The sequence below is a fragment of the Camelus bactrianus genome, chromosome 12 (assembly GCF_048773025.1).
Source record: "Camelus bactrianus isolate YW-2024 breed Bactrian camel chromosome 12, ASM4877302v1, whole genome shotgun sequence".
NCBI classification, from domain to species: domain Eukaryota; kingdom Metazoa; phylum Chordata; class Mammalia; order Artiodactyla; family Camelidae; genus Camelus; species Camelus bactrianus.
The window spans coordinates 8,361,715-8,505,893 of NC_133550.1; the positions used below are offsets into that span (position 1 = coordinate 8,361,715).

General features: G+C 41.1%; 1 protein-coding gene and 1 pseudogene across 1 annotated transcript; one reads left to right on the top strand and one right to left on the bottom strand.

Annotated features, from left to right (window-relative positions):
• Positions 1-11,971: 11,971 nt before the first annotated feature.
• LOC105062160 (large ribosomal subunit protein uL1 pseudogene) lies at positions 11,972-13,723 on the top strand (annotated as a pseudogene).
• A 2,217-nt stretch (positions 13,724-15,940) lies between these two features.
• On the bottom strand, positions 15,941-61,102 carry LRIG3 (leucine rich repeats and immunoglobulin like domains 3). Its single transcript, XM_074374636.1, has 19 exons — positions 60,590-61,102; positions 54,816-54,887; positions 54,431-54,505; positions 34,588-34,719; positions 33,908-34,051; positions 32,746-32,889; positions 32,288-32,431; positions 31,740-31,883; positions 30,712-30,792; positions 29,731-29,802; positions 27,533-27,604; positions 26,861-27,024; positions 24,496-24,816; positions 22,385-22,666; positions 20,929-21,381; positions 19,997-20,155; positions 18,238-18,381; positions 17,867-18,142; positions 15,941-16,610 (listed from the first exon to the last, which is right to left on the bottom strand). The coding sequence occupies exons 1-19, from the start codon at positions 60,805-60,807 to the stop codon at positions 16,366-16,368; spliced, it is 3,342 nt and encodes a 1,113-aa protein (XP_074230737.1). The 5' UTR covers positions 60,808-61,102; the 3' UTR covers positions 15,941-16,365.
• Between the last annotated feature and the right edge of the window lie 83,077 nt (positions 61,103-144,179).

Here is a 144,179-nt window from a genome sequence, read left to right on the forward strand (position 1 = left end):
TCTGTGGAGTTATAGAGAATACTGAAAGTAGTACCCACCCTTGGGAAGGTTTCCTTATTTGCCCTCCACGCAAATAAGGAAATCGGCTTAAATCCAAGAGGCTTCCTAAAGTGGAAGAGGGGTCTGGCAGAACCATGTGAATCATGAATGTGTCCATCATTAGCCATTAAAATACAGTGGAAAATGTAAGTCTCTGCATGTATGCCAAGCTGTGGTCCACAGAGGGGGAGAAGTCGTGTGTCTCCTTTAATTACTCCCATGGAACTGAGCATTTGTCTAGCTGTGGTCTTTGACTATTTTCTAAATAATGAGGACTCCAACTGCTTCAGCGGGAGCAGCCTTGCTCGTTGCAGCCCTTGGCCTGCAGCGTTCTTTACCTTTTCCTGCCTCCCTTCTGTGCTCTCTTCCTCTCCCTTTTTTTGGTCTGAATTTGATGAAGGTCTGGTTTTTACTCCCTAAAAGTTTAAGTGGTTGAATTAAATCACAACTTGCTTTGGTTAATCATCGAGGCAGCTCTTTAGGAATTGGGGAAACATTTTATTTACGACCCAGCTTTCCACCTGGGCTGACACGGCCTGGAATTTACAGCTATATTGAAAGCGTTATAACCAGCACCTCAGAAATTCCACATTCTCTTGAGCTGCATTATGATGGAACATTTGTCAGGCAGCCAATCGCTGTGTCAGCCCCTAATTGATTTATATTAGCATCTGGAGGAAAGGGGTGGAGTGAGGGTCGGGGGAGGGGGAGCCGGGGTCCACTTCAGATGACCCGGTTCCCGAGTGTCCTGTGGACATGAGAGGTTTGCAAACAAAACTGAACATAGACACCATGTGCTTTTTTTTTTGTTTTTGGGTTTTGTTTTTGTTTTTTATGCAACATGTTTAAAATTGCAGATGTTAACAAGGCTGCTATAAACTTTGAGGACCTTGGGAACAGTGGACTGAGCTCAGCCTCTCCCTGCCAGGCTATCACGGAACTGAAAAGAGCACCTGGCCCTAAAAGGTGGGCTTCACTTTTCCCCAAGGCGGGGGGGCGGGGGTAAAGAAGCCAAGGACCTCCGTCAAAATGTTTTCCTCTGACAGCCTTCATTCACTAAAAAAATAGTAGTTAGCTTTAATAGCTCTTTTTTATACTTAGATTCCACCCTCCCTGGATTAGAAACAAATCTGTATTACTCACGTAGAAACACCTGGTCTGAGGTTGGGTCCAAGCTGAGGGGGGCTGGAGAAATCAGTCAACGAGGACCACAGTGGGATGGATGCCTGCGTCGCTCCGTTTACTGTGACACTTGTTTCCTGGGGTAGATGGTTTTAACAAGAGCTCCCAAATGGTGGCGCTTCGGGAGTGTCTTGGTCAACATGACCAGCTGTCAGCACCCTTGATGGTCACCACAGTCCTTGCTGCTCCCTAATGTGTTCTATCTGGCCCAGTTCACACATTTAGACTATGTGCCTGGATCTGTTGGCATGTTGAGTTTGCAGTGATTTATGCTCTGCCATCTTGAAGCTTCTGCAAGAGGTGTATGGCCAGGGTAAGGGGATGACAGGAGACAGCGGCGGTGTGACTGTGGAGACTACAGAGCTATTTGATGAAAGAACGGAGTTGCTTAGTTCTATCTTGGCCTCTGGCTATGGGACAGCCACAGCTGAGAGTAACTCAAGTGAAGGGGCTACCTCTTCCTGCTGCCCCCCAACCCCTGGAGAACTCCTGGCTGGTCAACAGAAATCCTGGTGGCAAACTGGGGGCACAATGTGCCTGGGTCACTGTGTGCCCGAATCACAGCTCATTCAGGTCACAGCATGACGTGGCTACAAGGTGACTTCTGTTTGCAGCATAATAGTTATCAGTGTAATCTTTAGAGTATGGAGATGGAGGGCAAGTAAGAGTGACATCATACAGCCAGTAAGATAGATAGACACTCAACATCCAACTGATACACATAATAAAAGATGCATCCTATCTAAGTGGATACACAGTAAAAGAGTTTGTGCCCCAGAATGTGCAAGTGGGCATTTTGCAAATAAGTATGCACACACACAGAAGACAGCTAAAGGAGTTACATAAATGGTAACAAGGAGTCTCTCTGTGGAGTGGCATTATAGTCCACTTTTATTCTTTATGTTTGTAAAGTTCTATATTGTTTTTCAAAGTTCTTCTAATTAATTTACTTTAGGGAAGATAAAGCCCTTTATTCTTCAAGACCCACCTCCAAAGTGACAACCACTGGGAATCATGCCAGGTGGGTGCCAGTCAGAACCCATCACGTCTGCCTTTGGCTTCCAGATGCAGTCTCTGCCATTGTCAGGGGCCACACTGAGGTAGCAGTGGGGATGGGCAGCATCTATCCCTTCATCCGACTCATCACTATTTCTTTTAAAACCTGCCTTTCCTTCCCCAACAGAATAAAACAGCACATTTCTCTTTGCAAACTACTCAGTGAACCTTTGTTGGGTTATCTGGAGCCCACTCCACACTCTCCATCCCTGCGTCAATGCCATACAGCCTAGAAAGAAAGCATGAAGGTCGTTTTCTCATGCTTTCCCCTCCGTGTTGAAATGCAGTGGGAGCCTCCTGGAGAGGAGGCTATGTTACTATTCTGAGGAACAGAAGGGCAGGTGGTCCCACAACATGTTTTGCTCCACTACAGTTGGAAGCTCTTCCCAGCCAACTGGGGGTCTTCTTTCTTCAGTGTGGGGCCTACCGCTGACCCCGAGAGCAATTAAAGGACCTTCCCTAGGGTCATTCAGAAAATACCAGCTCAAACACAGTGAGAACGTGGGGCCCATGTTTGCCGGTGGGGTCCTGGGCCCTTGTGCCCAGCCTTCACATAGAGCTCCACGTCTGGGTGCTTTCAGATGTGTCATTTCCCTTCATGTCCACAACATTCATGTGACAAATACCATACTTATTGTATTAACTATGTTCTAAAAGTGAGGAAAAAACTAATTCCCAGGAACACTCAAAGTGTAGTTGCAGGTCAGATGGAGAGCCCAAATCTTTGTCTCCATAAACATAGCTTTTCATTCAAACCCACAATTTCAGGGTGAGGTAACTACCGGAGTAGGCCCCTTTTTTTCAATAACAAAGAATTTGTCCAAGGTTTTCACAGACAGAAATGAAGCCAGGTTTCCTCTTTGCTCTGTTATTCAAAAATAGTAACAGTAAGAGTAAGAGAAATAATATTTATCTTTACTTAACCCAGGCGCTTGGAACCATACTCTTTTATATTGCTTATAATCATCGCAGAAACTCTAGAAAGTAGGTGCTATCACCCCATTACAAATAGGGAAACTGAGGCTTGGAGATATTAAATAATTCCTGTGTTAGGTAATTGGAGTTAGGGCAGGGATGTCTGACTCCTAAGTCTAGGACTTTGCTACTAAACTGACGTGTCCCATTAAATTACAAACACTTGTTTTATGTATATAATATTCTCAATGCTTGTTCCACGAATAAATACAAAGTACTGATGAGGTTTGATCTAATTTGTTCATATAGGAAGTTTCTCTCTTTTTCTCACTCCCTTACTACACTTCTGTCTCATTCAATAGTGGATGCTCCCAGATATTTGCAAAAATATGGCCTCCCTGAAAATAACCTCAATTGTGAACACTAAGGCATTAGGTAGGTTCAGTTCACACATTTCTTTCCAACTTTTCCCTCAGAAAGTTGCTGAGACTTCTTGATTATGGACAGGTAGATATGTAATTTGACCATGTTTACCAATATGTATTAAACTGGGACACAAAGTAGTAAGTTAATTATACAACAATATAATTAGAGAGTTAACTTACCCTCTCCTTGATGAACCTTTAAAACGTGGCCAGTAGGAATCCAGAGTTTATGAGCCATTTCTTCAGGCTCTTAGAAAGCACTGTGGTGGTGGATGTGCACTGAGATAACATCACTCTCCCACTCTGCTGGGGTCAAGTCTGTAGCATCTTAGCCTTCATTTCCATCTCAGCCACTCCTTGTTCACTGAGAAACTGGAAGATATCAGAGAACTCCCACTGTCTCCCACCACCACACATGCCCCCGCTCCAGTATCAGTGTCCACATAATCCACCTTCCCTCCTGACACCAGGGCAGAACTGTCATCCATGCTCATGGGTAAGGCTGCCCACTGGCACACGGAACTCTGACCCTGAAGTTCTCTCCCTCTCATGAATTCTCTCATGAATTAGCAATTTTTAATTTCTCAATTAGATCTTAGCATAAAAATATACCAGGCTTTTATCTACCATCTTATAAACAAAGTCAAACAAACAAAACTCTCTTTGCATGGCTTTTCTCTTGCAGTGGTTGCCCTATTTCTCTTTTCCATTACAGTAGAATACCTTGAAATAACTGCTTACACTTTCTGTATCTAACTTCTTTCTTTCCATTCTCTCTTGAACCCACTCTAATCAAGTTTTCACACCCATGGCTCTACCAAAACAGTGACTGTCAAGGTCACAAATGATCCCCATGTTGCTAAATCCACTGATAAATTTCTTGACCTGTATTAGCAGATGTGACGTGGTCAGCTGTTCCCTTCTCCTTGACACACTTCGTTTGGCTTCCAAAGACTTTGCCTTTGCTTGTTTCCCTCCTTCTTAACCAGCGGCTTCTTCTCAGTCAGGGTGGCTGGATTCTCCTCATCTCCCAGACCTCATTGTTGGAGACACCCAGAGCTCACTTCTCTGTCTATGCTCACTCCCTTGACAAGCCGATCTGGTCCAGAGACTTTAAATACCGTCCCTAGGCTAACGACTCCTGAATTTGCAAATTCATCCAAGATTCATATCTTCAGCTGCCAAGCTGATATTTCCACTTGGAAGTCACTCAGAATTCACGGATCTGTCCAAACCCGAGCTGACATTGTCTAACCTCATCTTCCCATAATCCTCCCCATCTGAGATAAGACAACTCCATCGCTCAGTCGTTCAGACCAGAGTCCTTATGGTCATCCTTGACTCCATTTTTTTCTCACACCTCACATCTGACCCATCAACAATCCTATTGACTCTATATCTCTAAATTCAAAATGTAGAAATAATATAATCCTCACTATCTTCACAGCTATAACTGTAGTCCAAAGGACTATCACATCTTGCCGGGATGAATAAAATGGTCACACAATTAGTCTCTTTGCTTCCAGTGTGCCCTCTTTAGACTATTATCAACACAGCCATGAGATGAATCTGGTAACATGTAAGTCTTCCCTCTGATCAAAGCCCCTCAAGGTCTATGCCTGCTCCACTGAGAAAGGGCCAGTCCTTGCAGTGGCCCCCTGGGCCCTGTGATCTGACCCCGGTGTTAAGCTCTCTGGCATCATCTCCTGCTCTTTTCTCCCTTGCCCCCCAACTCATCCCATCCAGGTTGTACTTCTACTTCAACACCTTTCCACTTGCAATTTTTGCACTGTGTGCGGAGTGTTCTGCCCCCAGATATCAACACTGCTGGACCCCTTACTTTTTCAAGACAACTCAATGTTAGTCAGTTTTCTTGGCCACCCCATATCAAAGTTTAGCCCCAACCCTGATACCACTCAACTGACCTCTTCGCCTCATTTTTCTTTCGAGCATTTGTCACTGTGTAACACACTATATATTTAACTCATTTATTTTGCTTCTTGTGTGTCCTGCACAGTAAGTTCAAGGAGGGAAGCAACGTCTACTTATCTTGTTTGTCCTTGTGTTTCCTGCTTGACATCCGAAAAGCGCTCAATGCATGTTTGTTAATTAAATGAATGAATAGTAGGCAGCTTACGCATTTAAAGTCTCCTTTTTGCTCTTTGTTTTTCTTTTACCTTCCTGAAAACTCTTTTCGGGCTTCGTTGCTAATCCCACGTCATCTGTGTGCCCCCTGTGCCTCTGGCTCTCCTGCTGACTCGCTCTGCAAACATCCTTCACCTCAGAGCCGCCCAGGACCTAGACCAACGCGCACGCTGCCGATTCCCGTCGCTTCACCAGGAGCAGCTTTGCTCTTCAGAGCTGGATGCTCTCCTAACAGCCGACTGAAATTTCCACTTGGTCTTCTAATAAGTTCCTCAAATTGTACAAAATAAAATGTATCACCGTCTCTCTCCACACTCGCCATGTTCTGTGTCTCGGTGAACAGGGACACTGTCCGTCTGATCACGAAAGCTTGAGCTCTGGTATTGTCTTTGGTTTCTCCCTCACAGTCGCTTCCAACTTTAATTAGAAGATGGTTTCTGGCCAGGAGGACATGATTGCTTGCTTTAGTTTTCACCCAGAAATATAAACACCTATGTATACATGGAGATATATATACACAAATGTGTGTGTATACACTCACACACACACACAACATAGTGACACTCAAAAGCGACACAAACACATCTGTTGACCAGACTCAAGGAACAAAAAAAGCAACACACAGCAGTCACAGAGGCTAAAGTCACAATTCTATTAAGCTTTAAGTCAGAAACATGGCAGAGAAAAACCAGAAGCATGACTAAGAGTCAGAAGTTCCCAGGTGTCACAGGGAACGAAGCCAGGCTCACTGCATGGCACTGGACGCCGGGCAGGGCTCTGCACCTGTGAGACGCGATGGGGAAGGCAGTGACCGCTGGCCGGGTCTAAGGCGTCTGCCAACCTGTGCGCCTGCAGCGCCTCTAAGGGGCGGGCTGAACCTAAAGCCCGCTGCCTGCTGGCTCCCGGGGCTGAACCGGGTAAGCGCCCCAAATCAGGTCTAGCTTCTAATGTAAAACCTCCTTCTGGACTAGAGGTCCAGCAGCGCCCCCAGGACAACTGTAAAACAATTATAGAGGGAAAAGTGGTCCTAAAAGAAGCAAAGAATTATAAACCTGCAAACCAAAGTTCCAAAGCACCCAAGGAAACTAGCACTAAGAGAGTCAACAAAATCAACATATAAGTGGGAGATTGGGTCAGTCTTGAAAAAATAAAAATAGAGGAACAACTTATATGTGATTCTGAAATCATTTTGTTTAAGATTCTCAGAGACACAGAAAAAATTGTGAAACACAGACTAGCAGATATAACTAGAAGAAGCAACTAAATTCATAACAACTAGCAATCATGCATAGAGTCCTCAGCTTTAAAAACAAGACGACCTTCTAGACTGTCATTAAAGAACTAGAGAATTCAGATACTGCTGAGCTTGCTCCGAAAAAGAACACAGAAGGAGAGCAAATAAAAAATATGAAGGGTTATGTAAGGCTCCAAAACACACTTTAAAGGAATTTAAGAATTCAAAAACGAACAGAAAGACAGATAAGCAGTTTTCTAAAAAATAATTTTTCAGAATTGAAGACGTGAATCTTCCAATTAAAAGTGGATCCTTAGTGTCAGAGAAGTTAAATAGAAATAAACCCACATCTAGACCCATCACAATGAAACCGACAAGCATGAAAGATACAGCGAAAAGTATTAAAAGCTACCGGAGAGAAAAGGTGAGACGGCAGCAAAAGGAAGACAGTTCTGCTTGGAATCGACCTCAACAAGTGATTCTGGAAGACAACGGAGTAATATTTTTGAAATGCTAGGGGACAACTGCCATCCATTTAACACTGTATACTAAGCTGAACCATCATTCAAGAGTGAGGGCAAAGATGAAGACACCGTTAGACCCATGAAAACCATGAAAATGTAGCTTTCAACAGGTTAAAAGAATTCTCAAATAATACAGTTCATCGAAAGGAAAAATGAGCCAAAATTAATGAAATTAAATATGAAAACAAAAATGATTAAAGGGATGGTAAAATCTGTTGGACAGTCTACAAATTATGCAAAAAGAATCTGGAAACATCAGCAGAGATGGTGTGGGTGAAAGGAAGTGGTGGGAACTCAGTGTGCAGGAAAAATGGGTTTAAGTTATTACCTTGTTTGAGAGGACAGAAAAGCTTCACCTTTTGCCAGGAAAAAAGAAGGAAAAGAGAGAGAGAGAGAGAAACACGTCAAAATTTTAGTGGTAACTTCCCAAAGAATGAAAGAAAAAAAAAAAAAAAACCCAAGAAGGAAAATAAAAATAAACAAGGAAAATTGCATCAATGTAACAGAAGTTAGGAAGGGGAGAAGTGAAGAAAGCACAGAAAAAGATAGGAAACAGAACAAAATAAAATGGCAGGAATGATTCCAAATATGTTAGCTATCTGAAATGGTAACAGCTTGAACTTCTCTATTAAAAACTACAGAATACCATGTTGAGAAAATTTTCAGGTACATTCTGATTATAACAATTTTTCATTATTATATAAAAAAAAGACAACATAAAACTTACCATCTTAACCATTTTAAGTGTATGCGTCAGTAGTGTTATAAGTGTATTCACATGGTTGTGAAGCCAGAACTTTTTCATCTCATAAATCTGAAACTCTACTTGTTAGACAAGGACTCCCGTGTTGTCCCCAACCCCTGCTCTTGGTAACCACCATTCTACTTACTGTATCTATGAACTGGATCACTTTAGACACCTCAGGTAACTAAAACCATACTTTAAAAATCACACAGAAAGACTGAAAATGACAAGATTAGATAAGATACACCAAGCAAATAAAAAGTTAAGTTGGTGTAGAATGGATTGGCTTTAGGCACTTCAGGTGAAGCCCTGAGCAACATTGTTTTTATTTATTTTTTTTGAAGAAACTTTAAAAAAGTTTTTGTTGTTGTTGGGGGAGGATTATTAGGTTCATTTATTTTAATGGAGGTACTGGGGATTGAACCCAGGACCCTGGGCATGCTAAGCACGCACTCCACGACTGAGCTATTTTTAAGGAGTTGGTTGTGGAAGGAGCTTCAGTGAAAGAGACCAAAAGAGTGGCCTCGTGTAAATTACAAAGCCACTCAGAGGACCTATGCCATCTGGGCAACAGCACTTTTTACCTTTGGGTGTCAGCTGTGTCCTACCTAGGAAGGGCAAATCATGCCCACTAATGAACTGATCATGTGAGTATCTTTAATTACGATTTTTACCATGAGAAAATCATCGTCCAATGTGAGTGTGCCTCCCTCAAGAGCAGACTCCTTCCAGGGTCCTGGCCACGTCGCCTTCATTTCCAAGATCCCGAGAGCCTATCACATTGCTGGTGCTCTGTTGTTAGGAGTTGAGAGTTTTTGAAACACAGGTGCAAAGATCCTGGTGACCAAATACATTAGACAAACATCCTTGAAAACTGTGTCCGTGTCCAAGAGGGAAACAGGATGCTGAAGTAACTTCAGGATGTACTTCTGCAAGAGGACTTTCAGTCACCAAAAGTGAGGGTCAGTCTTCCTGATCTGCCAGAACCTGGCGTCAGTGGTAGGGTTGGCCACTGAAGCCAAGCTGTTCATTTTAAAAAGGGAGCTTATGAATGTTGGGGTGCATGTAGCTTTTAGAATTAAGGTTCCCTCTGGATATGTGCCCAGGAGCGGGATTGCTGGATCATATGGTAAGTCTGTTTTTAGTCTTTTGAGGAATCTCCATACCGTTTTCCATAGTGGCTTCACCAAACTACATTCCTACCAATAGTGTAGGAGGGTTCCCTTTTCTCCACACCCTCTCCAGCGTTTATTGCTTGTGGACTTTTGAAAGATGGCCATTCTGACTGGTGTGAGGTGATACCTCATTGTAGGTTTTATTTGCATTTCTCTGATAATTAGTGATACTGAGCATTTTTTCATGTGCCTATTGGCTATTTGTCTTCATTGGAGAATTGCTTGTTTAGGTTCTCTGCCCATTTTTGGATTGGGTTTTTTTTTTCTTATTAAGTTGTATGAATTTCACACTATTTACAACAGCCAAGACATGGAAACAACCTAAATGTCCATCAACAGGTGACTGGATAAAGAAGTTGTGGTACATTTATACAATGTAATACTACTCAGCTGTAAAAAATAATGCCATTTGCAGCAACATGGATGGATCTGGAGATTGTCATTATAAGTGAAATAAGACAAAAAGAGAAAGAAAAATACCATACGATATCACCTATATGAGGAGTCTAAAAAAAAAAAAAAAAAAAAAAGACAAACGAACTTATTTACAAAATAGAAACAGACTTACAGAGAAAACAAACTTATGGTTACCAGGGGGGAAAGTGGGTGGGAAGGGGTAAATTGGGAGTTGAAGATTTGTAGAAACTAACTATATATAAAATAGATAAATAACAAGTTCATACTGTATAGCACCAGAAACTATTAAATATCTTGTAGTAACATACGGTGAAAAAGAATATGAAAACGAACGTATGTATGTTCACGTATGACTGAGCATTATGCTGTACACCAGAAATTGACACAAGATGTAAACTAACTATACTTCAATTATATATACACACACACACACACACACACACAAATAAAAGAGAGCCTAAAAAATAAATGAAGAACAGTGGGCATCGTGGGCCATTCTTCACATTAAAATGACTTTCAAGAGGGGGCAGGACGGACTGCTATAAAATGCACACCCAAAATACAGTGTTCGAGTGCTATAAACACTTTTTCCTCACTCCAGTAGGGCTTCGAAGCAGCTATTCCAGGTGGGTGGGGAGGCCACATTGCACACGGTCATTTAGAGACCTGGCAGGCTCTTGCAGAGGGTGGTCAAGGGAGAGCAGCTCTGGGCCATGGCTTTCCCACCAGACAGCTGCAGGAAGAGGGCGCAGAGGGGTGTGTGTGTGTGTGTGAAGGCTTGGCAGACCAGATCCGAAAGTGGCACACAACACCTCTGCTCACATTCCACTGGACAGAAGGGTCCTATAGTTACAGACACTCCTAACCCTAAGGTGGCTGAGAAATGGAGAGCAGCGAGGCAGCCACAGGAAAAAAATCTGTTGACACACCTGGCCACCTGTTTACCTTTAGCCGACTGAACATGAGTTGATTTTCCTGCTAAGTGCTGGAACAAATTATCCGGTGATTGTTTTTAAAAAAAAACCCACTGATCTTTTGAGTTACTTTGTTCCTTCCTAGATGTCCTGTTGACCTACAGGTTAATTGTTCTTAGCATTTCTCACACGATGACATCACAGCTGGCTTTGCAATTAACAGCTTCCCTACGGTTTTTCTCACAGAGGTTCAGAGGAAGCCCTATGAGAAGAAGTTGCTACGTTTGGAGTGAAAGGAAAGGCTTGGTTTTGAAAAAGGGGCTGGATTCTGCCAGACGAGAGAGAAAACATCCCAGGGTCCTGATTCTGTCATTTGTCTAGGAGCTTCTCGGGGGAAGAATGTTTGTTTTTAATGGTGTTACAGCTCCAGCATCTAAGACAGTGCCTAGCATAGTAGCCACTGAAAAAAAATGTTTGCTGAACCATAGATGAGAAAACACAAAGACGACTGACAGTATTGTTACCAAATTCTAACTCCAAGCTGTACATGTCAAAATAAAGCCACAGAGCTGCATAGGGGCTGGTTATGGGGACTGCACAAAAGTTCGGGTGGGGGTGGTTTGAAGGGTGGGCTGGGATCAGTATGTGAAAGGTCTTATGTATTGTAACTAAGATTGAAGATTTAGTCATCAAAGATTTTAAAGCAGGAAAGTGACCAATCAGATCTATTTTAGAAAAATCATTCTGGTAACAGTGAAACAATGACTTGCGTTGAGAGACAAGGACAAGACACCACTGCAAGAGATGGAGAAGGGTCTGAACTTGGCTGCGGCAGTGAGATGAAGAGGGAAGATAAAAACAGCCTCAAGAAAACTCAGGTGCAAAACAACAGGAATGGTGATGACTGACGGATGATGGAACAAGAAAGGGAGTCGCAGACCTGGAACCGTCTGGGGACACTGGGTAACAGGGGGAAAACCAGCTTGTTCCAGGGCACGCTGAGTGAAGCGCACATAACACGTCTAGATAGTTCAGTCAGAATTAGACAAACCAGCGCCCGTTACGGGCGCCCTGCTAGACTGCAGCACTTGACGCAACGCATCATAAACGTTTATTTATGAACCTGCTTCCTGCCCCACTGGCAGATGGGACAAGGATCATTTTACTCGTTTCACACCACCTATACCTAACATACAGTGAAGGGTATTAAAAAAAACTTTGACAACTGATAGTGTATTGTTACCAAATTTCAACTCTGGCTCTTTTCCGGCTATCGCGGGGCAAGGCATCGTGAGCGGCAAGGTCTCCCGTGACACCCTGTATGAGGCGGTGTGGGAAGTCCTGCACGGGAACCAGCACAAGTGCCGGAAGTTTTTGGAGACAGTGGAACTTCAGATCAGCCTGAAGAACTACGACGCTCAGAAGGACAAACGCTTCTCGGGCACCGTCAGGCGGAAGTCCACTCCCCGCCCCAAGCTCTCCGCATGTGTTCTGGGGGACCAGCGGCACTGTGATGAGGCCAAGGCTGTGGATATCCCCCACATGGACATCGAGGCTCTGAAGCAGCTCAACAAGAATAAGAAACTAGTTAAGAAGCTGGCCAAGAAGTACGATGCCTTTTTGGCTTCAGAGTCTCTGATCAAGCAGATCCCAAGAATCGTGGGCCCAGGTCTGAATAAGGCTGGCAAGTTCCCTTCCTTGCTGGCCCACAATGAGAATGTGGTGGCCAAAGCTGACGAAGTGAAGTCCACAGTCAAGTTCCAGATGAAGAAGGTGCTGTGTCTGGCAGTGGCTGTTGGCCATGTGAAAATGACAATGATGAGCTTGTGTATAACATCCACTTAGCTGTCAATTTCCTGGTGTCATTATTCAAGAAAAATTGGCAGAATGTCCGGGCTTTGTACATTAAGAGCACCATGGGCAAGTCCCAGCGCCTATACTAAGGCACAGCTTAATAAACCAGCTGCCACCAAAAAAAATAAATAAATAAATAAAATAAAAAAAAATTTCAGCTCTGAGTTGTAGATAGATCAAAACATAGCCATATGCAGAGATACTAAAGTAACTGCCAGAACAGTATCAATAATCTCATGATGGTACTAGGTGTTATATTCAAACATGATTTTTAAAAAAGTGTTTTAAACTTGTTAAAAGACAAAATCAACCATGAAACCCAATAAAGATACATGAAAAAAATTATAGAAGAAATCCAAAAAGGAAATTGTAACAGTTATGAATCGCTTTGCTTTTTTCTTTAAAATGCATTCTCAAAAATTCTTTAAATTAAAAAATGTAATTCTAATAAAAAGGTACATGTGAATATTAGCTATAATTTCTTGTGTTCCTATCAATCATTATACGGGAGGATATGAAACTCAAGATACAGAATTCAGATTCTTGATACTAAAGAGAGCAGGAGTGGGAGAACTTAGGATTTCTGTAATTTTAAGAATGTGTTCGATAAATTGTATACCTTTCAATCCGTAATATAGACTTCCACGTATGCTGTACCTTGATAATATACCTCAGGTAAAATCAAGCCTCTTCATTAAAAGACATGCTACCAGTATCAGATTTCTCAAAACAAAAAGCAAAAAATAAATGGCGCCCAATATTGGGATAACTTGAGATAATTCAGTAAGTATACGTGGGGAAATCCTCTTCTCTGTTAAAAGAAAATATCTACCAAAGAACCACTATGTGAATTTAGGGCAAAGCTGCAACCTCTCAAGCTTGTTTCGGTTCTCTCTAATTATACGTTGGTTAAAGAAATGCCCCACAGAAAAGATACGTTCTGGTAATGGGATATTTCTGAAATACTGAAATTTCAATTCATGAAGAAACTGTTCCCCTCTTTGAAGACTCTAATAGCTTTTTTGGCAGGACATTGTGTTATTCAATGTTAATAGAATGCTGTCTTAAAAAATATTGAGTGTTAAATTATGCATTACACAAGTCCAGTCACTGCAGATTCCAAGAGCAGGAGGGACAGAGCAGGCATTTTGCAACGACATTTGGTTCTCATTCTCTTTGAAAAACACCAGGGTAGCAGATCCATTGTAATATTGGTTATCAATTACTTCCTATATTAAATCAAAAGGAGTAAAAAAAAAAAAAAAGCTCTCAAGTATGTACAAACACCAAATCACTCCTTTTTTCTATTGAGTTTTTAAACTGGTACCTACCATTGGCTTTATTCTGAGAAATAACTTTCGGTTTCTTTCTGTAGAAACACTGTGAAAATAAATGGTGCTGTCCCACAGATATTTAATTTTTGTAAAATGTTGCCTGCCACAATTAAGGAATATTTCTTTCCCAGTATCTCAAAAAACAGGTAAGATTACACACAGTAAATAGCCCATCATTTAGTGTCAATAGTGGAATTGAGAAAAAAGATACAAAAGTTGTGTGAACATCTATTAAGATACATTGTAAAGAACTGCCCCTATCAGAACGCACAGAAAGATTAAACTGAAAACTTCAAGCATTCCTTCTCATAACTAAGCCAAGTTGATATTTATCTACATTTTTTTAAGTCTATGTTATTTTAGGCTATCTTAATACCTACTAGATTTACTTTGTTAATTCAACATGGAGTCTCAAAATTATATAGATTCTTTTCCTGCAAACGTCAGAGAAGTTAAGCTCCTGCTGTTTCTCCACACAGCTACGATTACATGCAGTCCATACATTTCAGCCCACAAGCAGAGTAAAAGGGAAAAACCACGTCAATGCACAGTCAACCTAAGTTTTGAATTTCAGGAGTTAATGATTTAAAACCTTCATGCTGGAAAACTTCAGTCCTTTAAAAGAAGTTCGTAATCATGGAGCAGACCCCTTATCGATGCAGCATCACATGCAGCAATAATGAAGACAAATTAACACGATTTTGAAAATCTGGCAATAGGATAAAGCCAAAGCACACGAAATCACTTCTCTGCACTTAGTCACTGGTGGTCCCGGGAAGGATCGACTTCCTGCCTGGACTCCGGTGTCTAAATTAAGGAGGGAAATCTTTCTGCAATCTGGGTTCCAGGCTGCTGGCCCACAAACAACGAAGCTCTAAATTCACCAGGCAGGAAAAAATGTGACCCCAGCACATCCTCTGAGGAGAGCCTGCTTTTCTGATAAATGCTTTCAGTTTAGTTCAAAGACCTGACAATGACATCAATTCACACCTTCAACAGGTCAGTAGATTGTAAAGTTTAATGTACTCTGTTAACTTCTTCCAGCCCAATTTTATCTTGGGCCAGGGAGTTTTTCTTTAAACTACAGATAGATGAACAAGGATTTACCAAAAAAACCAAATCAAAACAAAAAAGTTTTACTAAGTTACTAAACTTAATCGTTTGTCTCATTTAATTACTTCAAACTATGTCACTTCTTTTTGAAAATGACGATATTCTTTGTGTGTGTGTGTGTCTGTGTGTCTGTGTATATATATGCCACTCATGTCATAACATTTTCACGTGAACATAGCTTAAATGAAATAATGTAAATAATTGTTTAAGTAACAGATTGGATACTCAGTGTTTAACAAGGAGAGCTGCAATGAACAAATTGGGAAAATATTTGAATTCTTAAAGAATGCTGCAAAATAGCTTAAGAGTACCTTTTTGGTAAAGAACTGCTCGTCCAGCAGAAAATCAACAGGAACAGCGAAGACTTCTAGCAGCATGCCATTAAAACCTGCAACACTGGATCAAAACCCGTGTCTGCGGTAGGCATTTCTACTACATAAATGTGCCATAAGCCATTCTTGGTATAATTAAGGATGGTGGGTGTGAAACTATTTGGAAAAGCACAAAGAATTAGACCACGTAAGGCATTATTATAATGAAGGAAACAGGGTTTGAGCAATGATTTAAACAACGGTTGTACTACATTACACGAGCCTACAACAACCCATCTTTTTGTCTGCAGAGTCAGAAATAGAGCAATGCGCCTTCTGGTCCTTGTAGCTCCTCCTCGTTTACAATGTGCTTTCACACATCCTAACCTGATTTGAGCCTTATTACAATAGCCCTGGGGGGTACACAGAATGATCATTTTTTGCTCATATTTTAATGTCCTGAATATAATTTTCATCAATATGAGACATGATAATATGAAGTAATTAAGCCTAAAATCTATTGAAAACAATAAAAATTGTTATTACGAAGATGCGACTTGGGATAAAAATGACACATTTTAATGAATGTAACGTGCAAAAGAAAATGAAGTGACTTCTATTCAAAACGCGTACAAGACAGGTATTGTTTAAAATGCTTTAGTACTCATTTTCAATAAAAAGAAATCTGGCATTATAAAAATACATAAAATAGTCATGGATTTATACCATTAATTTACATAAGACTTTTTTTTGCATAAAGCAAAGTTATAAAATAGTAAAATAGTTTTAAAAGGTATTCTTATATGAAAGTTACTCCCAGTATAAAATTTTTAACTTTTTGTAATTTTGGTCCCTCTGTATAAATAAGACATTTTACCCTTTTAAAATTCGTAACTCCATTTAAAAACATAGAATTCTCTCTCTTTTAAATAGAAGTCCACTTGAGGTAGTAAGTCAGAACTCTTCTTTGGTCCCATTCAGTCTATGTGTCCAAGTCATAAGACTGGAAATTTGAAGTCCTGTGGTTTTCTAAGGTCTGTTTATAGGTACGTGTGTGCTTTTCTTGCTGAAAATCTGTCCTTTCTCTCCCCTCTTCCTCTGACTCACAGTCCAGGCTCGGGGAAGAGCGAGCTTTCAAGTGAAAGGCTCTTGGCGGACAATCCGATGACCGTCCAGGGCTTGGAAAGGCATCCATGCGAGGTCTCCTCAGAGGCTTTCCAAATGTTCCTGCAAGAAAGAAACCCCTTGAGCACTCGGGTCCCGCTGTTAACATGTAACTCAGCAAAATGGGTTTCAAGTGCAGGAGCACCTCAGCCTGTGAATGTGAATACCGTATGGGCTTCGCACGAGCCCGCGTTAGGGCACTCTGGTGGACGTACGTGTCCGTGCTGTGGAGAGAGACCTTACAGAAAGGAGCTGGGGGCACCTGCACCCCTCTTAAGTGTACACCCACTGAATACAAGCATCCATTCTTGACCACGTCTCATGACCTACAGTAACACTAACCGTTGAGCATGATATTCTGTAACAGAAGTTCTCCCAAATCCTAGCTTTACTGAGAGCCCACAATTCTCCACAAAGGACACTGGGATAGTTATGCACAAGTAAACTGTGCCTGAATGTAGAACATTTCTTTCAAAATAATCCTTATGTCTTGCCCTTTCTTCTTTAGTAGCAAATTAATTACTCCATTGACTCAAATTTTTGCCTCAGTCATATACGATATTTTCACTTTTCAAAAAGGAACATTAAATAATTATACCATGACAAAGCAAGGCATTTCTTAAAAGCTGAGTAAAATATCTTAAAATTCTATTTTTTTCCTAAATGTTGTGGTTCATTTTTCCATATTTCCATGCAGCAAAAAGATGATCTCAGTTCTTCCACCCCATCATCCCCACGCACTAGACTGAAAAATCCACAACGGAATCTCGGGGCCAGCCCGTGTCTCCCAGCACCACCCAGGGCTTCAAGGCACTGACAGCCTCCTTCGCAGGAGGTGGTCCAGCTTGGCTGACGGGCAGGCATTGCCAGGTAGGACGCGGTCTACTCTTCAGCTGTGGGCTCAGTCATAAGCCACCAGACACCCCCAGCCACAATCGTGCCGCGCACGCAACCCCACCCCAGAGACTGCTGCAGCCCCACACCGCTTTTTCCGCACGGCTGACCAGCGGGGCGCCTAAGCCGCTTGCAGATCTCTTGTCTTCTGGACGATGCCACACACAGCGCTGCCCAGAGAGTCCCTGAGGCTCAGCGCGGGACTAAATACATAGTCAGGTAAAAGCGCCATTAAAAGTCTGCCTTTGCTTTTAGAAACATGTATACTAACTAACTGGCTATCATGACGGCATCATTAAAAAAAAAAAACACCGCCACCAAAAACCATTTTCAGCAGTCTGGCCTTCAAAGCTCTCTCTGCCCTCGCCTGTGCAACTGGGAATGTGGGTGCTGAGTCAGGGTGTCTAGTAGCTGCATAAACTTACCCAGGAAAGAACTGCTCAGAGTAAGTGACGCTGGCTCTGGGCCTGCGCCGAAGTCTACAGAAGACTTGTTGAGACTTAAGGTGTTCGTTCCGGGCCCCTCGCGCTGGGAGAGAGGAGAGGCGAGCACCCTCCTCACACGGGAAGGCCACCCTAAGTCACCCACACTCTGCTCGCAGGGCTCTTCCGAAGGCTGAGGACATGGGCAGCACTCCTTCTGCTTTACGTAACTGGGCTCGCAGTGGTCCATTAAAGCTGTCCTCGGGTCGGGACCGCAACCTTGGTAATGTGGGGACAACATCCGGGGACAGAGTGAGTGATTCCGGAAGCCCAACCAGGAAATAAAATCCCCTCCAGATAAGAGAACCACGTACCTGGATGGTAGGCTTCGAAAGGGTCTGAGCAGTACACACTCCCCTTCAGATACACAGGGCCTGCGGGTCCCAAGAAGGGACAAAGGAACGGGTCTGTGGCAGCTTCCACATCAGCTTCGCTGCTGTTGTCAATGTGGCATGGCCCTTGAAAACACACATCTTAGTCACTGTGCTAATTTTGTTCAAGTATCACTCCACATTCTCTCCACTTTTGACATTTTCCATACGTATAGATGAAAAGTTTAGACAGAATACCACATAAAAGATAAAATGGCAGAAACTAATGGTAGAGTTTTTCCAAATGTACTGAGGCCTACGGCTTAGTAACTGAGTAAATCTGTGATATTTTACTAAAAGGGGACTTGATTAGCTACTGCGCTGGATGTGTTAACCTGGCTGCTGGCGTCTCCTGGTTTCCAAGAGAACCCGATCTGCGTACGGAGACTGTGGCCACAGCAGCCATGGTCTGGACCGCATGATGCCGCCAGCACTGCCCCTTTCTCCAGAAGGTCACTGAGGACCAGGATGAGGGACTGGCGCCTAACCAATGACCTTTAGTGCCCAGCTCAAAGATGAGCTCAGCCAAAAAAAACCAAATTCCTATCCTGAGTGCCTGAGCTCAACCACCCAGAAACGACATGCCGGGTGGGCACAGACACAGCATTGGAAGGACAAGGGCTATCGTGAGGGTGTAGCTGCGGTGACAGACCACGTGTCCGGGCAGCAGGGGCCGGGCAGTCGGGGGTCTTGGCAAGAAGCAAACAGCCAGAACGTGACTCGGCAACGCCCGGGGCCTCGAGGGCTGCTCCGAGAGCCCGGTCCAGCCCGGCCCCAGCATCCCGGCAGCGCGGCGCTGTTCTGCTCCAGCTCTGTCCCTTAGGTGTTTGTAAACGAATTTTTGGTCAACCCTGCTCCATCTGAATGAGCTTAGGCCTCAGTTCTTGCAACCAAATAAATCTCACAGACCACCTGCTTGTATGTTCCCATCTTCTCTCCTGTGTTTATACCCTCCACCACTGCCCTGCCAAGCACTTCGCGACTCCTTGTTGAGGGTTTTGTCTCATTACTGACTAAACGGTGAAACTGAAGACAGACATTCTTTCATCCCAGCTACAGAGTTGGCCACAGACCACTCAACCAGTGCTTGTGGGAAGACAGTAAAATGTTTTAAAACGTCACCAGCTTCCACGTGTTGAGCCCTTAATCTGTGCCCAGCACCAGCTGGCCCCCCACTATCATCCTATCCAGTGTTCACAACACCCTGAGCGGGAAGGATCGCAACTGCCCAGGACACACGGGGAGCGTGAGCAGAGGGCCCTGAACCGGCTGATGCACTTGCGTCACCTCCTCCTCACCACGCTTCAAACCGCACAGTTCTTCACGCGGCAGTCAGTTAGATGTCTCTACAGGATGATCTTAAGTCGTCTGACTTTTAAGACCACGCATGAAACTAGCTGAACGCCGTTTAAGAAGAACATTCAGGGCCAGAGAACATTCACAACGTAAAGGACATATCATGTCGCATGGAGGAACTGAATTTACTTAGCCTGTTTCTCTTCTTTTAATTGCTGGAAACAAAGATTTTTCCAGTGTGTAAGAGAAAGGCATACACCTATTTCACGTCAGCTTTGCTAGTGATCTTCGGCCAGGCTCCAAATATACGAGTGTATCAACTTCTTGTGAAAATTAAGATTATATTGGACCTTTCCATTGGGCTATTTCAAAACAACCGCAGCCCATGTTCGTTTTAAACACATACCATTACTGTCATGTTGTGGTAAGAAAAACGCGCCTCCTGAAGGAGTGACGAACTGGTGGTGGCTCCCACTTTCTGAGGAGACGTACCCATCCTGTCTGTCGGCTAGCGTTCCCTGAGATGACAAGTAACTAGGGATGTCAGCCGGCAAGTTGGTCTCATCTGCAACCAAACAACAGCATTCTGTTAACCGAGACGGATCGTAACTGCCACATAGGCTTCCCCAATGAACGTTTGCACTGTTTAGTTTTCTGTTCAGGTCCAATCAACCTGCTCGTGCAAACCCGTCCTGACTGAGCAGTACTGGGCTAAGGCGAACCCGCGCCCACCTTCTCCTCTACAGCTTGTGGGACACCCCTCCCGCATTTCAAACACAACAGATGTTTACACAGACAGAGGCGTGGCCATTTTCGTGGGATCGCATCCAAGCTCTTGATTTAAGCTTGATTTCTGCCACATCCCTGCCTTAGTATTAGTCATCGATATAGGAGTTTGCACATCTAGGTCAAAGCTCCGCTCCCACCGTACCAGATACCTGCACACACACACATGCGCATATGCAGTAGCACGTGACAAAACAAAACACAAGGGCCCAGGACAAGCCTCACGACTGCAGGGCTGTTCCTGGACCTCCGTCGCCATCCTGTCAGATGGGTTTACGCCGTGATTTGGACTGACTCTGAGAGCCAACAGGATACTCTGATGAGGTTGTAACAAAAAGCACTCATCTGTAACCATCAGCTTTGTTTTGGGCTAGGGTGTGTTGCCTGGAGCTAACCGTAGCTCTGCAGCTTGAAACAAATGAATCACCCCTGTGACACGGCCTCAGGTTGCAAGACACACACTCCAGGAGGAAATCACGGCAGGACCGTGCAAACACACACACACACACACACACACGACCCCGCACCCTGCGCCAGGCTGCCGTCTAACACCTGTGTTGGTGATGCTGCAGTCCTCGTTCCTCCGCCGGGTGTGGTAGATGATGACCACCCACACAAGCGACGTGCCCACCACACAGCAAACCACCGCTATGATCACGATGCCCACGGTGGCCCATCTGTCATCGTCCAGCGACGAGGCCGTCATCTGGGGGGAGTCGCAGGTGGGGGTGGGGATCACACTGAGGCGCAAGTGGCCTCTCTCAGTGCCCAGGGTGTTAGACATTTCACACGTGTACTTCCCGGCATCGCTGACATCGGAGTCCACAATGATTAGCAGCTGGTTGCCTGCTGCAAAAAAGTGCCTTTCAGTGACCACCAAAGGGCTGTCATCCTTGGTCCAGTTCAGCCTGGGAGGAGGGCTCCCTCCCGCGATGCACTGCAGGACGGCTGTTTCCCCCTTGGTCACAGTTCGATCTAACAGGGGCCGCAGAAATGATGGTGTCTCTGAAATGACAAATCATGCTCTTAATCTCTGACATGAAATTAGACTTTGCCCGGCATAAAACCTCGCCTGTAAATGTATTCAAATTGGAGCTAAAAACTGTCTTCTCTCACAACTTATGAACAACAAATAACAAAAGTAAATTATTTTCAGAATTTTAATGTCGGCTTTTTAAGAGCCTAAACATCTACACAGAATTTGGGATTTCACGTCATCATTTGGCTGTTGTTTACTTACGATACCAGTTAAGGGTAATATTTACTGTTTCTTTCGCTCTGTCCCCCTCACTCTCGGCAAGGGCAGCGAATGCTGGAAGTGACGCGAAGCAAAGCACGTCAGGCGTTTTTTAGAAATACAGAATGTATTACAATTACTTCAAGCACAAGGGCGTGTTGTTGGATAAAATAAAATCAGCATGTTTACATTTTTAAAGGGAAACTTTCTAGTGCCAGATGTCCTGATCTGTATCAAAATTCTGAAAATAATTTACTATTACTGTGTGGTGTTGGTAGGTTACTCTGATTTACTCTTTTAAAGATACACATATGATTCACATGCTCGTATACTTTTTTTTAAAGCAAATGTTTAGGTAAATGATAAAAGATGAACTCTGATTTCCAGAGTTGTATGGGGGCCAAGGAAAAAGTAGTTCCCTCTCAATTTGTTCATGGATTTGTTTTCTTATGTTGTTTACATTGTTAAGACCCTTAGGGGAGACTGCACACAACAGGAAGAGTAAGGGAAGGTGATTCCTGCAAAAAGGGGGAGGATCAAAGCATGCACTTCCTCCCCGCCTTTGGAGGGAGGGAGCAGACTCATCGCACTGGCCACAGGCCTGAGGAAGCAACTTCAAAGCTTCTGAGAAGCCACAGTCCTCTCCAGGAAAGGGCGGGGTCCTACAGACCATCTCTCACCCCCAAAACTTGCGACACTTCTTAGGGCCTTCGGGTGAGTGGGTATCTTTAAGACTGACGCGTATCACAGAAGCTGAAAACGCCCACTCACCGAGGACAGTCAGAGTGGCGTTTGCAGAAATGCTCCCTGCACTGTTCTGAGCTGTGCAGCTGTACACCCCGACGTCCTCTGTCTTCACATCCACGATGAAGAACACGTCATCCTCAGGCATGACGTGCATGCGTCTCTCCCTCGCGGCCGGGAAGTCTGTGCCCCCGTCCTTCTGCCAGGCGATCTGTGGGGCTGGGTGCCCCAGGGCGGCGCACTCCAAGCGCGCCATGGCCCCGGCACGGATGGTCAGGTCCATGGGCATCTTGGTGAATGAAGGAAGCACTGAAATCAGAAACACAACATAGGCACTAGTGTGCTGGGGTTTGAGAGATTCACTGATTCATTTCTATTCCTTTTTTTTGGAGGGGGACTTACAAATGTCCCTAACATAGGTAAGGCAGGGGTTATTTCCATTTGCAAGTTAAGACAGAGAGACTGACTCCCTCAAGGCTACACAGGTACAGAAGTGATGGAGTAAAGATGAAACAGGTTATCTGATCTTCAGACTGATGGTCTTTCTGCTATTTTTCAGTCACTTTTTAGTTTCCTCAATAATTATGTGTGAGATCTTGGACAGATCAATTAATCTCTTTGCACCCTGACCTCTCCATCTTTCTTTTTGAAGTTCCCCTTTGGCCCTAACAGTCTGTGACTTTGGATATGTATTTTGTCCTCTAATTTTACTGTTCTATGTGTCAGGCCTCAGCAGTCATTTGCTGAATAAACACATTAATGAACTGTATCTTCTACCACAGAAGATACAAACAAATGATACACTGTAAAATTGTCTACCTGCCACACAAAGTGCACAATGAGATGCTTTTATAAAGAACAGCAGCTAACACTGCATTTACTGAACACTTACTGTATTCCATGCGTTCTGCTAAGTTCTTTACACAATTATTTTATTTAACGATGATCGTACCTCTGTAAGGTAGGCACTATTATTCCTAAATGAAAGATGTAGAAAAGGAGGCAAGAGAGGTTAAGGAACTCGACGAGCGCCCCTCAGCCGCAAGCAGGAGTAGAAGGATGCAAACCCAGATGTCTGAGTTAAGGGTGGTATGCTTTCTGTTGGCAGGAACGTAAACTGGTGCAGCCACTACGGAAAACAGTATGAAGGTGCTTTAAAAGACTGAAAAATAGAGCTATCGTAAGACCCAGCAATTCTACTCCTGGGCATAAACCCAGAAAAGACAAAAAACTCTATTTCAAAAAGAGCTGCACCCCAATGTTCACAGCAACACTGTTCACAATAGCCAAGACACGGGAGCAGCCCAAGTGCCCACCAACAGATGGCTGGTTTAAGAAAAACAGACATTCACACACACGCAGACTAGAATACTACTCAGCCATAAAAAGGAATGAAATACTGCCATTTGCAGCAACATGGGTGGCCTAGAGAATACTGTACTAAGTGAAGTAAGTCAGAGAGACAAGTATCATACGGCATCACTTACATGTGGAATCTAAAAAATAACACAAATGAATCTACATACAAAACGGAAACAGACTCACATAGAAAATAAACTTACAGTTACCAAAGGGGAGAGTGAAGGGGGAGGGATAAATTAGGAGTTTGAGATGAACAGATACAGAGTGCTATACATAACACAGACAAGTAACAGAGATTTACTGTGTAACAGAGGGAATGACATTCAGTACCTTACAATAACCTATAATGGAAAATAATATGAAAAAAATGTAAAAAAACAGAATCACTCTGCTGTACACCTGAAAAGAAACTAACACAATATTGTAAATCAACTACACTTCAATTTAAAAAAAAGGAGCGTGTGCTTTAACACTATACTTCAAAGCCTCCCACATGAGACTGGGACACTGTGAACTCCCGAAGAGCAAGAAAGCATCTGGCTCACCTGGGTTCCCCGGCCCGCTAAGCACGGGCCCTCAACACAATGGCCGCTTGCTTACATACAAATAACCCGCAAACTCCATGCTGTGGAGTGAGAGGCAGGGAGAGGAAGGGTTGGGTGGGAGCCAGGAGAGCAGGGGACCGGGGTAGGAAGAAGAGAAAGAGAGGAAAGCAGGCACTTTTTCTGCTTCTCAAAGGTGTCTTTTAATGCAAAAGGAAAAGTCAGACCACATACTGTTTACTGTGAGCTTGGCTTTGACCGAGTAGGATGAACCGAAGTGGTTGGAGATGACGCACTGGTACCTCCCCTCACTAGTAAACTCCACATTGCGGAGCCGCAGGATGGTGGTGTACTCCATCACCTCGCCGCCCTGGGCCCGCAGGTGTGCGTAATTTTCCATTTCCGCATCATGCAGTAGCTCATTGTCTTTTTTCCAAGCAAAAGTCATTGGGGAATCACTGCTGCTGGCAGCCGAGCAGATAAAACTCAAATTGGAACCTTTTATTGCCGACTGCGTTTCTGGCTGAACCGTGATCTGGGGTTTAGGAAAATCATCTGTTCAAAATGGAGAGGAAGAAACAGAACAGTTTTAAAGCTTGAGAGTCCAAATGCTACTCAGATTTGAACACCAGGAAACTCAAAACAAACAGTGGCTTAGGTTTTACCCTTTTGTGTATGTTTCACAGATGGAGTAGCAGTCCCACTGTTGAAATGGTAGCTGGGAAGAGTTTATAAAGGAATGCATTCATCTCAAATCGAGACTGAGACCTAGTTACCCGTCATTAACTGAGAAGAGGCTGGAATTCTGGAATATACTCCAGACCCCCTGTGGTCCCTTTTTACATAATCAGCTAAGACACTTCCAAGCTCATGAATCAGCTTAAAGTGCTATTGTCAGGAACTGCATTCCCATGCCCCCACAATATGTTTTCCACAAATAAGAACCAGAAAAATTAAGAAATCAAACATCAGTAATGATAATCAGTATCACCAGAGACAGCAATTAACACCCCATTTACCAAAAACACAGTTCATATTAAACGGCAGTAATTTTTAGGCAGAGCAGGAAAAAATCCTGCAGAGAAAGAAAAAGCCTCTCTCAAGCTCACTGTGAGACCTGGCTGCAGCCTGGAGTTTGGAGGGGCCAGTCCACCAGGCCGCTGGGCTACACTGCCAGAGCCACACTGTAATTAGGGCTCAGCAACTCTCTCATTCCAAACGGGTATTTTAAGTTCTCAGTTACTTTTTAGAAAAGTTACCTTTTTGAACTTCAGTTTCTCAGATGGTCTAAACCCAGAAGAAAGCATCTTGAATCCTCTAAAATGTACTCCTTGGGTGCTCTGAAAAACTAATGTGCGTGTGCATGTGTGTGTGCATGTATGGACGGGATGTGGGGGGTCCTCTGACAACTCCAGTGCAGCTCATCTCCAATGTCGTGCCTGCACGCTGTAATCCAGATCATTTCTTCTTCTGTTATGATTATTCTAAAATTCTCACGTGGTCAGTCAATGTTCAGATTCTCAGTGGAGTGACAAATCTATGGAGACCACATATATGTCTCAAAGCAATAGAGAATTCTTATCGTGAGATGCAAGAACTGTGAAATAGAGACCATGGAAAAGGAATGCTCAGGCCCTTACAGATGTATGTCCAGGGCTTATTTAGATCCAAAGCCACATCAGATGTTTTAATTCCAGAAACCGTGGGCACTATTGCATGCTGCAATCTAAAAGGAGTTTTTCTTGTACTAAACAATTGAAGGCAAAGTGGTTTTAAATAAATTTTTAAAGGCTAATGTAAAATTGGGTTCTGTAATATCTCAACGCACATGCTAAAATTCAAGCAAACTTTGATTCCACGTTCTATTTGCACACTTATTTTCACAAAGATCTCCACGGCAGAGAAGAGTGAACAGCAGTGTAGTGTGGTAGACAACAGACGGCACCAGACAGATGAAGACCTGGCTTTCTGATCCGGATCTGCGAACTAGCTATCTGAAGCCGGGTAAGCAGATGTCTAACACTGAGATGCGTACATGCTAAAGCAAAGGACCTTACCTTTATTTATAATAAACTCAAACTTTCTATTACAGTCATGTTTCACCCACCAATTGTAAAAATTTGTAGCAGCCTATAAACCACTAGCTAACTTTCTCTTTCTATTCCACACAAATTAGCATCTGTACAGGATTTAAGTCCGTCTCTTCACTGGGCTCACATGAGCCTCTCAATGACCCCCGGGGTTGGGAAGAGCAGACAGTGGTGTTCCCATCTCACAGATTCAAAGACTGAGAGTTAGGGAACTGAAGGCGTGCAGAAGGGCTGAGACTCTCCCCCAACTCTCTCAATGTCCAACATCATTCTCTTTCCACCAAACCACCCTGACGCCAACACAAAGAGGAAGAAACTGTATGAGCATTTCCTTCCATTGGTAAAACTGCAATCATCAGCAAACTAAGATCCACTCTCATCTACCTCAGCAGAAATAAGAGCTTTATTAGGGGAACATAAATTTACTCAAATCCAAGATCTGGACAGATGGGAGGAAAAAAAAAAAGAAAGAAGAATGAATAAAACGCCGAGGCCATAGTGCCACTCACCACACACAAAGCCATCTGGGCTGACGGCAAAAATACTTCTCCCCTTCAGCAACTGTGGATGCGCACAACTGGCGTTGACGAAGCTCTGAAAGTTGTTTTCCGCCACCCACTGCGGGAGCCATTTTAGTTGGCAATCACACAAAAGGCTTGATGTATTTAAATGCCTGAAGAGAGTAATTACATTCAATTTGTTTTGTATGAAATGCAGATTTCTACAAGTAAACGAAACTCAAGTAAATACTAACAAAGCAATGAATGTGGACACCAAATACATACAACCCATGGAATAAACATTCTATAGTCCATCTTCAAATGCAAGACGTGGAACTAGCACCATTTTTTTGTTGTGGTGGTTCTTACTGATCTGCGGAGACAGACGTGCTGATGTAACAAACACACCTGACTCCTGGACACTGCGTACTACGAGAGAGGCTCTGCGCCGTAACAGGCCCCGCATGCTTAAACTGCAAAATCGCAACGGAAAGAAAAAGGAACTCCTCTTTTCCACAAAGGGAACAAATAACCAACTCCTCTTGCTTTCTCGTAATAAAAGTTATGTGAAGAACATGCCAGATACTTCCTATAGACACATCATCCAGGAGGACCTACCCCATGACAGGCCCCCCCCTTTATGCTTTATCTGAAATTCGTGGATGGAAAAGAAAAGCTTACAGTTGTTGAAGTTTCTTCATTTGTGAGAAAGCGTTGCCTTGCAATGACATGATCGCGTTGTCACTCAGGTCTCTGAAAGCAACCACGTCAAGTGCGTTAGAGGGAGTCAGGGTCACCGGGCGCCTTCAGGCACAGGCTGGACCCACGCTGCCCGCCCCTTCACCACAAAAGTGCTCTGTGTGAAGCGCACCAATGCGGGGACCAGAGGAACTCAACAGGAAGCTGGGTTTGAAAACAAGGATGCCTGCGTCAGAGCAGGTTCCGTTCTGGTCAGACAGAGTTTACACCACCACAGGCTTTTTGGCCCACAAGGGCCTAAGCTATTCTGCCATGTTATTTTACTGTATTTCTCATTATTCAGATTACTAATGCTTAGTAACTTTTAAATACACAAATAAAATTCCTCATAATTATGCTTTTTAAAAACCTATCATGGACAGAATACCTTCCATGATATGTACCGTGTTATGTGATTTACATCTACACGTTATTACAATTATCCCTCACAGCAACCCAAAAGAAGATGATCTAACTACTCCTTGGTTTGCATAAAAGAGGCAGATCAGATGTGAACTCAGCTATTTTCAGTTTCAAAACCGATGCTCTGAGTCACCAGCCTACTCTGCCACTCACAACTCACTGACAGAGAGACAGCAAGGGGTTCAGACAAGAGGTACTCGCTAAAACCAACCAACCAACGGCCACTTCAGGCAGGACGTTTCCAAATGAGAGTGTATTCAGGCTGATTTGATTTTTAACTCGTACTTACAAGCAGTCTGAATTAAAGTCCTCGCCACAGTGATTGCCACTCTGCTTCCCTTTACGTGGGTCAGGGTAGACAGGAGGGATTTTGAAAGAGACAAGTGGCAGCAGAAGACAGAATCAAGGTCCCAAATGTGGGCGGGGGAAGAGGCTGGGGGAGGCATACAGGGTTAGGAAACTGAAGCAGAGGTCAGTACTCCCCTGACCTACTAATTCCACTTTCCCAGAAACATTATGGGTCAGATGACAAATGCTTTTGGCTAGTTTCCTTTTGAAAATAATTTGTTTCACTAAGTCCAGCAATACTGGCCCGCCCTTCCAAACTATGCTTTGCAGAGTCATCAGACCACAACCCGCACTGCTGCACGGTCGGTGCGGCTAGTGGCCCACAACAATGGGGCACAGATCACAGCTGGACACGAGCACCAGTGCCGGCACAACCAGATGTGTCTCTTACATCATAACTGCTTTTGTCCAGGTGAATGGGCATTAAAACTTGTGGCTACAGAAGCACTCCTTAACAGTCAGGGTGAGCAGGCTTCATGTTACTTTGGCCTCTCACTGCACACAAACACTTGCAGCCATGGCTATACGGTAAGCTAGTTGGCTTTGCGCTTGGGCAGGTTCTGACTCCCAGCAAGGCTGCCTGGCTTGCCCTCCTAGTGCCTGAAAATGTTTACATCCCTAACTGTAATTTCAGAAATGTGTGCCGGGAGTTACTGAGGGCAGAGGCTGTGAGGGCAAGAGCTGCTGAGAAAGCGGAGGCCACCCTGGTTTGAGTCCTGCTTCTGCCAGGACTGAGAGGTTGGTTAGCAAAGGAGAACGATGAAAAGAAAAAAAGGAGGAAAAACAGGCTGTACATTTTATACTTAAGCAACAGCCACAACAACAGAAGTCCTCCAAGCAGCCTTAAAGCTCTCCTTCCACATTCTCGAAGACAGGGGGACCTGTCTTTTCTGATTTTTAAAATGCAAGTCACCTCCTTAACTGCTCAATAGAGCTGGTGAACCCTCAGAACCTCCACGTCTTAACTTAAAAATTAAGATAATAATAGCCGTTGAATAGCTTTCTTGTGAGGATTAATTGAGACAATATTATATATGAATACTTGGCAGAATGCCTGAGATGCAGAGCATATGTGATAAATGGAGGCTTTTAAAAAAATTAAACGTACCTCTGCTTGAGAAAAATAATTAAAAGAAAACCCAGTTATGATGTAATGTCCTTAAATGCAAAAGAAGTATGTACCTGTGTATGTACACTTTCACAGAGATACAGACAGAGGAGCAGGTAGCTCGGTAAGGCGGAAGACAGACAGATGTGTACAGACGTGAGGACACCAACAGAATTCCGTTCTGGTTTACGTCCTCTTTCGTGACGCGTAAGCAGAGAACCAGCTCAGACTTCCTTGAGGGGAACAAAGTCCTGCTACTCACAGGTGTTCCAGTGCATCCAAACCACTGAAGGCCTTTTTGGTAATGGATCGAATCCGGTTTCCCTGGAGTGTTCTTAAAAAAAGAAAAATTACAATGGAACAGTTAATCAAAGCCATTTTGGAGTGCGATTCTCATGAAAAGAATTGCTTTTTAAATCATTTGTGAATAAGTCTATTTTCTTCAGTTAAAGAACATAGCCTTAAAAAAAATGTATCCGTGCCATCTATTTCAGTAATACAGTTCAGCATGGTTGCAAGGCATTCACCAGAGAATCCGGCCAAAACAGGTATTCAAGAAGCCACTCTGACGGTTAAATTAAAGCAGTGATTTTTCGAAGAGGTAGAAATTTTTATTCCAAGTCGAGTGTCTCAGAACTCTAGTAAGTAAAGCAGGTAATGGGGAGACTTCCTCCTTCCCCTCCCCCTCCCTCCCTGTAGAAACCTTCATTGTCCACAGACCTTTAGGGCTACGTGGAACTCAATCTGAAAACCACTCACTTAAAACTCAGAATCTGGCCATCAGCAAGGCCATTTTGTGGCTGAATATAAACAGATTTTTATCCTGTACTGCTTGGAACCCACTGCAGTATTATCGTTGGATACTGGATCACTTCATTTAAAAATTCCCCTGAGCAAAGGGCAACACTGGACGTTTCAAAAGGTTGAACTTAGTAAGTGCACTAACTTTTACACAACGATCATCTCAAGAGTCCAAGCACTCAAAACAACTTAAAACTCTTATCTGGATGCTAAAGTAAGCTGCGCACTGACTAAAGTGTTGAGTAAAACCACTATGTCCAAGAAAGAAAATCTAATTAATATACACTCTGTATCAGAGCAGGCATCTGGGGAAATGACGAACGGATTAAGCACCTATTTCTAAACTCTTTAGAGATGTCAACTTGTGTGTGGAACTGACTGTGATTAAGACAAAATGTTTTGGTCAAAGAGTGAGGCAGATTACGAAGCAAATCAGACTCACAGACGCCTCAGTTTGTCAAGGCCAGAGAAGGCACCGTTCATGTCCTCAATGGTCCAGGAAATTTCATTGTTCTTCAGATCCCTAATTAAAAGAAGGAAAGTTACCGAAACTAGGACCAGGCTCTTCACCAAAGATACAGGTGTTCTCTTTAGAGATATGCTTAGAAATCTAACATCACCTCCCAGGTGGCACGTAGTTTGTAAGAAGTTCATTGCACGTCCCCATGTCATCTCTGCCCCTTTCAAAATGACAGGAACTCTCTCTCTCCAACATATCTCTTACATCCTGCCCTTCTCACTCAGCAACGTTTTAAGTTTTTGCCCGAAATCAGGACAGTTGACTCTGGCCCTATTAACTCCTCTATCAAGATGACTAAATTCTGAAAGTCTTGAATAGTCTGAAAAATACATTAAACTTTAAAACCACTGTTCCAACCACACAAGGAGCAGTTCGCCAAAGCACACAGCATGTCTTTCAATTATGTAATGCTTCAAATAGCGAACAGAGCAAGCCTTTCCAACAGGCCAAAAATCAAAAGCCCATGGCACGACATTAAAATGAACATTTGAGAGATTTTTTTCAAAGGTCAATTAATCCAACTCTCTTTTCTTTCTCTTGGGACAGAGATCAAGTCTGGATATAACTGGCCTGATAAACAGGCATCTTCTTTTGCTGTCCTTTGTATATCTTTTTCTGCTCTGGGTCAATTTTTAATCAGCATTTTTACGAAGAAAAATTTAGAGATTTAAAACTGTTTCCCTCTTGAGCCGTTACCAGCTTCCTGGAGATCCCGAGAAGGCTAACTGTAATCGCCCACACAGTCTGATCACTGTCCCTGCAAAATCCCTGCAAGAAGCACATGTGGACGGAATGGGCCGGTTGTAATCAAACTGATCTGGGAAAGATTAAGACACCACTTCTGAGGCCGTACACATTTCCTTCACAACAAAGGAAACCTGCTTGGAGAAAAGTGGGCACGTTTAGGAACCAATTAGGTTCATGTACAGAGAGCACAATGTGTAACTTACAGAGTCTTTAAACTGGAAAGCCCCCGGAAGGCGCAATCAGCGATGTAGCTGACTTTGTTATTCCCGATGTGCAGTGTATTTAGCAAGCTTAAGCCCAGGAAGCTTGAATCATCTAACCTCGATAAGTGATTGAAAGTTAGGTCCCTGTAAAGAAAAAAGGAACAGGAAAACAAACAATAGCTTTTATTTTCCAGTTCAACACAATGATCCACTTAAAAAAAAAAAGGATGAGATATATTAACACAATAATCCTTTTTTTAAAACTCTGCCTTTTTAATAATACCCAGGCAAACATTATTTCTAATCCTAGTAATTAAAAAAATTCTCTTTATTTGAAAATAACCACCATTGCTTTGGCCCGCGTGCCACTGAATCGAAACAGCAGAGCTGGCTTCAGCTTACCGCAACTAAACTCTGACTAGGCTGCATGTGAAAAAAGCTGTCACCTTGGAAACCTTGTTATGAAAATTTCACAGATCAGTGGTAAGAAGCTCATGCTCTGGCTTGATTCCTGCTCTCGAACCTGAGGAGAATGAAAGGCAACTCACAGCTCGCTGAGTTTCTGGCAGAACTCCCAGGCGTCAGGGCTGATCCTGCTGATGGCGTTCTGGCTGAGATGGAGCTCCTGCAGCGTCAGCAAGCCGTAAAGCCAGCCTTTGGTGATCTCTGTCAGGTTGTTATGGTCCAGCTGCCTACAGTTACAATAAGAACCAAAAGCCAGATCCAAAGCTCATCATCTAGACTCTTCCAAGGGGACGTATGATTACAATCCACTACACATTCCTATTGTTCCTAGAGGATTAGCTTTTGTTATGTGAAGACATCAGCATGAAACACCATGCTTATAAATTCTCAGTCACATTAGCTGAAACAAAACTAAAAATTAAATGGTACGATTGTAAATTATGAGATTTTAACGCTGGATTTCACATGAAAGCTACTAAATGTTCACCGAGCACTGTTTGATCACACTTCCGGAGTAGGAACTGTGACAACCCACACTTACAAGATTTCCATGCTGCTCAGCCCCCAGAAAGCCCCATCCATGAGTTTTGTCACGCCATTCCTCTGCATCTTCAGAGACTTCAGAGCACCAAGCCCTTGGAACGTGAGCCCATCCACATTTTTAATCTTGTTTCGGTTCAGTTCACTGCATTGGATATTACAGTTAAACAGTTAGCTTACGTGACAAATTCCGGAGGTAGTAATAAAATGTGACATTACTACAGTAGAGTTAAACCAGCTAGTGTTAAATTACATAGAATGTTTTAAATTTCTAAACATTTTCATTGAGAAGAATTTTGATTTACTAGCAGTGAGTCAATTTCCTCCTGAAGCATGGTATACTTCTGGAATAATAAAATACTCACACCAGATGACACTTTAATTTCTAAACTGTTGTCCATTCAGTATAGAAGTAAACACATTAATACTGGTTTTTAAATTATCCAGAATGGGAATGTTGAATATCATGTGGAAACAGGTCTACTCAGGAGCAGGGCCATCAAGTTTATCCTGTTCAGTCTGCTAACAAAAATTGATTTCTCTCTTTGACAACTAGGTCCATGTTTAATGTTTTCTCTTTAAGGCAGTCACATTCTCAACTTTGGCTGCACTCAGGAATCACCTGGGGAAGTTCTAAAAACAAATGAAGCCTGGATCTTACCCCCAGAGGTTCTAATATCATTGGTCTAGGCCCAGGCATTGGGACGTTTAAAAGCTCCCCAAGCGTCTGTAATGTGCAGCCAAGGCTGAAAACCGCTATAGTGGAGGAGCCTGCTCACAGACGGGGTTCCGCTTATTAACGAGACAGCTCTTCACGGCTGCTTAGGCCATCAGGGCCCTGCAGCTGTCGGCACGACCCTCATATCCACAGCAGTGGGAGTCCCCACGCCGTCTTCAGTGCCACGATGATGTCTCTGACGAAGGCCATTCAATGATCACCCTGTTCACTCTTTCAGTAACAACCCAGCCTGCCTTGTCAGGCAGAAGCTTGTGCTGGGTGACTGTGAGGTTCTGAGGTGGAGATTCTGCAGCTCCGGCTCCCGCCGGGTAAGCAGCCACATCCTTGCCTCTGCACTCCCTTTGCCACATAGTGGATGTCAGGGGGCAGGTGCTGAGGGTTTAGAGGAGGTGAGGGGACAGTATCTAAGGGGCTCTGTACTTACAGGTGCTGTAGCTGGGGCAGCTTAAACATCCTGGGCGGGAGAGCGGAGAGCCGGTTCCGGTTCAGCTTCAGTACCAGGAGCGTGTTGGCCAAGTTGTCAAAGTACCCCGGTTCCACGGACGTCACTCGGTTGCTGTTGATGGACCTGTCGGAAGTGTGAAGGTGAGCTTCTCTCCCTGGTTCTTTGGGAAGTGGAAGTGCATGTATACTCTGCATATAAAGGATCTCCAAAGAACCTCACCATCGTTTGAAATGATGGACGCTTAAAATCATTAACCCTTTAGGTCCCTGTCCCAACGTCGGCTACGATTCACACCAATTGCTGGGGAAAGCGACTGGAACATTTGAAGACTATGAACACTCGTTAGAGATGCTCATCCAATTTCCGTGAAAGTCATTTATTAATGAATCACTCTAGTGGTTTAACTGGATTATTATTTTTAAAAAGAAGCACTTAGTTTCTAACAAAGGGTATCTCATTTTTGTAACCCAAAGTGTAATAAAATGAAGACTGCAGTTATTTGGGCTTACAGCAAATTATCAGTAAGAAAGTTACATTTTTGATCCATCAGCAGTAAAAAAGGACAGAGTTCATCATATCTTAATGTTGAGTCTTTTTAAAAATATACTACAATATATTCATCACATGTGAAAACTTTTGTTAAAAACAACTCGACTTACAGATACTTGAGTTGCAGGGGTGGAAGCGCAGTTTTAAGCTCTGAAATGTTATTGCCACTCAGGTCCAAAGTTTCTAGGGACTGAAAGTGTTTCACATGTTCAGGCAGTATTTCCACAATCTTGTTTCCAGCTCTGGAAGTCAAGAATAGCACAGATAACAGGGTTGATGGTACAACAATCTGAAAGGTGAAAAACATTTTCTATCACTAACTCATTTTTCAGAAATATGGAAAACCGATTGCTCTAAACAGCACTTTTAAAAGTTAAACAAATACTCCTTAGTCACTTTAATTTTGCGTTAAACAGTAAATCATAGTATTAGAATTATGAAAAGCACTCCTTTATAAATCAGGGAGCGTTTAACAGCTGTGGTTATGGAAATGCTATGCAATTAAACTGGTTTCTCTTTCTGTTGTTTTGTTAACAGTCTTTCTTCCTTATCATTTTCTGAAATGGGATGTGAAGTGACTAGCACCAAGTTAGCATTCCAGGCGCTGATGTGTTTCGTTCCCTGTTCTTTCTTTTTGAATCCTAATCCACTTCTAATTCTTCTCTTGGAAAGTACCCACACTACAGGTGCCAGTGAACTTAAAGTACTCATCAGACTGGGGCTTTTAAAAAGCCATCCTACAGAAATCTCTTTTTCTTTAAGAAATAGCACCTTTCAATGCACTGCCACAGTCTTCAGTATCAGTGGATATGCTCGCTCCAGAGCTTTGAATATTATAAAAGTATTACAGAAGAGTCCGTTGGTCTAAACAACCCCTGGGAGTAACTAGATCTTTAAAAATTTTGACCTTAACTGTCTTAAACGCTGGACTAACCATGATGTTCAAAATGGTAGCTACCTGTGGCTCTTTAAAATTAAATGCTGAAGTTCCATTCCTTAGTCACAGTACCCACATTTCAGGTCCTGAATAGTTACATGTGCCCAGCATGTGCCAAATGGGCCAGGACACATACAGAGCATTCCCAGTATTGTGGGAAGTTCTGCTGGTGAGCACTGTCCTGGACCACAAGCGAAAAAATGAAACAAACAAAAAGAGGCCACGTCAAAGCTCTTAAAATACTGATACAGCAGTTTCCAAGAGGGAAATTCAGCATTAAGTGACAACCTTGCTAGGAAACAGGAGCCAAACCGATGAGCAAGCTGTCTTAACTGTCATATTAGACCAGGTAACTTGGACTTTTTAGACCATCATCAGACAGGGGAAAGTAACATGTCAAGGTAGAAAGGGTGGAATGATGGCAAAGTCCACCTATAATAAAGGGTCTTCTCTTTACAACGTAAGGAACAATGAAACCATCCAAAGGCTCCAAGGAGAACTCTGTATGTGATGTAAGTCACGTGCCGCGACTTCTGCCCACAGTGTTCGGTAAAACCGCTTCAGGGGAAAACTGAGGAAGTGACTTCACGTGCGCATCCTTCTTGCCCAGAACTGCATCTGCATAGTGCTTTGAGCTCAGTAAGTTCTCCTGCACTACTGTAACTCGTGGGCCTCTCGCCATCACAGAAGGCTCCTGAGATAAGAGCACCTCTTAGGGGCTTTCACAAAACGCTCTGCTGCATCTGACAGCACTCTTCACGCTGTTGGTCTTTTCTGTCAACTGTGAGCTCCTTCGAAGCAGCGCTATGTCCCTACCCCTCTGCTGTGGAATGTATATGGACTCTCACAACGTGGAGGACATGCTAGACACCAAGCCCCATGCTAAGCATTTTTCACATATTATGCCATTTGATTGTAGTAACATTTCTCTGGTGTTTAAATTAGGAAGTTAGAGCTTTTAACCTAACAAGTCTAAGCGGTCCTGGACCGCCTCACAGAATAAGCCCCTGTCAGTCCTAAAGCAACCCGTGAAGGCTGTTCCACAGAACAGTTTCAAACATATTTTGGCAATTAAGCTCCTACTTGAAAATGCACCTCCAGAAAGGCCTGCAACTTCCCACCCTTGCAAAAATGCTGAACTTTTGGTTCCAAAATAATGTGGGAATCCACACTGGCTCACCGAGCCACCATCATGCCAACACTAAGGATGCCCTGGAAACAGGGCCCCCCAGCCTGTGCTCGCACCCTTGGTGGGTAAGAGGGCCCTCCGGAGTTTGCACATGTTTGGCATCCAATTGGGTAGAAGACCAGCTTCCTGAATACGTGCAAATGTCAGGTGCTTCTTTCCCCACAAAAGAGAATAATAAAGGGAAAAAACAGGTTGTACAGTTTCTATTTAAACAACAATGAACTAACAAAACTTCCTAAAATATTGGTAAAACTCCTCCATATGTTACTTTGAAAGACGGTGGGGAATTGTCTTTTTCGATCCGAGTCATCTGAAAATCTAACTCCATTTTTAAAAGTAAGCCAGTACAAGGTAACAAGCATAGGAGATGTATATCCTAAGAGCTGAACTCTGTCTGTGACAATAGTAAGGTTGGAAAAAAAGGGGGGGGCGGGGGGACCTAGCAATTCCATGCACAAGTCACAAACATCAGATCCCCAGAAAGTCTTACAGACTTTGTTTAGAGTCAAGTCAGCCATGACCTCTGATTTTGACTGTTCCCACATCTGGGTTCATCTGTGCATAAGCCCCTTGATCTAGCTGGGAGGTGCAGGGAAACGCAAGTGAGACAATTAGCCAATTTCTACGTCCCGGAGATGGAGTGAGTCCAGGAGACAAGCCACGGGGCCTTAGGGTCAGGGTGTGTGGGTTAAACAAAACCACACTTCAGGGGACAAAAATGTGCTCTTAAATACATAGCCCAAATGTTTGCATTACCAGGATGTCCTCCCACAAGCAGAAGAGTAACCATGAAGTGCCCCCCCTCTCATCTCCTTCCCTCCCCGTCCCTCCCATCAAACTCTGCAACTGGTTTCGGCCCCCAGGTTGTCTGGGGCTAGTACAGCTATGCTTGTATTTAACAACAACAGAAAGAAACACTCAGCTATCGGTTTCTGCAATAAACGGAGCAAATTGGCTTTTTGTGGGAGGGAGAGGAACACCCACAGGTATCTGTCACATTGGTCAAATCAGGCTGTGAGTCAGATAACAGGCCATACAGTCTCTGGTTTATGCATGCGTTTGTTTATAAGGTAATTATGAACAAGGCATTAAAACTGCCAATTACTTGAGGGACGGATAAAATTTTCCTTGCAGTTAAAGTATGCTCCGGCCAAAGCCAGCAATTTCCGCAACTGCACACCTCCTAAATTGCAGTGTGAGAGTGTTCAGTTACAAACGGACCGTGCACAGTGCGTCTTTTGTCAGCACTGCTGCCCAGCACAAAAATCACTCACAACCGCCAGGATAATGGTCCCTGTATCACAGAATTTTAACTCTGTTCTAATGGAATGGAATTAAATCCAAACACCAGTTTCATGGTCGCTCTCAGACTAACTGGCAAATAACCACCTGATATGTACCAGTTAAAAAAAAAACAAACTTGCTTTATATCAAACAAGAAGGGATAAAAAAGACAACTACATTAAAAAACTAGATGAAAAAATCTTTTTAATTGCCCAAAACTTTCAAAATAAACCTACTTCACAATAGAGCAAACCACCAATAGCTGCTTCTAGGAGACAAAGATCCAATTCAACCCCAGCTTTAACTTGTCTCCAAATGTGGACAAATGCCAAAACTGAGGAACACTTTAAAAGCACTGTAGTTCATTAATATTTTTTGGCAGGAAATGTGCACTGCTCTAACACAAAAACAAAACAAAGTGTATGACTGTCTTCTTCCATTCCTCAGTGTGGAAATGCCATCTTTCCATTGTTCAGAAATCTTTACTGTGAGTGTTGGAAGGCGTCTGAGCCTTGTGCAAATCCATCCTAAGGACCGTGAATACTTTGGTCATCTATGTTTGTTGAGAGTACAGGGCGTCCCACGGTCGAACCGTTGCTGAGGCCCAGTATAATCAGTCCCTTGTGGACGAATGCAGGCTCGGGAGCCTGGTCACTGGAATGCACGTGGTTCCCTCAGGCCTCTCAGAGGCCACAGGAAGAGCAGGAGGCCCAGGTACTTCAGCCCAAGAATAATGGCTTCCCTCTGTCGCTAATTTCACCCTTCAGCCCACTCTGCCAAGTACCTGGAAGCAGAAGCAAGCCCGATGTACCATTTTTGTCTGGTGGTATTTGCTCGGGCAGTGCTGAGGACGGGACAGCAAACGAGACAGGTATGGTCCCTGACCTCGCAGAACTGAGATTCTGGTGGGGAGACAGGCGGCAGGCGGGAGCAGCCACCAGAGGGACAGAAGAGGAGAGAGGACGGCCTCCTGAAAGGCGGCCAGCCGGAGGGGCGTGGGCGTCGGCACAGCCTCCCCAGCGGGGGCGGCCAGGGTCCGAGCAGAAGCCAGTGAGAGCGAGGCAAGGCTTCCTCCCTGTGAGGACAGGGAAGAACGCCCCGGTGGGGGGAGCAGAGCTCACCAGTGGAGCCAGAGAAAGGCCAAGCGCAAGAGCAAGGTGCTGGCAGGAGAGGAGAGCAGGTCACGTGCGCTCCTGTAAACCACAGCCGACACTTGGTCAAGCAGAGGGAGGAGGACAGGGTTTCAAATGGTGGGGCGACGGTCCCACACGTGCATTTTAGGAGCAGTGGGGCAGGAGAAGGGTGGGGGACAGGAAGGGGAGGGGCGGGGGATGGATGATGGTGTGCTGGGGTAACGGTGACGGTCTGCCTAGCTACCCCCTCGGGGCGAAGCGCCATTCCTCCCCTGGTTTCCGGGGGCACAGACCATGCTCTCCTCTTCCCCTGACGTAAGGCTCAGGTTTCCAGCCCTGCAGCCTCTGGACACTGGAACCCGGTCCAGCACGACTGGCGTTCCTATCCACTCCACCCATTACCGCAGTGTCTTATGCTGCTTATCTGAGAGGCCTTCTAAAGCGTGGGGTCCTCTTCTCAAGCAGACTAGAGTCCCTCCTTGCTCAGATGTGAGATGCTACTGGCCAGAAGAGCCCAGTGCTGGCATTTTCATGTCTGTCATTACTGGGAAAATGCACATCTGTGTTATTTTCATATATAAGGAACGTGTTCGTTTGTTCTGATACTCTGAACACCTGCAATGGATGTGAACCCAGGCTAAATTAATAACAGTAAACTAGAACTTGCGAGGTTATTGACATGACTGCTCGGGATGATGATGACTGGTTGTTTTGGACTCACTGTGATCTCTAGAAAGCGTGAGAGTCACCGAAGAACTTCATGACCTCCTAAGTGGGTATAAACAGTGTCAGTTTATTTCCAGAGTGGAATATTCTTTGTGAGGAACCAGAATATCGGTTTTTTCACACTGGAATTCCTGAACCAATTAAACTGTAGCTTCTTGGTGAATAAGAAATATTTGTCAATAGTTTCTACTGTCTCTTACCTATTACACAACATAAAGGCAGCTTAAGGCTTTGCAGCTCAATGTGTGGAGACACACAAGCGTGGCTGTTCAGAGAGGGTACAGGAATGTGGTGTTTTCCTTTGAGAGAGGGTATGTGCAAAGAAATTCAATTTGAAACCTTTTTTTTTTTTTTAACATGTTGCAATGCCCTCCTTTCTTGGAATGCCTTACTCTAACCACATCCCTTAAGTCCGATTCAGTTACTGCAGCCAACAAACTGCTGAATCTGTGGTCATTCCATACGGCCACAGAGCAAGCACATTAGCTGTACTGACCGGGACAGCCAGCCTGGCCCCAAGGAAATAGTGATTTCTATATGTAACTTGCCAGCAACCAGTTTAACACCATTTATAAAGGTGTTACAAGTTGTTAAAGAAAACACTACATTTTGCAAACACATTAAGGATCACTTATATTTCCAACAATAACCCCTCTCCCTACACCCCCAAAAAAAGCTTCCTTGAAAACTACCTTGGCGGGAATAACACCCCATAATACTAGGCTTCTTTTAACAGAGAGACTTGGCAAGCCAAGAACCTCTCCCATACAGATAAAAATAAACTGTCTCCGCGCGTCTTTTTTTCTAAAAAGATAATTAAGAAGTTTCATTAAAAGACCACATGTTTAAACTGGCCCGCCGGTACTGCGGCATGAAAGAATAAAGCCAGCTGAGGAACTTCAACAAGGAGAAAGACTCTTGATTAAGAATCAGCGACACTCAGCAGCAAATGAGCCACTGCGAGGAGAGAATCAGTTCTTTGTGCTAAGAGCCGGGTCATCATAAAATATAATTATGTTTTGGATTGTGAACACAATAAAGATGCCCACAATGTTTTAATATGGAGATCCTCCAATAATCAGGGCCCTAAATATGTGCCAATTATCACACGTGTGAAAATGAAGACAGAAATACAGGTAAAAACCCCATTTATGCCACATACAAAACCACCTTTTTCGATGCCCCAATATAAACTGTTAATGCTGAGGCTGTGGGTCTGAGTCTCCCCACTAGCTTGTGATTCACTTATGAGTGAAGAGAATCTCTCATTCATCTCTGGTTCCCCAGAAGTCAGGATTACATAAAGGGGTTCAAGACCCTGAAGCGACCAGTCTCGATTAGTCTTAAAAAACTCTAGATCAAGCTCTAGACTGGCCTAGAGGGACTTCCCTGAGCGGTGGTCCGAGAGGCGCATGTACACCAGAAAGCGGGATGACCACGGCAGAAAAAGCAAAGCTGGGAGTCCCTCCGTCAGCCGACCCGCCAAAGGAGGCCCTCGGAGAGGCAGCAGGTCACACCACAGCTCCCCAGCCAGGAGGGTCTGCTTCTGCTCCTGGCAGCGTGCCTCGATCTACTATACTTCATCTTCTCACCCTTCAATGGGAGGAAATGGAATGAAATGACCTCTTCCGGCTCTGAGGAGCTGTGGATTTGGATGACAAACATGGCGAATGACCAGATTTGCAAGTACTTATCACATAAAACTGCAGCCTCGTACAGAGTGTGGCCTCACTTTCGCGGGCTTCACCTCTCTCTTCCGCTCAAGTCCCACTGCCTGGCAGCCCAGTCTTCCTTGGTTTGCTCCCTCACTTTCCTGGGGCATGTCCTCCATTAGCTTTTGAAGAAACCATGTGTGGAGGCGCTTTTTTTTTTTTTTTTTTCACGCTTGGATACGTCTTTCTAGGGTTGACAATTCGGGTGTATAGAGTTGAGACGAGAAATCAGGTTCCTCAGGGTTCTGCAGACATCGTTCTTCTCCATCACAGGACTCATGGCTGTGAGTTTGAGGAGCCAGTGCCTCAGTCTGTGTTTCCCGAATTCCAGCAGGCATCAGACCTGGGGGGCGAGGGGCAGGGGTGTCTTGGAGCACAGCCTGCGGAACCCCACCCTCATGGTTCCTGTTTCTGTAGGTCTGGGTGGGAGCTGAGAATCTGCATCTCTGCTGAGTTCCCAGGTGATGCTGATGCTCTGAGGCTCATGCCTGGAGAACCACTGTCGATCCGTACAGGTGACCTGTTTTCTGTTTTAGTTTTCCTCCTCTCTGAGCTTCTCTTTAACCACGATATCCTAAAGTTGCACAGTAACGTCCCTTAGTGCAAGTCTTTTTTCTTTTTTTCACTTGCTGGCACTCAGTGGGGTCTTTCAACCTAGAAACGCATGTTTCTTGGCTCTGGGCAATTTTTTTGTCCCTTTGATAATTTCCCCTTGTCTATTTCCATGGATGTCTCTTTGTGGAATTCCAGTTAGATAGATTTCCTAGTTGGTCCTCCTATCTTCTCATCTTTTCCTCTCCTGTTTTCCATCTCTTTGTCTTTTGGTTTTTCTGAGAGTTTCTCAACTTTATTCCAACACTTCTATTACCTTGTTAAAGTGTCTGTTACTATATTTTTAACTTCAGTGGGTTCCTCCCCATTTTCTGAATATTCCTTTTAGTACCGTGCATTTTTTATTTTGTGAGTATAACATACTCTCTCTCCTTTCCAGAGAGATTAGGTTGTTTTGAAGTTCCCTTCTCCTTCCATTCTCTCTGGTTCCCTTTTCCTATGGATTTCAGACCCTGACTTCATTCTCAGAAACTCTTTCGAGAGTCAGTGATCACTGGCTATCTACCTATTAAAAAGCAGCCCTGGGAAGCTTGCTGAGGGCTGTGAGGTAACAACTTGTCTGGTGGGCCTCACGACAGGTGGCTGAGCAGGGGACCCATCTCACAATGGGATCTACACGTGTCTGTCTTATCACTCAAACCCTCCAACCTCCAGTCTGGTGGGATGAGCATGACTGCGAGTGTCTGGGAAGGCGAACAGGAATGTAAGCTGAGGGAAGACTGTCACCCTCAGTATTCAGGTCTGACTTTGCTTCCCTGCTTGCAGGAGCTGCTGCCCTCAACCTCCACCCCCTGCCCAGCTGGGCCTGTGTCCCAAATTCCAAGACTTTCTGCTTCAACCCTCAGGAGAGTAAACTTCCAGGTTTCTGCCTCCATCACGGGAGGGGCAGGCACTGGTCTGTGAGTTTCAGAGGAGGAACCTGGGGTCTGACTGCTTCTCGTAAGAGTTTTCAACAATCCCCCATTTTCAGTCTTCTCTGTACCCCCCCCTTTACTGACTTTGAATTTCTGAAGCATTCTAAGGTTCTGCAGCAAAAAGAAAGTGTCTGTTTCTTTGGAGATCCACCCCACTTTCTCTCTTTTAAGTCAGTTACAACTTGTGCACTTGCTTGCAAAATTTTTATGGCCTCTCTCATTTGGACTGTCTCCTCTCTTGTTCTCTCTTTGCTCCAGTCTGTGTGTACCTTAGTCCTATATGTTCATCTTAAGGGGGTTTAGGACAACGCAGAGTGAAGCAAATGTGTTCCGTCCACCAGGCTTAACAGGACATTTTCAAAAGGAATCTACTTTATTATTATTTTTTTAATTTATTGAAATATAGCCAGCTATAATGTGTCAATTTCTGGTGTATGCATGCTTGAGTCATACATACATAGATTCATTTTTATATTCTTTTCCATTATAGGTTACTACAAAATACTGAATACAGTTCTCTGTGCTTTCAATGGCAATCTCATCAGCGAATAAAATCAGTTTTTCTCTAAGAACCAAAATAAAACCTACCCTCATAAAACTTACTATAATTTTTTTTTTACTGAAACATCATTCAACTTAGACATTTTAACAAAAAATCAGCCTATATAAAGAATTTTACCTTAAGGTGATAGTATGAACCAGAAAATACGGCATCATTATTCTGAACTTCAAATTAATAAACCATTACCATACAGAGGATTAATTCTTATGAACATATCAGGCTAAATTAATGTCATTTTATTTTTCTGATATTGGTTCCAGATCAACGGACTAGGAACATCACAGACACAGAGTGGCTTGACTTCACCAAGTATGGAACGTGCCCTTGTGAACGTGTGGTGGTGATGACCACTGGGGCAGGTGAGTCTGCACCCCTGGCCTTCTATTCACAGACTGGCACTGACCTTCAGCTGCGAGGTGGCTGATACTAGGTCTGTCTGTGGCCCTGTGCTGTCAACGTTTGTACGAATATGGTCGTGTATAAATACCACAGAGCTACACGTGTAATCCATCTATTAGACAAATCATGATCCCAAACCTCTCAACATACTAACAGCATGTTCTAGAAGCGACTAAAGAAATTCAGCTGGGGAAAGGCGGTGTTTTGAATTTTTAATCAATCATCTTAAAAGGCCTACTGGGAAGCAATTCTTATGAGAATGACAGCAGACATCGGAGCTCAGCTGACCACAACTCCATATGCGCCAAGAACACAACACAGTCCTTTAAAAGCTAGTATAATCTTCTGCTTCATCCACATTCCGTATTCTGGTCAAGACACATGGTCCCACCACACTCTGCATTAGGCCACATCCCAGATACCTTGCTCTGGGCACTGTCCTACAGTGTCACGCCAGACGGCATGTGTGAGGGGAGGACTTTCAGAGTCTAGACCTGCACTGGCCGGTACCGTAGCCATTGGCCACACGTGGCTCATTAAATTCACAGTAAATGAAATTCAAAATTCAACTCCTTACTGACAGGCATATATAGAATAGATAAACAAGATTATACTGCATAGCACAGGGAAATATATACAAGATCTTGTGGTAGGTCTCAGTGAAAAAGAATGCGACAATGAATGTATGTATGTTCATGTAAGACTGAAAAATTGTGCTCTACACTGGAAACTGACACAACATTGTAAACTGACTATAACTCAATAAAAAAGGGTTTAAAAAAATTCAATTTCTCAGTCACACTAGCTGCACTTCACATGCTCAGTACCGCCGTGTCTAGTGTCTACACGGCGAACGGCACAGATACAGAACATTTCCATTACCACAGAAAGGGCTCCTGGACAGCGCTGGTCTAGACTCCATGTCATACAGAAAAAGGGCTTTGGAACGTGAGCCAGGAGAAGAGAAAGCATTCAGAAAACCTCACGTGCTAAGACTTGGGAGTATTATGCTGCAGGAAACAGACTGAAGTTGTTCTCCTCCGCACTCAGAGCCAGGACAACAGGTGGAAGCTGCAGAAAAGCAGAGCTCAGCTCCATAAATAGAGAGTCCCAGCAATTAGAACTACTCCGCAGGGATGGCTCCTCGCCCCGGGGTGAGCGTCTGTCGCTGGGGGCGCTCAAGGGGAGGACGGACAACCTCTCCACCAGAGCTCTCTCCACAGGAGAAGGGCCTCTTCCAATTCAAAGTGACTAGGATTGCATGCAGACCCTCAAAGCTAACCAAACGTGGGTTCTGACCGGTTACATGATACAAGCAGACTGTTTCTCACTCCCCTTACACCTTTTTCTTGATACTTATATGGGGATGGTGGTGGAGAAGTAAAAGCAAGACAGACAGGGGGCGGAGAACATGAGAAAAGAGCGATCTGCACAGTTAACTGGGTAGTGTCCTGATTCTGCCAACACCTACTCATCTTTAAAGAGTATTGCCCCTTATTCCTAGGCCTGTACCTTGTGCAGGATGACATGGCTGTCGGCAATGAAGTACAAAAGCACCTTTTTTTTTTTTCTAAAAAATGATGCTCATTTTGATTCTAACTCTGTACATTTGTTTTGTTACAAAAACATTTAAAATTGCTTGTGTGGAGGAAAACTGACAGCCCAAGAACGTGTGCCATGTTTATCCTGTGCTGTATGGGACTTGCAGCAGGAACATTACCTTAATCTTTCATGCTGCCTTCAACCTCGGTCTGCAGAACACTCTGTCTACCTGCTAACGCTTTCCGCAGGGGGAGGGAGATAGCCAGGCAGGGGATTTTAAGTGCCAGGAAGGAGGTGCTAATATTTATAATTACCTTTGCTTTCATGTTTTGAATTTAGCACTTAAGCAACTTTCAGCCAGAGAAGGAAGGGGTGGTACCAGGTAGAGCCCTACTACATTGTTAGGGTCTCTAACCAACAAGGAGAGCCCTGAACCTCTGTGGAAGACAGCAGAGAGGGTAAAACAGAGAGACAAGGAAGAGAAGTAACCAGGCCAGGACAGGGACACATGTTGAATCCTGTCTCCCCAGTCATGCAGAGCAGCTGCCTGTAACCTGCTGTTTTGTCTGTCCTGGCAGCACAGGCCTCGCTCAGCACAGAGAAGTCCTGGCAGAAGTTGTATCTGACACTTCAGCGCAGCAATCGAAATGGCTAACGTGAAATTGAGGGAAAGAGTGAGAAAACAGTGCAGGTTCAGGACAAACACAGGTAATACAGGGATTCTTGGGACCAGCTATACCGGAAGGTCAGATTTAAGGGTCTGGAGGTCAGTTTTATGGGCTCCAAGAATCACCATTAAAGAAAAGTGTCCAATGGATCATCAAGTCAATTCTAAGAATGCTGTCACATTAGAACAAAGTTTTTATTAATGTCAACAGTTTTAAGTGTCTGTGGAGGCAGAGGAACAGAAAGCTTAACTGACTGGTTTCTTCTGCAATTAACTATGTCTTAACTTGGACTAGGCTAATGATTTGATCATTCATTCAGCAAACATGGACTGAGCGCCACCACATGCCAGGCACTGAGCCCACGTGCTGGGATTACAGCGGGGATGAACACAGACATGATCTCAGCTTTTGTAACATTTCATTCTGGTGGGGGAAATGGACATTAAAAAAGTCACAGCCATACACCTGAAAACGGGACTGTGCATAGGACAATAACGTGGACACAGCAAGTGAAGGGGGTGTGAAAATGTGCAAGGGGAGACCTAACTGCGACTTAGCGAAAGCGGGGGGAGGGTGGGTGTTCCAGGCAAAGGGACTGAGCAGGAACGAGCTGGCTCCTCCCTGGAAGTGAGGATGCGGAGAAGCCCGACGGGACAAGAGGATTCAGGTCGCGCAGAGCACTGCCTGTCTTGAGCAGGGTTTTTGCTCTAAAGAGCAATGGGAAGTTCCTGAAGGGTTTAAAGGGCCATGACACGATCACAAATTCATGTTTCGAATACAGCCACTGTAAAATGAGAATTCAAAAACCTAGCAAATGTGTATGTTGGAGGCCGGTTTATGAGTAAGTGTGAAGATCAACGTAGAGAGTATTACGCACACAGCTCTGTGTACCGTAAGCTCCCCTATGTGCAAATCACATATAAACATTTTAAATTCCAATAAAAGATTACACGTATCCTATTAAGAGATTTATGTGTGTGTTTTGTAAGACTCGGGCTTCACGAGCTTGTGGCCATGAAACACGGTATCGTCCGGCCTGTCTGTACTCGTGAAGGTGGCGGCCCTCTAACACAACGTCCTTCACATACGGAGACACTAGTCCATTTATCCTCATCGGTAGAGCACCATTTGGGGATGAATTTCTCAGTTAAGGTGGTCAAATTCCACAGGTTCATCTACTCCCCCACGTGGGTAAAGATGGGATATGGTTTGTGTCCACTTAATTAGAACAAAGCTCCCTGATTGGGTAGAAACTTAAGTTGTAATTTTGGCTGAAGCTTCTCAACTTCCCTAATTTATATGACAAATTGGTGACCTCTTTTCAAATACTGACTTATATGGGCTTTGGCTTGAAAAACAAACGTTTCTACCTTTGTGCTTTACCTCATGGTTACAAAATCACTTAGCTACATCATTACTTGAAACTGGATAAAAATGCTCGCTTTCTGTACATGTAGCTTTCCTTCTGAGCTGTGAGCTACTAAAATATCAATTTTGATTTAAAAGTTATAAGCTGAATTTGATGAATTACTTAAATAAACTCTGTGCCATACAATCAGGCAAGTCTCTTAAGTCTTCCAAACTGATTTTTTCATTAGTCCTATTTTCAGACTGTAATGAGAAATGCACACTTATGGATGGAGTTCCCACTTGGTAAGGTGCTGGGTTCAGCAATATAGATAATAGATTTGATCTGATTTCTAATCACGAGTTCAGCTCTACCCTTTCCATCACACAGAAGCCAGTGCCCACAGGACTCCCACCCCACGGCCGATTTCCTTTTGAGGGAAAGAGGCGGGGCTTTAACATGCAGCAGGGGTGAGGGAACACAGCCGGTGCAAAGGTGGATGGAGAACAGTATTTGGCGAGTCATAACTGTTAACTATTGAAGTCATATTATCTAGTTGTCTCTACAGAACTTGGTTTTGAAAACAAGCACTGTTCAATGACTGCTTGGAAGAAAGGAGAGAAGCAGATTCTGTGCTTAATTCAAATGCAGTCATTTCATTCCCCTGCTTACAAAAAAGCCAATTACTCCCCCAAACCTGTCAAACGCCTGTGCTGATCCCAATTTGGACCCAAATCCCCTTCCCTCACTCCCCCTCACACTCTGCGCACTGAATGACAGCTCCCCTCTGCTGCTGCCACCCAGGGCACCACCCCTCAGAGTATCTCCTCATGGTCCATAGACCTATTACTTATTCAAGGCCCCTCAAAAAGACAACCGCTATTTTCCTCTGTTCTCCAGCATTTGGTATGTTGTAAGTGGCATTTTGGGGCGACTTTAAATAGCTCAAAATCCAGCTTATAGAATGTCAGCTCCGGGGCTGGAAATGCTGTTCATTTAACTAACATTTTTTTGGAACTATCTGAAGAGAGCAAAAGCTTTGCTGATAACTCACCCCAGATGCCAGGTTTTCTCCCTCCCTCCTCCGCGGCTGCCAGGATGACGTCTGTCAGTCCTGCCTTCCTGCGGCCACCTCCGGTTCAAGAACGCACCGCTCTGCAAGCCGCCTACCACCGTAAGGGAAGCCGGGCCGAGCTCACTCTCCAGGGCCCTTTCGCGAACGTTCTGGCCTTGAAGCCTCTCCCGGAACCACGCGGCACGGACCTGCCGACGGCTCCCGCTCTTCCTGCAGATAAACTAAGTGGAGCGGGCGGGCTCTGCCGCGCCAGACGGGTGACTGGAGCGAGACGAGGCAAACCCCGCGCGGCGCAGCCCCGGCTCAGGGCTCCCCCTGCCGCACCGGCCGTGGCTCTCTCCGCCCCGGGTTCGCTGAGAGCCCCCACGTGCCAGACTCGGGACGGCGCCGCGGCGGGGCGGGGTGGGGGGGAGGGCTCGGGGGCGCTGAGCCCCACCCTGCGGTGAGACGGTGACAAATGCCAGTGTAGAACCACACGCACTGCACTTGTGGGAGTTCCGAGACAGAAGAAAAAAACAAAGTCACCCCCTTCTCTGAATTCCACAGTAACCCCGCTCACCCGCACGAATCGCCAGGATCGCCCACTACCCAGGAGTGCTCTCCGGGGCATGTCAGTCGCATCAGACCTTGGGGGGGGGGGGGGCGGGGCATGGCCCTCACCCCTCCCTGCCTCCCTGGCGCAAGAGGACGCACCATGTGACGGCCGCCCACCTCTCACGCGGCGGCAGGTTCCAAAGCCCGCGGATGGGGGAGGGCCACTGTCACTCACACACCCAAGGGCCCTGAACACACCTGCAAAGGTTTTCACGCAGACACATATGCTCCCTCCTGCTCTCTGTCTCACTGATTTCCCGTAGGTCCGGTTTTTCCTTCAGGGTTAAGACAGGTCAATTAAGTGTTTTGCTTTGTTGTTTTGTGTTTTGAATTTTCAGCCCAGTACCTGATGTAGTTTACATGCGTGCTGGGCACAGGGGCTAGGAAACATCTGTATCTCTGGAGACCGAAGTCATCCTCGGGGGGCCGAGACATACGAACTTCGAAAGGCAAACGGGAAAGGGGGCTGTGACTCCCCGCACACTCCCGTCACACACCCTCCAGCGCCGGGGCTCCTGGCCAGAAGGGTGAGCTGAAGCCTTCTGCTACTTAAATGAGTTCTCGGTTTTTGTTTTTTTCTTTTAATTATTATTATTGCCATGGTTGTAATTTTTTTATTTTATTTTATGTTTTACCAGGCATGCACAGCTGAACACAAGTTAAGTAAAACCTAGGTATGCTTTCCCACTGTAAGTTTTTAGTCTGGTATAGACTGAGTCTACAGGGGGAGATCTGTATAATAATAATCTGTCTGAATAATGCTAAGTGCATGTGGCTGTTCCATAAATATTCCTTAATTCAATTCATACACTAATTAAGCACCAACTGCATGCCATATACCTGCATTTAGTGCTGGGGAAAACAAGAGTCAGTATCCTAGTCAGTGGAGAAAAATATAAACAAATCATTTCATGACCATGTAACATTTGGCTACACAAAGCAAGATGGGCCCAGAGAGGGCGGGGGAGGCTTAAGGAGATGACCGCCACCCCCAGGACACGGCCCCTGACTCCCGCTCACCCCTTCAGGCCCTGGTTCAAGTGTCACACGGCTAGTGACCCCCTCCCTCCAACCCCATTTAAACCTGTAAGCCCCCCTCTTCCATCACACACGCTCCGATACCTGCTCTCTGCTCTCTTTTTCTCCTGAGCACGTACCACCTTCTGACCACATCTCGTTTTTCTTTTTGTCCTTCTCCATCCATGAGAAAGTCAGCCCCACGAAAGCGGGATTTCTGTCTCTTCTGCTCGGTACCCGGCACACAGTTAGATCTGGTGAATCTTCAAAGAGCAGCCTTCCCTGGCCTCCCTGCAGGGCGACTGCCCGGCCTATCATCCCTCTGTCCAAGTTATCTTTTCTCTCCAAGTCTGTTCTCTGACTTTTCTTTCTCTCATCCCTCACTAGGACAGGAGCTTTATGGTAAGAACGGTTGGTCTGCTTTGTTCACTGCTGTGTCCCCAGCTCGCTAAACAGAACCTGGCACCGTTCCAGCAATACAATTTCGTTGAATGAATGACCCCCCCCCGTGACTGTGACTCCAGTTCACTGAGCCCTCAGCACGTGCCAGGTGGCTTCACCTGTATTCTCGCTCCCAATCCACACAACCTGCCGGGGTGGGCACTGTGATTATCCTCATTTTACAGAGGAGGAAGCAAAGACAGACAGACAGACAGAACTTGCCCAAGCAAAGGGCAGAGCCAGCAACAAGCCGCAAGCTCTCTGACTTGAGCTTTGCTTTTAATCGCTGTTGTACTGACCAGACCAAAGCCGCGCTGCAGGAGAACCGGGCCACCACTGCTCCCGGCTACTGTGGTGGCTTCGTCATCGTCTGGCCCCTCCCAGCCCCTCTCCTGCTGCTGCCCAGCCATCCTCCGCATTGAAGCTGGAGTGACATTTTCCAACAGTAAAACTGATCACCTCACTCTGCTTTCAAGCTCTTCAACGGCCGTTCATCTGTAGAACACCCACACTGGGGTCCCACCAGCAGAAGTGATCAATATTTATAACAACCTCTCTAGAAGGATACTGCCGTCTCTGGGGAAATGACAGGCTATGAAGAAAATGATGGACTTGGAAGAAATGATCTACCTTTGAAATAATAATGAGGAAAGTCTTGTTTGGTTATGATCCACTGGACTCTATCAGTAATTCAGAAATATTTACGTAATATCTGATCAGAATCAGCAAAGTGGATGTGTTACATGGGTCTTCCTGGGCCCCATCTGAAACCAGTAATTCAGAATCTCTAGGGATGGGGTCAGGAAAACACTTTTAACCAGTAACCTAGGTACCCCTTTGACATTCGGTGACGTAAACCCTTTCCAGTCTAAGACACCAGGCAAAATACCTGCATGTTGGGCAATACAGTGCAAACCATCAGTGTGGAGGCCAGGACCCAGCAGCTCTATTTAATGACCAATAGGCGTCTTCTGTTCAAAAGTGACGTTACGGAACTTACAGAACTTACAAACCTGACCTACTTCAGGTCACACGTTTCAAATGCTTGGGCAGCTCATGCCACATCACAAGAAGCCAGAACCATCACATCTGGTCAAATCAACTCACTTATGCCAGGTCAACAGTTTTAGTACAAGATATATTCACTCCAAAAATTATTCCATTGCTTCCCTTAAAACATACCATCCTGCCATGCATGGCTGGGAAATTCAGAAAAATAAACACAAAACACAAACCACATCTTGCCCCTAGCATACCAGTTGACTTCTGAGCTAGTGTTCTGTGGGATTCAAAGGAAATCAAGTCTGGTCAGGTCTTTTACATTTTGAAAGATCCCTAAAATCTAAGAGATGAGCTTTCTCAGTGGGGAAGTTCAATGCTCACCCAACCATCATCCCAAGATGCTTCCCTGACATCATCAAACCGAATTCATCGCTGGACATGGAGTGACGTTTGACCCATTATTAGCTGCTGGCTCCTGAAGCCAGAGGAGTGGAGGATCTCACCAGGTACAGCCTTCTCTGCATCCAGCCCCTCCAGCTGCGAGGGACCCCCCCCCCCCACACACACATACACAGAGCAGCAACAGTGCGGGCACCGACATTAAACCCTTTGTTCAAGACTACAAATGATGTTTCCTTTTCTCTAACATGCCTTCCAATTATTTAACTTGTGCATATTACCCAGAAAAATGCTTTCCTCCACAAAATGTTTAAAAAAAGTTTCTTTAAATAAAAGTCAAACAGTCTTGGGGACTACTTGGAAAGATACGGGATTTAATTGTGGTGCTGTAGCAAATTTCTAATCTGAGCCATGTTATGTGGCTGAACAAATTTTTTCTGAAATTTCAGAAATGCATTTAAGCACTTACTTTTAGCTCTGATTATTTTCAAGTGCTTCTGAGTAAAATAAGTCTACCCTACACAACAGATGATAGAAATTAATAGTGCTTTAGACACAATGTGTATTATAGAACCCAAAGAAGCCTACAGAAGAAAATATTTGCAGCAGAAAACAGCCAGAGAAGTAAAATTTTTAAGATATTTCATAGGTAGGAAAACAATTTTTACTCTGCATATTCAATTAGCAGGCCTGTCACACAAATTACTTTGTGCAGAATCTGTGTAGTCTAGGTAACAAATAGAATATATCATTATAAAGTGAACAAAGCAAACCTTGGTTAGATGTACTACAACAAATGAAGGGGAAAGAAAGTGAGATTATTCATGTTCAGTAAAGATCACTCAGTACTCGCTGAAGTGAGACACAAAAATATGTAGAAGAGTTCAAATACTGAAGGTTTCTAATTTCCCAGATTTCATTTCAGTTTTCTAATTACAAATTGCAGCAAAACACAGTGTAAAATCACTAGGTTATTTACTTCTGATAGAGCTGTCTAATTTCCTTACAAGTTCATACGGTTTCAACTCCATACCATGCCAAAGAGAAGATGATCCTCATCCCACTCAGGTTCCAAAACTCCACTGTAGACCCTCTCAGCCACAAAGCACGCAATGACCCTCAAGACCCTCGGCCATGCTGACAGAATCTGCCGAAACCCAGGGCAAGGAAGTGGCATTCCCTGGGATTTAAATAGGCCCCAGTGGTCAAATGAGAATAGCTAAAGATGTTGAAGATAACAAAAGCAGTACTTCATTTAGACTCTAAAATTTTAAGCAATTGGGAAAGACAAAGAAAGCACGTACTAATGCTAGCAAAAAGAGATTTTTTAAACTCAGTGTTTGTTAAATACCAACGGCTTTTTCTTTTATTCCTTTCTGTTTCTGATCTTTGGAAAAACCACATCAGTATCAAATGTCACTTAGTTCTTATTCAAACAGAGGAAAGCAGACAGAGCGGCTGCACCCGTGACTTAGCTGACCTGGGCCCTCAGTAAAAACAAACCTCTATAAATCACCAGATGTAAGCAATTGGGCAGTGATCACTTTAATTAATTGAACAGCTTTCCTGAAATTTACTGTATAATTTCAACTCTCCCAACACCTTTCCCAGATGCAGCAAACAATGGTGGTTTTCCAGTAAGTTGTTTAAAGGAGGAAAACATTTTTAACATCAGTGGCTTAAATATATTTTTAAATTATTCAAGATTAAGGTGGTAAACTACTTAATGTTAGAAATTAAACCATATTCATTCTAAATGCTACCTTTAAAGGCCGAAAGTCAAAATTATTCCAAAACATCTTTGATGCATGAATATAAACCTGTCTCCTGCCCAGTTTTTACACAGAAAATTTCACACAATTTTAATACTGTTTGAAAACTCACATTTGCAAGAAACATGCAATGGTATTTCTAACTTCAATCATTTATTTAACTTTAACTGTATAAAGCTGATATTTGATGTGATGTTTGTGAACCTTGATTTCCACCGCAGGTGCCACACTTCAAAAAGGATACCCCAATGCTTTAGTACCAACTCCCATTTCTCATCCCAGAACAACTCCGATCATTTTCCACCGGGGCCACGTAATACCTAATCCACAGGTCCCATGCCAACCGTTGAGTAACACCAGAATTAAGGTCCTAGTCTACCATAATCACTCCATGGGGTGAAGGTGGCTTCTTTGATCTTAGAGACCAGATCAGCAACGACAGTAAAACGTATGGCGTTCTTAGTACCATACTTTAAAATTTAGGAGAGTGAGAGTGAGGCTGGAAAGTAAGCCAACTGATGTAAAGACGGCATATTTTGCTTGTAAGATCTGTGCTCTAGCCCATACGGAGGCACTACCCATGGTCCCTGCAAACACACATGTGAAATCCTGCTGGCGTTCACTTACAAGGACAGAAGTGTAATATTGGCTGAGACTGGTCCTAGATTTGGAATGGTCTCCAATTCATTGTTGTTCAGTTTCCTACAAATGCCAAAAAGAAAAAAAAAAAAAAAAAAAGAGGGAGGCAGGGAGAGAGAAGAGGGGGAGGAGAGAAAGAAAGAGAAAGAGAGAGAGAGAGAGAGAGAGAGAGAGAGAGAGAGAGAGAGAGAGAGAGAAGCTGGTTATGTAATCTGTAACACATAAAGGTGAAAACTTTACAAAGTTATTTAAAGACCCCTCCCAAGTCAGAAGTTATAAATCATTTACTGCAACCCAAATGTTCTTTACAATTAAACAGTGTGATGGGTAGTGTATTTTATTCAAACCTCAAACAGAAAATGACTAAACTCACACTTCTCGAAGGCTGTGAAGGCGGCGCATGGAGCTTGCCTCGATGAAAGACAATCTGTTGTGACTTAAGTCCCTACAAGAGAACAAAAATAAAACTGTAAGTCATTTCCAAAAATCACGAATAGCGCTCAACGGAGTGTGAGACAGGGTAGATTTATGAAGTCTCTCTCTCAACACCAGTGACAACATAAGAAATAACTGGTCCATCCTGGCCATAATCTAGAGGGCAAACTTCAAAATACAAACTCTGAGGACAAAATTAGTCTAGGAGGCTGGTCGATTCAAATGCTCCAAGCCCGCAAATGTTTCAGGAGATGTTTTTTGGCCCAGGGTGAACAGACCTTTTGTGAAGGGGCTGTTTTGCTTTGCACTCCCCACCCCCTCCCATCCCCTCTCTCCCAACTCGATAGGATGAAGTCATAGCTTATGAAAAGTAGCTAATTAGGCAGGTTGCTGAACCTGAAACCTCTAAAGAAACCTTTTTATTATCATAAAACTAAGCATTGGTGTCCTTAATGCAGTCAAAAAAAGTAGAACTTGCTTTTCACAGATTTTCCTTTCTCTGGGTTAAGACGCCAAATTATTTAAAGTATTGCTGTGTGAGTGTATGTGTGTTGAGTGGGTAGGAACCTGAACTCTGTTTTCCTGAATTCCCCAAATCTCAGTATCTCAATATAATGTATAATTTAAGCCACATCGACCACCTAACAAAGTTAAGAAAACTGTACAGAAACCTGTGATCAGATTTCTTTAGTCATTAAAATAAATCTGCTCCTAACTCAGAGACTCCATCTAATACTAACCATTTCCACAGGACATCAGTATTTATAAGAAAGCAAAACAAAACTTCTACGTCTGCAACATTTTAGGCGAGGACATCAGCTCAGGATTTAAGATTCAAAGCGTGAAACAAAATCTGGCAAATACTTGACTGCATTGGTCAATACACTGAATCAGTGCCTTCAAAATGGTCTAATGAAAATGAAGTGGTTGAACAGCTATAGAAAACCAGGCTGACCGACAGTATGGCTTAAAGCTCTCCCACTGGAAGAGGCTTACCAATCCTTACTAGATTAATTCCTTCAGTGTTCACAGGTGAAGATTTTTAAATGACCAAAGTCAGAGGTACCCAAACTTGACTGGAGAAAAGCAGGGACCATTTGTTATACATAAAAATATTACCTTCCCCCTAAAGAAAAAGGCAGAGAACTCACATTCAGAGAAGGGCAGTGTTACTGAATGCACATCCCTTAGTTAACAATTAGAAATCAGAGACCCGTTCAGTCTTTGAATTTTTGTTTTGAGAAGAAATCTGGATTTCTCTATTTCACCTAAAAAAAAAAAATCTGCAAAGGTTTTATTTGAAACATGTTTGCTTAGAGACCTACCAGACAGTAACAGACATGAGTAGATTTGTTCTGGTAGAGTTATAACATGAAAAAAACCTGGCACAGTCTTTAAACTATAAAAATCCTGCAATTACAACCACTGCTGTGCACGCTCCCCACGCTGGAGCCAGACACTTTCCCTCCCAGCCCAGCTCACGTCCATCTGGAGTTCATCAAGGAAACCGTGAGCCCAACAACTCATGTTAGGATTCAGACAAAACCTGTGTGCTTTTAGCACCACAGACAGTCACGGATTTCCCACCGGGTTTGAAAAGCAACCAAGGAAAAGAGCCCTTCACCTGGGAGGTAGCGAATCGACACAAAGTCTCATTTGGACCCACTTAACTAAAGAACCATGCACCAGCCTAAAACAGCACCCCCTACTGAGTCGGGTTTTCAAAGGAAAGGGGGCACCCATCTGGCCTTTGCATCTCATACAGGTGACTGTCTCTTTAATTAGAAAAAAACCGAAAATTCCACCCTTCACTTCATTTTAAGGATTATTTCTCAGGCAATCCTGTGAGGAGGGGAAAAAAAAAAGATGGAGTGCTTTAACTTTTTTTTCCTAACCAGTAACGGGATGAGATCTCCAACAAAAGACCTTTAAAATGAGAAACTGCCTTCAGAGAACGGGGCACACGCTGGGGACCACTCATTCTTGATCCAGGAGCAGGAGCTGAAAACCTTAAACATTTCAGTTACTGTAACACACTTCCAGTCCTGAGTTTTGTGTACTATTAAAACCATATTACATGTGGGAGAAAAAAAATCACCCTAAAGTGACTTTTATTGCTAAATACTTACAGCTATGAAACTTCTAATGCACCTAAATTTAGATTTAATACAGTTTATGTTTCAGAAATGATTACTTTCCAGTCAAAGGATGTCACATTTTCCTAAATCTTCCTTGTATTGTTTCTATGGTGAGACCATTAAAAAAAATCTATTCAAGTTGTACAGTGTCGATGTTTTCTTGAACCCCATTACATTCAACAAGGAAGTAAGATTCTTCATTTTTCGAGTTCCATTAATGAACATCTTGCCAGGAAACCTTCTTAAAAAACTTTCTGTACTGAGGTTAATAAATGGGAAAGGTGGCGAGGCAGGGAGGTGTTAACTATTTACCCGAAACTAAGCTGGCCAAACACTTGAAAACCAAACTCTACATGGTAGAGAGACATCTCTCTTTCTGCATATTAGCAAGCGAATAAATATAGGAAAATAATTAATTTACAGTGTTTGGTTCCAGCTTTCATTTTCTTCCTTTTAGCGTTGGGAAATCTGACTTCCAAGTCAAATTTTAAAATGCAAATCCAGCACAGCTTCTTAATCAAACCCACTGGGGCCTGCAGAGCTGCTAATTCAGCAAAAATCTGGAAAGCTGAAAAACAAAAAGCCAGGCTGTAGCTGTTTTAAGACACTGATCCAAAGTGACTCATAAATCAGCCTGCTATGTTCAAGTTGTAGTCTGGAAAATATAGAAAAACAGCTGTGAAAACCATAAGGGCTATTACCCCCAACCCCAGCCCCAATTCTGGTGCAGACCAGAGGATTTGCAACAGGCAGACACTAAAGAAGCCACACCAGCAGAAAGTACCTTTCGGATTGTTTTTGCCTGAGCCCAGCTAACTCAAACCCTTCTACGTGATAAGACAAATAATGCTGAAATTCCAGTGAGATCTTCATAGCACTTGAAGCTCTTACTGACAATAGAGCAACTTTTCCCTCTTTTGGCTGGCTAAGTAAACATATTCTAACTAGCCCTTCTCTTTGGGTTCAGAACTCCTTGTGAGCACAAACACTAGATGCAAACTCAAGCCTGCCTTTAAAGGCATATACACTTCGAATAGTGTTTTAAGAGCCACCTTCCTTAAAAGTATTAAAAGTTTCTTTTTGAAAAGAGAACTAACTGCAATATGATTATTTTACAGCTCAAATGATTCAAATTTTCATATTACAGGATTCCTATGACTGTAAACTACAACTGAATAAAAGGGAAAACATACATACACACGTACATTCAATAATTTCTTAACATGCTGAGACACTAAACTTTTTCTGCAGAGTGCTCTCATAAACTAGTCCTAAGGCACACTTGTACTTTCGTAAGTACCTGAGGAAAAGTTAAGATATGGGGAAGAACAATATGCATTTTTCTACTTATTTCTGAACACTGGGAACAGTCTACGTAAAAGCTTTTCCTAACTATGTAAAATTTAAGAAGCAGTTTATCTTACGCCTCCTCTTCCAAACATCAAGTAACAGAGAGGTGAAAGCTCAATTCCACATAACTCTTCTGCTCCTTTCAAAGGTGGGGAGAGGAGACCTCTGGAGCGTTAGGCACAAACGAAAGAAACATTTACAATAAAGAATTCGGACCACATGGCTTGGTGACAACTACAAAGTTGGTTAAAAGTCACACAAGTACAAGAATGACAGAGCTGTCCAACGAGCGATCACAGCAGGGCTTCTGCCAACAGACCTAGTGCTTATCTGTACAAGTGGAACTTATTTTCACATCCATTTAAGGAATGTGGACTTGTACCGAGACAATTTACTGCTGGCGGAAATGTCATTAAAGATTGTGCTAACCAAATAAACTGTAATTTGTTTTTAGTGTGCCACCAAATTATCTGCAAAACAAAATCCTAATTAGGTCAGCTACTTTTAAGACAATGTTTAAATAGGTATCAAACCCCTTTTGGTTTAATGCAACTTCTTATCAAGAGCAATAGAGTTGTGTGTTTTTTTTTTTTTTTTGAAGACACTCAATTTTTTAAAAATGACATTCACACACAAAAAATATATTCCACACTGGCCTGATCCAACAGTCCACTTAACATTGAGAAACTACTGAATATAAGTTAGACTTGGTGAAGGAGCTAAGCATTTCTAAACACACCCCAGGAAGCACTATATTTTCTTTTCTGCATCCTTCTATTATTCGTAAGTGTTCACCTCCAGTCATTGAAACGTTCAGTTCCATAAATTGTCAATAGAGCCATTCATGTTTCATGAATAAGGCAGCATGACCTCCACAAGCAGCAATTGAACAGAATTAGCCACAACTAATTGAAAGTCTTCCTGCTTTAGGTTAAAGCCCTTATCTCCTCTTCAACTGTAATAAAAACTACTAAATAAGACATCCTGTGATAAGAGATTACACATCAATTTGAAACTCCCTGTATCTTTTATTAAACTAAGATATATTAACACAAAGAATATGCTGTTTTGATGGTCAACAATTCTACAATTCACAAATAGAGACACTGATTAGCACAGTGATTTAAAAACAGTTTTCTTAAACCACCTGATCAAACTTTCCAAAACTGTTTTTTGGTAGTAAGGAGAGCCGACTAGAGTTGTTTTTAGAGTTTAGAATTTCCATTGCAATTTTGCTAGGCCCACATCTAAGGATTAAGGATGGACTGCACTTTTGTTTCTTTTAAACAGCATAGCCATTAAAAAAAAAAAGTTTTGACTGTTCACATTTAGCAGAAATCTTGCAATTTTAGTAAAACTAGGGCTGGGAGAGAATAAGGAGATGACATTTGGAAAGAATCAGCCTTTCCAACTAAACTACATTTTCTTCCCTGTTCGTCCACGCAGTTGGCAGTGATTTCAGGTTCTCAGACTTCACAGCTAGCATCCCAAAACTTGCATAATAGCACCCAGCGCTCCCTCCTAAACCTTCTGGCGTGCTGAGACGCCACAGAAATCACGCCCTGGGTTCTGAAAAAACAAACAAACAAACAAACAAACAACCCTCTAGCTCCTTCCCTTCTATACCTAGTGTTCAGTCTTGCCAACTTCTTTCCCGAACGAGGATGTGCTATAATTTGGTAGGGAAAAAAGGGATTTATGGAATTTATTAACGCAAAATTAAGCCCAAGTTAAGGAACAAAAGGATGTCTATCACAGCGTGGACAGTGATCGAACTCTATTAAGGGGGCTTCCCAAACGAAAGGAGCGCGTTCGATTACTAGAAGGGAACGGGAAAGGGGCTTGAACCAGTTAGAAGCTACCGAGCCACGGGATCATACTCTCAAGTTGAGAACTGCGAACTCCAGTTGGCCGCAGGTTGTTGCCGCTCCTGCCCAGGCCTGGCAGGGCGCGCATCTGAGCCCCCTGGGCGAGCTCCGCGCACAGGACGCTGGCTCTGCCCCCGGGGTTGTCAGTGGCTCGGTCCCCTCGGCCGGCGGGGCGCGCCCAGGGCCCACCTGCACCGCCCGCAGGGCACTGGCCGGTGGAGGGAGACTGAGGCCCGGCTCCTGGAGACTGAGCCGCTCCAGGCCCGGGCCAACAGGAGGTGCCGAGCATCCTGACACCACGCCGGCGGTCCCGAACTCGAGCGGCTCCCCGCTCCGCCCTGAGGAAGAATACTTACAGCCGGGCGACCCAGGGCGGGAGCGGCTCAGGCAGGCGTGCCAGCCGCTGGCGACTGCAGTCCAGGAGGTCCCCGAGGCAGCGGCAGGGAGCTGGGCACGGGTGCTCGGCGGCGACCCCCGAAGGGCCGTCGCCCTCGGCCGGGCCGGCGCGCCCCCGCACCGCGCACAGCAGCAGCCCCAGCGCCGCCGCGAGCGCGCGGAGCCTCGGCGCGTCCATCGCGGGCCGGCGGCCTCTCGCTCTGCCCGGGGCTCCGCAGCGGGCGCGCACTCGGGGGCCCGGCACCAACTTCCAGGCGGGGGCGGGCGGACGCCCGCGCTCCGGGCCGCGTGTGCGCACCCTCCTCTCGCGCCCGCAGGTAAACCCCGGTCTTTCAGTCCCGGCCGCAAAGCCCTTTCATGCCCCGGGGCAGCGAGAGGGAACCCGGAAAGAACGGCCGGCCGCGGCGGCGCGGCAGCAGGAGCGGCGTCCGCGCGCGCAAACACCGACTCCCTCGCAGAAACTTTTTGGCCTCCTCCTCGCGGCGGAGCGCCGAGTCGCGGCGCGGCGGGGGCGAGGGGCGGGCCGTGCGGGGGGCCGCGCGCGCCCATTGGCCGGCCGGGCCCGTCGCCCGCGGCCACGTGACAGCAACACGGCTCCCGCCCTGGGCCGGCGCGCGGGAGAAAGTGCGACCGAGATTGCAGGAAAGTCGGAGTTACATTTTCCAGCCTCCCGGGCCAGAAGTCTCCGCGACGTCCTGGGAAACATACATCAAATGGGCTTGAAGAGAAAAAGGGAGTGAGCTAACAAGTGAGCAAAAAATTAGGCCAGGTCTCGGTGTTGAGGTATTTTGGGGCACTTCAGGGGAGTAAAGTTATTAGGAAATCTTTCATTCCAGATTTTAAAGCAAGTATTAATTATCCTACCAATCAGATGAAACAATGGTTTAAATGAAAATGCAGGTTGTTGTTTTTTTTTTATTTAACATTAACCCTGGTCGGGTTTTTCCCGTATGTCAGCTCCAAAGGTAAAAAGAATAATAAAATGTAAAAGTCATGGTATTGGAAATGGTGTATTGAGTTACAAATAGCTAGCGTTAGTGCACTGGATAGACTTGGGGGGGAGATGATGGGAAATGACCTTCTAAGGAACCGCGGTGGCAAGCACAGACTGCATGCAATAGGTAAAAGTAATAAAAATAGTCATAGTAATATTTCAAAGGCAAATGAAAACAAGGACCTTGGAGGAAACATTAATATATGCACCATGGTCCACCTGTGCTTTGAGTGATGACAAATCCTGATTGTGCTACCAGGCTAGAAGTCCTGCTTGCCTGCTCCCCCGTCAGGGGTGGATTCTGGTGTACAGAACCTCGCAGTGAAGTCTGTGCCTTCACTTAACTCGAGCCGGTGACTGGGGCCGCAGGAAATAGCGGAGACTTCAGAGATCATCTGGAAACATCTTCCTCCTCTGGGTGAGGAAAAGCACCCAGAGAAGGGAACTAATTGTGGCAAAAACTGAAAGCTTATTTTAAACTGTTTCTTGCACAACTGTTTCTTGCACGCTGTCTGCCAAAAGAGCCCTTGGGGCTGTTTAAAATGTTCATTCTTGAGGAGTGGAGATCGCTTGGAGAATTGAGACTTTAACTCCAACTCATTCGGGTTGATTTTTCCTCTGTAGCAAATTACCCATGTGAACACTGGGCGGGAAAGGACTCAACTTTGAAGTTGAAGCACACCACTTTAGATATGATATCCCATCCTCTATTCTCCAGCTACCATTAGGATCCACCTCACCACTTTTTTTGATTGTGTACAATTAGAAAATATTTATAATGAAGGCACTTCGATTTTGAGTGATTATTTTGCCTGCTTGGGAGTGGACAAGACACACCCCAGCCATGGCATGGATTTTCCAGCTCAGTCTCCCTCATGTGCTTCATACAGGGAAAATCAGACTTAGTGCATTGGAGTTTTTCAACAAGAAGAGAGATGCCATTATGTATAAGCATAGTGCCATGCTCACTGATGTATCACCTATGTGACAGAGATAATCAGAAATTAGCTACCGTTTTGGGGAAGGTTGGCTCATTTTCTTTCCTCATTCCACACTCTCCTTATATTATTTCATCTTCTTTTGTGAATTCCATTTACACCCATATGCTGATTTCTAGCCCAGATCTGTCTCCTGAAGTCTAGACCCACATAGTCAACCACCCGCAGCTTATCTTAAGTTGGGTGTTCAAATGTAACATATCTAGAATTAAATTTCCCCACCCTTGAACCTTATTCCTTTTCCTCCTAAGTTCACTATCTCAAGGAATGATACGTGCCTCCATTCAGATGACTACTGCCCCAGAAGCCTGATTCACCCTCAACGTCTCTTCCTTCTCACCACCATCTCTACAATCAACCAATTAGCAAGTCCTAATGAAGCTAGCAAGTGAATATATCTCCTCTCTATCTCTGTCGACATTATGCAAACTCAGACCATCATCAGCTCTTGTTTGGAGTACTGCCAGAGCCTCTTTCCTATCAGGCATTCCAGCCCTTTCTCCACAGGGCAGTCAAGTGATATTTCAAAAGCTCAAATCTGATTCTGTGACTCAGCTGCCTAACTCCTTTCTCAGACTCCTGTTGTTCTCAAAGTAAAGTTTAAATCCTCTAGAAGACTTATGTAGCGTTTGGTTTTGGTTTGGTTTGGGGCTTGGCCTCTACTTTCCCCTTTAACTCATTCTATTTGATCATCAATCTTTTACTATAGGACCTCCTTGGGGCTCTCTTCCCCTGCTGTGCTCTCTGCCTTTGGCCCTGCTTCACAGAAGGGTCCCTCTGTCCAAATCACTCTCTGCCACTCTATTGTCTGGCTGATTGGCATTTCAAGTTAAGCATCCCTCTTTCGGAGAAATATTCCCAAGTCCTGTCTGAGCTATCCCTCTAATGCACTCCCAGCACATCCGGAATTCGCTGCAATGTACTTGGCCATTGTCACTCTGCTACTTCCTAAATAATGCTTAGAGCTATTTCCACATGACCGTGTATCCTATATAGCCTTTAAGGGTATTACCAGATATATGATGTTGATTAAGCTACTTAAATTTTCACTACCTCAGTTTCTTTATCTGTAAGTTGGGAACACAGTAAAAAACTCTCTTACCTGATTTCCATTAATCAGTTTACTGGATTAGCCATCACTCACTTTCCCTCTCTAAGATTTATGGACTAATGCCCAAGACTAGCTGGAATTAGTGGCTACCAGCCCCTCCCTAGTACATCCTCCGTTTGTCTGCTCCTGCCAGTCGGATGTGAACCCATTGTAGTTGCAGATGTGTCTATATCTATAAGTACACAATTAAATATTGTACCAACCAAATGAATACGAGTGCAACCAGAAAATAACTCCATTTCAATGATAATGAATTTGAAGCTTGGGAAAGATTCTTGTAGGTAATCACTAGCACACAACGCCATCAGATTAGATTTGGGTGAGACAATGATAAGAACCAGGGAGAAATGATAAATCTAGGAGGTTTTGTCACCCAGGTTGCTTTGCAAGTGCCTTTAAGGTCTTGTTCCACTTTAAAGTCATCATGATTGGGAATCAACTAGCAGACGATGTTTCATGGGTGTGGCTCATGCTTTACTCAGAACTTCATCTGAGGTTTTTGAGAAAGCAAACCGTGATGATATGGAAAGGATGCATCTCACGTTCAATGTGGCTGTTCTCTGTCTCAGTAGGTCCTCACCCACGCAGTCAATAGGAAGAGGAACTAGCCTTACCTGGCAACTTTCAACCAAAGTAATATTTTCTCAGACTTCCCAAACCCTTCACAAACTCCAGGGCAGAACTCCAATGGGGTGTCTCCCCGAGCAGGTGAGGACTAAGTGTCTTTGAGGTCCCTCGCAGCCCTGTGCAGCCTTTTTTGTAGTATCTACACAATAGGAATGAAGTCCCAGCACTAGGAAAGATGGTCTGAATTAGAGGCGGGAAAGGAACGCACAATTTTTACTGTCCCCAAATTTATCAGTGAATAGCAGTGACCCACACACAGCCTTAATGTGTCACTGAATTCTCTGATCCTCTCATGATGTAGCTTTTCTGTGTACACACACACACACACACACACACACACAGAGTACAGTAGTATCAAATGGCTAATCTTTCATAAATAAGGATTCAGTGTGAGGTGATCAGATTCACTCTGGTCTTTTAACATTGGGATTAAAATGCCATCAAGTGTCGAACTTCTCTCCTTCTGACTGGTTTAGGCTGCAGAACTGGGGTGCTGAAAATGCACTCTCCATTGGAAATGACCTAAATCAGGCCGGAGAGTTTCTCGTTTATAACTTTGTCCCGGAGAATGGCAAGGCCCATCCATTTTCCAAACAGCCTCCTCCCGTCCGTTCTGTGATTAGTGGAACCCAGCCCCAGGGCTCTTGTCAGTTTTCCTGTTTTTTCCTCCTCGGGCAAGTGTGAGACTTTCTTATCTTGAGTGCTGGCAAGGGCAATGACTCACCGATAAAAAGTAATAGAGGTGCTAAGCTGTCAGTTTTCACATCCAAGGACAAGAATGAAAGCTAAACACTCAGTACTTGCTTTATCATTACAATGAATGACACAGTTTGTGTAAGTGTGAACTGTGAAAAGGGAAAAGAGATAAGGCCAAGGAGGAAGAAAAGCACAAAAAGCCCCAGATAATGATGCCAAAAGCAAACGTTGCTGTGCTCTGTAACCTAACCATATCTTTTCCCATTCATTAAGGCATTTTAGAAGAAATAGATAACCCCCTTTTCTCACGCACAAAAAATGCAATGCTTCGCTGAGAGAGCCAGAGAATAGAATCTTACTTTGCAAAACCCCTGCAATGAGCATGCCTAAACTCTTTAGAAAGTATTTAGAAAAATGAAGATAGTCACCCATCTGTTTCTCTCGAGTTGGCCAACTGTGCGGTATTACTTGAATTGAAAACAAACAGTGTTATCTGCACGTTCAGTTAACTATAAATTAAGCATATGCTGGCTTTTATTTTGCTCATTTCTCAAGTCACTCTCTGGGACTAATGTGTGCTCTGAGGAAATCTCATATGGTGGACAAAACTGGATACCCTGGCAGGCACCTTGGTGGAGCCCAGAGCTGTGAGCCCTGGGGTGGGGGTGGCGGTGGGGAATGGGTGAAGGCTCAGGGCGGCTGGGACCCCACCAGACTTGCCTCAGTGGTTGGTGTCCTTCCTGGCAACAGATGTTTTCTGTGTGTGGCCTTCAGACGCTCTGCTCCTTTAGGGACTTTAGGATCTTTTCTTCTTCCAACCCTGTTGCATGTTTGTCTGTAGCTAACAGCAATACTAAGACCCTCCCTTGGAATCTCAACACAGAAAGTAGCCCACCCTGTCAGCAATGCAGAAATCCAAATGCTTGAGAACTAGATGCCGAGGCTGCACGGTGGCCAGAAGTCCGACTCTGAGGTCATAAGCCCTGTAGCTTCGGCTTAGTGACCAGCTCTGTGCACCATCTTCCTCACCTGTGAAACGGTGAAGAGTGACACGTTGCTATACTGTGAAGTCCCGGATGGATGCTGGTTCCTATTCCTTAACTCTCAGATTGCTGTTTTCTTCTCATCATTTGGGGAGACAAAGTGAGTTAACTGCAGAAACATTCTCCTGCTGGGATTATTGACCAATGGAATGTTGGAATTATATAAACCCTCAACTATTTCTTCTAAGTAAAATGAGGAAAAGAATTGATGCTCAAATGGAAAACAAACAAAAACCATTTTATAACTTTCATATAAAACCCTTAATCTGTGTGTTATGACAGCAGACTCTCCAGATCCTGAGATTTTTTCATAGGAATTTTATTATGCTGTCTCAAAAAGTTACTGCATAACTCAATGTGTTATGATTTATGCCATGAGGTCAAAGAGAATGATTAGACATATTTGCTAAAAAGACTCATATATCCCTCCAGGGAACTTTTTTACAGAATATTTTTCTTCCACTTCTTGGTTGAACAGTTGGCCTGTACACTAGTCTAAAAATTAATGTGTATTTCCAACTCAGAAGAATGCTCATAAGTGAGTTATTTATGACTTTTACTTATAGTTTCATTCTCTTACACATTTGATTTTTACCCAAGCCTGACTATCAAATCATTAAGGTGACTTTGTCATGGGTATTCTCAAAATCAAGTTCCCTGCATTCAAAACTCTGCTTCTCTCCCTAAATCTAAGGACCACTTTCAAGCTGCAGAATTCACAATGTCGTTCTGTATAAGTATTTTCAAATAGAGAATGAAGGTTTTGGTTCTATAGGGTTCATTTCAACGTGACATTGTGCTCCTGTTACGGTAAAGGCAGAACAGACACTTGTCTGCTAAAGTCTTACGTTTCTATCCCAAAGCTTTACACACTTCTGTTATGTTTATACATACATACAGAAAAAGTTCCAGGGAAATACTGACACAGAGCATGAAGATGCTTTCAAGGGCACCTTGCTTATCTGCTGGCCCCTGGCACAGCCATATCTGCAGCATGCAGCCCCCTCCACTCCCAAAGCAGTTATTTCAGACTTGAACAACTTTTCCAGTCTGAGCCTTCATCTTTAGAGCCCACAGAAATGAATTCCTCCTGCTCTCTTGCTGCCATTTGAGCTTTTCTGCTTCTCTGGGACAAAAGAGAAGCTATTACCAGAAGTAGTCCTTAGCTTTCTCTTTGCAAATCAGGTCATTGCAGTCCTTAATTCTTTCTCCCAAGTACTTCTCTTCCTCCAATGCCCTTGTGAGGATCAGAAATGTCTTCTCTCTGTTTATGTGCCTCGTAGGGATGGATGGGTATGGGGGGCGGGGAGTAAGAGACCCTTGCAACTCCACAAATGAGCACGTTCAACACGGGTTAAGCTCTCACCATTCTTACTATCCTCTAAATATTCAACATGTATTAGCTCGGTTATTTCTTACAACCACCTTGTAAGGTGTCATCCCTAAGTTACCAGATAAGGTATCGAGGTATGGAGGTGCTAAGGAAGTTGCCTATGGCAGAGCTGCTATCCAAACCCAGTCACTCTGACTCCACAGTGCACCCTCTTAATTGCTATGCATGCTGCTCGCCACTAGAGTCAGAAGAAATAAGGGTTTCCAGGGGCTTCCTTTATGCTCAAGAGACGGGGTTTCCAGCCAGCAGACTGCGGTCATTAAAGGAAGCAATGAAACTTGCCTGATAATTCTTGAAAGTGATCAGTTGCAATCACTCCCTCTCCTTTCCTTCCCTCTTTCTTCCCTCCTTTCTTTGTTGATCCAAGTTTGGGGAAGAAATATTTGTCTTATGCAGGTGTACAAATCGGTTGCTTTGGGTTCTGATTTGTAAAGGTTGATGTTCCTGCCTAGGTATTTTCCAGTGGTCCTGGAAATTCCACCATTAGAGATTAACTGTATGTGCTCAAGCACAACCATCTCCCTGAAGTTCTCTTCTGCACTGTCAGTGCCCCCTGCTTCCAGGAGTGTTGCATGGGTGGCATTGGCGTTTTCGGGTCGATGTTCTATGAAACTGCATATGGATTGCAGGAGAGCCTAGGTGGTTGGTAATCAGAAGAGAAGAAAGGTGTAGAAAGGAAACAGACGTTGCTTTCTTTAGTTTCGTTGAGGGCTGCACCTAATTAAGGGAGCCATGAATCCAAGAAGGCCAGAGAAATGGAATATTAATACTAGAGATTATATTTCAATTGTCGAGATGCTTTACATGGGGTAGCAGAATTCTCTTTTAGCTTTTGGTTTATTAGCTAATGCTAGCTTTTACGCTTTTCTAATGCTTGTACAGTATAAGGAGAAACTTTTTTAAGTGTCCCATATTGGCTCATTTTAAGTTCTAATTTCCCAAACAGCTTTTTAAATAAGGCTCCCCGTCAAGTGCATTGCTCCAGTAACAATTCAAAGGCTTGCCTTCTTTAGGGGACTCGGCCCAAGGCCTTTCAGTGATGTGCTTGCATTGAAGTCTTCCTCACGTTCAAAGACCCAACTCAAGTTGTAAGACAGTAACTTTCATTATCTTAATTTGTACTGATCAAACCATCCATCACCATGACAAATTTTATTATGAATAATGTAATAGACATCAAGAAAGAGATGGGATTCTCATAAAAATCTAAATTTTCTGATATTATAAAAGAAAGCACTAGAGACACAAGGTACCCTATGTTAAATGTTGTGGATTTATTTTTGAATGAATGAAGGGCGCTCACCTACAATTTTATGAGACTGCACATAAAAATAATTCGTATAAAAGCATGTCAATTTTTTCAGCTATTGTTTGAATATGTTATTTAAAATACAGTTTATTTGAACACTTTGTCCTAGAACATTCAATTATGTAATGTAGTGATAAAATTTTTAAAAGCCAAAGCGTATCTCAAAAACAGGAGTTGGGACAAAACCTTTATTTCACCTAATGAAAGTACACAGAGGAAGTTAGTGGAAAAATGAATAATTAATTATAGGAAATGCTGATGGGCCTGTCCCAAAAGGATTCAATAGCATTAGAAGTTAATGGGCATTTTCCTGAAGTTTGTGATTATTCATTGAAATTCATATGCTTGTGAAAGGAACAGTAAAATGTACTATATTTTTTTAACTTGTAACTTTGGATCTTTTCCTATAGTATTCATGAGAGTATATGATAAATGTCTCAAGGTGAGGGTAGAATTCACCATCTTTTTAATATTATACTTGACTTGTGATCCAAGATGAGAATGTTGGAAACAAAATTATGCATAATTTGAACATACTGATTGCAGTCACAAAAGCTCTTCCTAAAAGTTTTGCCCTAGGCAAAAAAATATTTCTCAAATTAGCTTTTATAAGAATCACTCAAATGTAGCATGCTTGCCTCCACTAAAAATAACTGAAATATCCTGGGGCAATCCATATCTGGGAACTAGAGTTACTTCTTTAAGATGTGTTTTATACGCGAGTAGATCTAAAATTAAGAGCAATTAGCTTCTTAAAACTCTGATATTTAAAAGAATAAAAGGAGGTCTAGGTCAGAGAATCTTTAAAATATCTTTCATTTTCTATCATCCTTAAGTTCTAAACCTTTATATTGAATATGATTCCTCTGTCTGCCATTTAGAAGGCACAGGATAAAATGAAACAATAAATAGATGGTTGTGTTTCTCCAAGTGTATTCAGTGTAACTGTAGCATCAGATACAGGGGATGCTTATTAACATAAAGACTGTTTGGCCCCTTTCCCAACATATTGAATCTTGAATACTGAATTCTTCAGATGGATTCTGGGGAATTCTACATTTTAACACACTCCTCAAAGTTTGACAATCTGCAGGTTGCATCTCTGGAATTGCTGGGGACTAACTTTCCTATTACAGTGTAGCCTTCCTTATGGTTTCTTTCCATGGGTGATGAGACCCTTACCATAAGCACATGAAACTCCCCTCTCTTCCCATCCTGCTCTGTCAAATATAGACGAATCTTAAGGAATACAGAAAAAGACGTTATGAGTCTATCTTGAGTGATCATGGTTGCCTGGGACCAGTATGGAAATTTGGAAAAAAGAGGGCTACTTTCCCATATGTTTCCGTGGAAAAGGAGAATACATTCTGTGGTGATAGATACTTAGATGACAGAGAACAATAAGGAATATGCTGCTGTACAAGCAAATCCGTACAATCAGCCAGGACCGAAATACCAGGTGTCCCAGCACGCCACCCTAGTCCACTGTCTATAGTAAGGGCAAAAGAAGGGGCACTTGAATGAAAATTAAGGAAAATCCAGAGATCAGGAAATTCCTGAGTGTATTTCTATTACCATACTTGTCAGGGGTGAGTGAGTGAGTGAGTGTGTGCGTGTGTGTGTGTGTGTGTGTTGGCGTCTCCCCATGATGGGAGCTCCTTGAGTCTTTGAGGCCGTGGACCGACTGCCCACAGTCCCTGAAAACCCATCTCAGCTGGTAGATTGCCTTTTACCGAGTTGCTCCTCCCCGACTCGCCCCTTTGTCTGACAGCTTGCAACCTACCTCCCACATCAGCGTGTCCCGTCCGCTTGCTTCTCAGCACGAGTGCTGATTCTCACCAGTCTCAATGCCTCCACTCCCGCTCCCCTATTGCGCTGTCAGTGTCTTGCACCTGGATTAATGGAAACACCTCTGGCCCACTCTCTGATGCCACTCTCGCAATCCTAGAATCAGTTCTGCACAAAGCAGCCCAAATCTTCTTTTTAAACATAAGCCCGAGTCCTCTCCTGCTCAAAATCTTCCCATGGTTTTTCTGACACTTGGAATAAAATCCAAGTGTCCAGGAGACCCCCAGAGGATCTGCTTTCTCCCCTAATCTTATCTCCCACCACCCTGTACCACGCTCCCTCTTCAACACCACACTCTTCCTTATATTTTTGGAACATTCCAAGGTTATTCTCACCCAAGGACAGTTTCAGTTGCTGTTCGTTGGACTTAGAGCGTGCTTCCTTGTTCACTTCCAGCTCTTTCTCGCCTCATTAAGGTCTCCGCTCAAATTTTACCTCCCAGGGAAACTTATCTTACCACAGCTTCCGAATAGCTTCCCTCCCCTCCCTGCCCAGGCAACCTCTAGTCCTTACCGGACCTATCTGTCTTCTTTGTATTATCACCACCGAAAAATTACGTCATGTATGTGTATATATATTTATGTTTTTACTGCTTATGTCCTCCACCAAAAGGTAAGCCCTCTGGCTAAGTGGGAACTTGATCATATTTACCACTGAAACTTCACACTAGAACAATGTCTGGCATGGCTTAGTCATCAGTGAGGTTTCATTGAAGGTCTGCACCCCTAAAGCCATCACGTAATCCGAGGTTTGTGTACCGAGCTGAACGTCTACGTGAATGACGGTTAGAAGCTTTGTGCTTCTGGTTGCAAATATTCTGTTGAGCAGAACGTACTTATTTCAGATGAGGGCCCTTACCTAGTCCTCCCCTCCCTCCTTGATCGTATTCTCCCATCAGAACACATTTATTTTCTCCCGTTTGGATGAAGGAAGTCAGGAAGAAGGCTAGTTCCGATTAACTGAGATTTGGGGGCTGGTTTTCTACTGTAGAATAATCTGAAAATTAACGTTGCCCAGCCGAAGGCTATAGGATGACACGGAAGTTATCGTGAAACAAGTCAATATCAGAGATAAGACAACAAACGCTCAAAGATGGGCCTTTTCCAAAGAATGTTTTCCTCTCTTTCTTGTTCTACACCAACGAGAACTCAAATACCCTATACAAATCCGCCAGTTATTGATTTCTTCCTAGGACAATTTCAGATTCCTCATCTCTTCCCAGGACAATTTCAGATTCCTCATCACGATTCTCAGAGGATACGGACTTAGGTTTTAGGCACTAACTGCCTCACTGTCACGCTTCTAAAGAGAAAGTCTTTATGGGATAAAAAACTTTGGAACATGGATCATTGAAAAGCCCAGGAATCTTAGCCAGTTCAGTAGTCTTATGGAAAGTATCTTCCTATTAATATCTTAAGAAGTATCTTGAAATTATCATCTGCTGTCAGAGTGGGAGAAGTATGGCCTTATTTAAAATATTTGGAAAATGACATTAATGCTGAGTGCAAATGAAACCATAAAATTATGTTCCAGTTCTCCCCTACCCTTCACATTAGTTTGAGGGGAATTTCGCGTTGGTAGACAACTGCTTCCCGCATGTGGATTAAGGTTAAATCACACCAGTGATGTCACTGACATGGAATAGAAGGTGCTGTGAGTTTTAGCGTTGGCTCTGTCCCCACAGCTGTGAGCAATGTGTTCCATAAAGACTGGTATAATTCTCCCAGGAGCCACATTAAAACCTTACTCTCGCCAGCTCTTTAGCAACATAATAATGATTAAAAATGGATGCTAAAGTCATTTACCCACAAGGTCAGTATTTTATGTATTTCCTAGTTAATAATTTAAAAAAGGGTTCTGATATTATTGCACACATGATATATTAGGCTAAAGTCCAGCTCATGTTTTACTACTAAGCAAGAGTGCAAATTAAAATAAGAGGGTGATCAAACACAATAAGAGTGGTTTTCTGGTTTGAAATAAAAGTATAAGCACATGGTGCCTTTGAACTTGAAATATTTGAGGAAAAATAGCCAGGGTCAAAGGTAAAACTAGATTTTTTTTTTTCCCCTTTTCTTTAAAAGCTTTAAGACTGCCTACTCTTATTTTGGTTGGATTAAAGCAGATCTTTAGCGTTCCTGTAACCCGGGTCAGAGCCGGCCTGGGGGGGATGGCTGTGTGCCCAGCAGACCCACTCTGGGGGAACTGCCACGGTGGCCCTCTCCACAGGTGTCCTCCACGGAGCACAATTCTCTCCTTGTGGGGTCTCGATGAGTCACCACTGAATTTTCATTGAAGAGAGTTTCTCAAAACGGGGCGAGGGAAACAACACTCAGCAACTCAAAATAAGCAGCTACATTTAGCCCGGAGAAGGTGAAGTCACCCCTTCTGTTTGTTGTCTTTCACTGTATGCCCAGATCCGATGGGATGGGATTCGGAGCAGACAGCAGCCTTCGCCCGAGACATCGACTGAACTGGGTCCTCCTCAGCCGTGTTTTCAGGTCTATTTATTCGAGTCATTACAAAAATAAAGCCTCCTGGGTTGGGGCTGTGTGGGGAGGGATGGTTATCCAGGGCAGCTGGAGGCTCCAGAGTGAATATGGGTAATGCTTTTGCCATCTGTCTTCTGAGCCCACGTATTCATGAGTTTGGAAAATGCACAAATTATTTCTAAATGATTTATTACAATATCTCCTGAGCCTAGCCAAGTGCCTGGGATCTAGCACATTAATTTTATGTACCAAAAAGGATCTGTGTGTGTCTGTGTGTTGAAATGCACAAAAGGAGAAGAAAGAAACTTAAAGTGGGAAAAAGAAAGTGTTGCTGAAGATCAGGTCTAAGAAGTAGTATGTGGCCGTTTTCGGAGAACCGCACAGAACCCTGAACTGGAAGAATGAGGCTGTTGAGCACAGGACAGATCAGTGTGGGTGTTCAGGACGAAGATGTGAACTCTGCAAGGTAAGGATATTGGATGCCTTTCTAAAAGCTCCTCACAGGGTGGAAACAAGGCTGGTCTGACAGTTTATGGAAACTGTTCATGACAGCACGAACTCCCCAGTGGACACGTTTCCTCTGTGGTGAGTCCCACCCAGTAACACCTGCCTCCCTGCACAGGACACTCTTTCCTTGCGGTATCCTCTCCTTCTGCTTTCCCCACGGCAGTGTACATAAATCTTAAGAGCACCACGGACTGGCCTTTAGGCCTGGAAGATGTAGAATGGTTTCCAAAGTCACTAAATTTGCAATCAGGAAGTAGCTCAGACATTCAGCTATTTTGGCTTAATTAAGAAAAAAAGTATCTTTGACAGCTACAAGTGGAAAGTTCTTGGGATGGGACAACCTTTAACAGCTCCAGACTTGGCAACCTTCAAAAGAAATGCTGCCAATGCCAAATTTTAAAACTAAGGCTGTATTTACACAACATTTAAAAAACTGGTTAATTCAATGAGACTATTGCCCCAATTTAATTTGATGACGTGTAGATGAACAGACCTTCAATTAATTCATCTTCCAATCACTTGTCAAAATGTTGCGAAAGTGGGCTGATTTCTATTTCACACAACTGAGATTGATGATATCATTAAAGAGCTAAGGTTCAGTGACTTTAAAATATACTTGAATTATGACTTAAAACAATGTCTTCCATTAATAATGATGTGGGTATGAAGATTTGCTTTCAAACTTAGTGTGACTTTTGGCTTTTATTTTAGTGACATATTTATCAAGGATAAGCAGGTGCTGAGAGCTCTAATGCACTTCAACCACACTTTTATCTTATGCTCAGATAACTACAACAGCCTCTTTGTTTTGTGTTTTATGATGCTAATCTCTTTCCTTTGACCTATCCCATACTTTTAATTTACATATTATTTAATAGTATAAATTTTCTCCTCAAAAAATTTCAGTTCTATGTATATGTACCAATCTCATTATAACCAATCTATTTAAACGTATGAAAAATAATAAAAGTATGTACAGGTATATATGAAGGTAATGAGTATGGAATGTTTGATTGCATTTAAAATTTCTTGTTCCTTATCTGTGTTTTCTTGTTTTCTGAAATGAGTACATCTTGCCTATGTAAACATTTTTTAAATTTCTTTACTATTTTTAAAGTTTCAATCATGCCATCTCCTTGATTAAAAAAGAAGCAGGAAAATTAGAAAAAGTGGAAAGCAAATAAGAAGAATGTAGAACTAATCCAAATATATTAGTAATCACAATTGATGTAAATAAACTAAACTCTTCAGTTAAAAAACAAATGTTGGGTTGAATTTTAAAACATAAGAAATTCCAGCTATATTCTTCTCATAGGACATACACTCATAGGATATCCAACTATATTCTTCTTATAGGATATACAGATTAAAGGAGAAAAGGTATTTAATTATATTAAAAATAATAAAAAAAAAGTTTGACGGAATTCAATATTCATTCATAGTAAAAAGTCTTTGTAAGCTAGGAGTACAATGGAACTTTCTTAACCACAAGTGTACAGTAAATGTCATACTCAATGTGAAATGTAGGAAGCATTCTTTTTTTTAATTCAGAACAAGCCAAAGATGCCCACTCTCATTGCCTTTAACCAATATTAAGTCAATAAAAGGGTTCTGCAAGTTTATTTGATACCAAAATAAAAATACAAAACTCAATTCTATACCCACGTACCCTCAACAGTCATGAAATGCAATTAAAATAAATGCAGATAATGCATTTTTCTAATATCTCCCAAATCAACAAGAACTAATCACTACCAAGAAAAAAACAACTGTCAAAACATACATGCCTTTTATGGAGAAAGTTATAACGTTTTATTGTCAGACATTAAATAAGACCTAAATAGAGACGTATATACTGTAATCTCAGGCCCTATGTTATGAAAAAGTGAATTCCCTCAAATTTTATCTAAAAACTCAAAGTTAATTCCAACTTGGTTTTTCAAAATATGTACGTAAGAGCAGAGGTGATCAGTGTGATAGTACTTGCTTAACCAGATGTTGGGGCAGCTTGGGTTTCCATACAAATTAGACCCATAGGAACAAGTAGGGAAACTGGAAAGATCCTTTCCTATGTGGAATTTGAATTTTGGAAGAACAAGCATTGCAAATCAATGGGAAAAGGAAGAACAATGTAATAAATGATGCTGGGAAAAGTGATAACCCCTGTGGAAAAAAATGAAATTGGAGCCCTGTCTCATCTCATACACAAAAATTATTTCCAGGTGGATTAGACTTAAATACGAAAGGTAATATTTGAAACAAATGCTTTAAGAAGACAATATAACAGAGTATCTTTTTATATTCTAATGTTGGGATATGGAGGTATCTCTTAAGATATTTAATATTCATTTAAATTAAGTACTTCCATTTAGCAAAAGATATCATAAATAAAAACAGTAAAAGATAAGCCGAGGACCAGGACAGAATATTTCCAACATATGTCACTAAAAAAATTATTACTAACTCTTAAGTATAAAGAACTTCTATGGCTCAAAAAGGTGAAGGGAAAACCCAATAAAAGCTAATAGAAAAATTGGCAAAAGGCATGAATAAACATTTCAGAGAAGAGGAAACAGGGAAAGTTCTTAAGCATATGAAAAGATGATAAACATCATTCATAATTAAATCAAATTCAATTTGGTATATTTACATGTTAAACCACAATGAAATATGTCATATACATCGAATTGGCAAAAATTTTTAAAGTCAGAAAGTATCAAGTATTTACAAGGATATAGAATAGGGGCTGGCAAACTTCCTACAGAGGATGGATACTAAATACTTTAGACTTTGCAGGCCAAGAGGTCTCCTGTAAGGACTCAACTCTGCCATTGTGTCATAAAAGCAGTTGGAGACAATCTGTAACCAATTGGTGGCTGTGTTCCAATAAAACTTTATTTATAAAAAAGAAAAAGCAGCAGGCTTGATTTGGCCCGTGGGCAATAGATTGCTGGCCCTTGATGTAGAGGAAAAAGAAATCACACAGGAGTATAAATTTGTATGAACCTTTTGGAATTAACTACCAAAAGAATCCATGCACAATTACCCCTCATACGTACTGCAGAGACAGTCCAGCATGTGTACACCAGGGGCCTGTGCAAAAATGCTCATAGCAGGATGTTCATGTTAGCAAAGTGCTGGAATCATCTCAAATGTATGTCACCAATAGCATGGAGACACACTGTAAAATATCCATACAAAGAAATACTGTGTGACAGAGGTTATGGACGAGCCCTGGCTAGAAGTGGTATCATGGATACATCTCAGAAACATAGACCTGAGGAAAAGGAGCAGGTCACTGAGGAATGAAAGAGGCAACACTGAAAAATACCCATTTTTAGAATCTAATGCTAGGTGACAAAACGAACTTGAGAAGCCACAGAATGATTAATACAAAATGCAGGGCGATGCTCATTTCCTGGAAGAGGGACAGAATGTGATCTGGGAAGGTCACACGAGGGACTCCTGAGGTACTGGCGCAGCTCTTTTCCTTAATCCAGTTAGTAGATCCTTGGGAGTGTGTTTCATCTTAGTTTTAAAATACTAAATGTATATTTCATGTTCCTTTGTCTATGTGATGTTTTGTAATAAAACATCAATTCAACTACAGTGTGTGATCAAGTTAAGTAATTTTTTAAATTTATTTTTGGAGGTGATGGTGGTTTATAACTTTATATCAGTTTCATGTGGACAACATTATATTTCTCCTTCTATATCCCCTATAGGGTGCTTACCAGCAAAAATTTAGTTCCATCTATCACCGTACAGTTGAACCTTTTTAACCATTTCATCCTCCCTTTGGCCTCTTCCCCTCTGGTCACCACTACTCTGTTCTTTGTATCTACATGTTTGTTTTTGTTTGGTTTGTTCATTTTTTTGGTTTTCTTTTTCATATTCCATGAATGAGTGAAATCCTACAATATTAGTCTTTCTCCTTCTGACTTATTTCACTTAGCATAATAACCTCAAGGTCTGTCCGTGTTGTCAGCAGTGGAAAGATTTCATCTTTTTTCTTAATGGCTGAGTAGTTTTCCATTGTGTATCTATATAAAACCTCTTCGTTGTCTTCTTTGTCTGCTGATAGGCACTTAGATTGTTTCCATATCTTGCTATTGTAAATAATGCTATGATGAACTTAGGAATGCATGTATCTTTTTAAATTAGTATTTTCATATTCTCTGGATAAATTCCCAGATAGTGGGTATTGCTAGATCATTGGTGGTTCTATTCTAATTTTTGAGGAATCTCTACTGTTTTCCGTGGTGACTGTACCAACTTACATTCCCACCAGCAGTGTATGAGGGTTCCCTTTTCTCCACATCCTGGCCAACACTTATTATTTCTTGCTTTTTGAGAAAAGCCATTCTAACAGGTGTAGATGGTATCTCATTGTGGTTTTGATTTGCACCTGCCTAATTATTAGTGATGTTGAGCATATTTTCATGTGCCTATTGGCCATCTGTATGTCTTCTTTGGAAAAATTTCCATTCAGCTCCTCTGCCCCTTTTTGAACCAGATTGTTACCTGTTGTTGAGTTATATCAAGTTAAACTAGTGTTTTAGAAAGATTACTATGGCAGGGGTATTCAGGACTAACCAAAGGGGTAAAGAAGTATTAGGCAGAACTGAAAAAGGAAAAAACTTTTTTTTTTTACTGATTTGGGCCAATGAAACAAAAACAAAAACAAAAACAAGACAAACAAACAAAAGAAGAAGAAGTATTAGGCAGGCTAATTAAGAGATGGTTAGAGTATTCCATGCATAAGGGGCTGTGGTTGTGTAATTCTAGAGAAAGAAGTAAATTCAAGAAACTTCTGAAGTACAGATGTAAAGCTCTTGGCTAGAGGTGGGAGGCTTGGGAAGCATGGATAAGCCTAGAAAACTATTTTGTTGTTGAGGCTGTTGTTAACATCTTTAATATTTGCTGAGCACCTGTGGTAAATACTTAAGAAAACGAGGGAAAAAAAAACAAACTGTTGAAGAACTTCTGAGTGATCTAACAAAGTAATTTTGCTCCCAGAAGAGCCTAAATGAAATGTTTACTGGAACAAACACAAAACAGAAAAAAAAAACAAAACAAAAATTCATTGTAAAAATTCCCCAGGAAAGTTGAACAGTGTTTATTTTGACATAAAACGATGAAAGAAACAGGTAATATTATTTAACGAATAATGACCAAACATCTTGCACCGTATAAATAGTAGCTTCTTTACATGTGGAAAGGCAGGAGGAAACATGATCAGTTCACCATGGTGGTTAAAAGCATAGGTTCAAACCTTGAGTGATCTTTGGTAATGTTTTTAATATTTCTGAGGCTCAGATTCCAATCTTTAAAATGGGTGTATGATACCTATTTCAGACTGTTTTTGTGGGACTTAACATAGAGTTTTTATGTGCTCACTATATTGTATAGCATGCAATAAAAACGTGGTAAATGACAGACAACAAAAACATAATGATATAAAACATAATTAGGAACAATTGTGTCTTTTCAACAAATAACTCATAAGGCTTTTCCCCTAACATTATCTTGATTATGATTGTTATAAACATAATAATGTTTTTACAAGTGGAACCATCAGCTGCGTGGCTGCTCTGCTTTGCTGGTGTTGCTCTTCTTCTCCAATACTTTGAAAAAATGCTGGATAATACAATTGGATTTATTTTAGTTCATACTTTGCTAAGTTTACCTTTCTCTCAATGCCTATGGAAAGGGCAAATTCACCAAGTAAGTGTAGTTATGGTGTCACAAAACATATCTCACACTGCTGTGATTCGGAGTGTATCCTTAGAGGATAAATGTTGAACATACACATCTCACTCCTAGCCATATGTAAGAGACAAATGGGTAAAAGCTGGGCTTACATGCATTTAAATTCTGAGTTCCAAGCTTCTGTTTCCAAAAGAAATAAAAAGAAACAGAGTGGGTAAAAGGAAGGAAAGTGACAGCCCTTGCATAGGAAGGAAGACTGTCACTGTTTAGGGTGAATGATTTAAATCAACTGCCCGTACAGCTCAAATTGTGCTGATAATAGTGGAATTTCCTGCTTTATTTTTTCACTGGGTATAGTCAACCTTTAATGGCTCAAAACTTTTTTCCCCGATTTAATAACAAGAACAATAAAGTCATATCTTAAATACATGAATGGGGGTTATCTTAGGATTTTAAAAATATGCATTGCCTTGTGAGAAAAACACACAACCTTCAAGGTGAAATGTGAAATATTGCCTTTAAATTATTAATTATATTTTATGGAGCTACTACAATCTTACCTGACTTTTGAATTAGATTGTTTAACGCTAGGGGCTATACACAGCTACTTTAAGAAATTAACTTCAGATATATTTTAAAAGAAAACAAAGAGAAAGAAAATGGAAACTGGGCTTCTTTGTGAGAAACTGAAAAGTCTTTCCAGTAATTTTCTCAAAGTGATCAAGCAGGTGGTCTGTTAGTTCTCATATTTGTAATATTTTAATAGTAAGTTACTAATCACCACACTAACATGTATGTAGTTCCTTGTTTGCACATGATTTTGGTATCTTTTACCTAAGAGGAAAATTAAGATTTCCCTGAAGTTGTAGCTAGCCTTTGCAATTTGGGGAGGTGGGTTTTGGGAGAGAATAGGTTGGTCTCTTCTAATTCTAATTTATTTTCATTCACTTGCACTTCTTATGAAGGTTTGCATATGTCAATTTAAGTAAATAATGAAAAAGGAAACAAATAAATGTACATGGAATATCAGAGATATTCTTGGCAATGAACTCATTCATTAGGAAAATTTAACAATAGTATTTCACAACTTTCTTTAAAACTAGGAGAAATAAATGGTGACCACAGCACTGTTTACATAGATTAATATCATGAATACATTTGATCATAGCAATTAGAAACATTTTTCAGTTTGGTAAAATCCAAGGAAACTTCTTGCACCTTCTTTAAAAAAAATGAACGATCTGAACGATCACTTTGCTTTTTGACGGTTGTGTAGAGAGCAGCCAACCTCAACGTCAGTTTGGTAGGATGTGCCTCTCGTGCAAGGGAATCAAGAGGTTACGATGCCCATTGCTCTCTGATGGGCGATGCAGGATGTGGTAAGCGATAGACTGAATTGGAATCTCTGTTTGCTCAGGCTGTTGACTGTCTCTCAATGATGAAGGATGGAGGAATATGACCGGCGGGAAAACCCAAGACTGTGTTAGTAAATAAAGTGAAAAACGAGGGCTAGGTTCAGGCTTATTAACTCCACAGCAGTAACAACACAAATGGCAGAGTGCCAACCTTACTCCACAAGACTGAGGAATGATCATAATGGCCAATACTTCTCAGTGCTTGTGACACACTGGACACTTGACTAAGAGCTTCACATACCTTATACCATCTCTTGATTCCTGATCCTTCTGACAACACTGTGTAGTAGTTACTATTATTAACACCATGTTATGAGAAGAAAGCTGAGGCCAAGGAAAGCTAAATAAATTGGATTGAAGTCACAAGCTAAGTAACTAAATGAACTAGGTTTTGAACTTAGGTTTTTGACTCCAGAGCCCCTCTATTTTAAACCCCTCACTGTGATTCTGGGGTAAGGGAAGACTAAATGACTCCCAGTATAGGAGATTCTACTGTGAGACCAGGATTAAGTCTTAATTTAGTACTAACATTCTCTTTTTTATTTTATTGAGTTAGAGTCATTTTACAATGTTGTGTCAAATTCCAGTGTAGAGCACAATTTTTCCATTATACATGATCATACATATATTCATTGTCACATTTTTTTTCTTTGTGAGCTACCACAAGATCTCGTATATATTTATTTCCCTGTGCTATACAGTATAATCTTATTTATCTATTCTGCATATGCCTGTCAGTATCTACACATTTTAAAATCCCAGTCTGTCCCTTCCCACCCCCCGCCTCCTTGGCAACCACAAGTTTGTATTCTATGTCTATGAGTCTGTTTCTGTTTAGTGTTTATGTTCTTTTTTATTTTTTTAAAATTCCACATATGAGCAATCTCATATGGTATTTTTCTTTCTCTTTCTGGCTTACTTAACTTAGAATGACATTCTCCAGGATCATCCGTGTTGCTGCAAATGGCGTTCTGTTGTCAGTTTTTATGGCTGACTAGTATTCCATTGTCTAAATATACCCCAGCTTCTTTATCCAGTCATCTGTTGATGGACATTTAGGCTGTTTCCATGTCTTGGCCATTGTAAATAGTGCTGCTATGAACACTGGGGTGCAGGTGTCTTTTTGAAGTAGGGTTCCTTCTGGATATATGCCCAGGAGTGGGATTCCTGGGTCATACGGTAAGTCTATCCCTAGTCTTTTGAGGAATCTCTGTACTGTTTTCCACAGTGGCTGCACCAAACTGCATTCCCACCAGCAGTGCAGGAAAGGTTCCCTTTTCTCCATAGCAACTCCAGCATTTGTCATTTGTGGATTTTTGAATGATGGCCATTCTGACTGGTGTGAGGTAATACCGCATTGTAGTTTTGATTTGCATTTCTCTGATTATTAGTGAAATTGAGCATTTGTATGTCTTCCTTGGAGAATTGCTTGTTTTGGTCTTTTGCCCATTTTTGGATTGGGTTGTTTGGTTGTTTCTTATTAAGTCGTATGAGCTGCTTATATTTTCTGGAGATCAAGCCTTTGTTTCATTTGCAAAAATTTTCTCCTATTCCGTAGATTGTCGTTTTGTTTTACTTATGGTTTCCTTTGCTGTGCAGAAGCTTGTAAGTTTCATTAGGTCCCATTTGTTTATTCTTGCTTTTATTTCTATTGCTTGAGGAGACTGTTCTAGGAGAACATTTTTGAAATGTATGTCAGATAATGTTTTGCCTATATTTTCTTCTAGGAGGTTTATTGTATCTTGTCTTATGTTTAAGTCTTTGATCCATTTTGAGTTTATTTTTGTGCATGGTGTAAGGGAGTGTTCTAGCTTCACTGATATACATGCTGCTGTCCAATTTTCTAACACCATTTGCTGAAGAGACTGTCTTTATTCCATTGTGTGTTCTTGCCTTCTTTGTTGAAGATTAGTTGACCAAAAGTTTGTGGGTTCATTTCTAGGCTCTCTATTCTGTTCCATTGGTCTGTATGTCTGTTTTTGTACCAATACCATGCTATCTTGATGATCTATAGTATTGTCTGAAGTCTGGGAGGGTTATTCCTCCAGCCTCTTTCTTTTTCTTCAGTAATGCTTTGGCAATTTTAGGTCTTTTATGGTTCCATATAAATTTTATTATGATTTGTTCCAGTTCTGTGAAATATGTCCTGGGTAATTTGATAGGGATTGCATTAAATCTGTAGATTGCCTTGGGCAGTGTGACCATTTTAACAATATTGATTATTCCAATCCAGGAGCATGGGATATCTTTCCATTTTTTAAAGTCTTCTTTAATTTCCTTCATCAGTGGTTTATAGTTTTCTGTGTATAATTCTTTCACCTCCTTAGTTAGATTTATTCCTAGGTATTTTATTATTTTGGGTGCTATTTTAAAGTACTGACATTCTTAATCAGTTTGATCTGAGGATCTTGGGTGACCAGTGGTAAATATAAAAGATCTGATAAGAAATATTGCCTGTTATCTATCATCAAATAGTATACAAATAATAAATGCTGGAGAGGGTGTGGAGAAAAGGGAACCCTCCTACACTGTTGATGGGAATGTAAATTGGTGCAGCCATTATGGAAAACAGTATGGGCTTCCTTAAAAAGCTAAAACTAGAGCTACCATATGACCCAGCAATCCCACTCCTGGGCATATAACTGGAAAAGATGAAAACTCTAGTTCAAAAAGATACATGTATCTCAATATTCACAGCTGCACTATTTGCATTAGCCAAGACATGGAGACAACTCAAATGCCTATCAACAGATAGATGATTAGTTTAAGATGTGGCATTTATAGATGTGTACATATGTGTGTGTGTGTGTGTGTGTGTGTGTATGTATGTGTATATATATATATATGTAATATTACTCAGCCATAAAAAAGGAATGAAATATTGCCATTTACAACAATGGATAGAACTAGAGATTACTGTACCACGTGAAGTAAGCTTGAAAGAGAAAGAAAAGTATGTAATTTCACTTGTATGTGGAATCTAAAAAGTAACACAAATAAATCAATGTATACAAAACAGAAACAGACTCCCACACATAGAAAACAAACCTATGGTTACCAAAGGGGAAAGGGATGGAGGAAGGGAGAGATAAATTAGGAGTATGAGATTAACAGATACAGACTACCTACAGGAAATAGAGAAGCAACAAGGATCTACTGTATAACACAGAGAACTATATTCAATACCTTGTAATAACCTATAATGGAAAATAATATAAAAAATATATATAACTGAATCACTTTGCTGTACACCTGAAACTAACATAATACTGTAAATTAAGTACACTTCAATAAAAAAAAAATAGATCATTGAAAAAAGTTTAAAAAAACTCCCCCAAATTATTGCCTGTTGTAATTTTAAAAAGTTGAAAAAAGCATTCTTTGAAAGTTCCACCTGTTTACTAGACATTTCCTGGTGAATATCTGTCAAATATCCGACTTCCTATGGAGGTTCAGAAAGGATATCAGAGTAAAGATGCCCCAAAAGAGTTTGATTTGAGGAAACTGTGAAATAAATGTGGGAAAAATGCACTAGGTTAATTACTGCAGCCATTAAAGATGATAACATAAAATCTATATGGCATTGCAAAGACAGATGATGAAGGTACCAGTTGGCATAGGCAGAATATAAGTTGCACATACATGATAATTATGGCTATATTTTAAAAGGCACTCTTTAGAAAAACCAGAAATACACTCTATGCTAACAAATGGTTATGACAGTTGGTGGGGTTTTTTCCTCTAATTATGAGTTTCAAATAATATAAATTATGCCATAATAGAAAAAATGGATAAATAGAAAACCAAAACAGAAAAGTAAGAACATATTTGAAAGAGACAATTAAGGCTTGTAAAAGGTAATTAAGGCTTGTAATCAATGGAGTTTCTTGACCTGTGACTGTGACTGATGATCAAGCAAGAGGAGGTGAAGATGCTGGTTCCTCACTTTTCTGAAGCATGAAATGCACTCTGCAAGGTAAGAGGAGGATTAGGTTTGAGAGGAAGACAATTGAATTCAATTTAGACATTCTAGAGTGTTGCAATTAACGCAAATACCAAATGCAGAAGAAGGAGGAGATTCGGGGGGGAGGAAAATTTGCTGAGTTTTTGTTGTCGGGTTTATCACATGCGGACTATCCCCCAGACAATGAGTAATTTTATACTGGTGTTTGGAACAGAAGTTAGGACTGGCGATCATCATAGGTGAGCTACCTGCTGCTGCCTACTGACTGCAACTTTGAGAGTGTACGAAGTTGCCCAGGAAAAGATCCAAGAGAGAGAGCACAGCCAAGAAGAGAACCTTGAGGAACTCAGGTGGGAGGAATGGAGTGGTTGAGATTGGCAGCATGGAGTCTATTTCAGAGGCTAGTATTACATCTTCTGTGAGTTACTGAGGATGCTGGGAATGGAGTTAGATTCTGAAAGTAGAAAGTATTTAGGTGTATAACTGGGTTACAGAGGTAATAAAGAAAGGAGATGAGACTGACTCCCAGGGAACTCCTGGCTTAAGTGACTGAATGGTGGTATCACGAAATGATTAATGGAATAAAGAGGATTAGCAGATTTAGCAAAAGTTCATGGACCTAGATTTTGAGTCTCAAATGCCTCCAGTACATCCTGGGAGAAATAGCTAGTCAGCAGGTGGATCTGATTGGAGCTCATGAGTGAGGTCAGCACCAGCGATACAGACCAACATAGAGATGGTGGTGAAAACCATGGCTGTGGGTGCAATATCCAGGAAAGCATAGGTCAGACAGTATCAGCTGCTACGGAGAGGATCAGGACAAGGAGAGAGAGGTGGCCCCTGACTTGGCTGTGGGGAGGGTCATTAATACTTTGTTCGGAGTATAGGATCAAAAGTCCCATTGCAATGGGTTGAGTAGTCAATGTGTGTGTTGGGGGTGGGGGGAGGTGACAACAGCAAAGAGTCTCTTTAGAATGTTGGTGTATATGAGGTGCTGAGTCTTTTACCCTGGGGAAAACATGCATGGCATGTTTTTAGAATGTAGACAATGAGCCAGAGGAGAAAAGATGGTTGAAAACACTTCAACATGGAGATGATAGATAAAGTCAGTCCTGGAGAAGGTTTCAGGGGGTTAAGTGGAAGTGGAGTTGCCGCGGAAGGGATAGGGCTACCTAATGCTCGGACGAGCCTACCCTGAAGTGCTTTGCAAACACATATTAAAGCAATAATTCTCTTCCTCTCTCTCTCTCTGTGCCAACCTGAATCTGTGTTACTGGCATCATTCCAGAAAAATAATTAGCAATCTTCTAATTAATAAGTGCCTACCACTCTTCACCCTTGAGCTAGCTTTGGAGTGAACCCGAGTAAGGAGCAGATCCCTTGCTCATCAACTCCTGAAATGTGGACCGCCTGCCCTTTTGACTTTGAAATCACAGTTTATTTCCTCTCAGCCCTTTGGCCATGGAGACACTCACTTTCGAGATGCCAAGAGGCCTCCAAAGTGAATATTCTATAGAGCTTATATGTTAAGTCAGAACACCCCAAACTGTCCTCCAGATTTGGTAGAAATTCATCTAGCTGTTTTTTGTTGTTGTTTTAATGCATGAGGCAGCAAATGAGGAAAATTAAGCATACATGACATATTTTGCATAGATTGCTTCACACCTTCATTTCCAGAATGAAGGGAAAAAATGAAGATCTGAAGGGACGAAGTAACTTATTCAGTAACTTGTGATGACACCGCAGGAGTGACAAATGAGACTTCCGGCCTTGAATTCTAGTGCTTCATCCTGTGACATATGGGAAGCTCGTCCTATGACTAAACACCTGGGTGCTTTTTCCTTCTTTCGCTTTTTTTTCTTTAAAAGTATATCCATACTGTCTCACGTTTGCCCTCAAACAGTAGGCTCATCCTCTTACCCCTGCAGATCACCCCCTCTGGGTCTGTGTGAAGGTTTTGCTACCCACGTATGTGACAGGATCTGGCTGCCAAATAAATTGAATACTGTTTCCTTTTGCCTCAACTGTGATCTTCTGAAACCAGCTGTAATTGGTTTATGTTGTAATTATCCCCTTTGTCAGGAGAATTGGTTTGAAGGATGTCTTCAGTGTTAGTGTTGCATGGGACAATGTACCATGTCCTGAGTTGTTCATGAGTAATGAACAAGAAAAATGAAAACAAACCAACCTATCTTAGAACTGGTATGTTATTTACCCCAGAATTTGGTGGGTTCCAGTTTTATAGATGTAAATAGAAAACATATGAAAAGATTCTTTTCAAAGGGAGCTTTTAAGCTTTTCTTAGAAGAGGAGGTTCTGCACGTGTCAATTGAATTAAACATGACGTTGGATTCCCAGAGTGGAAATCTGAGCTCCTCAGAGAGTGTTAGGTGGTTGGACTGAAGGGACAAAGAAATCAGACTTGGAAAGCGTATAGGTCTTATCAAATCTTATTTACACTCCTGAGGGTGGCAGCGTGTAAAACAAATTAAGATGTGTCACTGTTGGTATCTAAATCCCATGATAGCTTTTCAGATCTTTTCTGTGGCAATAATCCCGCTGATTTAGTTTGGGTTGATGCCAATTTGTTGGAAGTTCTTTTGCTATTCCATGTATTTTTGTCTTTCATTTGAATGATATTTTTTGATGGTAGAGACAGAGCACAACTAAACAAAACAAACCAATTCCTGTTGCTGACTACGTTATATTTAAGGGTATTCCTTCAAAGACAAGACATAAATAAAGCGTATCAATTAGGAATGGGTTGGTCTAACTTTAACAATTATGTGGGCAGGAACAGGCTTAAATTATAGCTCAGCAGTCGGGGAAACCCTTCTTATCCTATGAAGCTGAAGTCAGTAACTTGGAAGCAACACTGGTGTGTTGGGAGTTCAGTGTGTGACACATGTTCCTTATTTGCAGTGCGAATTACTGTAGTGCATACACTTTGGCATTTCAGGGTTTGAAAATTGCCACAGCAATATTTTTTTCATGTCTACATCAGGTGATTTTATTTTTCTTTGATTTTAAAAGCCTGGCATGCATCTCTTCCTAAATTAATAAAACACAGAAAAAAATAAATAGAAACTAACAGTCCTGTATTAAACGTACAGTGTAGAGGTAACCACTGTAAAAACGTAGGTCTTATTTTCTCCTAGATTTGAAAAAAAGTTAATAATATAATAGTATGATAATAATATAATAATAATACAAGTAAGAATAATTATAACAACAGGTAACATTTATTGAGACTTGTGAACCAATAAATTCAGAGTTTATTTGAGTTCATTAGATGAGGAAATTTATATAAAGCACATAGAGTGGTACCATATATACATTCTATGTGCTTTATGCAAATTTCCTCATTTGCTCCTCACAAAGATATTATGTGGTAGGTAGATTAGTCCACAGATTATAGGGGGCTAAAATACAGAGAGGTTATGTAACTTGCCTAAGAGCACACAGAATAAAATGGTGGGATATTTAAATACAAATTCAAACAATCTAACGCCGGAGTCTAAACATTTCATTGACTGTTACCCTCTGCTGTTTCATATACATGCTCATTTATGTTTAATTTTTATCTTTCTTCAGAGACGATGTAACATTTTGCCTTTTCCACAAATTTATCATGAGAATTTCCCGTGTTAATAATTCCTTGTAAACATAATTTAGTCACCTAATTCATTATTATATGACTACCTTATTATATGTAGTTATTCCCTGTAGGTGGAGCATTTAGATTGGCTACAGGCTTTTGATGCTATAAATCACTCTATGATGAAGTTACATTTTCATAAATCTTAGCATTTCTAATCCTTTCCTTGGGATAGATTTCTAAAAGTAGAATTGTTGCCATGAAGACATTTTAAGGTCACACTTTTCTCAATTATAATGAGCACAAGTCAATTTTGAAAAAAAAAAAAAAAAAACCCTTACAAATAAACTCCAAATCTTCTTTAAAAGTGAAGTAATGAGAGTGCCTACATTTTAGAAGCTTTTATGATGTGATGAGAGCAGGCGGGGGGCCGAGCAATGGGGAAACCATTCTCTAACTGAAGCCTGACCTTTGCTCGTTAATAAGCCACGGCCTTACCTCTGTATACAACCCCTGGAGTTAATCCACATGTGGATTGCCCATTGATTGTGAATAAGCTGTGTTTTCAGAACAGCTTTTCAGGGGGACCCAGCAAGAGGAGGAATCAGGCCAAAGGTTGCAGAGCGTGTGCAGAGGCCGAGTGTGGTTCTTACTAACAATTATTTGTAACACAAATGTAAAATAAAACAGAGTTCTGTTCTAACATCGTGTTCAGCATGAATACGGGAATTTCAAGATATATTACGAAATAAAGACAGGATGAGCCCCCCCAAAAACATCTTTACTCTCAAAGCAGGAGGCAGAACCCGTGACGTGAGTAGACCTAAAGTGGTGATCGTGTGACTCCGTAGCTGAAAATGTGGTCGCTTCCTCCGGGTGCCTGCCTGACCTTCGTTAGTTTCTCATTTAGTGCTCCGCTTCTGTCTTCACTCCTAGCCTTATCAGTCCCATCCTCAAGCCCCAGTCTTATTTACTCACCATGCTACTCACTCCTTGCTCCCTGGTAGGTTCTCTTGCATTTTTTATCTTCTTATCCATCCTTCCCTGGATTCTGAAAGTCAGAAAACCATGTATTTGGCTTTTCTATGTTTCTATGTACATGTATACATTTGCATGTACATATGTACACTTGCTTGTGGGTGTATACATGTATACGTGTGTATGGATACATACACACATATGCATACATAGACACACACATATATTTGGGAATAGTTTAATTATATATTGTCTTCATTAACCAACAGGCTTGACCCCTAGGTGAAAATGTAAGTCATTATTTGGTGTCCCCTCTTTATTCTCTGTCTTTACTCAATGTTTTCTTACTGTCCTATGTCCCAGGGCAGGTTTTCCCACCTGGCCCAAATCTGTCATGGCAACTTTCTGAAAAACGGCAGCTGAGTAATTGAATGAGCAAACTCAAGCTAAATGAAAGGGCATGTTCCTGGCTCTAGTAAACTGACAAATGAAAGCAAGAGGATTAAATACAACGTGATTACAGTGAGAACGCATAAATATGTAATAGCATTTAGGACTGGTAGGAGATTAAGTTCTTGCAGTTATACCTTGCCTTAAATAACACACAAATGCCCCTTTTCCAATGCTCCCTCAGGGAAGGGAGACCTATGTATAGCGTTACCTATTATAAAGGGTCTGTTGGTTCTTTATTCAGAGGCTTGGATTTAAATTGTTGACTTTCAAGGCACACTGTATAAAGAACTCCCCCTCGGTGAGCCGCTAAATACCAAAGAGCAGTGGCTCCCAAATTTGGCTGCACATCTGGATCACCTTGGGGAGGTTTATAAAAATGCAGTGGGGGCTGGGAATTTATATTTTGCAGAAGTTCTTCAGTTGATTTGGATGCTCAGCCAGGTTCGAGGGCTCCTGTTAAAGTGATTGCTTGGACATTAGCTAAGTTGATTTCTGAGCCTTCGATGGGTATTCAGTAGGTGGCTAACAGTTACTGAGCATGAAAGTTGTCAATCACCATGGCTTGTGATACCCGAGGAAATTTGTCTAGGATTATGAGTGGCAGAAATGGAGTTCAAAACAAGACGCTGGGCACTTGTTTTTAGGGAACCTCTCAACAAAATGTTGATGGACGCACAAAAAAGGATAAGGAACAGGCTGAAGTTAAACATTTACTCTTTAACTCTCACATCTTAATCAGTCTATTTCTTCACCACTAAAGTGAAATAATATCTTTGTAGGATATTTTTTACTTAACTTTATTCTAAAATTATTTTGTACTTAGAGAAGGTTTGCAAAGCTAGTACAGAGACTTCCTGTATACCCTTCAGCCAGCTTCCTTGAATGTCAACATCTTATGTAATGTAATACCTAACATGAACGTTTTATGGGACAAAGGTATATTTATCAAAACAAAGAAATTAACATTTTGGTTTCCCCAGTTTTTCCACTGATGTATTTTTTTATTCCACTATCCAGTCCACAATGCCATGTTGCATTTAGTCATGATATCTCCTCCAATCTGGACAGTTTCTTGGGTTCCTTGTCTTTCATGATTTTGAGTTCCTTGTCTTTCAAGACTGACACTTTGAAAAACCAGTGGTTAGAATGTCCTTCATTGTGGGTTGATCTGATTTTTTTTAAAGATTGGACTGATGTTATGAATTTGAGGGAAGTACACCACAGAAGTAAGACAACCCTCTCATTGCATTGCAATAGGGCCTTTGTAAGAATTTTGACAGTGGAATCCATGTACTCCCTTCCAATGGAGGCATTTAAGCAAAAGCTGGTGATTGTTTGCAATGCTGAATAAATCCCTGCATTAGACAAGATCTTCAAAAGCCCTTTCAACTCTAAAAGTCGAACACTAATAAGTGAACAAGTAAAAGTCACACATATAAGACAAATGTGAAATTTAGGTAGAGCTCAAAAAATGGAGAAAATCAATCCTCCAAAGAGTGACCTCCATCGTAGAGAGTGCCAGGGTTTTACCACATAGGGGCTGAATTCAGAATGTGGAACCTCCATTATATTGGGGACTTTTTCCAATATTATAGCCCCAGAAGAAGCATCTGTAAGTGAGTGTTTGCCGTGGGTAATTGAAGCCACTGGGTTGCTCTTGTGGTTTTCCTGCATTACTAAAAATTAAATTGATGTGTAGTTAAGTAGAAAGCAATCTAATTTGAAAGAAAGCAATGATCTGACTCTATGAGTCTGTGGTTTGGATATGTTAAGTAATCTTTTTTGCCTTAATTTCTCTAACTGTGAATCATAATTATTATTGAAATATATTGGCTTATATTGGACTTAGAGTATAGCTCCAGAAATGCAATGCCTACTCCTGGCAAAATGGAACATAACATGATTAACTTGGAAGAGTTAATTCTAGGTTTCAACATAGGCTTTGTAAAAGTGCTTCATTACAATATATAATTTTTAAAAAATGCAGACAGCAAACTAGAGAAATAGAGGCACAACTGTAACATTGCAAATGCTATGTTGGAATGTTGACTGAGTATCTTGGAAAGACTATGGTGCCATGGAACATGCTCTTGGAAATCTGAATGCCTGGTTGAGTGCCAAGGCTGCAGTCACCTACCAGATGTATGACACGCCCCCAACAAATCATTGACTCTTACCATTTGGCTTCTTCTGTTCTATTGGAGAATCAGATATGATTTCTAAGACTCCAGTTTTTAATTTCTATAGTGCTTTGATTTTCTTCAGGACTTCATCCTTCCTGAAGTCCTACAGAGCCACTGATTCTGTATTGCTAATATATTGTATGTAAATATGTGGTGCTGATATTCCTTTGAAAATTCAGGAAATACTTGGCTATACATTTTTCCAGCTTGAAAAAACACTTGTAAATGTCTCACAGTTCTTAATCATTTGTTTGAAAAATTGGTGCTTTTTTGTTTTTGTATTTCTTAACTAAAAAAAAAACAAAAAACCACTGCTTCATACCAAGGGAGAGAATAGTTTAGTTATGAGATCTGAATATTTGAAATAGAAAATTACCTCATAAATGCATACATGTACAATTTAATGAATAAAGCATCTATCTGCCCAAGATGTTCCAAGTTATTTTATTGGCATGAAAACTGTGAAGTGTTTGGAAAAACAGTTTCATTGTGATAAGAATAATCAACACGTTTCCTGTACGCTAGTGGCAGACCTGTTCCTAAACAACATGAAAAGAAAACTAAAGTGACATAATGTCTGGGAGAGAATTCTCTAATAGAAACAGACCCGAGTCCAGGGTTTGTGGTTTTGCAAGAACACAGTCCCTTCTGGGAGGCCCTCTTGACAGATTTGCCCTGATCATAAAAGGAGTGTCGTTGAGTCCTGTGCAAAGGTGGTTCACTTCGGTGTGGTCTGGTCTGGTTCATTCTGTTATCCTTGCTGACCAAGGGGGAAGGAGCCCTTTACCCAGTCAAACTCCAGCCTGCACTGCAGTGTCCTAGAGCCTTCCTTCTGGGATTTTTGCCAACTCAAATTAACCCTGTAAGGTCCAAGGTGAGAAAACATTTGAGGGTCTTTCGTGACACCTTCGGTGAATTCTGCTGAGAGGCAAATGGAGCTTTGGGCTGGGCCGGATCTGTCATGAATCAGCACACATATCACTTCATGTTAAGTTCACGGTTTTCCCAATAAGGGGGAAACAGGCTCTTTATTTATAATTTTCTATAATGGTTTTAATGGTTTTTAATAAATCAAGTTCAAATAAACATATGGACTACTTTGGCAATCACTTTCAAAGCCAGACTATTTACACCCTATGTAGAAAACAGCAAATTAGACACCTTTTAACAGTGTCTCTAAAGCTTGTCAGCACACTCAGACTATGGACACCTTACTTTATACTCAGTTGTGTGGTGCATGTTTACCAGTTGGCTGTCCGGAGAAAAGCTGTGATTTTTGTAGTGTTTGCCCATGTCCCTGGTGTAAATATTCCCACTACAGCCAATTACAAGAAACCATGGTTACTCTAGGGGGAACTGGGGAGAGAGTTTGCACAGTCAGCTCTCAGGAGCTGAGATAAGCAAGACCTAATCACCGCGGGTTCTTCCCAGGATGTGAATGAAGAGAGATGGAGACCAGGTGGCGAGCTCAGGGCCAGGGAGTCATAAACACACAGGAAGATGCCTGCTTCCCAGGTCCCGTCAGGCAAACCCAGCAATTTCACAGACAGACCCGTCAACTTCAGATCGTGAAGAATAACCTTCAGTACAAGAGTAGATGAGGATTGAGATGTAATTCCTTTTTGATAAAGCCTTTTACTACTGTTTTCAAAATTGGATCCTTAAGAATTGTGTAATTTTTGATCTAAAATGATGTATGGAATTAAGGAGTGCTCCTGGACTGTCTGGCAATACCATGCAGGATAAACCACGTGGAAAGAGTGAGTGTCCCGTTTTCAGTGCCTGAATGAAGACAGCGCTGCAGCTCTTAACTATTTCAGTTTCTTATAACTTTGAACAGAAGAAATTTGAAAGGTAGGACTTTGATCCTCTGGACTGTGCAGTGTGACCTGGGTGCATTTTGGGGGTGATGTTTTAGCATAGTCGAATCCTGTTTCTTACGTTTGGGTCCTCATTAAATCTTATTTCCATGTGCATAACTGAAGAGCCGCTAATACTAAGATTCTGGCACTTGATGGGAGAGACTCTGAAGATAAACTTGATGGATGGTGACTGGATGATCTTACTTATGAGAGAAAATATTTAAGTGTTTTATGATGTTTGCTATAATCAAAACACATACAAGCCTCACACATTTTGAATGTTGGAATTCCTTAGATGCCTGCTTAACATCCCTCTTCCTCAGGCTAAGGATTTTCCCCCTCCTGTGTGGGAGGGGATAATTATTTAAATGTCCCCTTCACAAATCTTTTGAACGCTTTGTCTTTTTCTCCTATTTCCTTCCCTCTTTCCCTCTCTGTCTCTTCTTTCTGTTCTCTCTCTCTCCTCCCCCACACCCTCCTCCCTAAATTCTTTTCGTGAAGAATGAGAATAAATCCAGAAAATGAATTGCAGTCGAAATACAAATACAGGAAATTCCAGGCTTAGGCTTCACAAGGCAGAGTTAACTTGGCCGTCAGTATGTTGCATTTTATATTTTGCTGATGTACTGACTACATTAGGATAAGGTAACCAGATGTCCTGCATTAGGCAAGACAGTGTCTTAGATTTCAGCTTTTTTTTTTTTCTCCCTCTCTTGACAATATTTGTGCTCAGAAATTTCTACCAGACCCATTCTGCCGAGTGGCTGATTTTGATTCCAGAAATGCTCCCAGCCTCCTTGACCAGAAGGGTCTGCTGGAGTCCCCGGAAGTGGGCACAGCAGGCTCGAGGCGGCAGAGGACGGAGGTGGCACTAGTAGGGTCTCTTCATTCGTGAATAGGTGACCCCTTGTCGCCCTGAGCAGAGAATACAGGCAGCCCCGTAGCAATGGGCCAGAATGTTTTCTCTAGAGGGGGAAGTAAAGAAAGAGTCTTTGCTTGAACAGCGTCAGGGCAAACAGCAGCGGGAGGCCGGGGAGGAGGGGGGCTAGACCCAGGAGGGAGTGATTACCTGAACGGGGGTGAAGGAGGGAGGGAAAGCAAGAGGCTGCGGGGGCACACTGAGCATTTTCGACTGACCCTTGGTTCTCAGAAATCTCTGCTCTGTTCCCCAAGCTTCCTGTTTTTCACCCTCCCCGTTTTTAGAAACTCATTTGCTTTTGCTGCTCTGGTTAATATTTATTTGCTAAACTATAGCGCATTTATTTCTCTCATTTCCGCAAAGAAGGGACAAGCCTATCCATCTGACCTGACTCACTCTCCATTCTCTGCTGACGATGCTCATTGGCCGATTTCTCACATCGCTCCTGAGATGGGTTTCTTCACCCAGAACGTGACTAACCTGTCAGTGAGCAAGCACCTCACGGCTATGCTCGGAGTCTCTGTGTTTGAAATCGTGTCTAAAATACACGGTGATGTGATGGGAGTGATGGAATTCCAGGTTTAGGTTTGTGCCATCGTACAGTTAGGAAATACGCTCTAGTCAAATCCTGTACGGTAATCCTGGAACACGTGGGCCCTCCGTGAGCCGACCCACCTCCGCGGGTCTCGTCTGACCTCCTGTCACTACTGCCACCCTGAAACCTGTGCTCCCAGCATCACAGTTTAGTCATCAGACAGACTGTGTGGCTTCCTAGTGTTCGGTCTGCACAAGCTTTTCCTTCTTGCTGGAATGTGTCCCTTTTTTTCACCTTTGTTTGAAATACATGTGCCTTTTCATACTGAGGAAAGTAAAGTATGGCTTTTATTTTAGAACTAGACAGAAGCATGCTAAATATTATTTAATAAAATAAGTAGGTAAGAGGAGGTAGAAAACTTGAAAAGAAGCAGTAATAGGGTGGTAGGAAATAGTATTATGTATTAAAATGGAAAATAAATGTATAAAATTAAATCAATTAATTAAAGTAAATTTTATAAAGGCTTAGGGAAGTAGATCTAAATAATCACAGAGACATAATGATCATGGGTAAGAAGACTGAATCATGAAAAAATCGTGAATTCTCCCCAGATTAGTTTCTAAATGAAATGCTGTTTATATTACAATTTCAAACTTATTTTTCATGCAAATTGTCAAGCTGAATCTGATATAGAAGAGAAAATATTCAAGAATAGACATTTTAAAAAAAGAAAACAAAAGAAGCACTTGCCTTATCTATACAAAAACATATAAAAAGAGTTAATAGTAGTTAAGATAGTGTGGGGCAAGACAAATGAATCAGTGAGATACAGCAGAATCCCAGAAAAGGACTATGTGTAAATGTGGTATATGGTATGATACATTTGATATGATATGATAAATTTGATATAACAAATGTGGCAATTCAAAGTAATGGGAAAAAGCTATGAGACAACCCTATATTTTGAAAAAATAATTATGTTTTTCCTTCCCACAAGTAAAGAATAAAAGTCAAGTGTATTAAGAACTTGCAAGAAAAAAATAGAATATATTCTTTAATGCCTTAAGGTAGGGCAAGCCTTCATTAGCAACCTGAAAATCAACTTAAAAAACAGATCATGAACAAAGTTTAAAAAACAAGTGGAAGACTGGAAAAGTACATCCACCACACTTAACAAAAGATCGGTATCTGTATTTCACAATTTTAAAACTCCCAAATTTCAATAAGAAAAAGACCACCCAACAGAAAAACGTACAGGTCAATGTATAGAAACAGTCAATGTATAGAAACAGTCAATGTATAGAAATAGTCAATGTACAGAAAAGGATGTACAGATAGATAATTCATATGAACAAAAATGTTTTTAGTTCTTTAATAATCAAGAAAATAGAAAACAAAACAAAACCAGAAAAAAAAGGTGCTACTTTTCAACAGCCAAATGGGCAAGCTTGAAATATTTGCTAGTGGCAGCTTTGGACAAGTGTGTGGGCAAACAGGCACTCACACACACGCACAGCTGAGAGACCACTGTGGTCTCACCTATTACCATTTAAAATGCACGTAACCTTTGAGCCACCAGCACGCTTCTCACTAGACAGAAATGAGCACAAAAGAAGCATTTGCGAAGATACTCACTGAACTATTATTTGAAAGACAGAGAAACTCCTTTGGGCTTATTAGTAGTGGGGTGACCGAACATAAAGGAATTGGAGAGTCCTGTAGACATGCAGCGACATTAATGATACAGCGAGTGAGAAGAGTACATTTAAGTAGGAATAAATATGATATAATATTTGCTTAAAATGCATATGTATATTCTCTGCGATTTCATATTTGTATGCTAACGTGTAGAAAAAGGTTTGCAAGAATTTATAGCAAATTTATACCACTGTTTAAGGGATGTGCCTTGGATCCAGAAGGCACATGCATGGTCAAGGGAGATTTCAGCTTCATCAAACTAAATCCTCCCTGCTTCCTGCCTCTTGCCTCCCTCCCTCTCTTCCTCTCCTTCTTTCCTTCTCTCTCCCCTGACCCTCTCCTTCTCAGGAGAATCTTTTCATGTATTACTTGTTGAATTTAAAAGTTTGTAATTCAATAACAATTAAGAAAACTAAAGAATACATCAAAATGTATTTTCCAGTGAATTCTATTTGTAGGAATGTATTCCATGGAAATAACCAGTATACACGTTAATATGAAAGAATGTTCATCACAATAGTATTGATGAAAATAACAGGGCCACCAGCTTGTGTGGCCCCTCGTGTTCTTTTATCAGTATCTGCTTCCTATTCAAGCAGAGCTCTGGTTTCTCCCTTTCAAGGAGATGCTTTGATGTGTGATAAAGGAATCCAAGCAAAGGGACTACTGAAGAACCATGGGAAGTATGTTTTGATTCCCTTGAGTATTTTTATTTTATTTAGTTTTGTTTAATTTTATTGTATTTTCATCCAGGGGGTGGTTCCCCCAGGGAAGGAGTAGCTAATGGTCAGGATTTCAGACACGCAAGTTTTGGGGCAAGCCAGACTTCTGGAACTTCTTTACCTACTACTTCATCATCAGTGTTCTACTTTTCAGATCTGTCTGGAGGTTCTAAGCCCTGAGAAATTCCATTCTAAACATTCAGGAACCTATGTCGTAAGGGAATAGCTGAAGGTACCTGGTATGTCTAGCTCGGAAAAGAGAGATTTGGGGTAGATTGGGTAGCTATTTTGAAATGTGGAAAGGGTTGACATGTAGAAATGTGTTCTGTGTTGCTTTATATAGTCAATACAGGGAGCAATGAGTGAAAATTGAGGAGGCTTCTTAGAACTTCCATGGGTAAAATTTCCCCCATAATGCTAATAACATAGTGAATTGCCCAGACGAGTAGTGATAACCCTGTTCCTTGAAGTATTGATAGGTGTTGGATGAAAATATACCAGGAATGATATAGACTGGATTCCCAAATAATGTGAGTAGTGAGAATGCATATCTCTCAAGTTGTTTTCAAATCTTAGACTGAATTATGTTGTGCAAACATGTATTGCTCACCTACTCTGTTCTCAGCACTGTGCTCAGTAATGAGAAAAGACACATAAAACCTATGTGATGAGAGAGATCCATGGTACTGTTTTCAACTTGAATCCCACCAGTTTGAGCAGAAGACATGCACTCTTGGAAGAATCCATTGAAATAAGAGCTGGGTGGAAGCTGGCTGCCCCTCTTAGGACCTCTGTGGAGAAGCAGAACCATTGGCCTTGATTGGATCAAGGGAATTGGTGTTAGAGGTGGTCATTGAGAGGACGTGACCGCTGGTTGACCTGAGAGGTGGATCTGGGCAAGAGGAGGTTCCTCACGCCCTCCCCTGTCCTTGGAATGTAGGTTCTGCCCACGTTCCCACACTAGGAGGTGGTTTCAAGGAAGCAGCCTTAGGAAAGTGAGGTGTTGTTGAGACCATCTGGACTGTCTATGTGACTGAACCTCAGTCAGGCTTCCATACAAATTTTAAGATTCTGGTGAGCAGGTGTGGAGATCGACTTGTCTTGGGATTCCCAAGACTAGCTTCATAAGCAGGTTCCCGTGCTTGCTAACACTGCCACCTGCCAACCTGGAGTAGTCTGCCTCTTTCTTGGGTCTCTCTTGCCCTCCATGTATGGGGACCAGTTTCACATTTTGCCTGGGAAAGCAGCGGAGTTTTTGAACCGACAGTAGATTTTGATTATAGGGCCCGAGGTCTGTTGAGTTTGCTTCTTGGTCGTAAGCTTGAGCAGGGCTGGTTGCTTGCTCTGTTCTCATTTTTCTGAAACCCTGGCTCTGCAGCTAGGCTAGGGTGCATTCAGGAAGCCTTGTCTTTACACTTGCACAAAATTGTCCCTTTTAGCAAAGCTATATGTTAGTTCCTCCTGGATACCAGTAGACACGTGTACCGGCAAGTCAACCTGGTGGGAGTACCACAGAGTGACAAGGAAAGGCCTTTCAGGGTGTGTCCTGCCCTGTAACCCTTGCTGGCAGGAGATGCCAGGAAACAAACATACACTTTCAACACTCGGGGGTCTTCCTATGGGACTATGGTGAGTGCGTGTTCCATGTCCTCTCAGGAGGCTTTTCATTTAAGGAAAACTAGTGCTAACCTGAAGCTAAGGATTTGGGGGAGGCTTGAACCTAAGGTAACGCCAGATGGTTAATTTCATTGATGCATCTCTGAGGGGCATTCTTGCGTTCAAAAGCAAAGTTTTGGAAATGTGAAGTGGAGAAACTATTCTTTTCTTCCCTTTGCTGTGTGTGTGTGTGTGTGTGTGTGTGTTTTGTTTTGGGTAGCCAGATGGGTGCTTTGGGAACATTCAGTGTGACTCCTAGAGTTCTGAGCCATTGAAGGCCATCCACCCTCAGATCTCAGGGGGGTCGTTTTTCGGAGTTTCCATCTTTGGGGATTCAAATGGCCATGGTCCCTAGGCTTAGATGATTCTTTTCAGACTTCTTGAATGTCCAGTCTATTTTTCTTTACTGAAGTTAATCAGGTGGTTGCAATTACTTGGAAAGAGTATGTGTAGCTAGTTCTTCATTTGGAGTAATTGATGGTGACTGGGAAAGTGGCCACATGGTGATTTCGCTATTGAGAACCCATGTGAACCCTGAAGGCCGTGAGTGTCTGATCTGCTACAGAAGCAGCTGAGATGGGTTTGAGCCTAGTCTCTATGATGTATTCTGCCTCAGGATCTCATCTCCTGTCATAGTTTAATTCGCACCTTGAATCTTCCAGGTAAGTGCTTCAATTCCTAAATTTTCTGTGTTAGCAGAGACCTAATTTTTGTGGAGGAAATGTTACTACCTCTCTTATCTATTGGGGGGGGCACTTTAATTTTTGGAGTCCTTGGTGCACCTATGAGAGCAATGAATGACATTATATTCATTGGAATATTTAGTATTTGATACACAAAATAATATCACATATGTCCATTGTAATTTACGTCAGGCCCTGGTTATATATGATGTCAGAGATTCTTAATTATGGTAAAATCTCAAATAATTTATTAAGGAAGGGCCAGTCACTGACAACACACTTCTCTAGGGCCAGTTTATATTCAGTGTAAACTGCTCTGCCTGAGGTGAGACTAGCCCCTTCCTTATTTCTTTCTTTATGTTTTATAACTGACTTTTTGAAGGTTAAAAACTTGATTTTTTGTGCCTTGATTTATCATAAACATCAATTACTCCCTCATCCTTATGTTTGACAGTAGCTTGTTTCGGTTTTATTTGTCTTTCTTTCTCCTGTAATTTCGTCTCACTTTGCTTGGACTTTTATAATATAAAGCACCTGTGAGTGGCTCATGCACAGAAGGAGCATGAGCTGTCATATTAGGGAGACTGAATGTCAAAGCCTAGCTCCGCCCCTTTACTGGTTTACCTGCTGTGTGACCTTGGGAAACTCTCTTAACCACTTCATTTCATAATAACATGTGTTTTGCAAGGAACTTGTGATAATCAGAGAAAGTTCTATTCATGCACTCATGCATGCACACACATAGGATATTAAAGTTTTCTCATGTGTGTGTTCGTCTCTGCCATTGGACTCGAATCTTCAAAAGAGCATTCGCAGTGTATTATTTATTTTGCATTCTCTTGACAGTATTCAGTGTAGTGATTTGCAGAAGTTAGATACCCTTTAAATGTCTGCTTGATTAATTATTGTGTGTGTGTGTTTTTTCTGTAAGAATAGGTTTTTTGAGACCTGTAATCTGACGTCTATACATGCAGGTGCTTGTGAATTAATTTTCAAAAATAAAACATCTCGATATAATAGCATTTTTTCCTTTTCTAAAAACAGAAAAAGTCATTTTTAACCTTAAGTTCTCCAGTTTTCTTTTATGACTTTGGGCCCAGACTGGGGCTTGGAAATCAAGTAAAAGACAAGAAAACACAGTGCACGGAGCTCTAGGGGAGGGAGCCCCATCCACCTTCATGTCCAAATGTTTGCAATTTTTCAGCCCTACTTCATCTGTAAGTGATTCTGTTTCAGAGACCAGGAAGAGAGAAGTTAAAGGTCAAGGGAATCCAGTTCATGGGGGTAGTTTGTAACAATCAGGAGAACACAGAAAGCCGGGGGAAGCCTCTGGTCTTCCTGTCCCGGCTTCGTGCTTCATATGGAAATCGATTTGTTCTACAGAAAAGGGGTTGGGAGGGTGTAGGGAAGAACCCAGTGAAAAATAAATTTAGGTTGAAATTGTAATGAGGGAGAGGAAAGCTGAAAAATGGCAATAATAATTTGCATCTGCCCCCAGCTCCGTGTTTTGAACCGTCAGTGATTTAAGGAGCCATCTGAGCAAGGGTGTTTTTGTGCTGTTCTTCTAATGCCCTTTGTCTCTTACTGGTATAGAGTTCACAGATGCGAACGTCCACCCACCAGGGCTAATTGTGGCAAATCCTGGCAGCTTCATTTGCCGAAGTAACACGGCATCAACGTTACGTTACTGTGCTGAGTTCATGAGACCACACGGGCAAGAAGGGGGAGGCTCTGGTGTGCTGTGTGTGTACAAATGTCAAAAGTCCCAGCCATCCTGAACCTAAGTATGATATCTGTATATGCTTACGTGCAATATAGCGTATCATCGACGTTAGATATAAACTTGAAAGAAAATAGTGTCTAAGTATTGTGCTTTAATTTTCCAAGGCAAATATTCCTCTTCCAAAATATGCCTCCTATAAGACAGAAATGAGCCATAATAGACAAGAGTGCTCCATTTCATTCATCCATTCAATGAAGCTTTTGGAGTGCCTACTAGATGCCAGACACTGCTCTAGGAAAGGAACACTGAGCAAGCAGTGACTTTACAGAGCTGATAGTTTAGCAGAGGAAAGGTGGGGAATGATAAGAAGATAATAATAGAACAGTATTAACAATAATGATGATAATAAATTATAACCAGTAATTGAGGGTTTTACCCAGGGAACCTAAATCAACAGAACAGGGCAAGAATGGAGGACTTTGCTGAGGGAAAAATGTGTTTTTAAGATTTTTTTGCTTCGAAAACTTTAAAATAGCACAAGAACATGATCAAAGTTGTACTCTGTAAGAGAGGATGAATGCATTGGGGGTGGGGTCACACGGGATGATGGTCGAAGTTTCCCCAGCTCTTTGGGAGGAGTCTTCTAGACACTCAGATCCTCTCAGGCAGGTGAAAGCACATCTAGGCTCTCTGGAAATACATTCCAGGACTGAACGTCCACCCGTCCGTCCACACGCGGGGGTGTAGGAAGCAGGCTGGTTGTCAGGCCGTGCTCAGCCTGGTTCAGGGAGAGACGCTGGTTCACTGCCAGGTGGATGGATGCAGGGGGCCCTCCTCATTGGTGCAAAGTGGCAGGTGCTCACGTTCCTGAGCGTTCTCCTCCCTGAGGGCAGGGCGCCCCTCCTGGCTTGTCCCTGCTCTGACTCATCATCCGTTCAGACCTTCGCTCAGCAAACATAACTCTTCTCCCGTAGGAGACTTTGTCTCGTGTTTTGTTGTTTGGGCTCATGACCCCCAGTTCTCTGAGTAGATTTGCAATGCATTGGCACAGTTGTAGAAATGTTCCTTTCTGAGACCAACTCTCTAAATGAAGCATCAGGGTTTATAAGATATTGACAAATTGCAGTGTAGCTCAGAAAAGCTTGAGAGTTATTTAAAATTAAAATTGAAGCAGGGAGGGTATAGAGCTCAGGGGTAGAGCACATGCTTAGCATGCCCGAGATCCTGAGTTCAATAACCAGTAAGTACCTCCATTAAAAATAAATAAATAAAATCTAATTACCCCCCCAAATTAAAAAAAAAATCAAAACAACAACAACAACAAAAAAGACTTAAAAAAATTTCAGTTAGAAGTCTAGAAAATAATCTCACTAGTTACCCCCACGCCACCCTCATTTTCAAATTTATGCGTACCTTTTCAGCTCTTCATTCTGCTGTCCCTGAACCTCATTAGACACTGTCAACTGCAGATTAACCGTTGCATTTCAGGTGGGTGACACGTTTCCTTGGGACTAGAACACGTGTATGACCAGACAGCTGTCGCGTGACTGCATGCCCCATCCTCTACACGTGGCTAGTGGAAAACTAACAGAAAGGGGGCAGCACGCCGCTTCCTGCCAGGGCCAACCTAATCCTTCAATCCAAAAGCGAGCATTGGGTGAAATGAGTTGCTTCTAGTCTTCAGATGGAACAGAACTGAGACATTCTGAAATTCAGCGCTCAGTGTTAAGCCAGACGTAGGACTCATCCTTGAGCGTGGACCACGTGCTTGGAAGGGTCTCGCTTTGCTGTAGGGCTTTTGATGCTCTTCGATCCTCAGAATCCTAAAGAGTTACACTCTAAGTGATCACAGATGTCCTGGGAGAGGACGGTTTCTCATGCATACTGATACAGTTACGTTTGGCTGTTTCATTTTTCTTCTGGCACAATATATACCGTAGTAATCAAATTCCAAGCTCTAATTTTACTTGCTGTGTTTCCACATTTGTTTTATTGATGACTGATACATGATTTAGGAACATGTGCTCTTTTCCCTACACATACATGCTCATGTTTCTCCTTCTTTAAAGTTTTAGTGTTTATTTCTTTAGTAAAAGGACCATTTTTATTTTTAGCTGAATTACCTTCCACATATTTTGGGGAAAGTTTATTCCCTTTGATAATCATTTATAATTCAAGAGGTAAGTTATAAAGTTTTTATGGAATAGCATTTGGAATTACGAGAACTCTAAAAGTTGAATCCTTGGTGAGAATTTTTTTTTTTTGTCTGCTATAGACTGAATGAAATTAAAAGTAAACTTTTGCCTAAATCTGTCAACCTGTCTTGTGTCTTTATATCTTAATTTACTTAGTATTTCATGAAAAACTACCAAGTTCTTTGGAAACTTCATTGTAATTGTTGGTCTTTGGTAGTCATAATTTATTTTTCTATGGTAAACGTAATGTATAGGTTTTTTGGCATAATCGTCACACAGTATTTTTAGATTATGCAAAGGATGCTTTTTGAAACATAAGTGCATATCATTTTTTAAAATATAAAACCATTTGTAAAATATATATTTGACCACAATTAAGAGAGCAATTTCTCACACGTATATATGAATATTCTAGGCAGGGTTGGTACTGACCACCTATTATACTTGTTCTGTTTTTCTGGATTCTTCTGCTTTAGGATTTTCATAAACCAGGCCTGCTTTTCTCCATAAAAGGATTAGTGAGAAAATGCTGCTCTCCTCGATCTAACTTCTTCAGTAGCACCTCTCCCCACGGCAACATCTGGTAAAGCAGCCTGCAGACAAGAAAGCATCTCCTGCAGGGAATGCAATTGTTGGCCTCTTTTGTATAGAGAATTTTAAGTAAAGCCAGGCCCTGGCTATGAGCTACCCATCCGTTTTAATACAGCCTTGGCTGACTTCACTTTGGGGTAATCTTTGCCATCATTTGCAAAGGAATCGTAATCTGCTGTGCTTTCCTTGTGGTTTCTGAGAGTCATTTCTCTGTCCTCCACACTCTTCCCTTAAGATTATTTTCTCTGAGGCAGCCTGTCTAGCCCAGCCCTGAGTATAAATAGCTCCAAGTTTGTGTTTCTTGAGCTCTAATGCCCTGCTATTGCTGGGTTATGTGAAACCCTTTCTTATGTTGAACACAAGAAGCCCATGATTATTGGTACCACAGATTCTCACGTTCTTAATCAGTTCCACCTGGCCAATAAACAGTAAAGCCAGGACAGCTTCTCTTCTGTGTGGGTTTTCTACTTTATGGGTAATAAAACTGTCCTCAGTGTGATTTAGGAATCCCTTTGATGCCTGCTAGTTGACTGTCTTGGTATTTCAGGGATGTTGGCAGTCACTGGCGAGACTGCACTACTGGCATCCCTGAGCTGTGGCAGCAAGGCAGTTCGGCTAAATCGTCGGGGAAACACAGCCAGTAACGCATTTTCTTTTATTCAGATCCATCAAAGAAAAATTTAGAAACGGTCTTGTTGAAACAAGCAAGGTCAAGAAGGGTGGCTAGATTTCTTTCAAACACAGAGTAAAGAAAGAAAGGAGAAAGGAAAGGGAGAGAGAGAGGCAGAAGAGAAAAGGGACAAAGAAGATGGAATGTCATCTTAGGGTCCCTGTGAAAATTCCAAATTGCTTTTTTTTTTTTTTTTGCAGTGGTACTTTGTTAAAATAAAATCATTGCTAGCAATCAAGCTTCTTGCCTGCAAGTTAAAGAAATGAAGCTGGGCTAATTCTTAGCTTTGCCATATGGTGTTAGCTAGTAAGTTAAAGTGCTTTCTGCAGGTTTCAGGAGAGAGAGGAGTGTTGGGAACATTCCCTCTCAGCCCACTTCCAGCTCCAAGCTTGAGGTCTTTTTGTTTTTCAGTGCATGGTTTTGGTAACGTGTTAACGTTTCATGCAGGAGGGGATCAGTGGTTTTAATTTTTATTTTTTCTGACCAATTCATTAGGGTATTTGAAGTGGGAAAAACTAAATGGGGTAGGAGGTTCACTCCTATCAGATCAAAAGAGACAACCTGGGGCATCCACAGAAAATGAGTGCTCTGTGAACTTGGGGAGTTCGCAGTTGGCACCGCTTATTTCGAGCTATTTCTCTGAACTGCATTAACCAGTAACTGTTAGAAAATTGGGACGCCTTTGGACTTTGAAATCATTTTGTCACATAGCTCCCTTCTTTGCATTCCTTTTACCTACTCTTGTCTTTGATTATTCAGGTCATTTCTTAAACGGAGTAAATGCCAGCAGCCCTATCATTCCTGTCAACATCACATTGTGATCATAAACAATATTAATTGGCTACAGTTTGAAGAGCTTAGGGGAAGTTCTACAATAGACAAGAGAGAACTCTCCTGCGCGTGCCTCGTGTCCAAGGGTTACTCATTAAATGCATAATCATTGTTGGCATCGTCTATGTATATTTTTTAAAGATCCAAATTTTCTTCTAAAGTGCTTTCCCCGCAAATCAATGTACTTAATGGATATTTTAAAAATATTGGTATAGTTTTCTAAAAATCTCACTCTCAAGTTTTTTTAATCCGTTTTGCCAATGGTGACATAAGTAAGTGGAGACAGCGCAGTGTGTTAACAATGAGCAGAATCTGTGTGTGTGTGTGTGTGTGTCTGTGAGTGTGTATAAGACTATTTAACAAACATGCACTGAACACCTATTATGCATATGCTAGTACTGTAATAAATGCTGTAAAGAAATGAATAAGGCATAGTCCCCATCCTTGAGAATTATGTCGTCTGATGGGTTGATAGATTTTCAAATAGATAATTATAATAGAAAGTGATGGTACTAAAATAGAGGCTAATTTTGCCTGGAGGAGTTGAGAAAGGCTCCCAAAGAGGTAACTCTTGAGTTGAGTTTGGAGTGATAAACTCGGTTTTGGGAAGAGCAGGGCAGAGAGGAATGTTTTGAAGCAAGAAGTCCGAAAAGACATCGAGGAGTGAAAGTCCACTGTCTCCCTGGGGAAAGCTGGAGTGTGGAAAAGAGACAGGAATCAAGCCATGGAATTTCTCATCTCTACCTAATTTTTACTTATTAGTTGCTCTGACAAAAAGTTTATGAGGGAGCCAGTTGTCACTTCTGATCAGTGTTCCACAAATGTAGATAACCAAAGGTGTTATAGACTAGAAGAGTGAAAAATTTAACAATGCTGAACCAAAGTGATGGCGTCCCCAGGCAGTGCCTCATGACCACACATCATATCCTTCCAGGATTATTATATCTGCTTATATGAATTCTTTATGCATGCATTAATCCTGTGTACCTAATCTTTTAAAACATATTTGAAATAATAAAGATTTTGATTGCTTTATATGTTTGACCACAATTAATACAGCAATTTCTTACACGTCTATAAAGTCAACATTTCTAGTTGACTCTAAAGGCAAAAACAACTTAGGCATTGAAACAATTGGATTTCAGAAAATCCTAAGTGTGAAAGGAAACAGCTTTGTTTTATTCTTAGTTTTTGTGTGTATGAGTTAATTTTTTAAAAAATTGAAGTATAGTCAGTTTACAATGTTGCATCAATTTCTGGCATACAGCATGTTTGAGTCATACATACACATACATATATTCCTTTTCATATTCTTTTTCATTATAGGTTACTACAAGATATTGAATATAGTTCCCTGTGCTGTACAGAAGAAATGTGTTTGTCTATTTTTATATATACTAGATAATATTTGCAAATCTCAAAATACGAGTTAATATTTATAACACTTTATCTCATGTGTTTCTCATGGGAAAAGATTTATTCAAATACTAAGAAATCAGTGTTTCATCCTGATTGACACTTGGTAAGTAAGAGATGCTCGGTCACCCCGCTCCCATGCTACATGCCTCCCTCTTTCACACTTGGGGCAGCCAAAGAGGGACATGTCAGAATATCATTTGAAATGTTTACATTTTTAAACTTCAAATAACACGGAGTAAGACTTTTGGTTTAGGACGTGATGTAGGAAACCACTGAAAAATACCTTTCTGGACTATTAGAAGTCTCTTGTTTCCTGCAGAATTATAAATTTCTGTGGAAAATTTAAATATTTTAGCCCGTATTATATTATAGAAAAAATGCTTATAAAAAACAATAGACTATTATCTAGCCTTTGAAAGGAAGAAAATCTTGTTATATGCTGTAACATGAATGAACCTTGAGGACATTATGCTAAGTGACGTAAGACAGTCACAAAATGCAAATACTGCACGATTCCACTTATGTGAGGTACCTAAAGTAGTCAAACTCATAAACAGAAAGTGGAACGGTGGTTGCTGGGCATCGGGGGCAAGGTGAAAAGAGGTGGTGTTCAATGGTATAGAGTTTCAGTTTTGCAAGATGAGAAAGTTCTAGAGATCTTGTGCATGTAGCTAACACTACCGCACGGTGCTACAAACACTGCTGTACTTAAAAATGGTTACCACGGCAAACTTTATGTTAATGTGTTCTCTACTGTGCTAAAAAAGCAACAAAACAACAAAAACAAAAGGTGTTAATTCATGAGGATTCACATAAAAAAGAATACATTTCAGGATACAGCTATTTAAATGCTTGCAGTGTGGACATACTTTGAGGCTGTCTGAGCACATATATTTTTAATGCAGGTCAGTTAAAATTGTTAAAGATATGATTTATAGGATCATATATAATATGAAACATTGTTTGCTTTAATGAGGTTTTCATTTTACAGTTGAGCACTTTGCTACTCGCAGAGATTGTTCTTTGCTAAATGCATTGTTCCATGCATGGTGGCAGGAAGCCATTTCCTCCCCCTGAAATCACATTTCACTGTTGCTCTAATTACTTTATACACAAGAAAGGCTCATCCGGCCTGCTTGGCACTGCTGCTGACGGGGTGGGAAAAACCTGGAGTGTGGAGCTGTGATGACTCTGGGAGTCTGAGAAGCTCTAGTCCTGACGCTGAGCAGTGGTCCTAACTGCATGATTGTGGTCAGAGCAAGGAGAAACCGTGGATGGGTATGTGGCGATGAGATCATCCCAACACAGACGCCTTGTTTTCTTGTTTGTGTGTTTCCATTAGGGCGTTGGGATAGTTACAATACGAGTTACAGTTGTGATTGCATTTGCCTGGGCTGTGGGGGTTCCTGAGCCTCTGGCGGCACCCCTGGGGTCCGCAGGGGTGAAGGTCCACTGAGCTGAGCTTCGGATGTGCTTCCAAAGGAGGTGTTAGTCAGCCATGTCCCAAATGATCACTTTTGCCCCACACTCTCTGGACGACCTCAGGCATATGAGTAATAACAAAGCAGAGAGGAAACTCACTTTGTATTTGCTGGTGTGCCCACTGAGCGAAGCACTAGGAATTTCCACAGGAGTCTTAATGAGGGCCACCTCTCTCTCTGCTCCTCCTCTTCCTGCTGTAGTCACCTGAGCACGGCTTCACTTAGCACCTTCTAACACACTAAATAATTCTTTATTATGTTTTTATCTGTGTTCTCTCCATCCTGCCTGAGACTAGAAGCTCCGAGAAGGCAGAGATCTTTTTGTCTCTTTTGCTCACTGACGTAGCCCAAGCATCTGGAACAGTGCCTGGCCTGAGTAGATACTCTTGAAATATTTTTGGAATGAGATGATCTCAAATTTAAACCTCAAGAGGATTTAACAGCATGTCCTCTCCTTTGATCACCATCCCCACACCAGTGACTTCCAGACCTCTACCTCCTGTCAGAACTGCAGCTTCATCTTTGGGCTCTTGTAACCAATTACAGGGATGGTTTCAGAAATGCCTGACAACTGGCTAGTACCCTGTAATTCAGATGTGGATTGTATACCTTTGAAAACAAGGCCATGCTATCGTGCACACGTAGGTTAGAAGCCTCGTGACTGAGTACCTTTGGATAAGTAGTTTGAATTCTCTGATCCTCAGTGTCTTCATCTGTAAAAGTGATGCAGGAATACTTAATTACTGGGATGTCATGAAGATTCAATGATCTTATTTTGCACATCGTAAGCTCTCAGTGAGTGACAGCTGCAATGGAAAGGAGTAATTATCCTGGTGGGTAGAACTCCTTTATCACAGCACTACTGGAGGTATTTATTTAAGTACATTCCAACATTTTAGCATCACCAGTGGTACCCTATGGAAAATCAATATAGCGTTCACTTTTCTCGTGCTATGTCCCACTGGCAGTATCAGGAATAAAAGTTACTCTTTTTATGAATCAAGGTTCAGCTTGTCATTTCTTGTGAACTAGCAAGTGAATCACTCAAGAAAGTTCCATTAGCTATAATGATTTCCACTCAAAGAGATGGGAAAGGGAGAGCATTTTTTCCTACCCTTTTATATTTCAGGCAAATTCTTAAATGCGTTCAAATTCCTTGAGTAGAATTCATGGTAAATAACCCGTCTCTTGACAGATTTCTTTCGATCACTTGAATCTCCCTAATCTGTCCTCAGAGAGAGTTCTAAAGGCTTGACCTTATAAATGGGGCCGGGGTATGAAGACTCTGAATGCCTTGTGAGCTGATACGGAGATTCTAGGCTGCAAGTCGCTGACTAGCTTTCCTCTGTCTCTTAAGGAACTAGTAAGAACTCTGGTAAGAACTAGTCAGAGTGTCTCTGGAAGGGACTCCCTTGGTGCTGTTGGTAGCTGTTACATGGTTTGTGGCAAGTCATTTCTCCTCGTTGAATTGTATGGTATTTAATGTCCTTTGAAGGTCAAAAAATGCTAACGTATGGAGGTAGTGTTTGCTGCCTTTTTTGAAAAACCTAATACTGTCACAAGGATAATCATTACTATGCAGCGACTTTGATCCTGAACAGTCTGATAGAAATGCGTAATTTGATAAGCCCTTATTTACACATAAATAAGGTGAGAGGGTAAATGGTGTTTGTTAAACTACAGTGGCATTTGATAAACTCCCCAAATTAAGGAGGAGAGAGCTTGCGAACCAATTAACAAAAGTTAAGAAAAATTAAATCATGTGATGTCATTTTCTCCTAACTGTCCCTTTTAGCAGAATTCGATGTGTTATGATCCTGACTTCACTTTTTTTCTTTCTCAGTTGTTTCAGGTTCATTCTGTTAATTAAGTATGTGACTTAGGCCCTGAAAGCCTTTTTAAGGCCCTTTGAAAATACTTGAGTCCTGAAAACAAGCGATGTGCTCCACAGTCTGAAAAACAAAACTGTGAAACTAACACTGATAAATGTTTAATTACATGTCTGCAGAATGTAATATTAAGTCAACCTCATTAATTGTTAAAATTAGCATTCATAAAAATTTCATGGCGTTTGGAAACAATCTGTAGGTTAGAGTTCCCTTTTTGTAAAGATTCCTGAATATGCAAGATGCTTATTATAAAAATATAACAAATCGTAAATTCACTGAGATGCCTAGCCAAAGAATTTCAGAAGCAAAACTGTAAAAATCCTTTCATAATATTGTGGTAACAAAAATCATATTTATGTGTGATTTAATATATTTTAATATATTTGTATAGAGTATAATAATAATCGTAATAGCCAACATTTATTCAATGTTCATTGTGTACCAGATCTTACTCTAAGCTCTTGTCAGTTATGGATGTGCCAATGATTTTTTTCTCTCTCTACTGTATCTCTAATCAGTCTCCAGTCCAACATTTTACCTTCAATTTTAATTAAATTCATCCAATTATTTTTCTCTCCATTGACACCTGCCCCGTCCCCCAATCTAGGATCTCACTGTCTCTTGACTGAACTGCTGCAAAAGTCTCCTGGCATCCCCTCCTGTTCCCGAAGTTCAATCTCCAGTGATAGTTTGTCTAAAGCTCTTCAGTGTCTCCTTCACTACTATGAAAAAGTATAAAGTCCTAAACGTGATCTACAGATCTCAACCATTATACAACCTCGGAGACCCCCCTCTTTATGCTCTGGACAGAGGAACTGAACGTGTCCTGTAGCCTCAGGGACCAGGAGAGATCCCACAGGCTTGCTCAGGAGGCGTTGGGAGTGGAGTAGGACCATATAAAACCGAGGTTACTAGCAAGGAGGGGTTGAGAATTGGATGTTGGGACACGATGCTGCGTGCGAGGCCTGGTGAGTTGCTTTACACGCACAGCCTCATTTGATAATATTCAGAACAGCCTGTGAGGCTGACGTGATGCTTGAGTGCAGGGATGGAGAAACTGACACTCAGAGAAACGGTGTTGTCAGGACAGCACAGCCTGTGAACATCAGAGGTGGGATTTGGAATGTGACAACAAAGCTAGTGTTTTTTCCACTCACCACACCACCTGCCTTGCTGTGTGATCACCTTTGTAACCCCATTTGCTTCAAGACACCAAGGATCTACCTGATAAATGTTGGGTTGTTGTAGAAAAGCATGTGACAGCTCAGTGTTACAGCTCAGTTGTGACAGCAACCTGGATCTGGGCAAGAGACCAAGAAGCACTGGGAGAGTTGGAGAACTCAGGTTTATTACACCAGTGGGCCCAGAGGAGTTAACACTCCAAGCTCTGGACCCTGTCTGTCAGTTTCTACAGGCTTTTATAGGCTGCCAGTTTACACTTTGCAACATCATATGCAAATAAGGTATAACAAAAGTTGAATAACCCCGAACAAGCTTTGTAGAAATGGACCAATCAGGAGTGAAGGAAATAACCAATCAGGAGTGTGCTCCATGCAAATGAAGTACTACAAATGGACCAATCAGAAGTTAGGGAAATGGACCAATCAGGAGTGGAGGAAATAACCAATCAGGAGTGAGCTCAGGGAACCAATAGATTTTTAGGGGTAAGTTCCACTTTCCTACAAGTAAGCAGTTTCAGAGGAAAAGAGTGAGATAGAGCTGCTGGGCCAGGGAACCAGATGGTGCTGGCAGGAGAGTAGTGGCTCTGCCTGGGGTTCTTGCCAGTCTCTTTTACTGGGCATCCCACCTCAGGGTGAACTGACTTCCAGGGTAAATCATCTCTAGCCCAAGGGCTTCTTTGAAGCAAACCACCCCGCTTCATCCTGGGAGCTGAGATGGTTCTTGTGGAGGCTAAGTGACCTTTCCCCCTTATATCTATATTCACAACTGTATTCTCGAGATTTGAGGCAGATACATCTGTTTTTCACACTTCAACACACATAAATTCTTCCAGTGTGACTCCTATGAAGCAATGTGTTCTCAAAAGTCAAATTTAGCAATTCATTGAGTACAATGGCATAGTATTTTCATGACTTTTCAAAGTACCTGGGTACCTTGTTCTGTTTGGTTTTTATTAGCATTTATGTATAAATATTTTAAAAGGTTCACTCGAGCGGGGCAGATAACCACTTGGAGGCTTGCCTGGCAGCTGCCTACCACCAGCTAACAAACATCTCCCACCAGAAGCTCCTTCTCTTGGCGCAGGAGCAGTGGCACATCCAGATGATGGCCACATGTGTGCGAAGTGGAGTGTCAGCCTCCATCGGAGGCCTTCAGAAGCTCATCCATAATTCTATTTTTCCTTGTTGCTTTTCCTACACATGGCTTAACAAAAATCTGTTTAAAGATGTAACAAAGACTTAGGACACTTTTAGATCAACTCATTGACTAAAATAGAAACCAGCGACGGCTTCAAGCCGTCCTGGCATCATTTCCTGAATCTGTAGGCTAACAACTAAGAATATTTCCTTGCACAAGCTACTACTTTTTCCTCCCTAGTGAAAGTTTTCAATACAACCTTTTTGATTATAATGCCTTTCTGATCAATCAAAATTCAGCGAAGAAAATATCTTATATCTGATTAAATGTGAGGCAAGAAGGAGGGTAGGGCTGCCCAGGATGGGGGTAGAGGCACATAGCTGGTGTGAAGGGAAGCCCCAGCTGATTTGCACTTTGCTTTTATTCCTGGATCTTTCCCGCCTAAGTCAGGTACTGGAAGAAATTTCTAACTCACTACAGATGATGGCCAAAGAGCGGGCTCCTCCGGGATGGGCGGGAGTAGCTCAGTGGGAACCGAAGTCCTGGCACATAAGTCAGGTAACATTTGTGCCTCTGGCACCAGATGGAGTGATATTTTCTAGGGGCGCGCCCGCTGTAGGAGGCAGCACGGAGCCAGGAGCGGGATTCAGAGGAATTCAGACCTGGATGGAGTTCTGTTTCTGCGATTTTCTAGGGTGTGACCTTGACCAAGTTTTCCAAGCTCTTCAATCGTAGTTTCTTTCACCCATGATTGGGGATCCTAATACTTTTCATAATAATGCTGTAAGGAATAGATTAAAGCATGTGTATTCCTTTTTTCAGCTGCCGTAAAAAGTACCACAAACTAGGTGGCTTAAAACAGCGGAAATTTATTCTCTGGCAGTTCTGGAGCCTAGAAACCTGAAATCAAGGTGCTGGCAGGGCCGTGCTCTCTCTGAACACTCTAGGAAAGAATCCTTCCTTGCCCCTTCTAGCTTCTGGTGGTCACCAGCAATCCTTGGCGTTGCTTGGCATTCCTTTGGTTACAGAACATCCATCTCGGCCTCTGTCTTCACATGGCCTTCTTCCCTCTGTATCTGTGCCTCAAATCTTTCTCTCCTTATAAGGGCACTGGTTGTTGGATTTGGAGCTCACTGATCCAGTATGACCTCATCTTAACTCGAATATGTGTGTAAAGGCTCTACTTCCAATTACAGTCACAGTCACAGGTGCTGGAGGGTTAGGACTTCAGCACGGCCTTTGGGGGGACACAGTCTAACCCACAGCAGCGTGCAAGATGTTTAGTCCTCTGATCGTGTGTGTGCACATTTAACACCCCATTACATTTCCCATTTTAAATGTGTGAAAAGCACATCTGGCTGTTGGAAAGCTTCCTTTTGGTGCCATAGAACCCATTTTTGTGAGCTTTGGGTTATTCGCATTTTTCTTACTTAAGTTCTATCATTTTGTAGAGTCATATAGTCCTACTTTTGAGACTCCAAAGGTCAGTTAGCGCAGCTACTTCATCCAGCTGGTTGTGGAATTTGTTCCAGAGCAGCTCCGTTGGTTGCTGTCCAGCCCCTGCTGGCATTGCTCCAGGACGAAACTCTCATGACCATGCAAAGATCCTAATTTCACCTCCTGATTATCAGCAAGTTCTTCCATTTCTTAAGTCCACGTCTGTCTCCTTTAAGCTCGTCACCAGTGCTACAAGAGCAAGTCTAATTGCTCTTCCTTATCTCAGCCTTTCACACAGTCAGGGATCAGATACGCCTGCTCCCACAGTGTTTCCTACTCATCAACCCAGTGTCTTCATCTGGGCTCCTCTGATATAATTACCAGTGCCCTTAACATTTTGGTTACATTCTTACTAATACACTTCACTTTGTCTGTGACAAATAGGATTGTTTCCCTTGTAAGAACAAACAGTGGAGTGGAATCCCTTGCAGGTTTTAGCTCGGAAGCAGGGTGATGAAATGGGTGCTGGGTCTGATGCCAAAGGAGGGGAGATCCAATGCTGAGTCCCTGGGCTGACCAGCGGGCCTGGGAAGGGGAGCGGGGTGCCCAGTGATGCCAGCTTTGACTAAGGTTTGACTTGTATCTCAAGTAATGCAAACAAATGGCACAAATGGAAACAAATTATAAAAATAAATACTGACAGTTGCAAGTTGTTTTAACTCTCTGGAAATGGACAGTCATTATAAGCAAACCATTTAGACTCATAGAAACTACATTTCCGCAATTGTTAAATAATAGTACAGCAAAATCTGTGTTTTCGCTCTGAATTGCGTATCTATGCATTTTTTGGCTGCTAATATTGCCTACTCAGAAATTATATTTGATTGTTGCTTTTTTATCCACTTATTTGCAAGTTCCTATCAAGGTCCAACAAACTGATGCATGAACTCTTCGGTCTCTTTTTCATCCGTTTTGCTCTCATAGCATACTTAATGCTTGTTGTGTGCATAGCGTTGTGAAATTCTTAATCAAGATGCAGTGTATGTGTGTAATCAGGATTTTAACACACACACAAACATGAAATACAAAGCACATAAAAAAAAGGAAAAAAAACCTAGGTCTGCTTATATCAGTCCTACTTCAATATCTTGGCTAATTGGAAGATCAAATGCTATAATGTGTGAGAACAAAATTAGCAAGTGGTCGCAGACATTTACTGAGCATCACTGTGTGCCAGCCTGTGTTCCGCAAGCTTTACATGTCCTCATTCATTTAATCTTCACGCCAACTCTGTTACATACTAATATTTCCACCAGTTTACAGGAGAGAAAACTGAAGCAGAGGACAGCTAAGTGACTAACTCAAATCCATATGACCAGCCAGGGGAGGAGCTAAGATGACCTCAAGAATCTCTTCTCGCAACCACTGTGTTTACAGCTATTCTTGAAACATACATGAATGTATAAAGTGGTCTACAAAAATGTATTACAAAATGATGTATTTTGCATGGAAATGGGATTGCTGGAAACGAGCAAGGTTTAGTTAAATTTGGAGTTTACATTTACTTGATTATTTTAGTTTAAAATCAGCAAATTAGGTATTGGGTGGCCATATTAGGATAGGCATTACAATTAGTTTAGTTACTAGGAAATCTAGATTATATTCCAGGAGTTTTGTGCAAAATTAAGTGTGTGTACTTGGGATTTAGCTGTGAAAAATATTATCTTTATATTTTTGTTTGGGTGCCCTCTTGGAAAAAAAAATTTAAAAGCATTACTATTTTAATAACAGAAATTATATTCCACTATCTGAAAGATTGGTTTTGTCCTTTGATTGTTAGAGGATTTACATCCCCAGTAAAACAAAATATCCATCGTTTGCCTTAAATCTCCTTCTCCTTTCTGCCATTCCAGTGCCCACAGTCAGGTGACACACCTGCTGTGAATGACTGTGAATTTCTAAGTTCTGCTTTGTACCAGCTTGAAAAGGAAAACCGTTGATAAAACTGGGCATCTCCCAAGTTCTTCCAGTGTTTACTTGCCTAACCTTGCTCTGTCAGGTCACCAATGCTTCGGGTGACATTGGTAGATGAAGCAGCAGGTGATTCTCAGGGATGGAGATCTTGTTCCAAGTCTAATTGATTGTGGCACAAAAGCCTTTTGTGTTTGTGTCCCACAACCAAGGTCAAGGTAAGGAGGTTACACCCCCTGCTCCCATGACACATGGGAAATCAGAGTTTGAGGGCCCATCCACAGTGAAGGTGGCTGGGTGGATGTTTATTTCTCCCTTTGTTTTTTTGCTGAAGAACACTAGTTAGACATGAGGCCAGTGCAATGCAGTACACGCTGCAGAGAAAGAACACGTGGTTATGAGCACAGACTCTAGAATTGGATTCTTCAAGTTCAAATACAGCATTTATTGCTTCATAGCTTTGTGTCCATATTCAATAACTCTGGGTTTTAGTTTCCTTATCTACAAAACAGGCGTAACTCTAGTAGCCATTTCATGGCTTATTATTAGGCTTGTCCGTTAATCCTTATAAAACACTTAGAACAGTAACTGACGCATAGTAAGCACTCAGTGAATGCTAGATTACCACTACTGCCAATAAAGAATGCTATTATTTCTTCTTCCATTTATGACTGGTAACGCCCTGCTAATTCTTGGATATCCCATTATCCCCTCCACGAAGTCTTCGCTGATGGCCACCTGCTCCTCCTCGGAATTTTCCTATTAATTGTCCACCACTTTCCAAGAATATGCTTGTATATTTAATTTGGGAAGAATGACCAGCACAGTACACAGTATATTAGACACCTGATTAGTAAGTAAATGAAAATTGAAAGCATCCTGCAATATAGCATGGTCTTTGCTACATTTATTATTTACTATTGGTTCTAAGTGTGCTGCCAAGATGCAGTTCATAGCCAGAAATTATTACTGGCAAGAGTGAGGCAGCTGAACTACCTTAAGGAAGATTATCAGAATCCTAGTGAAACTGAGGATGTAGTTTTAGAGTTATACTTATTTTTGGCAGAATAATAGGAGACCATACGAATTACAAGAATCATAACTGGTTTCTCTGTCTCTAATCTCAATCCTTTCTACTTCTATATAATATATAGAAGTATATAATATAATCTATATTCTATATAACAATGTCTACTTCTTCTTAATAGACTATGCTTTCTAAAACACTGCTCTCAACATTTTTTCCTGCTCCAAATCCTACAGTGTTACCTAATACCTAATAAAAATTATAATAGCTACATTTTTGAATGGTTATTTAGTACCAAGTTCTGTGCCAAGGCACCTTCATGTATTATCTCATGTAATAAACACATATACTATGTATATTATAATATTACCCTTTTAGGAAGGAAGTTCAGTGAGAGCAGGAACCTTGTCTTTGTAAGTCAAAGACTAAAGTATTTCCAGATTAATGCTTGATTAGTGCTCTCAGAACAGAGAGTGAATGAGTTAGAGTCCTGTTTTATAAATAGGGAAAATAAGAATCAGAGAAATAAACGCAGAAAATTAAAGGCAGAGCCAGGCTTTGGACACACGTAGTCTACCCACCTCTTGCACAGGATAGGTAGCTTAAAGATTAAACCCCACTCTTTTCAGCCTAGCACTCAAGGAACAGCAAATTCAGGCCCACCGTAAGTTTTAGACAGTCTGCTTTTTTCAACTGATCTTGAACTTGCCGTGCTCGTTTACAGGGGCCACGTGTTTGCCCTCCCTGGATCGTCCTTGTGTTTTTATTTGTATTGTATGTACTGAGATCGTCCGTCCAAATAGATCTTAGCTCTTAGGAGGCACTTTGTCGTACTGTCCTCTATCATTTGTCATTGGCCTGATTCAAGTAGTTGAGCTCTATATTTAAGACACATTAACTATTCATTAGTTCAATGAATATTTATTGAGTACCTAGTCTATGTGTTTTTGGATGTGGGGACGAAACAGTTCTCATGAGAGACAATGCCCTTATTGTCAAGAAACTTACACTGCAAGACAGGAGATAAATGAGTAATAACCAAAGATAACAAGACAGGGAGGAAGATAAGTGCAATGAGGAAAATAAAGCTGAGGGACGAGGTGGCGAGTGATGGGCGATGGCAGTGTTAGTCTGATAATGATGCTGGTGGGGGCAGCAGTGTGGTGAGAGAACGTGTCTCGGAGAAGGCAGCCCTGGAGGGCTGTTGGTGAGACCTGAAAGGAGGCAGCCCTGAGATCGCCTTGGGACATAGTGATCTAGAGGCCACGGCAAGAGGGAAATTGAGAATGAGCTTGGCACATTGGAGGAAGAAGAAGCATGGTCTGCATGCTTGGACCGTTGTGATTGGAGGGCCAGACATAGGCAGTGGCCAGATTATGTGGTACCTTGTTGGCCAGAGAAAGAAGCTCTGTATTTATTTAAAGTACGGTGGAGCCCCTCAGAAGGATGTTAAACAGCAGAGCGAAATATCTGCTCTGTATTTCAAAAGATCATTCTAATAAGAAAATAATTGCGTGTGGAGCAACAGGAACTCTCATTCACTGCTGGTGGGAATGCAAAATGACACAGCCACCTTGAAAGACAGTTTGGCACTTGCTTACAAGACTACACATACTCTTATCATTCTGGCTAGCAATCACTCTCCTTGGTATTTTTACCTAAAGAAGTTGAAAACTCTGTCCATACAAAAACCTGCACCCAGATGCGTATCACAGCTTCATTCATAATTACTGAAACTTGGGAGTAATCGAGATGGCTGCTAGTAGGTCGGATGGATAAACAAACTGTGGTGTGTCCAGATAATGGTGTGTTATTCAGCAATAAAAGAAATGCTCTCTCAAACCATGATAAGACATGGAGGTACTTTAAATTCATATTACTTAGTGAAGAAGTCAATCTGAAGAGGCTACATGCTGTATGCTTCCAACCATATGACAATCGGGAATAGGCAAAACTATGGGTAAAAGGACCAGTGGTTGTCAGGAGTGTGGAGTGGAGGGAGGGATGACGGGCAGAGCACAGAAGATTCGGGAGACTGTGAAAATACTCTGTATGATACTGAATAGTAGATACGTGTCATTACACATTTGTCTCAATCCACTGGATCTACAGCATCAAAAGGAAACCCTAATGTAAACTGTGGGCTTTGGGTGATGATGATGTGTTAATATAGGTTCATCAACTGTACCGTAGGTACCACTCCAGTGGGGACTGTTGATAATGGGGGAGGCTAGGCATATGCGGGAGTAGGGGGCATATGGGTATCTCTGTGCCTTCCTCTCAATTTGTAGTGAGCCTAAAACTGCTCTTAAAATATAAAGTCTTTAAAAAGGAATTCTAAGAGAATAAGAGGGGAATAATAGAGAATTGCTCGTGTTTTCTTTTTGTAATCCAGAAAAGAGCTGATACAATGTATTCCAGGGCAGAAGTGATAGAGATGCAAATGGAGGGGGGAATCCAAAAAATCAAACCGGATGTAATTAAGAGAAAGCGCCAATAGAATTTACTGATGGATTGTATGTAAAGGAAGATGAAAAGAGAAGAATTATAGATAATTCTTAGGTTTTTGGCATGAGATCTGGGTAGACAGTGGAGCCATTTACTGAGGAGAGGATGCCTTGGGACAGAGGATAAAGAAATTAATAGGTGGATGAAGGTATTAAAGAGACAGATCATAAGTATTCATTTAGTTCCTTACGTATTCGCCACCTTGATCCATGAAGGATTTGAATCATCTCACCGCAGGAGCACATACTTATAATGATGATAAAGCAGACACAGAAAACAAGGAGGAAGGGAAACATAAGCAGAAGTAGAAAGTCAGGTGCAGGGTAGAAAAGACACATGTAGGTGATTACTTTCTAAATAGTTCATATTATTCAGTCACAGATTTGGCTCTGAGGGAAACGGGAGTCCCGGTCACTTAGTTACTTTACATTATCAGATCGGAGGAAGCATAATCCTGCCTCAGGAGAGGCAAATTTTTTCAGGCTTTAAGTTTGGAAAGAAACTTCGCAATGAAGTCAGTCAGAGGAGGGTGAACTGAAGAATGCAGTGTGAAAATTTTGCTTTGGTTTCAGTCAAGAGCCTTCTCTGGAAAGGACTAAACAGACATAAGATACCTAAGGGTAATTCAAAGAAATTAAAATTTGGAGCAGCACCTGCACCTGCGCCTGCACCTGAGGACTGCCTGGTTTTTATGGTCTCTCATCTCGGATTCTCCTGAAGGGCCATCCTGGATGGCACCAACAGACTTCAGCAGAGAGACCCAGCTTCCAGTCTCCTAGTTGGATTTAGCCATTGCTTTTCACTGGGGGTCTGAATAGTCCTACACCGACCCATTGTCTGCACTAACCGCCTACTTACTGTGTACTGGTCAAGGTCTTGGTTTATTCTGTTAGGGTGCAGAATGACTTAGAATCTAAATTTCAGTGGCAAACTACTTCTCGCCTGTTTTTTTTTTTTCTCTCCTTCAGTACTTTATTTCCCCAAAACAAAATTCTTCCCATGTATCCTCAGAGACAAGTTCTAGGCAGGACCATACGTGGTGGCATTTGTTGATAAAGACCATACACTCCTACAATTCTACACAGACCAGGTTATCTTGAACTTTGGCAACGTCTCAAGACACACGTGTTTAAACATTTGGCTCATCAGGTAATTAACAAAATTTTGGAGAGGGCAGGTCTCTGTTTCTCTGAGATAAATCTATACAAGCATTTATTTTATCTGCAATCTATGATTAAGGATGGAGTTCTAATGAAAGCACTTTTTACAATAAAATATTCAGTCAAATAGCATAAAGCCTTCGAAGTGTTACCTTTGTATGTGTGATAAAAAATGCTTATAATACAAAGAAATAGTGATGGGAGAGCTTTATAAAATTCATGGAAATATAAAGTAAGGTTTCATATCACTTACAATTCCAGTAGTAAATATTAAGCATGGGTGATACAAACATTTTGTATACTTGTCTTAGCCTAACAGAATACTGGATGGCTTAGCACCGAATATTTATGTCTCAATGTGGAGGCTGCAAAGTCCAAGACCAGGGTGCTGGCAGATTTGGTGTCTGGCGAGGACCTGCTGCCTGGTTTATAGACGGTCATCTTCCGCCTGTGGCCTTACACGGCAGAGGGGTGACAGAGGGTTTTGAGTCTCTTTCATAAGGACACTAATGCCATTCATAAGGATTCTGCCCTAATGACCCAAAGATCTGACTTCCAAATATTACCACACTGGGGATTAGATTTCAACATATGAATTTTAGGTGGACACAAGCATTCAGTTTATAGCAATACTTTAATATGCAGAACTGTAAAATGAGAACCAAAGAGAAAAAAGGCATTAGTTAGCTAAAAAAAAAAGATACATACTTTCAAAGCAAGGTAATTCTATAGAAACTGGAGGCAGTTTTGGTTTGTTGATTCAGATCATGGGAATAATAAAAATCATACCATACTGATATTCTGTTAAATGTTACCACTTGTCTTTGATCTGTAAATATACTGGAGTATATTATCTCAATCACAATTTCCCCCCTGTGATGGCAGTCACATAATCAATATTTTAAAATCATAAAATACATGAAGGTATTTTGTGCACTAAAGCACTCAAGTAGGCAAACGTTTATTGGGCACCTATGTGCAATGCCCTGTGTTAGAAATGGCAAAGATGATTGACAGTTCAGGTGGGAGATAGTCTAAACACAGCAAAATCTAATAAACAGCACACTTTAATAAATGCTTTAATGAAGGGCAATGAGATAGGAAGATGCCAGTTTCTGTTATGGAAAAGGTCTTGTGAAACTGAGAGCTTCTTGAGGAAAGCAATGAGGTAGACTTTTCATAAACGAAGATGAGGAAGCTAGAAAATTACTGCAAATGCGTTTTAGCATATTTCCATTTCTGTTTTCATCTACTTCTTCCTAATAACTTTCAAATATTATAAGGCAGCATGATTAAACACCACCAAGAAAGGTTTTCAGGTTTTTCAGGTTTTATATATTTCTCCCTCCAGATTTCTTGATCACTCTCAGTCTAGGCAGTAGAATGAAAGGTCCCCGTTCATAAGTTCACCTGTGTTTGTCTTCTGGCTTCCTCGCTCCACTGTTAAGAAACCTTAGAGAGGTAGTGTTTTTGTTTGTTTGTTTGTTTGGGGGCTTTTTTCGAGGGGGAGGTAATTAGGTTTGTTTGTTTATTTAGTTATTTACTTATTTACTTACTTATTTAATGGAGGCCCTGGGGACTGAAGCTAGGACCTCATGCATGCTAAGCACGCGCTTTACCACGGAGCTATACCTTTCCCCGAGAGGTAGTGTTTAGTATTTGGTGTCAGATCTTTTTTAATGATTATGTTGGGCAAATTAGTTAACTAAACTGAAGTTAATGAGATAGAAAAAGATTTTCCAGGCAAATATGTACCATGAGCTTAAGATAAAACAAAACCGGACAAAAATTCCGTAAAGGACAATGAGGAACAAGAGACCAGGAATTTGTGGAGATTATGGATGCCATTATTTGGAAGGTAGGTTGGAAGCAAGGACAACAAGCAAAGAGAAGGATGCTCACGTAGGAGAGAAGGCGATAGGAATAGTATTTGATGAAAAAATAATGCACAACAGAAGAATGCACATGAACTAATGGTGATATAGCCATGTTTAATTCTATCCACTTGAGATTCACATAAAGACAAATGAAAGGAAAGAGAGAGTGACGGGTGCCATGAAGGGCACACAGTTAGAAGACGGGGCGGGGAGGTGATTAGGGAGCTTTTGGATAGTCATGAAATGTGTCCAGTTTTTGGTCTAATATTTTGGTGGAAAGATATCCTAATAACTTTTTAAGGGAATTATCAAAAACAATCAAATAAGGACAAAGACTGTGCTGCCCAGCAGACGTGGGTTGAAGTCTTGACTCCACCTTGTGTTAGAAGTGTGATTGATCGTGGTGAAGCTGCTTGATCTAAGCTTTAGTTTTTTCTTCTTAAAACGGCCCCAAGACCGACATTGTGGGAATGACATGAGGATGAAATGAAATAATACATGCAAACTATTTAGCGTAGTGCCTGCCATGGTACCTTCAAGAAGGGAGTATGTTTGGAACATTTTAAGGCCTCTGATAAAATCAACTTATCTGATCGTGTCTATTGTCTTTATATCCATTTCACTGCAATAGAATTTGGAAGCAGTCTTGCCATTTCTCACTGTTTTAGAAATTCACAGTTGCAGAGAAAGGTGAGAGATACCACATTTATTTCCATTGTAGGACACCTGTTTTCTCAGTTTGGATTATTTTTGTAATATTTTCTATAACTCCCCATTCCAAAACTTTGCTGATATATGTGTAAGTATGGGCACTTTTAACAGTGGTTTAATCTGGAAAATGTGTGACCTTTCAATCTACCTATGGAATCCTTTCTTCAACTCAGAAAATAATTTATTATATTTTTGACTATTGTTTTGGTTCCATTTTTATTGTGATTTTACATCCACGTACTATTACCCCTTACAAAGGTTGTATGAGCAATGAAGAACACAATCTTACGTGTGGATATGTGGGTGCATGCATGCATGTGTGTATGTGTGTGAAACCAGCCTTGCTAATTACATTATCCTCTGTGTTCATGTTCGTTTTTGACTATTTGAGGTTTGCCTTTTGAAATTTTAATTAGATCTCTCTAAATACAATAATTCCTTTCTTCTCTAAAAAACAATTGTAAGACTTGAGTCTCTAAGACAGACGTTGGTTTCACTGCGGCACATTGAAAGATAAATTTAATGCTTCTGAATTTTGATGTGTTCAAGAACAACTGTCAATACTAAGTTTCCTGAGCTGTTGTGATTTTGCCCATTTCTCCCTATATTTAATAATATTTTATGAAACATAGCAAGGCATTAAAGTGTTATGTCGCTTCCCCATGTATATTGCATTTATCACATTAAAATTTCCCTCTTCTAAACTATGTATTTGATTTTTATCTCTATTTTTCCTGTTGTTAATTTTGGAAACACCTACATTTATTCTGCATTTGCCTAATTTCTATTGGTTCCTTCCTTTTCAGATTTTTGTGACACTTTTTTTAGGTGTGTTTCTTGTAAATAGCATCTACTTGGATTTTTTTTTTTTCAATTCACAAGTCTTTTAACATAGACTGATTATCCACCTAATGCTTGCAAAATGTTAATTAATTTCCTTGTCATGTTTCTTTTGCTTTCTATTTTTCTATACTTTCCTCCATGACGTTCGTTTAAAATTTGATTTGTCTTTTTTTCTGTGTCTATTTGCTTGTATGTCCTCCACTTTTTGGGAGAGTATAATTTTTGCAAAGTGGTTTCCTTTAAATTATCCAAAGTTACGTTTAATCTCTATTTAGCTCATTTTCAACATTGAGTAAAAGTGTTCCTGTTTGAGGCATGGCATTTAATACACATTTCCTCTCTTTTATCTACCTCCTTTTTGAGATAACATGGAATTTTAGATGCAGATACTTTTTATAATTTTTTTTGAGGGGAGGAGGTAATTAGGTTTATTTATTTATTTTTAGAGGAGGTGCTGGGGATTGAACCCAGGACCTCATGCATACTAAGCACGCGCTCTACTGCTAGCTACACCCTCCCTCCTTACTTTTTATAATACTGTAAATTTTTTACATTATACATTTTTTTTCATGAACAGAGTTATGTTGCTTTTTAAAGTCTCAGCTCAGGTAACACCTCCCCCTACTTCCAACCCTACTTAATAAAGTCTCCCATTTCCATATCTGGATTCAATCACTCCTTCCTCTTTGAATCTACTAACTGCATTCTTTCTGGTGTGTTCCCCATAGTTATCGTAATTATTAGTTTGGTTATGTGTCTCCTCAATCAGTGGTGAACTCTGCTGATAAGAACCATCTCTTTAGATCTGTATTCACAGGACATAGTATAATGTCCAATGTTTAATAGAAGCTTGGTAATATTTGGTAAATAAATTAAGGAGTAAATGAATATGGAATGTCTACATGAAATAAGTAGCTTTATTTTTAAAACTCTATATGGGTTTTTAAATCCTAAAAGTAATAAGAAGGGGTTATGAAATAAAGATTTTATGTGACCTTTTCTCAGCTTCTAGAAAATCAGTGACTTAGATCCTGTATGACAGTGGTATGACTGTCATCTAACAAGCAACAGTAAAGGGCTGGAGCCTGAAAGGTACTTGCTCTTAAGGGATATTCACTCATTGAATATTCAGTATGTTCAACATTCAGAAAGTGCCTACAGCATGCCGGACACTGGTACATGATCTATCCTCTCAGAAAGGATTCTGAGATGCTATCATAAACCTTGAGGCTTGCTGTGAGACTGACCAGTTTTAGTATGTTGATAAGTTCATTGAAGTCCAGAGGGTAAACTCCTTCAGAACTATTTAAGTGACTCCCACAAATTCTTTAATTCTCTAATCCCCAGCCTTGGGATTTGCCCAATAAAACAAAGATCGTCTACAGTTTGGTCATAAATCTATTTTGTCTAAAATCATTTGATCGTGCATCCTAGGTGTAAGACTTACTGGTAGGCACTGTGGAGGAGTCTTGTAAATTTAAACTACTTTCAGAAGTTTTACAGTGTTGGATAATTTTATAGTGTTGGATCATGTAACCTACTGTCTGGTTAATATTGATTTCACCTATTAATTTGCATGAATTCTTAGTGTATATTTATTCTGGTTGAAATTTTTCCTTTTCTTCTAGTTGGGGGGTGATATGGATGGGAGGACTTTCAGATGCCTCAGATTTGGGTTGAACGTGTTAAGTTCATTTTCTAACTGAGCTGCTAAACAAGTGAGATGTTTTCTAAGTAAATCAAGCATGACGCTTGTGTCCTTCAGTGCCCTGTGCTCGGGTTTCAAACACAGTGCAGCTGCTGCCACGCCTCCATCACTGAGGGCAAGAACTCCCTCCCTAAAGTCATTACTGTTAGTGATACCGTTTACGATTCCAGACACACTGCTCATTGATAATGTCCTATTTTACCTTGAGAAGACTACGCTCACTGGTTTCTAGGATGTATTCAAATGATGTTACAAAGTTTCAAATTGATGTTTGTCAAAATTAATAGGAAAATTTCATAAGAACAATCTCATTTCAAGTGTAAATAGTATATCTGATCGTTGTAATTCCAAGTATTAAATTGAAATGTCAGCAATAATTTATATATGTATAAATTATGTATACATATACATATATATAATAAAGATAAAAGTAGACTCATCAGCTCACATCATCTTACTTACTACACAAGTTACTTGTAATATCTTGGAACACAAAAATGAAACTTTATGATAAAAAAAGAAAGAAAAGAAGAAATTCAGAGGAAAGTGGTGGACAAAAGTTTTCTCATCCACATCTTCTTAAGTCTCCAATTAACTTGAACAGTGTCAGTTGACTCCTCTCCCCTCCCCACTCCTCCCTACCAAGTTCTGAGGCTTTGAAATTCTACTCTCTTGAAAGAACAAGGTGATGCCCTTCGCTTACATGCTTCTTAGCTAGGTGAGATGGGTTTCGCTTTCTTTTGTTCACATACTGAGTCTTGAAAATACAGGGAGACACTAGCATTTTCACAGTCATTTGCTTGCCTTAGAATTGTTTTCTAACTTAATACTTTCTCATGTTGAGTTTAAACTTTTCCCTTTTTATGATAATAATATGTGAGGAAGTTTCAAATGACATGACTAATGATATAGTAAATGTGGAAAGCTCCTTCACTTTTCTTCTTCCTGAGAGGATACTGTAGGGTCTATAAGGAAATATCTGTTGATGGTAAATAGTTAAAACTGTGCTTTAATATGTTCTGAACAAGAGCAACTCTTTTGTTCTCCTGAACTCAAAGGGTAGGGCCCCATGGGGTGGGAGCCAGTTTATCTGGTTTTGTTCTCTCGAATCTTTAGTGAAGAGCTTAGTTTAAGAAGACTGAATACATGTTGAATGAATAATTTTTTTTTCACAGCTTCATTAAAGAGTGAATCACTGGATGTATAAAATAAATAAGAAACCAGGACATTGCACAGCACAGGGAAATAAAGCCATTGTTTTGTAACAACTTTAAGCGGAGTATAATCTATAAAAATATTGAATCACTATGCTGTACAGCTGAGACTAACATAATATTGTAAATCAACTATACTACAATTTAAAAAAAATGAAGTGATTGGGCAGGAATGCTAGGTAATTTTATAGTGGGTTCCTTACACATTAATAAATTAAGTATATTTTCCTGTAAGAAACTGTTTTAATACCTAGAGTTAGTATACCTTCCTGTGTGTAAAAAGATATCTAAGTTCCTAAATTTACATATGTAACTATGTAAATATAACAAATTAAATATACTTTACAACTTCTACTTCCAACCAAAATGGAGTTTCTTACAAGAAAACAAAAATACCTAGTTCCTGACATGGTACGATACATTGAGTCTGGCACCAATCAAAGATTACCAGGCATGCAAAGAAGCAGAAAAATACTACCAATAATGGGGAGAAAAATCAATTGTTTAAAATAATGCAGAATTAGCAGGTAATGACATTATTATATTTATTATCATTGTATTCCATAGATTTAAAAAGTTTGGTAGAGAACTGTAGGATACAAAATTACCCAAATCAAATTCCTAGAGAAGAAAACTAATTTATAAGAGGAAAAATATGTTGGATAGAATAAACTTGCAGACTAGATATTACAGAGGAAAGATTAAGAAACTTGAAGATATAGCAATAGAAATTATCCAAAATGAAACACAGGGATAAAAAGGTACAAAATAATTGAACAGAGCATCATTGAGCTATGAGACAACTTCAAGCAGCTTAATATATGTGTAACTGGAGCCCTGAAGGGGGAAAGACAGAAAAGATATTTGAAGAAATAATGGTTGAAAAACTTCCAGATGGAAGTTATAAATGTACAGATCCATAAAGTGCAACAAATCCTAAGTGCAGAAATACGAAGACATATCAAAATAAAACTGCTTGGCACTAATGATAGAAAATCCTAAAAGCAGCAAACTGGAAGAAAAAGACATTACATAGAAGGGAAAAATGAAAAGGATGACGCAGATTTCTCTGAAAACAATGCAGATCAGTGGAGCCAATGAAAGAACTGCAAGAGAAATGGACAAATCCATAATTAAGAATGAAGATTTCAGTATCTTCTCTCAACATTTGATAGAAAAAAGTCAGAAAGAATATGTAGAAGACTTGAAGAATACTATCAACCAGTTTAACCTAATTGGTAGTCACAGGACACTCCATGAAAGAACAACAGAGTAAGCATTCTTTTCAAGTGCATAGAGAACATTTACCAAAATAGACCCTATCTCAGGCCACAAAACAAGTAGCAATACATTTAGAAAATTATATGGAAAATTCCCAAATATATGGAAATGACATAACAGATTTCTAAATAATTTATGGGCCAAAGGAAAAAATAAAAAGTGAAATTAGAAATTATTTTGAATGTAATAAAAATGAAAATAGAACATACGAAAATTAAATGTTATCACTTAAGAAATGAGAAAAAAAAGAAGAGCAAATGTAATCCCAAAGTAAGCAGAAGGAAAAAAAAAATAATAAAGGTCAGAGTGTGATTCCATTGAAACAGGAAACAGAAAAGCAGTAGAGAAAAATAGGTGAGAACAAAACCTGGTTATTTGAGAAGACCAATAAAATTGATAAATCTTTAATTCAAGTGATTAAGACAAAAAGGGAGAATTATTAAGAATATATTAAGAATAAGAGAGATGAGATGACTACAGATTCTACAAATTTCAAAAGGATAACTTTATAGGAATACATTTATATGAAATGGGCAGATTCCTTTTAAGACACAAACTGCCCAAGCTCACTCAATAGGAAATAAATAACTTGAATAGCTCTATACTTATTAACGAGATTGAATCTGTAGTTAAAAACTTCTCCACAAAGAGAATTCCAGGCCTGAATGCCTTAACTAGTGAATTCTACCAAACATTAAGAATGAAATAATGCAATTTTAAACACACTCTCCCAGAAAATTTAAGAGAATGCTTCCCATTTCATTTGATGAGGGTATTATTATGTTTTTCCAAAACTAGACAGAGACGTTACAAGGAAAGAAAATTACATATCATTTCCCCTCATGAGAATGGAGGCAAAAATTCTAAGAAAATTTTTTAAACAAATCAAATCTAACAATTTATAAAAAGGAGAACGCATCATCACTAACTAGAGTTTATCCTAGAAATGGAGTGTTGGTTTAACATCTGAAAATCAATCAGTGTAATTTATTAATTAACCAAGAACCTTATAATTTTCTCAATAGAAGCAGAAAAAGTATTTGAAAAATTCCAACATTGATTTCTGATAAAAATTCTCAGCAAACTAGGGAGTGGCCTCAACTTTCCAAAGGTCAGCTAAGAAAAACTTTCAGCTGACATCATAATGTTGAAACACTGAATGCTTTCCCCTCTAGGATCAGGAACAATATAAATATTTTCACATGCATTCCTGCTATACAGTCCTGATCTATAGGTTCTAGCCAAAGCAAAAAGCAAGGAAAGGAAATAAAAGGCATATAAATTGTAAAGGAGGAGGTGAAACTGTCTTTCTTCACAGGTGACATGATTGTCGAGGTAGAGCTTGATGAAATCTACCAAGGAAAGCTAATAGAGGTATTGGTCTGGATGTGATAGGAAGGCATTCTGAAAAACAGTTTGGCAGTTTCCGAAAAAGTTAAAATATTTAGCTACCATATGAGTTGCCGTCCTACCCCTTAGAAATTTACTCCACAGAAAAGAAAGCATATGTCCAAATATCTACATGAGTATTTTTTTTTACAAACTTTATCTGTAATAAGCAAAAACTAGAAACAACTTAACTGTCCATCACCAGATAAATGGATGAACAACTTGTAGTATATTCAGGTAATAGGACACGACTCAGCAATAAAATGGTATGAACAGCTGATAAACACAAGAACATGAATGAACCTTGAAATAATTGTGCTGAGTCAATGAAACTGGGCAAGAAAAAGTACTGTATATACTGTACATACTATGCCATGTGATTCCACCTACATAGACTCTAGAATTTAAAGTTAGTAAGTTAAATACTATTTTGAATCCACTATTTAATGTAATATTTTTATTCTAGATACTAGGAATCTCTGTAACTCCATAGTAAAGAAGTTCATAATACTGATCTTGAATCTTAATATTATAAGAGAAAATTATCAGGGATTCAGGATCATTCATGAACTGAGTTGAAAAAGTATTAAATCTTTTGGGAGTCTTTCACTGAAATCAAGGAATGTGAAGTTTAAAATAAGTTTCTTCTTTTAACTCACAAAGATAGTTTATATATCTGGCTTAAAATTGGATATGTGGCATAAAATGTCGGTAAAGTTTATATAGAAAATTGTATGGAATATGAATGCAGATAGTTGTAATGAATTCAATATATTTAATCCTTTTATCATTAATGTGTAATTGACAAATAACGTAATATATTTAAAATGTATAATGTAATGATTTGATATATGCATGTGTTTTAACAATTAAAAAAAATACACCGTGCTCTTAGATTGGAAGAACTAATGTTGTTAAAATGGTCACACTACCCAAAGCAATCTACGGATTTAATGCAATCCCTATCAAATTACCCAGGACATTTTTCACAGATGTAGAACAAATTATCCTAAAATTTATATGGAATCACAAAAGACCCAGAATTGCCAAAGCAATACTGAAGAAAAAGAAAGAGGCTGAAGGAATAACCCTCCCAGACTTCAGACAATACTACAGAGCTACAGTAATCAAAACAGCATGATATTGGCACAAAAACAGACATATGGATCAATGGAACACATTGGAGAGCTCAGAAATAAACCCACAGACCTATGGTCAATTAATCTTTGACAAAGTAGGCAAGAATATACAATGGAGAAAAGACAGCCTCTTCAGCAAGCAGTGTTAGGAAAACTGGACAGCTGCATGTAAATCAATGAAGTTAGAACACTCCCTCACACCATACACAAAAATAAACTCAAAATGGATTAAAAACTTAAACATAAAACAACACACTATAAACCTCCTAGAAGAAAACATAGGCAAAACATGATCTGACATACATCTCAGCAATATTCTTCTAGGGCAGCCTACCCAAGCAATAGAAATAAGAGCAAAAATAAACAATGGGACCTAATTAAACTTATAAGCTTTTGCACAGCAAAGGAAACCATAAACAAAACAAAAAGACAACCTATGGACTTGGAGAAAATATTTGCAAATGATGTGACTGACAACGGCTTAATACCCAGAATATATAAACAGCTCATACAACTTAATAAGAAAAAAACAAACAACCCAGTCCAAAATGGGCAGAAGACCTAAATAAGCAATTCTCCAATGAAGACATACAAATGGCCAAGAGGCACATGAAAAAATACTAAATATCACTAATTATCAGAAATACAAATCAAAACTACAATGAGGTGTCACCTCACACCAGTCAGAATGGCATTATTAAAAAGTCCACAAACAATAAATCCTGGAGAGGGTCTGGAAAAAGGGGAACCCTCCTACACTATTGGTGGGAATATAGTTTGGTGCAGCCTAATTGGAAAACAGTATGGAGATTCCTTAAAAAACTAAAAATAAACTTACCATATGGCCCAGCAATTCCACTCCTGGGCATATATCTGGAGGGAACTCTAATTCAAAAAGTTACATGCACCCCAATGTTCATAGCAGCACTATATACAATAGCCAAGACATAGAAACAACCTAAATGTCCATTGACAGATGACTGGATAAAGAAGATGTGGTATATTTATACAATGGAATACTATTCAGCCATAAAAAAGAATAAAATAATGCAACTTGCAGCAACATGGATGGACTTGGAGACTGTCATTCTAAGTGAAGTAAGCCAGAAAAAGAAAGACAAATACCATATAATACCACTTTTATGTGGAATCTAAAAAATAAAAGACAGAAATGAACTTGTTTAAAAAACAGAAAGAGACTCACAGGCATAGAAAACAAACATATGGTTACCAGGGAGAAAAAGGGGTGGGAAGGATTAAAGTGTGAGTTCAAGATTTGCAGATACTAACTACTGTATATAAAACAGATGAACAACATTTCTACTGTCTAGCCCAGGGAAGTATATTCAATATATTTTAGTAACCTATAATGAAAAAGAATATGAAAATGAATATATGTATATGTATGACTGAAACATGATGCTCTACACCAGAAATTGACACAACATTGTAAACTGACTATAGCTTACTCAAAAATAAAAAATAAAAAAAAAGGATCCATACCACTGAGTTAACATGATGTGTTACAACTCACATGTTTACTTATTTTTTGTTGGTGGTGAGAACACTGAAGTTCTCTCCTGGCCAGTTTTAATTACACTAAGTATAATCAGTTTCAGCTGTCATGTTACGCATTAGATCCTCAGACCTTATTCATCTTATGACTGAAAATTTGTACCCTTTTACCATCCTCTGCTGTTTCCTCCACCCCGCAGCTCCTCCTGGCGTCTACCATTCTACTGTTTCTAAGTTCGATTGTTTTTGAATTCCACACAGAAGTGATACCATGCAGTATTTCTTTCTCTGTCTGGATTATTTCACTTAGCATAATGCCCTCCTGGTTCATCATGTTCTTTCAAATGGCAGGATTTCCTTCATTTTATGGCTAAACAAACATTCCTGTGTGTGTGAGTGAGTGTGTGTTTGTGTGTGTGTACTACTGTATTGGATAAATCACTTATCTCTGTTTCATTAAGATTGCTTTCTGGAGGTTTATTTTTCTTCCTTTGAAACATATTCCCCTGTGTCTTCATTTTCCTTGACGCTCTGTGGTGGTCTCTGCACATTAGATAAATGCAGAAGGTGAACCTCCTCAATCAGCCAGGCCCAAACTTCTGCTTGCTTCTCAAACCTTTGTGTTTATCCATGCCACTGTCTTTGTATTCTGTGGCTCTCCATAGTAAAGGGTGTGCCAAGAACCCCCAGTGTTTCAAAAGGGACATCACAGTCAGCACCTAGATGCAGGTGGATTAGAATCTTGACTCTCCAGCAGTAGCTAGGAAAGTGTGCAATCAAACCCTTTCTGGGGAGTAACTGGGAGAAGGACATTTTGCCTGCCTCCTCTGTGCTGAGCCTGGATGTATAGCTGCAGGAGGTGTTCCTGAATTTTGTAAAAATTGCTTCTTTTTCTGCTGTAATCATGCAGGAGTTGTGAGCACAAGACCTGTTGGCTATCAGACCTCATTGATTAGAGGACATGCCCCTTAGGTGCAGCCTTAAAAGCTGGGGGGCTAGATGTATGGTCCAAATCTTTAGTCCTCAGGGAGAAGTTGGGAGTTAAGGGTGACCTCCCGATTGTATGGTGGTGTGATGGGAGTGGGGCTTATGGTGGTAACTGTGCCTCAGCCTTTCCTACCCATCCTAATGCAGCTGTTTCTCAGTTGCTGGATGTGTAGGAGTCACTCAACTGGCTTTTGGATTTCCCTCAAAGGGAACTACTCTGTGTGCAGCTGTCTATTTGCTGTGTCCATAGGAGGTGGAAAATTCAGGAGCCTCCTATGACTCCATCTTGGCCCGGAATCTATCCCTTTTTACGGATCCATTTTGTTGTTGTTGTTCATTTAGTATTTATTAAAATTGATTCTCTTTTTTTGGTCTTTTTTATTGTAGTATAGTCAGTTTACAATGTTGTGTTAATTTCTGATGTATAGCGTAATGTTTCAGTCATACATATACATACATATATTCGTTTATGAAGGAAACACAGTGAATCAAATGCAACTTCCATAGTTCCATCATCTGTGAACAAACTCGAGCTGGGGAAATGCTGTGGGATGACTGTGTCAAGTCTTTAGAAGCTGTGGAGTCTTATCCAGGTAGGGAGTGTGTTCTGACAACGGAAAACTCTTCTAGGAATGTTTGCAAAGTGGAGCTTCATTTTGGCAGCAGCCTCTGCCCAGTTTCTAAAATATTTTAAACCAGATTTAATGGTATTTTGGTCCTTAAATGAAGACTAACTTCAAATGTAATATCAGAGTGAATGTGTGCATGTGTCCCACAGCATATCCCAATATGAGACTTGTTAGAGATCATTGAGGTACTTGGTAGCTGAAACCTCAAAGAAGACATCTAGGCATGCATTCCATACCAGTTTCTGTGTTTTCTAGTGTAACCATTGCTCACACAGATTCTTCCTGAAATTTGAGATCATAAGGAGGAATTCACAGTGGTATATATTGTCTTCAGAAACTCTGCATTGTATCATTGTGAAATTTTTCAAATTTTGAATGTCAATGAATTTACTATTGGCATACCTTGACTTTATGTATCTATATATTTATTTTAGACCAATAGATGGTACAAAAAATATGGGTAAGGCATAAGCATTGGCAGTTAAATAAAATACAATGCAAAGTGTTCTTGAAAAAAATCTGTAATTGAATTTAGAAAAAAATTTAGAGGTCATTTTTCCGAATTTGTATATGTGTATATATGTATGTGTATACACACAAACACACACACACACACTCACGCTCTGTCCTCTATTGAACTTACGGTTGCAACAACCAATGCAAAAAGGTGATCAGTTATAGTATTTAAATTTTACAAATAGTGTCAAACTAAAACTAAAAGGACAAGTTTAGGAATAGTTAAGCTGATGCTGGTCTAAAATAAGAAAGGGTCTCATTCTGGTTGGTGGACCATGTTTTTAACAGCAAAGATTTCCTGGGTTTATAGTTCAGGCACAAATTATCAACAGTTTTTTTTTTTTGAAATGTTGGGAAAATGGAAGCTCTAAATTAATATGATAATACCATATTTAACAGGATAGGTTCAGTTAAATAATCCTCATAGCAACAAGGTCATCTGGAGCCAGCCAGATGGATGAAAGTCAATCTCGTTCTCTAAGTACTGTTGTTGCTATCTGTGAGATCCTTTCCTTTAAACCTATTAAAAAGAAAGAAAAAGGATGGCTGATATTCACAGAAAGGGTGTTTTCCTCTTTTTTAAAAAAACAAGTTTCAATTTTGTTGAATTGGAGCAGCACGTGTAACTGTGCTTTTAGCTATTCATCGGAGTAAACTTCCTCAATTGTACGACGCGAAGAGCACAGAACACATCTTCGAAGCTAATTAAATCAGCATGATGGGCTCCTCCAGCTGCTTGCTTTCTGTCTATGGCTTTCCAGCCTGTAAACCCAATGGATTTCGGTGGGATCATGAGCCGCTTGCTTTTTCCACCACCCTAACTCTACAGATTTTTATGTATTTACCACCAAGCACAATTTCATACATTCTTGCTCTATACTATCATCTACATTTAACACATTTAGAAGAACATGTTTTAGTAAGACAACCATTCTTCCCCCTGAACACTTTTTAAAATCCATTTTGCTACAATAATAGCTTCATTTTTATATAACAAATGGAATAAGCCTTTTCAACTGAAACTACGAGCCCGAAGAAAGAATGCAATGTCTTCACCATTGTTAATATTACAATGTGTTCTCATATCAGTTTCAATAGCCAAACTGCAAATATTTAATGTTTGCTTATTATTTTATTGTTATTTTTGTAATCATCCTATGAGGCATTGTTATCTTGATAATTGAAGAATATCAAAAGATAAGACTAAGGTACCGAAGGTATAGAGTGATTTTGGAGCAGAGAGAGCGGAGATTAACATTCAGTTCCTTTGAATTCCAACTTTGTTTTCTTTGCATGCAAGCAGGATATTAGCTTCAGGATACAATTGGGATCTTTCCATTGAGGGAATAAACTACATTCTACTGGCTTTAAATAGTTCCTTTCATAGTTAGTGGTCAGTTATCCATGAGCAAATTATGGTCAAGTTCTTTTTAGCTAATAAAGAAGTTGTCTTCCCTACAACAACAACAAAACCATGCAGTTTGGCTCATGTTGACTTCTTTCTTTCCGAAGGAAAAGCATCTTCAGTTATGCACATGTAACACTTGATTCCTTCAATCCCGTCCTTGAAAGTAGGGCAGTCAGGACACCCCCCATGTGATTACAGGCAGAGCAATTTGCATGTGATAAATAGATGGTAAGTTCTGATAGGTTCTTATTCTTTCAAAGAGGGCTGGTACTGCAGCCAAGCATGTATAACACATGGCGTACACATGTGCACACACAGAAACTTGCAAAGATAAAGTTGGGGAGGAAGCGCATGCCTCAGGTTTCATGCGAGGGTTTTCTGTTGCAGAGCAGAGACGTCGCATTCTTCTAAGCCATCTGGCTCCTATTAGTGCAGTTCTGCCATCAGCATTTACTTGGATGGGGAGAGGCTATGCCTCTGTCACCTTAGGGAGGACCCTTGTTTAGTGGCCGGACTGGTTTAAGTCTTTATTTATCTACTACGACAAAATAGTAACACCAATAAGTGCTTTCCGAGTTAGAGAGGATTCATTTTCAGAGTTTAATTACATTCACTTAAATACAGCTTCATCGTTTATTCCCACCACAGTCTTTATAAACGGAAGCTAGAATACTAGACTGTCAGATCAGCCTAAGGTAAGCATTTGGCTATTGACATGCCTACTGGACAATGTAACTCTTTTTATTTTTTAATTAACAAATAAATAAACCAATTACCTTCCCAATAAATAAATAAATAAATAAATAAATAAATAAATAAATAAATAAATAAATAAATAAAATTTAAAAAGTCATCAGCTGAAATAAGAAAAAAGGTGGCTCGATATTTTCATATTGGGTATTTGGTGTTTCTTTTATTTGAGTTTCTTGTTTGTAATCTTTACTCATTGCTCTATTCGATTATTTATATTTTTCTTATTGACTGTAGTCTTATAAAATATATCCAAGGCACCAATCTTGGGTTAGAAATATACATGGCAAATATTTCATTCCACGTTAGATTTGGACAATATAATTCTTAAAAGTTTTTTTGTTGTTGTTCAGATTCTCTGTTTTGTCAGAGCTGATATATTTGCTAGTTCCATTTCCACTGTTACAAGAAATAGTATGGTGTGGTAATTAAGAACCTGGACTCTGGCCACAGACCACCTGGGTTTGAACCCCAGCTCTGCCACTTACCCACTGTGTGATCTTGAACAAGTGACTCTACCTCTCTGTGCCTTAGATTTCTCATCTGTGAAGTGGAGATTTTAGTAATACTTAACTCTTATGTGCTTGTGAGGATTAAATAAGTTAATATACATTTAATGCTTAGGTAACATCTGATATATAGTGTTAGTTGCTATTTTATTATCAGGGAGTATATAAAAATGACTTTCATGTTCTTTTTGAAATGTATTTAATAGTATTTCACCAAAGGAAATTTTGACTTTAATAATCATTGTTAGAGTTACAAAGTATTTTCTGTCTATGTATTAAAAAAAAAAAAAAGACATGCAAATTTTTCATAAGGCAATTCTAGTAATTGGATATTTTGAGACCAAGAAGGAAGTAAGGTTACTTTATAACTAGACCCATTGGGGTTAGATGTAAGTTTATTTCAAATTCTTTCAGAAAATTCTACTTCCTCTCCTTCAGTTAGTCTTACTGTGAAGAGAATATCCCCTCAGTGGGCAGAGAGAAGAACTTTAATCGCTGTCTTCTCCACTTCCTTGCCCCCGTTTTATTTGGTCAGATAAATCTCCTGGGAACCTCAGTCAATCTCCCTCTGTCTCCATTTCTCCCCTTCCCTTCCGGCTCTGTCTTTCCCATCCTTTCTCCTCCCTCCCTCAGCTGCCTAGATAAGCTCCCTTTCTTCATTTTGCTTAGTAAACTCTTACTCATTTACTCATTCTTTAAGACTCAGCCCAATTTTCACCTCCCACATAAAATCTTCCACTGAACTTCCAGAAAGTATTGATTTTTCCCTTCACTGGGTCCTCACTGTGCTTTGTTCACTGGGACTTATTATGTTGTAATGATTATTTAATATGTTTGTTTACCACGCTTGACTGTGACTTGAGAATACTAGCCACGTCTTACTGACCTTTGTATTGCCGACATCTAGCATGATGTCCCCTGTACTTTTGGTAGTCAGAGCATACTTATTATGTAAATGAACTGTGTAGAATATGCATCAGGATGTGGGCCAGGTACTCCCAGATGTAATTGGAGAAAGTGTCTGCCCATTAAGTATTATTTGTAGAAACCAACAAACCCAGTCTCCTCAATTCATCTTTACAACTGGCTTATTGTTGGCACCTGTAATTCCCTGCTCGTGATCACTTAAAGGTCTTGGTGCATGTTAACCTGGTTAAGACGTTGTCTTGCCCAGGGTTAGTAAAGTGACAAACCTACTAGCCTGTTAGCAAGGATTCGCTTATCTGAGAGTGAAGAGATTGGTGGAATGAAATGGTAGGTCGTGATGTCCATAGAGTTTAGCGGATGGGTTGTTAGAGGAGGAATTGATTAGTGAGAGTGACCTGGGACACTGAAAACCTTGTGAGTAGGAGTTGGCACGGAAGACAGTCCACATTTTGATAGGAATGTCTTGAAGGTCAACTTACGTTACCATGTAGCTGAGATCACGCCTGCCTGAGTCAACGCTCAGAAAAGGAGACGCTCCAGGTGGAGGCTGCGCTCCAGCCTACGCCGCTCTCCTCCCTTCCGAGCTGGAAGACCGGTCTCCCCGCGCTCCGGATCGCGGCGTTCACTGCGGTCAGGCCGGCCAAGGCAGTGCCCACTCTCAGCAAAATAAATACGGCTCAATTAAAAACAAATTCAATAATTCAATCCAGGGCAGATCTTGGCCCTGTCATTTCTTGAATCCTTGCTCCGTACAGTTGCTCAGAAAGTTAATCTATCCGCACGCAATTCATCACATGTGTTTATACGTCAAAAAGTTTCAGGGACGGAAATTATTGGCTTTACGAACCCCGTCTGTCTAAGTATTAAATCATGTGCAGACTGTCAAACACTGTTCATTTTGGAGGGGTCGGAAGGTCCCAGAACTGTGCTGCCCTCATTTCCTCCATGGAAAAATCTGTTGATATATGAAAAATAGGTGCTTAAGTGAGCTATCGGATTTTTCAGAAGCGACTCCGGGCATTTTCAGCCATGTGTGTAGTTGGGTAGGGCGCTTCATACACAACTGTGGAGCCAGATTTACAGTGTTTAAAGTATCTCTAGCTAGAATTTAGCTACATTTGGCAATTTTATGAATAGTTTTAAATGAGTACCCTATCATTCCATGGCCAAGTTTATTTTATTAAAAAATCAAATTTTTGTTGAGGGGGGGTAACTAGTTTTATTTATTTACTTATTAATGGAGGTACTGGGGATTGAACCCAGGACCTCATGCATGCTAAGCATGCACTCCACCACTGAGCTATATATCATCCCCTCTCTGTTGCTAATTCTAATAGGATTAACTGCAGCCTCTTCTGATTTATTCCCTTTTCATCCATTTCCAGATACAAACAACAGTGCCAAGATTGCCTGTACCTCTCCAAGATTTGATATATTATAGCAAGAACTAGTTTTCTTTAAGTGCCATTTTGATTATTCCATTTATTTTTTATATACACAATGGGCTCCTCCCTCATATTAAGGCCCACCTTAATTTTGTGGCTCCAGCGTGGTCCTCAGCACTGTGGGCTGCCCTCTGAGCCATGTCCTGTCTGAGCTCTCCATTCTACCCCCAAGGCAGTTACCTCGTGCTCCCCGTACCTTACTGCCTCTAGAATTAGCTATTGTCAGCCTTTGTGTCCTATTCTCATATCTAAAAATTCTCCCCTTTTCATCTCAGCCAACATTTCCTTCTTTCCTATAATGCTTTTTTCCTGGTTTGGGGATCAGGATAACCTTTTCAGTATTTAATAAATTTTGTTTATAAAAAAATTACAATATATTCAGTTAAATCGATGAATTAGTTGTTTATTGATCATGATGTTTGTACACTATGATAAGCATTGTAAAAATTATAAAATAATTATAAAAGCTAGTTCTTTGCTTTCCACTGTGATAGCATTATGACTATTAATTATAGCCCACTATTAACATATAATACTAAATACTCTGATATAAAGACAGATAAGATATGGTACAACTCAGTGGTTTAAAAACAATGCTGTAAATCCTGAGGACATCCAGTCTCTCAAGCTCTTTCCTTCCCTGAGATAACTGGTATTCTTCCTTTCGGTGGCCTGTCCAGGGCCAACCCTGCCTGGCTCTAGGTTCCTGAGCTGTCCAATGTGGTAGCCATTAGCCACACGTAGCGGTGAAGCACTTGGAACGTTACCAGTGTGACTGAGGAACGGAAATTTAATTTATTTCTAATGAATATAAATTTAGATTTAAAAACTAATATTCAATTCAACTGTTGGAAAACTTTTATACACATTTGGAACAACTTGGGTTTATAAGTCTACTTTTCCAGCTGTACACTTTTTAAATCTAAATACAGATTAAATATTACCAGTGAAAACTTAGCATCGTGCTGTAAGTGTAAAATGCACAGTGGATTGTGAAGGCATAGTGGAATATCTCACTAATTTTGTATATTGATTGCATGTTGAAGTAATATTTTGGATGTATTGGGTTAGATAAAATACATTCTTAATTTTTTTTTAAACTTTTAAACTATGGCTGCTAGGAATTGTAAATTTCTCACGTGATTGCAGTATATCTCTTTTGGGTGGCACTGCTTTAGATAAACAAGATCTATACTAGATTCCTACGTGTCCCTGGACCTCAATGCCAACTCTTCTTGTCTAATCCCTGTGTATATGGCTTTAGTTTCTATACTAGACTTTCTCCTTTCTTCTCAATCTTGTGTGAGAAAATCAGTTCATTTTTGGCTTTAGCTTCTTTTCGCAATCCTTACATTCTGGGAAAAGCTTATTTTAGTTTTTGGCTTTCAGCCCTTCTTCTCTCCGCCATCCCCACCCTATTCCAGGTAAACTAGAGACCAATAGGGGGTCTAGGGGAAACCACCCAGGTTCCATGTGCATAAATCCACGCAAAACAGTCAGTGCTGCTCTCATGACACTTGGAGTGCCTGAGATTCCAGGGCTCTCTCTTTTAAAATTTTTCTGTTCTGAAATCTTTCATACGTGGTGTTTAAAAATCCTGTCTGCTTCACCAACTAATCATTCATCATTCATCAGATTCAGGTCCAGAGTAGCAATTTCCCTAGGCAAGTCCTCTCTTTGGGAGGTGGTATCCAAAATATTTGTTTTATTTAATATTCTGCATAATTCAACTGAAATTTTGAATGGACTCTTACCTCCAGCTCTAGCCTGTCCTGTCTTTCCTGGCTCTCCTAGCATTACTTCTTTATATCCCATTCTAATGCTGCTCTCCTGAATTCCAGTTAAATAGAAATAACAGTAAGTAGTGTGACTGAGAGCTGTGAAACTGTAATAGTATAACAGTTGATATTCATATAATGCTTAGTATATGCATATGCTAGGCACCATTCTGCACAATCTACATCCATCTACTGCTTTTATCTTCTCTGGATAACCTGTGAAATAAGTGGCTATTCTTTCATTTCATAGCGGGAGAGACTGAAGCACAGGGAAGTTAAGCGCCTTGTCTAAGGCCACACAGCTGATAAGCAGCAGAACTAGAACTCAGCTGAGCTGTCAGGTCTTTGTGTATTGGGCTAAATTGCTTTGGGTACTTTGTCCCAGGCGTGTAACACAGATTATCTCATTTAATCTTTACAACAACAGGTAGGGAAAGTGACCTCAGAGTGTAAAATAACAAAAAGGCTGCTGGAAGTGAAAGAGATTCTAATGGACTGGACACATGGAAGTTACTCAGGAAGCACTAATTTCGACAGTGCCGTTGCCCGGAAGTCAGGTCTAGATGCGTTGCGTAAATGAAGTTTTGTTGTATCACGACCACACTCCTGCATTTCTCTGTGCACGCTTTTGCATTGCAACAGCAGGACGGAGCAGTGGTGGCAGAAACTTTATGGTTCCTAAAGATGAAAATACTTTCCATCTGGCTCTTTACAGAAAAGTTTTCCAACCCCCGTTCTGCACTCCACCTGAAGATACAGAGACTCTGCAATTAACGTTAAGATTATCCAGTAAAATACAGCAAGGGAAATGATTCTTTCAATCAATTGGGTAATTGATTACCCAAACCACTATTTTGGTGAAGACTCCCTTTGCGTTGTCTGAGAGGAGACTGGGAGCTTGAAGAACTAGCAGTTTTCTCATTTCCTGTGGCTCGGATCTGCACAACAGCCCCTCATCCTCCACGTATTGGCTCCTTCTAGGGCAGGTGTCATGTTACTTGATCCAATGGTTATGTCCTTGAAAAGCTGATGCAACTCAGAGCTTGATACCTTGAAACACATTTTCTGTTCATTTGTGTTATAGTTTGTGTGATGCTCCATCCGCTTGAAAGGACCAAGAACTCTTTATAAGACGCCGTGTGCCTGCACTTCCCCGACACTATCTCACCATCTCCCCCGGTGCTCACACTCGTGTTTCTGTCCAGCTGTCATCATTCTACAAAAGGAGTTGTATCCATTTGTGGATGATATGATGTTTTAAAAAATCAAAACGAAGCAAGAACTATGTGTAATGTTGATAGGATGAGTCATCTTTCTCGGATTAAAATAATTGTACTATTAAAATTTAGTATTATGAATTTTCTTAAGTCGAGGCACAGCCATCGTGAGAAACAGTGAATACGGGTGGGCCGCCTATTTTACGCCAGACGCAGTTCTGGGAAGCACTGGTGATTTTTATTATTATTAAAAGATGCCAAACAGTGGCATTGCTAAGGTTATAAAAACCTATCTTCATCATCATTATTAAAAATAATAGTAAATCACACAAGTGCTTACCAGGTGCTGGCACTCATTCTAAGTGCTTAACAAGCATGATCTAATCACCCAACTACCCTGTGAGTTCAGTTCTATTATTGCCCTCATTTTGCAACATATACTTTGTAATGTTTCCTTTGTAATATATATTTTACATTAATGGAGTGAAAAAGAGTTATTCCACTTGCATATAATAGAATATAAAATATTTATTAATGATGGGTTTATTTTTTAAGTGAGTTATAGTGCTTTTTATTTTTTATTTAGTTGGGATTTTTTCAAAGCTATAATACATAAAAAACAAAGCGTTCCATGAATGAAGGATAATCTTGAGGACACTGAAACTCATCTTTTTAAGACCAAAAATTGAGACATGTGAGATGAAACTGAAATATTTATAGGGAATGATTCATTCATTATTTAGCTTTATTTATTGAATATTTACTACCCTCTATTCCCTCGTGATCTTGTATTTATAAACAGGGGAGTATCCAAAAGGCAAGTAAACATGGTATTAAATTGAAGGTTATGAAAAGGGCTCCAAGCAGCATGAACAGGATGGCGATGTACAGAGTAATAGAGAGCCAATATAGGTTGATCAGGTGAGATTCTTCTGAGAGAATTTAAGTTTATAGATTGAGGATGAAAAAGAGCCGGCCACATGCAAGGATACCGGAGGGCCTTGCACACCCAGGGAGAAGGAACAGTATTTCCAAGACTGTGAGGATACAGCTTGACTTTAAACCCACTGATTCATGGTTTTGTTTTGTT

Excerpts from the sequence above, each read along its gene's own strand:
- LRIG3 (XM_074374636.1), bottom strand. The coding sequence starts at position 60,807 with ATGGACGCGCCGAGGCTCCGCGCGCTCGCGGCGGCGCTGGGGCTGCTG. Across the intron at positions 34,720-54,430 it reads AATATTACACTTCTGTCCTT|AGCTGGAAACAAGATTGTGG; the intron begins GTAAGTGAACGC and ends CTTGACTTCCAG. Across the intron at positions 18,382-19,996 it reads ACCACAACATGACAGTAATG|GGCCATGCCACATTGACAAC; the intron begins GTATGTGTTTAA and ends TGTGTTTTCAAG.